The 115,091-nt window shown below is 38.2% G+C and overlaps 1 protein-coding gene across 10 annotated transcripts; it reads right to left on the bottom strand.

Annotated features, from left to right (window-relative positions):
* Positions 1-5,932: 5,932 nt before the first annotated feature.
* On the bottom strand, positions 5,933-114,503 carry MCF2 (MCF.2 cell line derived transforming sequence). 10 transcript variants are annotated; one of them, XM_087426655.1, is made up of 32 exons: positions 114,485-114,503; positions 113,714-113,804; positions 78,407-78,475; positions 74,045-74,159; positions 72,433-72,523; positions 58,771-58,890; positions 57,838-57,954; positions 56,244-56,393; positions 53,834-53,967; positions 53,394-53,508; positions 50,412-50,531; positions 47,738-47,929; positions 46,565-46,756; positions 45,203-45,374; positions 43,659-43,706; positions 40,716-40,753; positions 38,038-38,126; positions 36,790-36,856; positions 35,957-36,072; positions 35,776-35,845; positions 33,849-33,941; positions 31,166-31,258; positions 29,635-29,760; positions 28,742-28,963; positions 22,991-23,083; positions 21,810-21,888; positions 21,143-21,209; positions 19,257-19,366; positions 17,550-17,662; positions 14,109-14,221; positions 13,113-13,213; positions 5,933-6,783 (listed from the first exon to the last, which is right to left on the bottom strand). In XM_087426655.1, the coding sequence occupies exons 1-32, from the start codon at positions 114,485-114,487 to the stop codon at positions 6,716-6,718; spliced, it is 3,387 nt and encodes a 1,128-aa protein (XP_087282781.1). In that variant the 5' UTR covers positions 114,488-114,503; the 3' UTR covers positions 5,933-6,715. The 10 variants fall into 10 exon arrangements, with proteins under 10 accessions (XP_087282781.1, XP_087282782.1, XP_087282779.1 ...); XM_087426656.1 differs by lacking the exon at positions 114,485-114,503 and adding an exon at positions 114,210-114,302; XM_087426653.1 differs by lacking the exon at positions 114,485-114,503 and having other exon boundaries at positions 5,933-7,677; positions 113,714-114,037.
* Positions 114,504-115,091: the final 588 nt, after the last annotated feature.

Here is a 115,091-nt window from a genome sequence, read left to right as displayed (position 1 = left end):
GCTCATTCCAATGAGCCAACTAACTCCACCTTTTCTGCTTCCATGCTCACCAAGCAACTTTCGATTATAGTTAGGCCTTCTATACATATTGAATTTTCTAGAGGGTTGCTGACCAACCAACACATGTACTTCGATCTGTTAGAATATTTCCTTCTATGAATTAATAAACTGATGTTCTGGTTCAGACCTCGGCTTTTTGTGAATTTGGTTGATGTGAATCAGTTACCCTGTATTTGATTACATGCGCAACTAGTGACAAAATCACGTTTTGGACCACTCTGACCCACCACGCTGCTGCTATCCCTGCCCTCACCTCACCCCCAGCCAGGCCTCATTCTTGCTGATTTCTTTCGAGTTACTCTAGTTAATACATTTTTACTTTAGTCTTTCAAACATAAGTATCAATAAATGTATTTTTAAATTTCTCAAAAAGTGTTTCTTGTTGAATCATTCAAACACTACATTCAACAAAACAGTCAGAAGAATGGGTCCAAGTGCAATACAACACAGCAGAAATGTGGTGCTCTGCTATCACCTAGCTTTCATAGGAGGCAATGTGTGCTGGGTCCTGGAGGGGACAGTGGTCCAGATCCACCTGGGACAGAATTGAGTCTAAATAGCTGTGACTATGGCCTTGGATAAGTCATTCCACATTTTGGCTTTGATTTCTCCATTATTATAATAAGAGAGTTTAACAGGACGCTGACCTTGATACCCTGTGAGTTCATGTTCTTTCATTCCTTTATCCAATAAATATTCAAGGAATGATTATTGTATGCCAAACACCAATAGTCTTCATTAAATTGGAATCCACATTTATATATCTTACGAGTTAACTAAAATAATGTACGTAAATTGCCTTGTCAGTGCCTACTACATTACTGCACAATAGATGCTCAGTAAATTTAGCTGAATCTGAATCCATGTTTATTCCAGAGTAGGAATTAGTCTTGTATTGAGTATCATGAAAGGAGGCCATATTAAATAAAAATGATGAGTGGGATGGAGGTTTCCGCAACAAACAAAAGAAATCAGTTCTGTTGTTGTTGCCTAACGGAGGGAAAGAGAGAGGAGACACTGTAATCGTCCGCTGTAGGTTTAAGGAGGATACTAATTCATACATGGAAATATGTTACTTCAAATTTGAATGACTTAAGGTCTTTAGCCCCAACACTCCGCGATTGGTAAAAGGGAGCCACTCTGGCCTTGTTACCATGGAGACCAGCCCTTACAAAGGCAGCGATGGGGGAGTGGCCTTACACCTGCTATGATTGGTCTTTCCTGTGGTAGAGGGAGGAGCTCCTGGGCCCATAAATCTCTGAGCCACAGTTATCCTTTTGCCCATGAGCTCAAAAATGACTGAATTCATTAGGAGCCACCTGTGGCATGTTGCCACCGCTAAATGTGTGGGGCCTTTAAGCCCACCTAAGAGCCAGCAGCTTCAGAGCCAGGCTCTGGCTAGATTCTACCTAGGGCATTTGCAGTCGCCACATAAGAATCATTAGTGCTTTCAAAATCACTGTAGCTACTTAACCTAACTGGGCTGAAACATGCTGCTGCAATATTGGAAGTGATAGATTGAAACAGAACTCTTGCTGAGTGAAGAAAAGTGTGTTAATGTAGTGCAGCCATTTTAACTTGCTGTTTAAGTATGATTGTTTTGGGTTCTTTTGAATTTAGTTGCTTTATGGTGATGGGAACAAAATACTGTCCAATTTTCTCTGCCAAGGGAAAAAGAGAGGGTTTTCTCCCCTACTCTCCTAAACCATGACAGGCCAGTTCACAAAATTACTTAATTATAATTTCTAAACAACTTCTGAATGCTTACAGTCCAAACTAAGAATGTCAGAGCTGAAAACCATCCAAACCACTCTGCCCATTTAACAGATGAGGAAATTGAGGCCAAGACCAAAGTAACACAATGGTAGAGCCAAGACTAGAACTTAGGTCTCCCACTCCATACAATGAAAGTATAGTGCTTTCGACTGGAGCACTGTCTATATTTATAGGGCAGCTGGAGCATTCTGTATTGGTGGCAATCCTTTCAGCAAACTGGGACTGTAAACTGCCTGGAATTCTCACTTGTGATGCTCTAATTGAGTGAGGCTCAAGTGACCAAATCAAGAAGACGAACAGGTAGCCTGGGAGGCAGAGTGGCAGTCAACAAACTGGAGCTGCAGTCCCCGACTCATAGCAGGCACTCAGTAAATACATGTGGAATGAATCTGGGGGGCTGGTGTCTGGCTTTCAGCCCAACTGTGAGCGCTGGGCCTTGCAGATGTGACATTTGACATTTAGAGCAAGTTCGTCAGTGTCATCTGGCACACAGTAATTCCAGCAACATTTCAACTAGATTCGTTGCAGCTGTGCTGGGTAAGACATACACAGCACACCGAGACAGCAGGCTACTCTAGAAGCTGTTGTTTGAGGGTTGAAGGAAGGCTTCAAAGGCTCACTGAAGCTGGGATTGTAACAATGCAGTGCAGCCGTGGGTGACTGGGAAACAGACTTCAGCTGTTGACAGGCCTGTCTGAACAAAGCACTCAGCAATCAGGGCTCTTTTTGAATCTGAAGCTTACGTCATCTAGAAATCTCATGGTTAAAGCCACAAAAATCAACATGTTCTGCAAACTATGGAAGCTGCTGGAATCACAGCAGCCAAAAGACTGTGGGACTCTTGCCCTTTTCAACCAATCCAGATACACAGATCACTCTACTCATTTTCTCCAATAGTATTTTCAAGGCTGACATTTTTCACCCCGTCCTTGGGGTTATGTCTTGCCTTGAGAGTTCCAGAGTTAACCTCAATCTCTAGAATGGGTAAAGGTATCAGAAGAGAAGGACAGCAGGCAGACCCTTTCTTATATATATAAAGAGGCAACGGCTTCTGGAACAGGGCCAAGACATTCCCTCCACATCCTCACAGAATGACAGTAGTATCTCGAATTCCTGGCCAGATCATTTCACTCTGGTAGGAGAGTTACCTTCTTGGTTGAGAGAAGGATGGAAATAGGAACAGAGATAGTCCTGATTCTGAAGACTTCCTTTCAAAAGGTTGCTTCATTGCAATGTTAAATATAAGATCCTAATCTATAAAAATTTGCCAACACAGTAAATCTCCTGGATGCTGTCACTCAAACTTTTAGAAATGCTGTGGTATATAGCTTCTCCAGATCAATAGCTGTAAAGAGGCTTAAGCGCTGACTTCATAAAGATAAAGGGGTCCCATGATTTACACATGACGTGCTTTAGTGAAGATCTATATACAAAAATCTATTTTCCTCTTGGAATACATTACGAAAATAAGCATGCATTTTCATGACAAAACTCAGCTCTAAATGTAAGAGGCAAAATTAAGAATGCGACAAGTCTCTGAGAAGCTCAGCATATGCTTGTTAAATGAATGAACCAATGTATGAATGAAATAGAAGAGAAAAAGCTATTACTGACTACATCAGTGCAAAACTCACGGTCATTTAAGGTAGGAATGAGATATGTATCCTGAACACGAGGCAATATGCCATAGAAAGGAAGACAGGCAAATACAGAAAAACAGGCCTCCTACATTCATTTCCTTCCAAGGATATAGAGGAGTTACCACTAATTTCCAGGAAATGTGAAAAAAGATTAGCCTGGAAGACTATGGTTATAGCCCTGGCCTTTTCCTCTCCTGTTAACATTTATTGTTTTGTGTTTGTGTTCTCCAGAAGCTGTATTTACCTCTCTTGTCTGTGCTTTATATCTCATTTAGGTAGCTATTTTGTTGTTGTACATTGTTTTTACAGAGTCAGTTCTTGGCTTCCATAGTTTTATATCCGAATCAAACTGTTGTTCTTGGCCACAGGGATTTAATTTCTCCCAACACGCCTCCAACATTTTTCATTGTCCATACTCTTTTCCATAAGCTCTATTTCTAGTCCTAGATGATCACGCTTCAGATCAGAATCTCTGTTTCCTTAGTTTAGAAAATGTAAATTTGGGTAACAGATATGCTAAAAAGATGGCTACCCATTACCTAATGATGGGTTATAATTCAGAAATCTTAGAACACTCTAATAAGGAATTTTACTGGGCCTAGCACTGTATCTGTTTCATAAGACAAAATCAGCTGGAACTGGCTTATGCCAACTCACAAATGCCAATTTTGCACATCTCTTTCCAACTTCCAGTTCAGTGACTTCATGTCAGTAGCTTGAAATCCGCCATGGTAGGGATATTTACACCATGGATATCGACAAAAGCTACAAATAAGCTTTTGTTCTTTTTTTTAAAGAGACCCAGTTGTTTAACATTTACTAACATACACAATTACACATACATAATTACACACACACTAACATAATTACACAATGTAATTATCTGACTAAAAGTTCATCATTTTTGCAGTCTTGCTATTCGATTATTGCTATGAGTGAGCATGAAATACACTGTAAATTAAAATGTAAAAGTTGTTTAAGGAAGCAGAATGTTCATGAGCTAGAAATATTGAAAAATCAGACCTTTAATGTTGTTCTCAGATGGCAACAGGTAGTTATTTGACGTGCTAATTCATGCATGCGAAAAGGAGGTGATCAAGAAATATTAGGTAGGCCCTCACCAAGTGCAAGGAAAACTTAAGACCTGACTATGTCATGAGCTTTAATATAGAAATTACATTTCGAACTAAAAAGGAATTACTAAAAAAAAAAAAAAAAAAAGCCCATTGGCACTTCTATTAATTTCCTTTTGAACAATATAAAGAATTTAGGTTTTGTCTTGAACACTGGTTTGTTCCTAAGCATTTTGCTGCCCTTGGACAGGCACCATAAGACCAATTACAAACTGACCATTCCAAATCAATGCAGGGCAGTGTACTGAAATGTAACAAAATTATTTGTTTTGACAATTAATTGCTTGACACTTGATTCATTAAGCACTCTAGAGTCTACTGTCCCCATGGGAAGCAGGTTCCTATGTTCTAGTACTTACTAATAATAAGCATTTTTCTCCGAGAAAACCTGTTGAGCGAAACTGGATTGATTTCTGACTAAACCCAAAAAAAATCACTGACCTAATTTCTCTTCAAGTGGAACATTTCTTATACTCCCTTACACTTTCAAAAATGTACTCTGAAATTTTCTCTCTTCTTAACAGAATATTGTAGCCCAGATATCAGAGTGGCTTTTATAACAACTATATATTTTATACTGTAAGATTCATACATAATTTTGGAAATGTCAACAATAACATTTACTCCTCAGCCGATAGAAATAAAAACTTGAATACACATTTTAATTTTCAAGGAGTTCTTTGGAAAGGGATTAATTTATTGATGAACTAGTTCACTGATGGTGCTTCCTCAAAAGAATTCAAAATTAATTTAAAGACAAAAGAAATAGTTGATCCTGTGATGGGAATCTGAAACAATCTTAGTTTTTAAAAACTAAGATTCAATCAAACCAATTTGATGTTTTTGTCCCCGATTTATATTAAGGCACAAGTTCTAGATCCCTAATAGGCTGTGGAAGAGATCATTAAGTCTGGCAAACCCAACTAAGGGCCCTTTGCAAAAGCAAACAATGGTTCAGAAAACAGCAGGTATCTAGATGCTTTCCAGGTTTCCCTGGGCTCCATTATATGGAAGCAAATTTTTTCAGTGTGTGAAAATATCCACTCACAAACAGGGCTATCTCACCCCTGAAACCTCATTTATTGCTATCCTACAGGCTTGGGTGAAGAAACTTTTTGAGCAAAACATTTAACCCTAGTTCTGGTCAGATCTCTCAGTCTGTCTCTGTCTCTCTGTGTCTCTGTCTCTCTCAGAGAATCATGAAGCAAGGCTGAAAGTAAACTAACTCTAAATACTTATGGTGCCTTTAGGGTACCACTAATAAATGAGAGGAAAGGAGTTTTTCAATGTATAATTGATACTATACTAAATTGAAAAAATATATGAATGGATTTAAGGTTGGATATTTTTAATGTGGAATTAACGCAAGTACATTTACGTTGTAAGTACATTTACAATCTAATTAAATTTTGCAGACTTAAAGGGAAATTGCTGCTATGTTTTATAGTTACACACATTTATAGCCCAATAAAATTAATACAATGCAGTTACATATACAAATACATATACAAATATAGCATTCATTGTACAGTGATTAAAACATTAAAAGACTATAACTGTATGTTTGAATCTATAGAACTCAGTATTCTCTTAAATGATTAAAATCCCTAGTTTAACACCATGAAATTAACACGCTTTGTGCAGAGGGACATGATTATTCAAAAATTTTATCTCCTAATTCTGTCTTCTAACCACAGGATCAGCACACAAAATAAATGTATTTTAATTTTGTTTTATTGTTATGGTTATTGTTGCAGAAGCACTAATTAAGTATCAAATATATGGACATTTTCATGAGTGAATTATAAATCAACCAACATAAATTCCAGCAACCAGACATTAGAAGATTTATAATTGGCAGGTATCTTTGAATAAAATACAACTCATTTGTCATATAAATTGTTACATCAAATGATACCACTGGCATAAACTATAATCTTTATATGATACACAAACCTATTTAAAAGATAAAATATTTATGTATTAGTTATTGTGTTTACTGTTTATTGTAAAACAATTAATCAAAAAACATGCACCTAATATGCCAACTTGATAGTAAACCTCACAATCCGTGATTCAAAAGGCAGCAATTTCAAACCATTGTCTTCAGTGGTCCATAATATAAAATACTCCAAGCATAAATTCAACACAGCATGCAACAACTTGGCCCTGTGCTTTAAAACAAGTGATCACACTGTTTACATATTGAAAAAAAGACATCTATACATGTATTATCAAAGAAAAATCCTAGGAAGAAACACAATATAACTTAAGAAAACTTTTACTAGAATAGATTTTTCTAGAAAATTCAAAAGCAACTAAAGACACTGGAAAGTAGAGCTTTGTTACAGGAACACCTCTTGTGCAAATATGAACATTTAACTTAAAGCTGTGGCATGTGTATCTAAATTTCAATGCATAAAATGTAAACTTTAACACATCCTAACTATAGGATTTTTACCTTTGGATCTTTTTAGAACCATAAGACAACTCTGAAAACCCAAAATACCAGTCAAAGTGCAAAAGAGGTCCTTCAGAACATATCCCTTTGGTACATTATAGTCATAAAGATAGAATTAAATAATAAAATAAACCAGCAATTAACAAAGGGGTTTAAAATCTCTGATTATCTCTCCTCCCTGGATTTTTGTTTTGTTTTGTTACTGAAAAGTTACCAACAAAATTACAGGTAAAGCTTTTACCTGTAAATGTTCAAAATAATTGGTTTCTGGTTTTTAGATGGAATCTGAATGCATGCCATGAAAAACCTTAATTTGGAAACAAAATAACACTGCACTTTTCACCTGGGGGAAATGGAAGGTGTCAAGATGGCTTCTTGCAAGAATGAGACAAACTGTGAATGACGAAGTCCACCTCAGTCCTGAGGAAATTCTGTGAATGTCATGGGCAGCATAGGCTCATCCTGACTCTTGTGCTGTTTATCTGTAACACTTTTAAGAAATATAATCTAGTTCACACTTCCAAAGGAAATCTTATTTTTAAAAGTCTATTCATTCTCCTTTAATTCAAGGGGAACTTAGTTTCCTTGTATTTACTCAGGGCAGCATCTACAAAATAATGAAGAATGATGTTAATACTCAAGTGACTTTTAAGGCCAAAAATGCAGTCTGTGCTATGATTTCTAAAACTAAATGTGAGGATTCAAAAGGTCCATCATAAATTCAAAGGTGATGTCTTTTGGTTGTTTATTTTAATATGAAAGTTGTTATTCTGTTCCATAATTATTTATTAAAGGCATCTATTTTATGAACGGCATAACTTCACTGGAAGCAAAATAAAATACAGTCATGCATCGTTTAACGACAGGGATACGTTCTGAGAAATGCGTTGTTAGGGGATTTCGTCATTGTGCGAACATCATAGAGTGTACTTACACAAACCTAGATGGTATAGCCTACTACACACCTAGGCTATGTGGTACTAATCTTATGGGACCACTGTCGTATATGAGGTTCGTCGTTGACCAAAACGTCACTATGTGGCATATGACTGTAAACAGAATTCACATCTCTTGCAACCAGATTTCATAAATATTGTATGAATTATCCTGGGTGCATACAGATCATATGAAACATGTTAAGCACATAAGTATCAGAGAGACCTTTACATTCTATTTTCCAGATTTCAAATAAGATACTCTTAATATATATTTTTAAACCTTAATGCTATTGACAATTGCATATGTGGTCAATTGTAATTTCCTAATCCACTAACTGACACACATTACAATATATTTTTGTAGGCCACAATATACTATTTTGCTCTATGCAATGTAATATGCAGGTAGATCTCAATCAAGACCACTTGATATTATAGCATTCAACCAAAATCTACTGATAAGTACTAATTTGTCAATTCAACATGTCATAAATGCATGTTATTTGAAAGTAATGTATATTTTTAAAATATCTTAAGACAGAACTTTGTAGAGAATGGGACCAAAGGGACCTTGTCATCTTATCTAGTAGTATGCCACACTGAGAAGAGAGTAATAAATGCTTTAAATGCTGATGATATATCAATACATTACACTTCAACTCTCCCAATGGCACTGCAAAAAAGAAAAGGATATTGAAAAAGTATACTGATGGTAGAAAACAAAAATGACTAGAAAGGAATAATGTGATTTTTTTCCAAATAAAGTGTATGTATGTTAACAAATGTAAGCCCTTTACTGCCTGAAAAATAAGCAAAAGCCCAAAGTAGATTTAAGTTGTTTTGCCATGCACTTTTCTTTCTTTTTTTTTTTTTTTTGGTGAGGAAGATCAGCCCTGAGCTAACATCCATGCTAATCCTCCTCTTTTTTGCTGAGGAAGACCGGCTCTGAGCTAACATCTATTGCCAATCCTCCTTTCCCCCCACCCAAAGCCCCAGTTGATAGTTGTATGTCATAGTTGCACATCCTTCTAGTTGCTGTATGTGGGACGCGGCCTCAGCATGGCCGAAGAAGCAGTGTGTCGGTGCGCGCCCGGGATCCAAACCCGGGCCGCCAGTAGCGTAGCGCTCGCACTTAAGCGCTAAGCCATGGGGCTGGCCCGGCCATGCACTTTTCAAAGGGTGGTAATATGCCCTAAATCTACTGCAATTAGTTAATGGAATCACTTCAAATTAAAACTAATCAAATATGTAATTTTACATGCCCTGCATTAGAGTTAGCTAAAATTTAATCTAATTAACTTTGTCCCGAATTAAGTATGAGGACATCTGGCTCTACATTTAAAATGATGATGATAAAAGTTATGGAAAATCCTAGCTCTTCCTAACGTTGAATACAAGGGTCAATATTACACGGAAATTAGATGAACACACTTGATGTTTCTCCTTTTGAATCTTGGAGACCTGAGCACAAGAAAGGCCATTATTTTCTAGTATAAACGTTGCACTGTTATTTCATGGCTTTATTGAATTTTTTAATTTCTTCATTAAAAAAATGATTTATAAAGAATTATTTATGTGTTAATTTAAACAGCTCTTTGAAAACATATTTTAAGCGACTCGTGTTTCTTCTGTCCATTCGTCTGTCTCTCATTAACCATTTAAATAAGCATAAAGAAATTGGGAGGAAGTTAGCCATATTTATTTTCAAACTTAACTCTTCAATGTATAAGATGGAATCAGTTAATTTGGGGGAAAATGGGATTCATTACAACTAATTGGCTTTTTTTTTTAATTTTTTGTTTATTGCAGTAACATTGGTTTATAACATTGTAAAAATTTCAGGTGTACATCGCAGTGTTATTCACAATAGCCAAGACTTGGAAGCAACCTAAGTGCCCATCAAGGGACGAATGGATAAAGAAGATGTGGTATATATACACAATGGAATACTACTCAGCCATAAGAAACGATGAAATCCAGCCATTTGTGACAACATGGATGTACATTGAGGGTATAATGCAAAGTGAAATAAGTCAGAGGGAGAAGGTCAAATACCGTATGATTTCCTTCATTAAGTAATAGATAATAACAACAACTAATTGGCTTTTGAAAGTGTTTAAAACGTTTGTTGTTGTTAGTGCCATCAAGTCCATTCTGATGTTACTATCTTAGGTTTTATCTTACTCTAAAAGGCATAAAATTTTAAAGTTGTAAGGTACTCAATTCATCATGTTTCTTTGTATTTGTCTAATACTCTTCTATTGTTAGTGCTTTTTCAGCCCTGTATAAGAAATTGTCAACTACTCAAAGTCATGAAGACACTGTCCTGTGTTTGCTTTTAGAAGCTTTATGATTCTAGCTTTTATGTTTAGGTCTATGATCCAATTCAAATTAATTTTTGTGTATGGAGTGAGGTGTAGGGATGAAGGTTCATTCCTTTTTCCACATGGATACCCAGTTACTCCAGCACCATTTGTTAAAACAACTTTCCTTTCCCCATTCAGTTGACTTGGCACCTTGATTGAACACTAATCAATTATATATATGTGGATCTATTTCTGAAATCTCTATTTTTCTACACTTACACCAATACCACATTGTATTCATTACTGTAGCCTAACAGTAGGTCTTGAAGTCAGCTATGTAAGTCCTCCAAATTCTTGAGTCTTCTGTTCTAGATTCTTTGCCGTTCCATATACATTTTAGAATAAACTTGTCTTTATTTTTTTTCCAAAAGGGCCTGCTGAGATTTTGATTGCATTAACTCTATAGGTCAATTTGGGGACAACAGATTTCTTAACAATATTGAGATTTCCAATCCTTGAACATGGTATATCTCTCCCTTTATTAGGTCATCTTAAATATGTCTCAGAAATGATTTGTGGTCATCAGTATAGAAGCCTTAGACATCTGTTGTTAGATTTATTCCTATTTATTTTATATTACTAATGTAAATGGTGTTTTTTTTGAAATTACATTTTTTCAATTCTTTGTTGCTAGGATACAGAATTACAATTTAGTTTTGTATAATGACTTTGTATCAAATGGCCTTAAAAAATTCACTTATTACTTCTAGTAGGGTCTTTTTGTGTGTAGATTCCTAATAGTTTTGTTCATACACATGATCTGCTAAGAATGACAGTGTTGCCTCTTCTTTTCTAATCTTTTTATATCTCTTTATCTTGAGTTATGGCACTGGCTAGGACTTCCAGTATAATGTTGAATAGAAATGGTGACAGCGAATATACTTGGCTTGTTCCCAATCTTAGAGGAAAAGCTTCCAATTTCACCATAAAGTACGATGTTATCTATGGTTTTTCACGTGTATATTATTGGATTGAGGAAATCCCCTTTATTCCTAGTTTGATGAGGGTTTTTATCATGAATGAGTATGGAGTTTTGTCAATTGCTTTTCTGCATCTATTGAAATGACTACATAATTTTTCCCTTCATTATGTTAATATGGGTAATACGAGTATATAAAGCTATACATTTCCCTACATTTCTTCCCCTCTTTAGGTGCATTCACAAATTTTGATATGTTGCATTTTCATTTTCATCCAATTGGAAATAATTCTAGTTTCTCTTGTGCTTTCTTCTTTGTCCCAGGTGCTGTTTAGATGTGTGTCATTTAATACCCAAATATTGAGGGATTATTGATTTCTAATATAATACCTTTTGAGACTTTATATGATTCCATCTTCTGAAATTTATTGAGACTTGTTTTATGACCCACTATATGGTCTATTTTGGTGAATGTTCCACGTATACTTAAAAATAACAGTGTATTCTGCAGTTGTTGGTGTAGATTTTAAATGTCAATTAGTTCAGGTTCTTGGCATATCAGACTCTTCTGATTACTAATTATCTAAATAATTCAGTAATTATCTAAATAATTAGACAATTAGTACAGAAAACCTTTGAAAGGTGACCTAGGTTTGGAGTACCCAAATAAACAAACAAAAAGTGAGTCTATTTGTGGGGTTCCCATGTGATCCAATATTTATATTGAGCCTATCACCCTTAGATTTTGTTTCATGTTATAAATAAAATTTGGAACCAAATAAGTTATTCCTGGTCTATTAGATTCATTTAAACACAATGTACCATTACCTTGGAAATCAAATATAAGTCCAAAACTAGGAATTCAAAGGAAATATGTGCATATAATAATAATCTTGTTCACAAACAGGTCTGTTTTCTTTTTTTGTGCTGCCTTTTTATAGATAATTCAGTATCACTTTGGGGAAAAATCAAAAAGAATACTGGTGGGACGACCCCGTGGCTTAGCGGTTAAGTGCGCGCGCTCTGCTACTGGCGGCCCAGGTTCGGATCCCGGGTGCGCACTGACGCACTGCTTCTCTGGCCATGCTGAGGCCGCGTCCCACGTACAGCAACTAGAAGGCTATGCAACTATGACATACAACTATCTACTGGGGCTTCGGGGGGAAAAAAAAGGAGGATTGGCAATAGATGTTAGCTCAGAGCTGGTCTTCCTCAGCAAAAAGAGGAGGATTAGCATGGATGTTAGATCAGGGCTGATCTCCCTCAAAAAAAAAAAAAAGAATACTGGTTTGTATACAGAAATTTTATGTAATAGAAAGGAACATCAGGTTAGTTCTCCTTCCTTCATACTACCTTCACACATTAAGTCTTAGGCACAGACACAGGTTTTGTGTGTGTGTATGTACGCGTGTGTGTGGGCATGTGTATTTAGCAGAAACCTACCATAAGGAAATACACCGTACTCTTAGAACTGAGTAAAAACACACTGGTAAAGCATTCTTGGACAGTAAGGCTAGCACTTTAAAGCATATCATCAGTATTTAGTTCTGAAGGATCTCTTACAAGACACCACAATATCTGAAACTCTCTGTCAAACCTATCCACCTTATAGGGAAAAGTTGAACATGTTTAAAAAATCTTTCTTTGTTCATGAATTTAAAACTATTAGAGGAAAACATTAAATCCTTTCTAGCATAATATGCTTGCAGCTTTATTTCTAAGTGTAGAAAGGTTCTTACCCTATGCCAATTACGTATTTGGTGGAGCTTTAAAACTTTTAGTCTTTAAACAAATAGTATACATTCTGTTCATATTATACCTGTAACTTTGGCATTCCGAAACCTATAGTCACTGGTTAAAATCTGCAAACTGTTCCCTGGAATCAGACCTTCTTTTCTTCTGTTTAGATTTTTCACCAACCTAAATAATAAATGAATTAGTAGCCAACAATGGTAATATAAGATGATAAACAAATACATTACATTGCAGCTCAAATCTTCCCAAAGCTATTGCGTATATTCAAAGACCTTCATGACGCTGTGCTTGAGTCCTTTGAGTAACCTACAAAGGACTTAGGTTACTAGCAAAAATGGTTATTACTTTAATGATCTATCATTAATTTTCACCCTCGCATGTACACTTTTCCACCTTTAGGGTCAGCGTACACAATCAATGCAGCATTTCAGTTAAAGTTATTGACACAATGAAGATAGAATTATTTCACATAAAATTTCCAAAAGAATTATGGAAGCTTCATTCAGTCCTCTTCCAAACAATATTTCCTTATTGCTTTGGGTTCTCTATAATTAAATAGTATATTTGGCAGAACCATCTTTGCAATCAGTGCTATATGAAGTCAAATGCATAAGGATAGAACAATAAGGCTAAAATGTCAATATTTGAACTAATAAAGAGAAGTGTGGCTATGTTGTAAAGTAGCACAGCGTGGTCCCTGGCACATAGCAGGCATTCATTAAATATGTGATGAATTAATGAATGACTTAAATGACCAAACGTAATGCAATCTGTAGCCATTACAAAGCCACATGTGTCGGAGCGAAAGGTAAACCACAAAAGAGCATGCAAACCCATCGCATTTCATTCTTTCAAAGCATTTTTCACTCACCAAAGGTTAACATTCCTTTCAGTGAGCTATATAGACATGGCTGAAGCAATGAAAATGAAACACTGATAAGAAATGTGATATTTCTGCTTCTTGAGACTGTATAACAAAGATACAAGTAAAGCAGAACATTTGGTTAGATATCCATGTGCCCCAGGCAGAGGTCATCACAGGCATGGAGAGCGCACCTACCATTGACCCTCAGCATCCTCATGGAGAAGCTGAATGACATCTCCATTTCTAACCAGGAGGTCTTCTGAGCCTCTCTTCCTGCAATCTGCTAGGGCTTTATATCTGCCTGGAGACTGTAAGGTTGTTTTGAAAAATTACATTACAAACTTGACTGCAAAATCACTTGTATAACTGCATGCTCTGTGACATAAAGAATTCACTCTTTACTTCAATGGTAAATGCAGTGGCTGCAGCAGCTTTACAGGAACAAACATGAAACAGTTTGTAATGGGGAAAAAAAGGCAGAACATGTATTTATTTAACCTGAAGAATTCATTTTTAGCAGCAAAAAGAAAATTACAGCATGAACTACACAGAAAATAACAGAGCACAACTAATTTAAGTTACATGAATTATAAGCATAAATCCAGAAAAAAACATGGAAATAATTTTTAAATACTGTTATTTGTAAACTACTCTAATGAAAATTTTATCTTGGCACAGACAAAAGGCAAAGGCCCTGAACAAAGATTTAGTAATGCCCCCAGGAGGATTTCCGGGCTTTGTATCATTTTGCACAGGTAAAAATAATGGGCACAAAAGCTCTGGGTCCAATAAAAGCATGCTAAATCATAATGTTGTGCTTTACTTGGGCTTAACTGTTTTGCAGCTATAATTTCAACTTGACTCATTAATAAGCTAAATATAATCCAAGGCACACCGACTATATTGGGTTACAAAGTAGATAGAGAAGAAATAATAATTTGCAAGTCCAAAAGTATTCTGAAATGAGAATTTTTCCAGCACGACATCTTACACATTGAATACATGATTTTACGAAGTAAGAGTACCATAATTAAATTTTTTTTAATGAAAGAAAAGAAATAATTATGTGGTGTCAATTCCTTGCATGTTCACAAGAATTAACCTGAAAAACAATGTCCGCATCATTTGGGGTGAACGTCTTTTGAGCAGTACTTTTATCAAATGGGCGGAGCAGCAGGCAGGAAAGAGCTCCTTGCCATTGAACATAGGAGCTTCATCAAAATAGGAGAGCCATCGCCAACATGGGCCTCTACAAGGGAAGCAGCACCCATTATGTCTTACTTTTTGACTTGGTAACGTGAGACTAAAAGAGCAATTCATTCCAACTTTGTGCTCTTTGTTTTCTGGGCTGTCTTTTTTTCTTTTTTTTTTTTTTTTTGGTATGTGGAATGCATTGTATTGCTCTTTTGTATGTTTTCCTTAGTAGCACAACTCAGGGAATTATTGGGAAAAGAGAGGAGAACTAATAGGTTTTTCCATATTCCCATCCTCTATGATTAAAGCATTAATCAACTTTGCATATTTGCTTTCTTTTCTGACACTATAGCTGGAAAAATGCTTACTGAAGACTGTCAGTTCTTGACAATCTCTTCATAGAGCATCTACAACAAACGTTTAAACCTAAACTGGCTTCCCCTGACTTTTTGCTCACATCTGAACTACCCCTCTCATCCTCAGATAATATTAATTAAGGAAATGGAAGTTCTTTTTATTATTAGTCTAAACCAGTGGTTCCCAAAGTTTGGGAGGTTGACTGCTTGGGGTTCAAGGGTCTGCAAGGGTCAAACCTATATCAAGACATTATTTGCCTTTTTCACCCTCATCCTCATAAGTATACAGTGGAGTTTTCTAGAGGCTACTTGATGTGTGATAGCACAACAGATTGAATGCAAAAGCAGATATGAGAATCCAGCTGTCTTTTCTGAAGCCAGATGTTAAAGAGATCTGCAAAAATATTAAATTTGCCACTCTTCCCAGTAAATTTTTTGGTTTGAAAATGTACATTTTTAATAAAAATGTTATTCATATAAATGTATAATGGGTTTGTTAATATTTTAAAAAATGAATAAGTAATTTTATATTTCTCAGTTTTAATTTATAATATGGTAAACATCAATAAAGCTAGCCCTGGTCGTCTAGTGGCTAAGATTTAGCACTCTTACCACCACGGCCCAGGTTCATTTCCCCGTCAGGGAACCACACCACCATCTGTTGGTTGTCATCCTGGGGCGGCTGCGTGTTGCTGTGATGCTGAAAGCTCTGCCACCGGTGTTTCAAATACCAGGAGGGTCACCCATGGTGGGCAGGTGTCAGCAGAGCTTCCAGACTAGACAGACTAGGAATAAGAACCTGGCCACCCACTTCTGAAAAAACTGGCCATGAAAACCCTCTGAATAGCAACAGAGCATTGTCTGATATAGCACTGGAAGGTGAGAGGATGGCACCAAAAGACCAGGCAGGGTTCCCCTCTGCTGTACATAGAGTCACTAGAAGTCAGAATCGACTCGACGGCACTAACAACAAAAATATCAATAGATGTAACCTACAAAAAAGAGCTCTTTGGAGTTATCAATAATTTCTAAGAATGTAAAGGGTTCCTACATTAAAAATCTTGAGCACTTCTGGTCTAGACAATTAACTCTGGACAAATTTCTTACCAGCTCTGAGCCTCAGTTTCCTCCTTTGTCAATCAGAGATAATAAAGCCTGCCTTTTATCTCACTAACACTGTGAATATTAAATGTGAAATCATATTGTAAACTGTAAACTACCATACAAATATGTATTATGGCTATTATAGTATTAGTATAAAGAATATTCTGTTACTTTTTTAAAGGAAGAATTCCAGAGTCGATGCCATGCAGCTTTGTGATTATCTATGCCATTACTCCCTTACCCCAACATTAGAACTGCCAAATTGGAGTTTTCCTCTGAAGGGCACCAAGGAGAAGTCCACTACAAAGCATCATTCCCACCCTCCAAGCTGATGACTTCAGAAAATTGGAGCTTTACCCTAAACAGTCCTAACTCCCCTCTAATAATCCACTGGGATCCTAACAACATTGCAAACTACTTTTCTATAAAATACTTACTTTTCTCCTAAAGCAACCTCCTTTAGTTTTATGGGGTGCCCTCTTGCTCTAATATGCTGAGATTTAGTAAAATTAGCACAGTTTTTGACAGCCCACTAAAATATATTCCCCAGATGTTATCAGTTTTTAATGTGTAACATTTATTTCACATATTTTCCAATCTGGAATCTAAACTGATATTTAAAGTATACTTGGCCCTCCTTTGTCCTGTGAGTTTATCTCACATACCTAGATTGAAAACACAGTGGTGAAGTTCAATTAAAGATAAAACTGGTCAATGTATAGAAACTTGGAATGATTGGCTACTTATCTCATCAAATTCAGTAGGATCTCCACATATAGCTCAAACAAGTTCTACTTACAAAGAGAAGTACTTACTGAATGTTCATAATAAGACTTGTTTCAAATCGTTTGGCCATGGAATACACCTAATGATCTCAAGGTCATTATACTGACAGAAGACTACCCCTACGTGCCTCATCTATATCATCAGTAAAACCGCCTCAAGAGTTTTTATCTATTTCTTTTAATATGTCATTACTAACCATTAGGGGCCTTTGTTCTTCTTCATTATCATCATAAGAAGAGTAGAAATAATTGGTTGACCATTCCTCAGGTTCTTCAGAGATTTCTGCAGGTGATGACATCTCGGTCCAAACTATAACAAAAGCATGGAAGGTGGCAGTTAATGGTGCTGGTCTACCACAACGAGAGAAGTAAAGGGAACTGTAATAATCGAGACTGTAACTTTCAATGGTCCAAGAATAGCATCTTTCTATAATAAAACCTCCTATTAGATTGTACTATTTTAGAATTTCTGATATTTCAGAAAGGGCCTGGAATGTCATACACTTCTTTTACTTTTTAGTATGGTTTCAAGTTGGGGTTGGTGGGAGAGTTATTACAAATAATAATAAGTTAAATAACATTCCAGAGAACATTTACCCCTTCTTACAGAAAATCATCTCTTCCCCAAAGTTTTTCTATAGCATTTTTACTGGTCCCACTCGAATAGCACTTATAATATTCTACCTGGTAATATTATTATTTTTGACTTGTCTCATCTCTCTTATTAGCAGAGACCATGTGTTATACATTGTACGTCTCACAAGAGCCTTGCATGTAAGAGGCACTTAATTAATAAAATATACTGAAATGATATGGATTAAGCAATCTAATGTAGGCAGAGAATTAACAGAATCTCATCTTGGCCATACTATGCTATTAATGTAACCTTGAAAAAGTCACATCAATCTTCTCTGACTTGGTTTCCTCATCTGTCAAATGAAAGCACTGATACTAGGCTCTCTCCTGACTGCTCAGGAGGCCACGGCATGGATGACCTGAGGGAAGTGATCTTTAAATGGATAACTAAAATTTGAGCAAGGTTGTCAAACTTGTTTCTCCTCAACTAGTAGAGAACTCTTCCAGAATACGGACCATCATACTTAAGTATTGAGTATCAGGCACTCTGTTAGGCATTTCTCCTGGAAAGTCTACACTGTTGATTCCAGAGCTGCTTAGGTGACCCTGCCTGATGCTTCTACAGCACCTTGTACTTCCCTGTTACAACACTTATCACATTTAATTTTAATTGCTTGTTGAATTATCTTTCCACCCTCCTAGCTTTGTGGGGATGGCAGCTGAGTGTATCTTAATTAGACTGTGTACCCAGAGCTTTGCACAATTCCTGGCACACAGGCTGTGTTATACTTGTTGAATTAAACAAATTGTTTGAAATCTGTTTAAATGACACAATTTGCGAAAGAAAAAATAAATATTCCAGCTGTAAACAACTCTTCTCTATTTACTAAATCTGTGGTAAGTGAAGTGTGCATTCCTTGAAGCCAGCATATGTGTTTTATTCATCTCTGTATCCTGTGTAGCAGGAGTTCCCAAACTTGAGCATACATGGGAAAGAATCACATGGAGAACTTGTTAAATCACAGCTGACTGGGTCTCACTCCCTGAGTTTCTGATTCAGAAGGTCCAGGGTGGAGCTAAAGAATTTGCCTTCCTTAAAAGTTCCTAGGTGATGCTGATGCTACTGGTCCAGGGACTACTTTGACAACCACCGCTCTGCAGCGCCAACAGAGTGTGTTGTGTATGCAAGACATAAGAGCCTTATAAAAATGGGTTAACTTGGTTTTCTTTACACAAAGATAATAGACGGGTAGATTTTTCAAATTAACAATAGGATAAAAATAATTGCACAGCCATGAATCTTACCTTTGGATGACCATTACACATACCTGTATTTGCTTCTGCCTGAACTGACGCCATCGCCTCACTGACCTCCACCACACTGCTGGGGTGTTCTGACTCAGTTTCTTCAGTGTCTATAAAAGCTCTCTGTTGTCTTCTGAAATAGTACATATGTGTGAGCTTCATATAAGTGAGCTTTTGTACAGTCTAAGAGTAATAAGAAATTAAAAATGGTATTTCCTCCACTGATACCATGTGTTAAGAACATGCTCTGAGAATCCATTCAAAGAGAGCTGATTTCCCCCTTATTTAAGCCTATATGATAATAGTTCATAATATACAAAAGTTTAATTCCTAGGATCCAAGCCAGCAGGATCTCTCTTTAATATTCAAGGAAAAAACTACTCCTTTCTGGACCCAAGGCAGATATATGGTTGAAAATCCCTGTTGCATATTGTATAGCATACTTGAAATTTGCTAAGGGGTAGATCTTAAGTGTTCTCACCACACACACAAAAAAGGAAACTATGTGAGGTAATGGGTATGTTAATTAGCTTGATTGTGGTGAATATTTAACAATGTGTACGTATATCAAATCATCAAGTTGTACTTTTAAAAATATACATTTTAGGGGCGGCCCCATGGCTTAGCGGTTAAGTGCGCGCGCTCCGCTGCCGGCGGCCCGGGTTCGGATCCCGGGCGCGCACCGATGCACCGCTTCTCCGGCCATGCTGAGGCCGCGTCCCACATACAGCAACTAGAAGGATGTGCAGCTGTGACATACAACTATCTACTGGGGCTTTGGGGGAAAAATAAATAAATTTAAAAAAATTAAAAAATAAAAATATACAATTTTAATTGTCAACTATAACTCAAGAAGTCAGAAAAAACATAAACAAAAAATCTCTGTTGCTCTATGAACTTTTAAGCTTAATGAATTAGGTAAGGTTTATATAAATGATGATGAAACCTTAATCTGATTAATACTGTTGAGTTCTAGCAGCTACTATAAAGTCAATTACAACATGAAATCTAAAGACTTTACTTCCATAATATATGACAAAAGATTGAATATTGTGAATCCTGGAAGATAAAGACTTCCACTATGATTTTTAAATGGTTCTCCTAAAGCAACCAATACATTTTGCACCTGATTTTAGCTACCTCTGAAAGATGATGTATAACAAAGAGAAAATGGTATTTTTAATAAGTCATTCAATGATCACTACATCATGGAGATGCTGCCTGGTGAACTTCTGTGTCAAGGCTTTGATATCAGTGTGGGGATTCTTTCTGCATACATGCAACTGTTCTATGGAAACTCCACCTTTTAAGATTCCTAGAGGAAGAATACAAGGACCTCATCTCTAAACCAGCAGTGTTATCATTTAGGACCGCTATCTTCCTCCAAGACTTCATGGTTGTGTCAGGCACAGCTCCCTCCCAGGATCCATATCTCCTCTCTAACTATATAGAATGAGAGGCCAAGTCACCAGCAAGTGGTCTCCATCAAGCGACCACAAAGCTGTGGGCCAGTAGCGGCTGCCAGTCCTTCATCATTCTTACAACTCTCTGTCTTCAATCAGATCGAAGGTGACCAAAAATATTTTGAAGAGAAAGCCATGAATGCAGCCAGTTTTACTGTAAGCCTGCATGCAACTCCCTCCAGGATATACTGAGAACAAAGCATTTGTAATCGTGTTTAAAAATTAGCCCAAACTATCGTATTATTTTTAACATCAAGAACAATGAGATAACTATTAAGGACTATCAGGCTCCAAGTATGAGGATAGAAATGAGAAAATTATGTGTTCATGGAATTTGATGAGTTATGGCTAACAAGGTGGGTAGTTTTTATCTGAGGTACTTTAATTACACTGTTTCATGTTACATAGATTACAGGAGTGATATTTGTTAAAGAATAATCACTTACGCATCATTCTGCTGCAAAGAAAGCTGATCTCGTTCTGTTAACTGATTATGTTGCTCTTGTCTTTTAACTGTGAAATACAACAAAGTTTATATAAGCATCATTCAGAAGCCACATTTCTTACTTCCTTGAAGACCAATGACTTTCACATGCACACACACACAAACACACACATGCGCGCACACACACACAAACACACACATACCATTCCCATTAGAGTAAACCTTCACAGACTTGCAATAACCAGAGAGAAGTCCAGTATTAATTTGGAATATGGAAAAGAACTGAACCATGTAATATTTTATTTAAGAAATTCAAGTTTATAATAGAACTAGCCCCATGCCAACATTACCAAGCACTGATTACTCGAGGTCTTAAGCAGAGTTACCTCATGGGAAGGACTCAGAATTAACATAGTGAGTTTGCTATATTACTTCGCAACTGCTTCTCAAGCACTAAAGTTCATTTTCCAGTGTAAAGTTCATTCGCCAAAATAGTTTAAACAACCCCCCAGAATCTTGACCTCCTATTAAATTAGCTTAACAAATCCTTTCATTATAAATAGTATAGAGTAAATATCAGCCCCATTCCCTGTAAAAATTATCACAAAATCTGAGTCAATGAGCTGTTACTGTACTTCTTGTTCTGAAGAATGCATGCTTGAATTTACCTGTCATAAGTTCCTGTTGCTTCAACAAAATATTTCGTATTTCTTTTAACCATATCATCTTCACATCCACATTTGGAGCCTAAAGATTTTAAAAAGGGGGAAGGAGAGGACATGTTTCCTTTTAAAAAGGACACTTTATAATAAAACAAATATGATTAAGTATATCAAACATGGGCTACAACCTGAATCAACATATTCAAACTTTTGATACTTAAAACTTCTAAGAAGCAAATAATTAGCCGTCAGATTAGATAAAATAATAGTCAAAACCATTTTGAAATCACCCATAAGTAATAACGCTCAGAGAAAATGTGAAATATAATCTCACCTATTTTTTCTTTGTAGGAGGATTCTTCTAAAAATATAAATGTTTTTATATTTAATTTTGGTAAAATAAAACAAGTTCTACTGTTTCTGAAAAAATCTATTGCAGAATAATCTTGATAACCGATGACAGCATGAAAGTGTCCTTAAATATTCTCCCATTACTTACAAGGTAAGTTTGTTAAAAAATAGCAAGAAGTCATACATTTAAACCAAACCAAGAAAATGTTCTTTTATGAACTGTAATCACCTAATACAGAATTAAAACAAAGAAAAAACACTGAACCCTTTCAACAGATAACAGCACAGTCACCTGTCACAAATCGTGATACAAATACTTATTGAAATGACAACATCCTCTTGAAATGTTCTCATTCCTCTCCCCTTCCCTTAAACAGGATGGACATTATAGCACATCTGGCCAGGACTTTACCATATTCTTTAGAAACAACAATCAAATCTGAACTGTCACATGTGTCTCATGATCAGGTACTCTCTGAATGCCGAGCACAAGAGAACGCAGAACTGTTATAAATCTGTAACTTTAGAAACTTGATGGGGACAGAGAAGCACCTGCCATGTTCTTGGCTATCAGCCCTAGTTGATAAGTCTCCTGGTGTAGTTGGGACAACTTAAAGCCCTAGAAAGCACCACAGGCATATCTCAAGTTAAAAAAAACACGTGCTACTGAAAAATGTTTAACTACATCACAGAGAGTAATTCAATAATATTTAAGTGACCTACATGAAAGGAATGAGAACTTTTGTAATGTAACCAAAATTATTTTTGTTTGCAAATTCAAACTTTTGTGTCTTAATGCAGGTTGTAGTTTCTAGAATAATTTTTAAATGACCAACCTGGACAATATAAACTTCTTCCTTCCCAGCATACCAGATTTCAAACTTGCGGTTATCGCCTTTCACATATTCAGTGATTCCAACTTCATCCATCTACAATACATAGGTCAACATTTTCAGGAGCATTTTATTTGGAATGTGAAATTACATTAAACCTACCCCCATTATACTGTAAATGAAACAGAATTTCTCATTTGGATAAAATAAATATTTTATATTCAAAGAATATGAAATGATAAATACAATCATAGACCTGAGTAGTTAATTGTTTTCATTGAACTATGCACTTATAGTACAGATTACATGCTCCATGTCAGTGATTGAAACAAATGTTATAAATCTAAACATCCAAGCAGTCCATCTAAGATTGAATTGTTATATATTAACTGTACACTATTAAAAGAAATTATTGTCAAACACAGAAGTATTTAAACATCAGTGAAAAAGATCATCCAAAATTAATTTAAATGGTTATTTTTAATAATCATTTTCCAGATAAATTAATCTGACAAATTATTACTTATCTCTATAGAAGCCCTACAAGTTGTAAACATCCAGTTTATGGGGCGGGGGAGAACCAGCCAGAAACACAAGGATCCCCTCTATTTCCACTAACCTCTCAGTTTCTCTAGAAAACAAATGATCTGTCATAGGAGAGTGATGTCTTCTTGTAGCCAGTGAAATTTTACATGCAATCTCTCTTCCTTACCACAGTTTTTCTTCTCCTTCATATGATTGTCAAAGCACAAACTCTTCCATTTTCTTTCATCCTGTGCTGCTAATAGCCTGGTTAATTCCATTTTGAGCAATTTTCTCCCTTGTACACACATTCTCTTTTAGTCCCCTTCTGTCTTCTCTTTTCTTTCAATTCCTGCCTAATTACCTAGAGGAATATCTCACTCTCTGTTCCATTTACGAACCCCCCAAATGACCCTAATTACAGCTGATAAGCATTAAAAGTAGTGCTTCAGAGATCCCCATACCAAGGAAAAGAAAAGGGATTATGCTTAGAAATGAAATGTGACATTTAATGAAAGAGCCTGTGACATCCACCCTGAATGTAGTCAGAAGTCACTTTCAGATCTCCGAAAATATCTTTATATTCCTACTCAACCACTCTAACTAATCTAATTTTGCTCAAACATTGGGATTTAAGATAAATAATAATTGCATGTTCAGTCTCTATTTAAACTGATTTTGTTTCAATACATGGTTTTGTCTTAATAGCATGAAAACATTGAAAGCACATGAGCTTTGGAGTCCAAGAGGCCTGCGTTGGAATTCCATCTCTAGCACTCACTAGCTATGTGTCTTGGTGCAAGTTGCTTAACCTTTCTGAACTTTAGTTTCCTCACCTATAAAATGGGAAGAATATCTATTTCATAGAGTTGATATAGGATTAAATAGCATGCATTAAATGCTTACATCATATAATGAGCTTTTTTAAGTGTGAGTTTGCTTTCCAAACTTTCCCTTATTTGAATTGCAATAGTTTTGTTATTTTTCATTGCATAAACATAGAATATCATTATAGATTAAATGAGCCTTTTCAAGTTACCCTGGGAATCTAACCATTATGTCTATCATACAATACTGTTTTCAGTTCCAAACAACTCACTTACAAATGATCCACTGGAATACAATCCATTTGTAATTTGTGGATTGTATATATTTTCTCAAATAACAAAATATAAAGGTTTTATTGAAAGGTTTCTACTCTACTTATTAAATGTTCACTATATCATGAAAATTTACTCAGTTTTAGAATCTGGAGGCAGAGTTAAAGGTCTAACTATATGAGTATAATTATATAATATACTATATTATAATAATAATATACATATTAAATAGTGAGGCTGATTCTATAGTTTCACCCTGTGGTCTCTGCTGTATCCTTCATATTTTAATTGATGATTTCTTGTAGCTATAAACATATTTTCTTTATTATAAAGCATTTTAGCTGAAGACATCTTGCTGTGGTAAGTGTTCAGGGCCTCAACTTTTAACTTAATTTTCTATCTTCAGGGTAGTGTGAAGATGTCAACTACCTTGTTAAAAGTCATCCAGTGGGTCAAGAACTCTGGGATTATAACCAATAACTACCAATCTTAAGACTTTTATTTATGTCTTTAGGATAGAGTTTAATTACTTCTTGGGTCCGTATTATTAAAACATTGATCTTGAATCACATTAACAAAAAATGTAGCTAGGCTGAAGCGCTATGAAGCAGTTAGAAGGAAGATACTGGGTATAAAACAGTAACATGGCTGTATCTTGAAAACAGTTTCTGAGACCAAAACAAAAAGGAAAAGAATGAGAATTACAACAAAATACAATTTACATAAATTAAAACTAGATGTGCACAGAACATTAGTATATATTTAACAAGAACACACAAACTGAAGGATATACATCAAATAAATTAGAATGGTTGCTACAGGGGTAGAGAGGAGATTAAGTATGGAGAATGGGGATAAAAAGGAATGAATGAAAGAATGAATGAACAAGAACAAGGCCCTCCAGCATGGTGCAGTGATTGAGAGCATGGACTCTGGAGCCATCTGCCTGGGTTTGAATCTGCGCTATACCACTTACTAACTATGTGCTCTTGGACAAATTACTCATCTCTCTAGAACTTGGCTTTCCTATCTTCAAAATGGGAATCATGAGTTAATAATAGCCCCTACTTCATATAAAATTGCTACATGGATTAAATGAGTTAAAATTGATATACGTAAAATCTTAGGATAGTTCCTAGCACATAGTAAGCAGTATGCGCATGTTTGTTAAATTTAAAAAAATGATAATAATAAATGCATGAACTGAGGAATCTGAAGAACTCAAATCTCTCCATTTGACTAACTGAACTTAGGGCCTTTCCTTTGCATAGAAGTGGCGAACTTAAAATATAGCACACAATCGTTAGAAAGTGCATTGTCAAGCCATGGAATTCCAGCTTGATATGATGAAGTCAAGGTAACAGTCCATGGACAGTGAGGGAGAAGTTGCTCAGCAGTAGAGAGCGTCTGCATTGATCCTCTCTACCAAAGGGAAGACTTTGAAACCAGTAACCCAAATTCTTATGTAGCACACTGATTAGTAACGCTAGCAATTATTTAACTCTGGATTCTCATGATAGGTAAGTAAGAGGGAGTAAGCATAGTAAGGCTTAAGAAACAGCCTAACTTCCATCTGTCAGTGGTATCACCATCTTCCTAGTAATCCTGGTCTAAATCCTTGCAGGCATCACTGACCAATCTCTTGTTAAGGAAGCTAGGCATTACTGGCGAACCAAAGAAAAATCAGACTGCTTTTTTTCCTTCAAATGTCAGGTATTATTTATTTCCTGTATCTAGTAAGTCAACAAGCCTGTCTGCCTACCTTCCATTGAAATGTTTCTTGCATCTATCCCACCCTCTGTTTCCATGGTAACCATTGTAGTTTGAATGCTCACGACTTTGTTACCTGACACCAGTCCCTCCTTACTCGAACGTACTCTAGAAATATTCTGTTGGTGTGCCCATCATTGTGACAAATTAAAGGTAAAATGGAAAATCAATACAAACCAAAAATACATTAGGTATTAAGTAGGTCACCCCACAAATAAAAAGTGAACCAAATGGATTTGGGTCCAATATGCCTATGAAGGTAAAGTACCTCCCCACGGAATAGATATACAGACAGCAAGAGATCTGAACCCTGGCTGAGATCAGTCATAAATTCTTGGTTCTCAACCAATGTTTATTAGAGACATAAAAGACTCTTGGAGATTTTGAGGGCTTGGAGGTAGGTTGCTAATATCAAAGGAGCAACTAGGCATTTGTTATGAAAACAGCAAGAGTTTTAAAGAAGTTGTGATGCTGCTGCGGATTCAGAAGTGAATCAGGGAAAGTAGACAGTAGGAAGAAATCAGAGACCTGGCCCTGGGTAGGAACCTTGTTAGGAACAGCTTGAGGTTGCTGACCCTATGGGAAGAATCAAAAGCACGGCCTGCTTATCTGGTAGCCTCCTGACACAAACACCTCAGGCCTATCTCAGGACACACTGCCTGTCCTCTTTATTACTGCTGCTGAAAGTTTTATCAATTCTCAAATAGTGGTGTTGACAACTATGAAAGACCATGCTCATGAAAAATGACTACAACGATAGTGGTTGGGGAATCAAGGGTGATAATTTTCTCTATTTTCCAAATTTTCTATAACAAACGCTATATTGATTTTACAATTTAAAACTTGAAAGATAAAATTAATTATAAAATCAAATTCACCAATTACAGACTCATGTGAATTGGAAGTTCCTCTTGTCAAATGTCAAAACCAGTTGGGAGTATCATTGGATCGCCAGTGACTTCCTCAAACAATACTGCTCACATTTTAATACCAGACTAGTATTAGGACAGAATGGCAGTTTGGGTTACAGGAGAGAAGAATAATTTCAAAGGATAGGACAGGACAGATGCGGGCAGGATTCAGCTGTAGGTGCCTTTGGACATCCAGGAAGGGAGGAGGTGCTAGGGAATGGACGAGGGATACAAAAAGGACGGTGGGGATATGCTGAACAGAAAAGTTATCTTTTTTAAATTGCATTGAGAAAAAGGAAGAAACTCATTCCTCCTTGTTACCACGACCAAAACTCCACCCAACTAAAAACTAGACTATTGGTGGTGAGCACGATGCAATCTATATAGAAACTGATATATAATAATGTACACCTGAAATTACACAATGTTATAAACCAACGTGACCTCAATAAAACAATTTAAAAAATAACTCCCCCCAGTACCATTGGTGTGAGAGTGCTCATGGGGGAGCCTGGGTCACTTACTATAATTTCAAATTGTGTTCTGCAGGACACTAGGGAGCCCCCTTGGGGACTGCCTAGGACTGGAGCGAGAGAGGAAAGGATGGAGGCAAAGCTCTGCCCTCCCTCACTCTCATTTCAGGCAAAGAAGTTCTGCTTTACCTGAGTTCTATATAAGACTTCTACTTAAGATTTCAAGGGTGGGAGTAGGTGAATTGGATGAAGGGGGTCAAAGGGTACAAATTTTCAGTTATAAAATAAATTAGTCGTGGAGATGTAATGTATAGCATGTCAACTATAGTTAATAACACTGTGTTAAAGGGCTGGCCCGGTGGTGTAGTGGTTAAGTTTGCATGCTCCGCTTCGATGGCCCGGGGTTCGCCAGTTCAGATCCTGGGTGCGGACCTATCCACTGCTCATCAAGCCATGATGTGGCGGCATCCCACATACAAAATAGAGGAAGATTGGCATAGATGTTAGCTCAGGGACAATCTTCCTCAAGTAAAAAGAGGAAGATTGACAATAGATGTTAGCTCCGGGTCAACTTTCCTCACCAAAAAAAATAAAAATAAAAAATAATACTGTGTTGCATATTTGCAAGTTGCTAAGAGAGTAGATCTTAAAAGTTCTCGTCACAAGAAAAAAAATTTCATAACTGTGTAGTGATGAATGTTAAATAGACTTATTGTGGTGATCATTTCACAATATATACAAATATCAAATCATTATGTTGTACATCTGAAACTAATATAATGATGTATGTCAATTATACCTTAATTTAAAAAAAAGATTTCAGTGAGGCAGCTTAGCACATGGTTAAAAAAAAGATTTCATTTAAACAAAGGGATGCACAACTAAAGTATAAAACCCACTCATTTGAACTGAAAAAGTATACAAATCTGAATATGTATATATGAAAGACTATTACATTGACAATTCAAATTGTCTTACTTTCAAACAGTGCTTAAAACTGTATGACGGGTATCTATCAGAGCCTTCTCCGCTTTCAACACGCCTTTTACAAAAAACAATGGCTTTTTCATACAAGAAAAGGTGCCGCTGCATTGGTTTGAATCTAGCAAAATCCTTCATTTTTGTAGTGCCTTTCTTGTGTCCGATCCAAACACTGAATGCACCCTGAGTTATCATCTTGCCCAGCTCATTTAAGTTTCCCTAGAATGGAAAATCAAAACACATTAGTACAAGGCAGAGCTATGTTCAGATCTCTGACATCAACATTATAGTGTTTAGCTCTAGCTACTAAAACCCTAAAGCGTAATTTATACAGTTTTTAAAATTTTATTCATCATAACTTTTTACATTAAAACTTGCCAGGTGTCACATAGGTACCAAATTACTATGGGAGTGGGAGATATAAGAAACTGCCTTTTCCCTGGCTTCGTGTCTCCATGTAGAGGTATTTCAGCCAGGGTAACTCTCCCCATCTCTTCCTCAGTCCTGATTGGCGAACGACATCTACCAGTCCCAGTTTCCCCACTGGGTGGAGCTAACAGTAAACATTTGATCTTTTTCTTCCCTATCTATCCTAGGGTAGGGCAAGGAGCAATTCTGGGACAATAGAAGACCCAACATTCCTTCAAGCGGGATCTCCCAACGTCTAGACTCAGGGGTAGGCTGTTAGGGACATGGGGAATGTCGCAAATCCATTTGGCTGCGGATCTGAAGCCAATTCTCCACTTAGCATTATCAATAATAATGCCGACATTTGGATCTCCACTTGTCTGCCTCTTACTTCTTATTTCTCAATTGATTCCAGGAGAGGAAGAAAGGGATGTTAACACACTTACCCCCTAAAACTGCAACAATCATTAAAATCTACTTACAATATAGCCATTTATTGCAATCTGATGCATGGAGTCATTAACTGACTTCAGTAAATCCAGCACTGTGTCAAGTGCCTCCTTTAATTGTTCAGATCCTTCACAGTCCTTGCTATATTTTAACAGCTCCTGTAATTAGAAGTCAAGAATTAAACTTAATATTAGGCAGATATTAATAGCTGGAGAAAATGAATAAATTTTTGGCTAACATGCTTTCAAGGAGGAATCCAAAGATAACGCCAGTTTTTTGAGTAATTTCTTTCAAATGCTATTTTGTCACATTAATACCATATTTAATAGCAATGTCAAAATTGGGGAAGAAATGGAATATCGACTAAACAATATAAAGCAAAGGGCATTTAATGGTTTTGGAGCTGAAGAACAATAGCTATTAGGACACATCAGAGATTAGTTTTTATTTTATTTTTTATTTTTATTTTTTAGATTGCAACCTTTGAGCTTTGGGGCTTTTTGGGGGTGGGGGGGGATAGGAAGATTGGCCTTGTGCTAACATCTCTTGCCAATCTTCCTCTTTTTCTCTTCTTTCTCCCCAAAGCCCCAGTACATAGTTGTGTATCATAGTTGTAGAGTTGTAGCTCTTTTATATGGGAGGCTGCCTCAGCATGGCTTGATGAGTGGTGAGTAGGTCTGCGCCCAGGATCCAAACCGGCGAACCCCGGGCTGCTGAAGCAGAATGAGCGAACTTAATCACTACGCCACCAGGCTGGTACCCCCAGAGATTGGTTTTTAAAGCAATTACACATTTTGGGGGGCCTCTACATACAACAATTTGTTTTATTCATTATGCATATATACCATAGCACATTGTAAAAGTACATTGTAAGACAGGCTATGCTGCATTTATACTTAACAAAACGTTTTAGTAATCCTTTCACATTACATGAGGGGTGTGCTATCTTCATTTTTCACTGAGAAGACTCATATGAAATACAGTCTCAAAACTATACAAAATATTTGCTTAGTTCTTCTTAACAACAGTAAAAGTTCTGCAGTAAACTCTATACATACATCAATGTAACTGGTATGGATAACTAAATAGCTAAAAAGACTCCCAGTATTCTCAGCTTTACATCTATGCCTCCAGCCGATGGAGCACACTGCATTGATTCTACTGCTAAATCCAGCTTTCTCAGTCACGGAGCCTACCTATTGCTAGTGCTTCCTAGTCAGCTACTTTTTTTTTTTTTAATTTTTCCAGGAAACGTTTTTATTTTCTTTGTGAGGAAAATCAGCCCTGAACTAACATCTGTTGCCAGTCCTCCTCTTTTGCTGAGGAAGACTGGCCCTGGGCTAACGTCTGTGCCCATCTTCCTCTACTTTATATGGGACGCCACAAGCAGTGCGTCGGTGTGCGCCCAGGATCCGAACCTGCAAACCCTGGGCTGCAGAAGCGGAGAACTTGCACTTAACCGCAGCGCCACCGGGCGGCCCCCACTACTTCCTTTTTAATGGCTTTGCCACATCTGACCCAAAGCAGTAAGTAAAGAAAGAAACAAATGCTTCATGTAATTACCTTCAATAGTAACTGATATTTAGTGATTCGTTGCACTGGTTTGAGTAAATAGGAATCCAGGCCAAGTCTGTGTTTTAATTTTCTTTGACATTCCTGTCATTAAAATATAATTATCAATAAATTTAAATTAAGACATATACCTGTGAAAATGCCAAGTGTTCATTCATTAGACCCAATGCATTCAGGTTACTCACATCTCAAGAAAAATTTACCAGAAAAATAGCTGTTACATATGGTATAGAAATTATAAGAGGCAGTATATCTGTAAAACTATAGTAAACATTATTTCAAGAATTTGAGAGAGAGAAAATTCAAAAATTTCAAAGACTAAAAAGCTTTTACATATAAATTCACATTGATGCGGAATGCTTAAAAGGTGAGAAAGCAATGAATGACCACAGACGAACATGACTAAAAAGTTCTTCAATATATCCAAGAAAATTAACAAAAGGCTCAGTTCCACAGGCCAAGACCCAGAAAAGAAATAGATTGTAAAAAAAAAAAAAAAAAAAAGTTGTACTGAATATAAATCAGACTGAGTATGAGAAAAGTTTTTTTAATATCACAAGAAAAATACAGCCCTCATCAACTGGTGCTATATTTCACTTGATTATTGGCTCACTGCCACTATAAATTTAAGGGTTATGACTTTGGGTCCTGGGAACATTGTAGGGTCCATAATTAGGGCAAGATGGGGCCGATTAGGATGAAATGTACGTATAGGAAGTGCAGAACACAAGGGAGTAAGAGAGGATATACCCATGTAAGACCCAGGACCCTCCTCTGGATATGGATAAAATCCAATATATAATCCAATTCAAATAATTATCAACTTACAGTTAAAGATGGTGGACTGATACATGCATTTGGCTCTCCTCACTCATGAAAATCAACTAAAATGATGGAAAAGTTATTTTTACAAAGCAAAACCCAAAAGTACAAAGATGGGAGAGGAAAAAATATTGTCAAAATTTGGAAACTGGAAACCAAACGGACAAGTAGTAAATAACTGAGCACACTAGAGAAAAGTGAATCTCAAGTTGGCAGAGGGAAAAACCAAGGAACAACTCAACTTATGTTGTAGAACACACTTTCCCCCTCTCCACAGAGAATTGCAGACATCAAGTACCTCTGAAAGTGGGAGATGAAGGTGGGGTTTGAAAAAAGATGGCCGTTGAAAGTCTGAAAAAGTAATCAGATACTAACAAGTGTTGGTGAGGGTGTGGACCAATCAGTACCCTCACACACTGTTGGTAGGAATGTAAAATGGTGCAGCGACTTTGGAAAACAATCCAACAGTTCTTCGAAAAGTTAAACAGAATTACTATATTAACCAACAATTTCACGCCCAGGCCAAGAGAGATGAAAATATATGTCCACACAAAAACTTGTACTCAAGAAGTGGAAACAACCCAAATATCCATCAAATGATGAATGGATAAATAAAATGTGGAATATCCATATAATGGAATAATATTCGGCCATAAAATGGAAGGAAGTACTTGATACATGCTACAACATGGATGAACCTCGAAAACACTACCCTAAGTGAAATCAAGTGTTAGGGTAGAATAAAGACATTTGCAAACATGCAAGTTCTCAAAAATGTTTACCTACAATGTGCACTTTCTCAGTAAAACTACTGGAGGATGTGTTCTACCAAACAAGTGAGTAAATCCAGGAAGGGAAGGATACGGCACCTGGGAAACCATGAGAGCCTATGCAAGAGACAGGTGAACAGAATCTCAAAAATGACATTCACCAACATCCCAAGATGACAGCTGTGCAACAGCCTAGTGAGTCTAGATGAGCAGGTCAGAAGACTCCAGGAGAGATTTATTGAAGATAAAATTCAGAGGAAATATAATGTGTTTAAATGTACTGAGAAGAGATTTATGTAACTCTCACAACTGGGAGAGTTGGGGCTGGAATAAGGCTAAGTACCTAGAAAATTAAGTGAGGAAAAAAGATAATTGCAAGAGAAACAAAAGGGAAGGAAAAGCAACCATCTTATGCCACACGATTCATCTGAGCATAGAAATGATATGGTCTTAATGATTTAACACTGTATATCAATCCAACCAAAATTACAATATAACTATATTGGACCATTTGGAGGAAAAGAAGTATGTGTGTGTATGGGGGGGGAGGGGGGACAGGAGCAGTGAAGGAGAGGGATATTCTAATCTTCCATGGTGGGAAGGAGCAATATAAACATGATATTTGGAAACATGGAGGTAAACACCAAAAGAAGTAGTTAAAAGAGCTGAAAGTGGTCGCCTCTAGGGAGCAGCACAGTCATGTGCCACATAACAATGTTTCGGTCAATGACAGAGCGCATATTACGATGGTGGTCCCATAAGATTAGTACCATATAGCCCAGGTGTGTAGCAGGCTATACCATCTAGGTTGGTGTAAGTACACTCTATGATGTTCGCACGATGATGAAATCACCTAATGATGCATTTCTCAGAACATATCCCCGTCGTTAAGCAATGCATGACTGTATACATTCGTGTGCATTTTTATTTGTGTGCATGTGTGTGTGTTTTGGGGATGGTCAAATTGCTCTTTAATCTCTACATATATATAACTTACTTAAAGTAGAAAATGAATTTATAAATAAGAAATATCCCAATCTCTTCCAGAAAGAGTATATCCAATATCTGAATAATTACTATACCTGGAAAAAGGCACATTCCGAATACTTCTTCCAAATTGCCTCTGATCTGGGCTTATTCTGACAATATTTTGCATACATCTGAAAATCATCTTTCTGTGATAAAAAGCAAATTCAAACATATCAATTTGTGAACATGCACTTTTCCTATCAAGAAATGCTCAGCAAGAGTGAGTGTGGCCAAGCATCATGGGAAATGTGGCCTAAAGGGCCTGCCACACTGACAGCTGGTCAGGAGCCCTCTTTGTATTCCAAGAACAGCATGCCCATCAGACTGTGTAGAGGGACACATAATTATTCAAGTAATTTCATAACTTCTACTTACCAAGTTTGAGAGTTAGAGGAGAAAAGCCTTCTCTGAATGAAGTATAAAAACAGACTAACTTTTTCATAACTATGAGCTAATAGGGTACCAAGAAATAATCTCTTTCTATGCTATTAGTCTCTCAGTTCCCTAGTGAATGAACTGGTAAGCTAACTTCCAGCATCCTTGGTTGATCACAGAGACATCATCATTTTGCCATAACCCTGCTAGGCATCTGCCCATGCTATTCTCTCTCCCTGGAATCATCTTTATTTGACTCTCATCGAATGGGTTACCTCCTCCTCACTCTTTAACATTCATCTCATGAGTCATCTCTTCTATAAAGCCATCATTTCTATCATCAGCCGGTGCAACACACACCTCTTCCTGGCTCTTACAGGACCTTTTGTATACCTCTAATATAGCACAACTCACACTGTACATAATGGACTCCCTGTTTTTCTACGTGAATAGTCTTGGGTTTGGTATCCAGATTGCCTAGCACAGTGCCTGGCACATAGTAGGTGTTCAGGACACGGCTGTTGAATGAATGAACCTATCAATAGGCATTTATTAAACCACTACTGGTTGCCAAGAACTCTGCTAACCTTGTGAGAGGTACAAAGATATATACGATATGGACTCTGCCTCAAAGAGTTTTCCACCTAGTTGGAGAAAGAATTCATGAATATGCGTAAAGATGCATAGTAAATATAAAATCCCCAATGAGTAGCAGAGACATTAAGTACTAAAGAAGTCCACAGGAAAGAGAGACTGCTGTTGCTTAAAGAAGTTGGGGAAGAATTTGGCCATAGTTTAAACGTGTTTAAAGTTAGGATATATGGAGAAAGGTAATAACACATAGTTCTTTCTTAACTTTATTATCTTCTCACTCCATAAACACTTTCTGAGATAAGATATCTTTTTGGAAGCTTTCAATGATCACCTCTATTAAATTGACTCTCAAATCAAAGATCACAGAACTGATCTTACAGGAAGAGGAGGAACTAGATAAGCAAAGAACATTCTGAGAGAAAACTCTAATGGAGGAGAGTATGATTACAAAGCCTGGGAAGTCAATTGTACTAAGTACACTCTTGGGACACAGAGAAATGAGCCTCCCTGAATGATCTTGTAGAATAAAAAGAAGAGACGGCTCTCTGTTTTGCAAAGTTCCTGTAATAGATGCCTTGGTGCCTGAAAGCCAGGCTACGTTGGATTCTAAGACTTTACACGTATTCGAGGGGAAAACCAAGGCATCTTTTAGGCTAAAAATTAACCAAGTCAAGAATGCTTGTGCTAAGATGGTCCCAACTCTCACATCTTCATAGCCAGGATGGTCCTTGGACTCCTGGGATCACCCAGGGGTCAGTGGTCACAAGCTGAGCCATTGAAGCATTTGATACCACAGAATACAATGGTTGTTTACATGCTTTGCACACCCCATTGCATCAGTTTCTCTAACAAAGCTCAGTTTAGCATTAAATACTTGCTGGAGAGATGTGTCTCCTCCAAAAGCAGAAAAACAAAAAACAATATTTACTTGTCTCTAAATCTGTTCTTATAAAATGAGCTGCTATTTTGCTGGTCCATATTTATATATTTTTAAACAATAATTGAACTAACCCTTTCCAGGAAACAAGGTCCCACTCTTTCTGGAGCGTCAACGCAATTTTCCAGACTGCTCATGAAAATGCTGTGAAAATTTCAGAGAAAAACATGATATAATTTTATGTTAAATGTAATAAATTGGTCAATAACCCTTTAAATAATATGAAAAAGAAAATTCAATTCAGCAATTACATACTTGTTATGAAATTCATATATTTCTGCCATATTTCCAAAGAGAATATCCTTTTTATTTCTCAGGAGAGGTGGCATAAGATCAAACATCTCTGGATTATCCATCTCCGCTCTATAGCCCTACCCAAAATAAATAATTTATTCACTTAAAAAAGTATTCACATTAATATTTGATTGGGCCACCAAAGGTGGAGATACAGCAGAATGTATAGGGGACTATGGGTGAAGCTGTTTGTAATTTTAACATTCAAATCTTCTAGCTTCCAAAGTTATCCATTATTATTTTTTTTTTTTTTTAGAAAGCAGGACAGGGAAGTCAAGGTTTTCTACTCAATAGGTGGAATACAGTGACAGCTCTTTGGCCTTCTGAGTAGCTTGTAGTGTAGGAAACAAAATAGAAACCAAATATGAAAACTTATATTATAGGTCATTAATTTCTCCTTAAACTGGCAATAAGTGTTTAGATTTTTTCAGACCAAATTAATATTATGACATTTGTATCAAATGAAGATTTTTCTCCCATTTTTAGTTCTTTACATCACAATCTCTAAATAGCACCCTGGGAATAATTATAACAATCTGTTGTATCCCTAAGAGAACAGCTTATCTCTTCTGTAATAAATTCTGAATCCACAATTCTCACTACTGAGGGAGAACCTGAGTATGCACATTTAACAAACATGCAGCCTCAAACAATGAGAGAAATACCCACTGCTGCAAAATGACAATCAAGGAAGGAGACAGAAAGATAAGACTGCCCTAAACACTTCCTAACGAATGCAGCAGGGGAGCATTGTGCAGGGGTGAAGATGGGAAAATATAATTTGAGTCACTTACCAACAAAACAGTAAACAGCTCGCGAACATATACCCTCTCTGTCTGGATCAGCTCATTTAGGACATGGCTAAAATGAAAAGACCATATTTATCAGTTATTTTATTCCTTTAGAACTGTACTGCAACGTTTCAACTATTATCATTATAAATTGTCTAAGGTAAAAATTGTTAATGCATAGGAACTACCGGTAGTTTTGGTTTTATCATCAAAGTATAAAATTAATTCTATGGTTTCTAGAATAAGTACCACTCACAAGACTCTTTAAAATATATTTAAAAGAAAGGAGAGCGGGGCTCAGGAGTTATTTTTAAATGAAAGAAAAAATTAATTTCTAACTCACTAAGCTTAAGAGTCAATTTACTAAAAACTCACAAAAGCTATTCCTAAAAATCCGGGGAATATTTTTTTGGATAGCACAGTTTCTGAGCTCTTTCTCTTTCACTTTCTCTCAAAATAAAAAGATATGAGCATTTTAGGCATCATTTTTCCTTTTTCCCAGTAATGTTCTGAAATTTTCCAAGACACAAAGTGGATTTATTACACTGGTTTTCCCAAGTATAGATCATACTTAAGTTTCTATAGTAATTTTGTTTACTGTCTCTTTAAAATAAAATGTATTTTCCTTCTAGTATGATTTCCCATTGACATCATATTTAAAATTCATTTCCTCACTCCCCAAAATAAGTAACCCATTTAATTTAATTTCTACCTTTGGCATCTTTTTTTTATCTTTACATTTTTAAGCATTACTTGAATATATATATATATATATATATATATATATATATATACATAGTCATACAATTTGTTCCAAAATACTGGCTACTTTCTCACAACTCTGTGAAATAAAACTTAAAAGATGAATATTGTTGTGTCTGGAATATTAACATAATATTATAAAAGTGAAAAAAGCAATGATTATTGTTAACATCTAAAAAATAACATTGTATATCTACATAATCCTTTGTAGTTTTTGAAACACTGTCCCATTCACTCTCACCTCTTTTACAAAAGAGGAGATTCAGATTCTGAAAAGGTCTAGTTAATTTTCAAGTCACATAAACAGAGCATAGGTTAGCCATGCCTAAATCTAGAACTTCTGACAGCTCATCTAGTGCTGTTTATGTCACACCCAGTTGAACCCTATTCTGTGAACTCAAAATTCCAAGCACATTCGCCTTGAACGCTGAATCAGAGATTCCTACTGGTAGATGTGTATATGAGTGTATGGTAATAAATAAAAGATACTTCTGTAAAACATCCAAGCTATTGTCATTGTCCAAACTGGAGGATTGACCAGAACTTCTCTTCTCCCGACATTCATGCACCACTTCAATCTGAAATGATGAAAATAAAAGTTAAATTAGCATCTATGTAGGTATAGTTCTCCTTCAAGGAAATCTAGCTCAAATTAAGTTTTCTCTAGGTCTTAACTGTGAATAAACTGAAAAATAACACTATGATTATTATTTGTCCAGAAATAACTTTGACATGTACTAGTAAAAAAATGATTTGAGGGGCCGGCCCCATGGCGTAGTGGTTAAGTGCGTGAACTCCGCTGCTGGCGACCCGTGTTCAGATCCCAGGCACGCACCAATGCACCACTTGTCAGGCCATGCTGTGGCGGCGTCCCATATAAAGTGGAGGAAGATGGGCACAGATGTTAGCCTAGGGCCAGTCTTCCTCAGCAAAAAAAAGAGGACTGGCATGGATGTTAGCTCAGGGCTGATCTTCCTCACACACACACACACACACAAATGATTTGAGTTGCCTAAGAGGACAGATTTAAGAAATTTATTTTATATATTAAGTAACATTTTATTTATTTGGCACTTTGGAAAAATGAGTTTAATTCATAAAAAGTTGATTGTCCAGATAACTAAAGATGGAAAACTTTCTAGGAAATATTACATGAATTCTTGAATTCTTGAACCAAAGATACACAACATCATTGACTGACCCTTTTCCTAATGACTCAGTGGCATCCTCATGAACATGAACTATATGATAAAATCTAATGATACACTCCAGGGCTAATAAGATGTGCAGAACTTTCTGTTGTTTCTTGAAATGGCTGTAACCTATTTAGCTCTCTCTGCTCTCTGCCACATATCAGTTGTTGCTACAAGTGACCTCTCTGATCATAAACTGCTGCCTTATTTTGCAGACTCCACGGGACTTGGACTGCCCTACTGAGTCAACTGCATGAGATCTGTGATGGTTATGTGCTCTTCAGAAGCATGTGAAGTACATTCCAGGGATCCTGGCTATATTGGACAGCTGAGCTTGCAAAAGGCCTAACCTCCAAGTAAATGTAGCATTACTTCGTAACAACTAGAAGCCAAAATGAAGTACGGGATCTATTTCATAAAAGCATTTTCACAAAATATGACCTACTCATTACAAATACACGTGGAAAAGAACAAACATTTATTGACTACTTTCTATACATTGTGCCAGCACAGTCCTAGGTACTTACCACACATCATTATATCTAATCCCCACAGCAATTCAGCAAACTATGGCATATTTATCCCCATTTTACAGATGGGAAAACTGAGGCTCAGAGAGGTTTAGCAACCGGGCCAAGGTTGCATACTTAATAAGTGAAACAGAGTCAAGCCACCATTATCATGCTCCCTCATTAAGTGTGTGCTTTGATTTACATCTTCTCAATGTACCAACTGTTATCATCTTTTTAATACTATAATAAGACTGAAAATACTGCATACTCCACTTATCAGAGAGGTATGCACCATTTATTCCTAACAGGTTTCTGAAATACAAGTTTGGAAAGTTCTGAAACATAAATTTATACTTTTAAATTCCTAAAGATTGTTCAAATTGACTTGAATTGGAAGAACATGTGCACTTTGCAACTGGGTTAACCAGCTACAAATCTCTCCAAGAAAATGTACAGAGCCACAGCTTTCTGTTTTTTCCTGGTGATATGCAAATGAATAAATACACATAGTGGAATGTTAAGGTAGTCATGAGTTGAAACTCAAAAGACATGTAAGACTATGGAATTCAGCATTGAGCCTGTTTCCTTCTTGAAACCAGAAGTTAAGGCTGTACAATATGATAACCAGGCAGAGTATATCAGTATAGGCCATCCACTAGCCTGCTAATAACTGCATAAAACACTTAGAACACTACCATATGCCACACATTATTCAAAGTACTTCACAAACATTAGATTATGTTATCTTTACACTAACTCCATGATGAGGGTGTTCTACTATTATCCCCATTTCATAAAGAAACTGAGTTCCAGAGAACTTACCCAAGGTTATACAGCCAGTAAGTGATGGAGCTGGGATTAAAAGCCAGGCAGTGTACTCTACAGTCTGTATCACTATGCCACACTGCCTCTGGGAGATATGTTCTTGTCCTTACTTACCATCAAGAACACATAAAGAAATGTAGAGTGCTGCAGTTATGATGAGGCTACTCTCTGCAGACACCAGAATATCATGGATAACTGAGATGGAATCTTCTATCTATCAAGAAACGAACAGATGTCTTTTGTGAACCTAGAGTATGGTTCATTAGAACCTGTCCTCTGTTCATGCTTCCTACTTACAGGACTGGAATAACTTATGAAAGAAATCTCCTTTGTAGAAAGGTGCAATGTTTATTTAGATTTACCAAGGTGGGGATGGGGGAAAGAGAAGCTAGAACTCATGAGATGTTCTACAGAAATTATTCTGAACTTGAGCCAAGACTTGAGAAACTGCTCATACACCTGGGGACATGCCAGTACTGCAATTAGACACAATGCAGCAGCAGCGTTTTCTTTTAGATTAAATAGGCTTTCAAATGCACAATATCGGTTTAGTGAATTAAAAATATGGTTTAAGCCCCCATACCGATTCTGCAACTATAGCAATAAAGGCAATTTTTAATTAACTAATGATATTTACTTTTAAGTTGCTCTGATTTTGTCTCCAACTCTTCTTCCCTGGTAGAGAAATAGTAAAGAAGAATTTCAAACCAGAATTAAAATCAACACTTTTAATAAAAAATCCATGCACGTTTATTAAATAAAGAGATAATATTCCAACGTATTTGGAATATTATTATTTTTAAATCAGACTATACGAAACAGTTGATTGATTAGACTTATCTATATGATTTCAACTTCTTATTGAGCATGATTTTGCTATGTATTCACCCATTCTCTCACTCATCAAACATTCACTTGATCGCCAAGCGAGCATGAAGCAAGGTGTTCATACTCATAATTATTTGCAGATTTAGTGTTCATTCTGACACATAAGCATTTAATCAGATTTTAGCTCACTGATTAACTGGATCAAAAAGAGTTTTGAAAAAATCTAAATTTGACTAATAATTATAGCATCTAAAAGTTATTTGGCACTTAGTACATGCTAGGTACTGTTCTAAGCCCCACTCATGCATTTTCTTTTTTAATCCTCAAACCAACCCCAAGATATAGGTGCTACTTCTATCCCCATTTCATAGATAAGTAACTAAAGTTAGTATCTTGTCCAAGAAGCAGAGGTGATATTCAAATCCATATAGTCTACTGTCAGAAGACATGTTTCTAACCACTATATAAAACATTTCCGAAGCAAATTAAAATGCTAAAACAAAACAAAAAACAACTTCATCAAAATTGCAAGCTTTAATCTTTCTGTCCTTCCTGTTTAAGCTTTCTTTTTCTTTCTGGTTAATCTTTCTGTTCTGTTTACAAAGAGTGAGCCCCTATATTATTAAGCAAGGAGTCCAGATGTTCCTACAAAGCCCAGGGCATGGTCCAGTCAAAGACTAGGTCAAGTTCCTAATTCTCAGGGCTGCTGAAAAGGCTGCCACCCACACAGGCTGCATGGATCTCTTCTCTCCATGGAAGGAACATACTTTTTTTCCTTTCCTCCTGGGCAGGAGCCACCGCAAGGCACACTCAGGGAAAGTCTACACTATTATGTTCTCTAAATTTTATACTTCACTTTCATTTATTTAAAAATATATTTTACATACAAATTTATGTTTATATAATCATATATGTAAATATATAAATATCAATTAGACTTAGTGGCAATTACTATATAAAATCAATTTCTTAATAAATACTGATGTCCGCCACTTAAAGACACCTGATATACAGAGATCCAAACTTATTCATAAAGGTAATTTAGGGAGCTTCACTAATTAGGTTTACAAATTAATTCTTTGCAAATACATTAAGAGATGAAAAAGGAATATATACATAACTTACGAGGAATACATTTTTTTCTGAAAAGCAAGGTAGATGTATTCATTCTTTTAACAATGTAAATATATACAAAACTATTGAGTTCCTATTCTATATGCTAAGTCTTGTGTTTGGTGCTGGGGATACAAACACGAATTGTACACAGTCTCTGCCCTTACAGAGCTTACGGTCTAGCAAGAGAGACAGAAAACAGGCAATTACACTAAATCTGAGAACAAATGAAGGGAGGGGCTTGTTATCACATAGCGTGAACACCTAATGGAACTGGGGTGCACAGGAGGAGCAAAGGCAGGAAGGAAAAGCTTACCTGAAGGAAGTGGCCTAGAGACAGGGAATCTGATGGAGGGGTAGGAGCCAGCAAAGGGAAAAGGGAAAGAGAAGGGAATAACGTTCCAGAGAGAGAACAGTATAGTAAAGTCCAAAAGGCAAGACGATTATAGGCATTTGAGAAGGGAAAGTGGGGAGACAGGGAGACTGTTGCAGTGGTCAAGGCAATAGATGCTGTTAGCTTGGAATAGGGACAGCAGCAGTGAGGGATAACAGTGGGGATGGAAAGAAGTGGATTTTTTGACTGATTAGAGGTGAGGTATGAGTGAGAAAGGGGAGCCAAGGTCCCAGGTTTGGGCCAATGGGGGACTCACAGTGCTAGCCACTGAGATGAGGAACACGGGAAGAGGAGAAGGTTCACAGGAGAACTGCGATCAGTTTGGAGTATGCTGAGTCTGAGTTGCCTACAGGAAATTCAAGGAGGCAAACTGTAAACACAGGTCTAAAGCTTAGGAGAAAGATCTAGACAGGATCTACAGTTTTGGAGCTCTAACTACATTTTAGCCCTAACAGACAATGTTCTTCCATAACTTCCCTCTGTATTAAATGTTAATTCAACAAATATTTTTTACATCCTGCTAGGTGCCAGGCACTGCGGTAGGTACAGGATTCTATTAGATGCAAATTAATAAACAAACAAAAACAAAGGAAAAAAAAACAGTCTGACTTATTTTATGAAAAAGTAACACTTATGTTTGGATTTGACCAAATCTTATATATTTGGCTTAGCAATTAAAAGTCTTGAAGAATTATTTGGAACTGATTGTTATAATCCCCATTACTCACAGAGCAATCAGGTAAAATGAACAAAGTTTGTAGCATAAATAATGCTTTAATTTAATTTATAAGCCATAACACATAATGGATAAAATCATTTATCCATCCACGTCATTTATTCAGTAAGCTGCCTTCTTCCTTATAAATACACTAGGCAGTCTTAAATTGAAGCAAACCCAAGCTACTCCCAACAAATAGTTCTACTGTGGATGACACATGAGTCTCTAAAATGAAAAAAAGCTGGATTCATTTTAAGATTGCCAATTGTTTTTCTTGTTTTCTTTTTATGAATGGTCATTCAATGAAAGAGATCGAGTTTAGAAGTATAGTCTACTTTTTATATAGTCATTTTCCAAGGTAAGTTTAATACTGAGAGAATAAGGGATGGTTATTATGAAAAAAGGGAGAAAGTTAATTGTAGGCAGAATGCAAGAATGAATTGTTGCTGGTTTTAGATGCCAAACTGGTTTTTCACAAGTACACAAACTCAGAAAATGTACTGACGAAAAGTAATAAAGATGGGTACCTTTTGAAAAAAGTTTACATGCTTGAAAGAAAGAGTATCCAACTCCCACTGCAGAAAGAAAGTGTAACGCCATTAAATAAGAATATCAGAAAGAAAAAAATGAAACAACACAAAACAAAATGTACTTTCAGTGACTAAGGCCTTGAGGGGCTCTTGGACAGTCTCTTCAAGAACCCTGTCCCTCAACCCAAGGTGTGCCACTTCCGAAACCCCTTTAGAAGAGTTGAGCTTTTAGAGGACTATAAAGCAAGAAGCCTTAGTCAGAGGGAAGGGATGTTCTAGTTTATTGAGTACTTCTTATATTCTATAATTTTTTTTAACTTTGTCTTCACAACAACCCTTTGAAGTCATTAGGTATTATTATTGCTATTCTACAGACAAGGACACTGAGGCTAAAAGAGGTTAAGTGAACTGCCCAAGGTCACAAAGCCAGTAAATGGAGCCAGAAATCTAAGCGAGGTCTGTCTTCTGCTTAGGAATATCAACCTATTCTATTTTAATTCTCATAGCTGTTGGTTTTTAATCCCATATTGGTTTTTTGTTCTCTTTACGTGTTTTTCCCAGTATCTTCCTAATCAATATTATTCATTATGGCATTGTTTATAGTTTTATCTGTGAGTATATTTTTATATTTAATAACTATTAACTACATAACTTTTATCATCTTAGCCTAGTTACCTGCTTTCATCACCTCTTTTTAATCTGAGCCATGCTGGGGCTGAACTGGAGTTTTATACTCATTATGCTTGGTTCAAGCTTTCTCTGAATTTCAAAGCAGTTCCCATACATTAATGAAGTCTGATTCTCTCAGATGAGAGAGACTGAATTTAGTCCCATGTTCACTCATTCAACTAACTTAAGGCCTCAGAGGCCAAATGACTCTCCCAGAGGAGGCCCCAGAGGCAGCTCAAGGGAAACCCTGGGGCAAATGGAGTCATCTTATTTCCAGAGTAGTTCAACACCACAGTGAAGACAATTATTTTATCCCATAGAAACAAGAAAGGAAATGGATATTACATGGTTAAAACTAGTCTACAAAGATTAAAACGAGAAAATGGACTCCGTAACAGTTAATTATTAGCAAAATTATTCTATTTACCTGCACCTATTTGGAAAAGGCAATCCATTCTATTATCTAAGCCATTCACTAGAAGCTAATAAGAACCAGGTAGTAGTTTATCCAGATAAGTAGCAAACGTGTGTGTGCACACAACAATGCATGTGTATACCAATTCCTCTACCTGCTGAAGAAAAGGGTGAGTTTGATGCTGGTAAAATGTTCATACTCATTGCAAGGCAGGACAATCAGTCCAGATTTTCATCATCCTGTACTATACTACATTACTACTATGTTTTACTATTGTATGATAATCTCAACCATGACTCCTGCCTTGTGCAATATAATTTAAACATGACCAAAGATGTTTAAATAAAATTTCAATTTATCAGGATTGAAGAACGAATTTAGTATTTACAACAAGAATAACAAAGTAAACAACAGCAGGAAAAGAAGAGATAGAAAAGGTGAATGTAAGATACTTTACCATGTTTAGGTGAAAAAAATGATGCTCTAGATCTTATCAAATTGTCGGAAGCAGGTACCACAAATCGGACTGGCCTCACATGTTTATCTGTCAGGTTCCTAAAACCAGCTTGTTGGTTCTCAAATATACTTCGAATGTTTTCAAGCTTGAGTTGTACAGTCTGCATTTGAACCTGTAAGTTGCACAAGAATTCTACAAAATAGTTTCTGAAATGACATCATTACAAATCTTATTACATCTCTCAGACTCAGACAGTCAAAAAATTAATTTAGAGTTTAAAATATAACTAGAAAAAATTTAGGAAAGTAACGGAAAACAGATTAATGTATCATCTTCACATGGTTATAAAACCAGAAGATCTCAACCAAAACAACTTGAAGAAGAAATTTATCAATCATTCATGAAATAGGTCACTGCATAAAGTGATTTACCCCTTCATTGGCTGGAAGGGATAATGGCTGGAAAAGAAGGCATGTTTTGCATGAGAAAGCCACCAAGTTAAGCACTGTCATAGTAGTTTTATCTTTTAGCCCTCAGGACATTCTCTAGTTCTCCATGTTGTAAAAGGCTCCTCAGAGCCACTGATGGATAATATACTCTGCTGCCCCTTCTAGATGATTTGAGGCAGTTAAGAGTTAAGCTTCATTGCTTCCAGAGAATCCCTTGGTTATGGCCATGGCCACATTTCTGATTTTCTGGGGCATCCCCTAAGATCTTCAGCTAAGCATGGATTTAGATACTGCTCCAAACTTAGAGTCAACTACACATTTTAGCAGCAAATAGCATCACAAATGCTCTTATCTACAATGTGGACAGAGTGCTTCATGACATCTCCAACTGAGTGGTACTGAACTAACCCATAGCTCTCCACCCTGCTAACACCAACTTCTGCCTGATCCTCTTCCCCAAGAAGCCCCAGATCCTTTCTTTATCCCTTCATCCTCAAACTGAGTAGGAAAGCCAGATCTGGGTTCACAGAGCATCTGTTGGTGGTCACAGCAGCACAAAGGAAAGATGTTTAGAGTAGAGTGCTCTTGACATGGGCCCATATTCTCCTAGGACAGCTTTAGGCCTTTCTCCAAGGATGCACAAGAAAATGTATGTGAGAGCTCCCAGTATGTGAAAAGAGTTTAAAAATAATGGAGTCAGAGCTCAAAAGGGGAATTACTCTATTATGCAGCAAGCATAAGCCTTTGGATTCTTTGATGCTTAACAGTGGCACTAATATCACCCCTAATCCTTAAGAGAACTGGGTAATTGCAATCTGACATAGAGTTAGCAGGGAAGTAGTAAAACTCTTAGCAACACTACTGCAATTATGTTTTTTTAAAATTTGTGAATTTGAAAAAAACAGCCTCTTACCTTGAGTTCAGGAGATAAAATTACATCAAATTCATACTGTAGGGTTTCAGGGTCATAATTTATAAAGGGCAGAGCCATTTCAAGAAAATTTTCGATGTCTTGGAGGGCTTTCTGAGCATCTTCTTTAGACTGAAACTTATCTACTTCCTGATTAGCTAGAAGACATTCTCCCTCATCACAGCACTGACGAGCCTGGTGAGCAAATCACACACATACACACACAAAACAAACCATGAATGAAGAAAGAAGAAATATGTTAGTCCCTTAAGAGAGTGTTTACCAGCCCTGGCTTCTGTGAATCAGAGTTGCTTTCAGAGCTGTTAAAAAATAAAGATATCTGGGTTCTGCCCCCAGAAATTATGATTCAGTAGCTCTGGGCCATAAGCCAGGCATTTAGATTTTTAGAGAGCTCCACAGGTATTTCTGATGCACAGCCAAGGTTGGGAAGCGCTGTACTTATTTCATAACAAGGAATTCATTCTGCAGCAGGAGTCTGGCCATTCTCTCAACACTAACATTTCAGCTGTATGCTATTTTCTCAAAATCGATAACTGAAATACGAATCTCCTAGCAAAATATAAAGTGTAATATAAATGCATAATGATTGCTGAGGACAAGGATAAAAGTTTTCTTGCCAGAGAAGGAGATGTACAGATTAAAATGTTCATGTTCAGATACAATACCTATAAGTGATACTCCTATTTTCCATTCCACTGCCAAGACCAGATCTTCTCTTCACTGCCTAATCAAGCAAGGGGTCAGACCCACAAGCCATGGAGGAATATTTTCCAGTCACTGTTTAATTTTTTTATTGCTGTAACTAGGAAATGTGGAATGAGTTTCAGGCTCTAGCAAAATGCCCCCAGGGCTTTTAAAAGTGTCCTGAGTGCACACTATCACCAGAGTGGAGGCTTCAGAGATGTATCCAAAATAGAAAGGAAGCCATCACAGCCATGATTTCAATATAACAGAGGCCAAAATTCTTACAATAATAGCCCTGCTATGATACTGCAGAAGTAGATGGATTAAATAAGCATAACCAAACTCAGTCCTCCAGACTTCTTACAAATTTAATTCCAAAGCTCTACTGGACCCAACCCTATAACCGCTGAGAAGGACCCAGGAAAAAAATGATCTTCTTTTTCAAAAATGCATCATGTTCCATGACACTACCTGTTGCAGGAGTTTATGCATTTTGAAGATCCTGCTCAGCTGTATCCGCTTGGCTTTGATCTCATCAACCAAAATATCAGATAGGTAACGGAGCTCGTTGCACCTCTGGCAGATCAAATCAAGCGCATAATGGTGACTTGTTGCAAGTCTGTGTCCGTGTAATATCACAAACCGAGCCTTTGCTAACAGATCCTGATTTTGAGAAAGAAGTAAAACAATAACTGCATGATCGCTGTTCAAATAGAGGGGAAAAAAAGAAAGTAACTAAGAAGCAAATCGGTTGAGCAAGGGAGATATATCGCCAAAAATATGATTTGACGTCATACTTCTGCAGGCTACAAAAAGGCTTCGTTACAGTAATTAGCTACAGCAGTGATGTCATCAGAAGCTCACGCGTTTCTGGTAACAACAGCAGAAAATTAACCAGCCCGCCTAGAATGTGGATGAGATTTGCTTCTCCTGGTATGTACAGATTTAGAACAGAACCGCTTCTATTAAATGAGGTACCATCAGGGCCGGCCCCGTGGCTTAGCGGTTAAGCGCACGCGCTCTGCTGCTGGCGGCCTGGGGTTCGGATCCCGGGCGCGCACTGACGCAACGCTTCTCCGGCCATGCTGAGGCTGCGTCCCACATACAGCAACTAGAAGGATGTGCAGCTATGACATACAACTATGTACTGGGGCTTTGGGGGGAAATAAAATAAATAATTAAAATCTTAAAAAAAAAATGAGGTACCATCAGCCAAATGAAAGCGAATGGATTTCATATCATCTCAGCCTTGGAAATCTTATTAGAGTTGTCATCTACCTGACTACTTTACATATCTGAAGTGAATGTCACACAGGTTCCATGTAAAAGGGATCTTAGCAGCCTTGTCTCCAATCTGTCACATACTGACTCTCGCAGTACAGTGACTGAAATGTAGCAGGAACACAGGAAATGTCTGTCGAGGTAAAATAAAGAAAACTGAAGCCCAGAATGAAGAAGTGACTAGCCTACCTAGCTAGTGGGAAAACCAAGTTAAAATAGGGAGTTGTTGTTTAATAGATATAGAGTTTCAGTTTTGCAAGATGAAAAAGTTCTGGAGATCTGTTGCACAACAATGTGAATATACTTAGCACTACTGAACAGTGCACTTAAAAATGGTGCAAGATGGGGTCGGCCCGGTGGCGCAAGCGGTTAAGTGCGCGCGCTCCGCTGCGGCGGCCCGGGGTTCGCTGGTTCGGATCCCGGGCGCGCACCGACGCACTGCTTGGCAAGCCATGCTGTGGCGGCGTCCCATATAAAGTGGAGGAAGATGGGCACAGATGTTAGCCCAGGGCCGTCTTCCTCCGCAAAAAAAGAGGAGGATTGGCGGATGTTAGCACAGGGCTTATCTCCTCACAAAAAAAAAAAAAAATGGTGCAAGATGGTAAATTTTGTTATGTGTCTGTTACCACAATTAAAACTAAAAATTATTAAAAACAAAACAAAATGAAAACAAACAAAACAAAAACAAACAAACAAAAAAGTCAAAGACCCATAGTTTCCAAGCCAGTTTGCCTTCTCTTTCTTGTGTACCATAGAGAGTTGTAAATGGTCCCACAATCACAAAGATCTACAAGCGTAATTCCAGAACTGGTCACCATACCTGCTGCCTCTCAATTTTTGTTTTTAGATTCTTGTGGTTCACCCATAGATCTGTTTGCTGAGAATGCACTTAAAAACCATGGCCTTGCTGTCACATACAAGACAGAAGAGCAAAGCTAAGTATTTGCTCTTCATTTGCTAAGTATTAAAGTTATGAATCCAAGCTTTTTTTTTTTTTTTTGAGGAAGACTGGCCCTGCACTAACATCTGTTGCCAATCTTCCTCTTTTTTCTTTTCTTCTCCCAAAGCCCCAGTACATAGTTGTGTATCGTACTTGTAGAGTGGTAGCTCTTCTATGTGGGACGCCGCCTCCGCATGGCTTGATGAGCGGTGAGTAGGTCCGCGCCCAGGATCTGAACCAGCGAACCCCCGGCTGCGGACCACCGAAGCGGAATGCATGAACTTAACTGCTACTCCACCGGCCGGCCCCAGTCCAAGCTTTAAGAACAGTAGAATAATGACAGCTGGCTCTTTTGAGAACTTACTGCATATCCATATATCCCAGATACTGTGCTAAATGTTTTATCTACAACATCTTAATGAATCCTCATGATCACTCTGCAAAGTAAGTTATTTCATCCCCAATTAATAGATGAGGACATTGAGGCTGAGGAAATTGAATCAATTTACCCAAGATCACACAGCTAGTAAGACTAAGTAGATCTATCTGTATGAATCTATGTTTGGTTCAACTGCATATATCTCATGATGGATATTTAAGGAATTATGTTCTTGTATGTTTCAATCATTTTCAAGTACCAAGTAGCATTTTTGATAGACATTTTTCTAGCTTATTCCCATTGGTGGGTCTGAAACAGTTCACATCATTGTCTCAGAGACCTCCTATTACAACTACATGACCTATCTGCAGTGTCACCTCAGGCTCACATTGAACAGAACAGAATCCAGACAAATATTATTAAACCAATTATACATATTGCTGCTATGAGAGATTAATCAGAATAAGGGTTTATACCACTAAAAACCATCAAAATGTAACTATTATACTCCATTAATATAGAGAACATCTGAAATGTAATCTTACCTGAGAATTCTCATCTAAGTTTTCCAACTTTTTTATTTTCTGTTTCACTTGAGCGATATTCCCTGTTACATCTGCCAACTCTGCTTGTTGGTTTAACAGAAGTTCAACGTCACTCACAAGCTAAAAATAGGAAAAAATAAATCTTAAAAGCACACAAATCATTAAGCATTTTCCCTTAATAATTAAATTTTGTAGGAAATGCTATCAAATAAGAACATCAATATGGAAAAATTGCACATATGGAAAATATTTTCAGTTATTTTATTCACAGAAATTGATATAATCTGTTAAAATTTAACCTCCTAGACATCAGTGTGTTCTGATGATTCATATATCACTATCAACATGTGAGGGCACGTATATGTGGAAGTGTATGGAAGTATGTATATGTGTATATACATGCATATATATTCCCTATCTCTATGGTGAATGGTTCTAGAAACAAAGACCCTTCAGTAGCAATGAGTACACCTAGCACCCAGATCTTGGTCTTTAATATAATTTCCCAGAAAAAAACAGAGCTTCTCAGGAAAATTGCTGGTCCCAGGGCTCAGGCAGAGTAGGAATAAGATGAGCTTGGAACATCTCTTTGTGCCAGAAAGTAATGAAGTCATAAAAATAATGTTTGGACATGTCACAGGGACACAGTAGCCAGTTTGAAACAACAAAATAGTAATGATTAGGGGCCGGCCACATGGCTTAGTGGTTAAGTGCGTGCGCTCTGCTACTGGTGGCTCGGGTTTGGATCCCGGGTGCATACTGACGCACTGCTTGTCAGGCCATGCTGAGGTGGCGTCCCACATACAGCAACTAGCAGGATGTGCAACTATGACATACAACTATCTACTGGGGCTTTGGGGAGAAAAAAGGGGAAAAAAAGGAGGAAGATTGGCAATAGATGTTAGCTCAGGGCCGGTCTTCCTCAGCAAAAAGGAGGATTGGCATGGATGTTAGCTCAGGGCTGATCTTCCTCACAAAAAAATAAAAAATAGTAATGATTATAAACCGTTGAAAAACTAGAAAGCCATGAACCCAATAAATAGATAAATAAATAAATGGGGAGAAGGGAAGGCCCTTGCTTACAGTGGCATGACTACGTGGACTGGTGAATGTGGATGGGACACCAGAGTTGGAAAATCAGCATTTCACAACCACCATAGTAAAGATTGGTTGAAGCAAGAATCATCAATTGATGCTAAATCTATGTGGATCAATTGATGAGGAACAAGATATTTGTATGGCCTTAAATTTTCTCCCCACATATTTCCTACTAGTTACAAGGGGAAAAAAGTAACTATACAGTGGAGAAATTCAACAGCACCCTGACTGGGTGATCCAAATCCACATCAACAATGAGGGGCTGGTGGACTTCATTTATCTCCATATGTGATACTCTCAGAAGGACACATCACTTACGTAGTATTCTTGTTGGTCATATACAGATTAATCTAATCGTGAGAAAATGTCAGACAAACTCAAAATGAAGAACATTTTATTTTAAAAAGGACTGTATTCTTGAAAAATATCAGCGTCATAAAAGACAAAGCAAGGCTATGGAAATGTTCTAGATTAAAGGAAGCTAAAGAGACATGACAATTTAATGCAATAACTAACCATCTAGACTGGATCCCGTACTGGAGGGAGGAAAATGATATAAAGGACATTAGTGAGTCAATTGACAAAATTGGAATACTGATGGTAGATCGGCAAAAGTATTGCATGATTGTTAAATGTACTGAATTTGATAACTGTACTGTGATTATGCAAGAGAATATTCCTATTTTCTCTATATATTCAAGAATATCTCAAGTTTGAGAATATTCAGACTTTTCTGTAAGTCTGAATTTCCAAATAAGTTTGTTTTTAAGCTAAACTCCTAAATATATAGAACCTATCTGCATGTCACTATGAGATACACATCGTGTTAGTGAGATTACAATCTAAGACAAATGACAACAATACTGATTAGAGGCAACAATGACTTGAAGAAACAGAATATAACCACAGGACAAGAATTCAGTAGGGATGCAAATCAACATATAAATAGAGACATAATGGGTATGTTCAGGAAAAGTGCTATCTTTGCATGCATTCGACTGGGGAGGAGGGAGAGACACAAATATCTGGAAGGACCAAGAGCAATTCGACCTTTTCTTACTTTAAGGAAGGCTTCATTAAGAACATGGCATTTCAAAATCTATTTAAATCACAGGAGGGAAAGGGCTGGGAGTAACTGAGCCCTGTGTCCAGAATGCAGTGCCCCTCCCAAACCTAATTCTGCTGGAACAAATGAAATACCAAGCAAGTAAGCCACTCATGGGTAGAAAACAAACTGGCCACAGGCAAGAGAGAAAAGAAGTGATTTTTCCTTGGATCCTCCAGTAAAGTACTATGAAAGTCTGAGGAGCCTGGGCATGACTGCAAAGAAAAGAAGAAACCAAACCTATGTCTCTTGACCATATACGATAGATTTTCCAAAAGGATCTAACTAGAATATACTTTAAATAAAGTATAACAAAACATGATTTAATTTTATCCATCAGGCTTTTCACAGAAATAAATTGCTGGATCAAAAAAATGTTTTTAGACCATACGAAATATGGTTGGCATAGGTCTATGGTATTTTAAACAATCAAGAAGGAAGCTGGTATTATTTCTTTGGAAAGCTATCCCAGAGTCTGAAAGCATTTTATATCCAAATAAATTTGAATAACAAACATCAAGGTAGATAGCAACTTTGTCCCCATCACATATGTGAGCACTAAAGTGCTTTTTTGTAGGAAATGAGTAAGCCAAAGAAGTAGAAGTCTTGGCTTTTTAGTAATTGTTTTCGTCATTCAAGGTCAAGTTGCACTCACAGTTGCCTCCTTTTCATCTCTCTGGGTATAAATGGGCATCTTCTGTGACTGTATTTCTGATGATCAAGGAATAAGAACCTCTGACAGAATGAAAAGAAATGTATAAAGGAATGTTTTAACTGACCTCTTGAAAATCCTGCTCAAACTTCCATAGCTGTAGATACTGCTCCATTTTTAGTTGGTGTTTTTCCCAAAATCCATCAAAAGCTGTTTCCATATCATGTACTTGAGTCAGCAATCTTAACAAAGAAAAGTCATAGAATTCCTTAAAAATAACGATTTGTTCTGTAGGTATGTAGATAAATCTTGTCTGGACATTAAGAATTATAGGCAAAGTCATAGCCCATGACACTTGGCCAGGTAGAGACCATCAATGTCCACAATGACGCCCACAATGTCCTCTTCTACAAGCAAACTAAACTCTGTGAGACGAGTCAGGAAGGAGTTCTCAGATTTCCAGGGGTCCAGGAAAACTTTCACACTTAACAGATTGCAGCGAAAAATGTATAATTCCCTTTCAAAAGTATAAAATAAGTAACTCTAAACCAAAAAGAGAATACTCACTTATTAATAGTTTGCCAGTCACCACTTATTTGCTCATGATGGTCAAGTCTTGAACTAATAGCTTTTTCAGTGTGAGGCACTTCCAGATTTGTTAGCAGAATTTTTCCTTCTTTGGTTACAGCTGTAATATCATTCTGTACAAAGGCACAATAGGATCTATCAGCGTGCTAGTAAGCTAATCCGAATGACCTGAAGAGAAGGAAGCATACACCTATAGCATGCAGAACAGAAATGGCAGTTCTGGAATGGCCTTTGATTTCACAACTGAAAAATCAAGGAATACTTCAGTACCACAGAATCCAAAAGCTGCAAGGATCTCCAAGGAGCCTCTGCGTATTAAATGGATGTTGCAATCAGTATTTTTTGTGTGTGTGTGAGGAAGATCAGCCCTGAGCTAACATCTGCCAATCCTCCTCTTTTTGCTGAGGAAGACTGGCCCTGAGCTAACATCCGTGCCCATCTTTCTCCACTTTATATGGGATGCCGCCACAGCATGGCCTGACAAGCGGTGTGTCAGTGCGCGCCTGCGATCCGAACCGGGCCGCCAGCAGCGGAGCACGCGCACTTAACCGCTACACCACAGGGCCGGCCCCAACAATCACTATTTTTATAAGATCTTTCCAGGCAGAAGTACCCCATGCTCCGTTTGTAGCCTCCTTCTCTTACTGATAGAAAGTTCTAATTTATTCTATTCTATTCTGCTAATATGTTTAATGTGCTCCAATAAAGTAGTAGTAGCATAATAAAGTTACAAATAATATTTAATGCATGTTCAGATAGAGTTAGATGCCTTTCCTACTAATCCTTAATTGTTACCAATCACTACCTGCCATAAGTATTATGTTACTTCACATTTGGATTAATTAATTCCTCATAAAGCATACGCTTCTATTTAGAAGGTCTTAACCTTGGAGGGTGGATTCTTCAGGCATCTAAGAGTGATCTATAACTTCCTTCAGGAGATCCAAGGGCCTTCTGAAATTTTAAGCAAAAATCTGGGTGTACATGTATTTTTCTAGTAACAGGTTCCATGACACCACCACTAATATGAATAAGAAGATAAACATTAAGAGCTAATACTTTTGAAGTGCCAACTAGTGTCAAACACTGTTGTACATACATCACATACTTTACTTCATTTCATCCTCACAACCACCCTATAAGGTATGGAAGTGTCATCACCATCACCACCATCATCATCATCACCCTCATGGTACATATAAGGAAACTAAAACTCAGAGAAGGTAAGCAAATGACCCAATCACACAGCTTGTGAGGGACAGAACTTTCTTTCCTTGAACAGAGTTTTGCTTTTAGATTATGATTCAAAATTTCAGCATCTTTCCTCTTCTGAATTTAAAAATGTCACCTCTCCTGAAAGCTTGTATCTGTCAGTGCCCCCAGCATGCCTATTATCACATGAAGGACATGAGTCATACAGGGATGCTTGGTGCTTGTTCAGATCATTCTTAAACTTTTTGAGGAAAGTGAATCTAAAAATACTCAGTAATTGTCTGAATTGTGACTCAGAATCCTTCACAACACAACACTCCAGACAATTGGTTAGGAAAGCAAAATCCACATGCCATCTGTGGTCTACTGTAGAAAACATCAAGAACTAGTATTCTGTGGAAAAGAAAGCTTGTAATCAATTTACCGATGTTTGCCTTGGTCACAATGCTAGTATATGGCAGAGTTGGGACAAGAAATCAAACCTGCTAACTTCCATCAAGCTCTCTTCCATTTCACATTGTACCTGTGGCAGACCTTAAAATAAAACACCTGTCTTCCTCTTGATTCTCACTCTAGCTTTCCAAATGAGAGGGCCTTTCCATAAGATAAAGAATACCTGACACGGGCCGGCCCCATGGCGTAGCGGTTAAGTGCGCGTGCTCCGCTGCTGGCAGCCCGGGTTCAGATCCCAGGCTCAGATCCCAGGCGCGCACCGATGCACCACTTGTCAGGCCATGCTGTGGCAGCATCCCATATAAAGAAGAGGAAGATGGGCACGGATGTTAGCTCAGGGCCGGTCTTCCTCAGCAAAAAGAGGAGGATTGGCATGGATGTTAGCTCAGGGCTGATCTTCCTCACAAAAAAAAAAAAAAAAAAGAATACCTGATAACAGAAATGACTGTGGATTTCTTATTCTGGAGCATTTATAAACTATTCTATTTACAAATAAACAACTTATCAAGAGAATGCAGCATTTACAATGGGGACACAGATTCAACATATCCAAGACATTCTCCTCTTGTAAAGTATTCTTACTTTTTAATAGTGTGCTTTATAACATATACATATATCTTTTGTCTCTCTACTCACCAATTAGTGTGAAATGGACACAGTGAACACCTCTCTAGAAAAAGAAAGACCATGGAAAACTTTTGTTTGGTCACTCTATCGGACATACCTTTAACAAGTGATACCTTTCAGCACGAATTGCAAGAATTTCTTCTATGGAAGGAATATCATCTGGTAGTTCTGTCTCAGCCAGTTCAGTTCCAAAGGACTGTAACATCTGAGCCATTTCTTTCACTGTGAGGGCAAAATTTTCTATAGCCTGCAAAGAGCCAGTGATTCTTTTAACTCTATGGAAACTCTGCCAGTGTATCAAAACTTGGATCAGTAATTGTATTTAATTTTCTTTAGGTATGGCAGCAAACACATACACTATGAACTCTCTTTTCCTAAGGAAAGCTGGCATTGCCCTTGGCAATCAACTCTAACTTTGCATCTAAGCCTCTAAGAAACTAAAGTGAGGTGAAGAGTCTTCTTGAATGTCTTTTATCTAAATTTCTGTACTTATTTCTTGGATACAAATGAAAACCATTTCTTAAAGGTGCCATGTACTGAGTAATTTGTTTTATGCCCTTGAAAAACACAGTGTTTTCCTTATTCTAGTAAACTCTGCAACTATAAAATTGCTTCGTAATAACTTTACTTCTGAAGAGAGATGAGAACACCAAAGCCACTTCATATTTGTTTATTATCATTTATGAACAGCCATTAGCATTCCAAGCAAGGTGACAGACTAAAGTGAAGAGGGGACATCTAGTCACAACAATGCATTTCAGGTTCTGTTGCCCTAAAATGTCAAGTAAGGTTTTGTTGTTTCTTTTGTTTCCAAAATCAATTATTCAGAGAAAGAAGGGCAACATATAGAGACCATATAAACCCTCTGTTTACCACGCAGCTCAAGGTATCTGTTCTTTTTTTAATAGCTTTTTAGGTTATTTAAGGCTAGACACTGCTAATTTTGACACTACACCTTCATGTGAGTGAATAGGACTGCTGAATGAAGAATAACAGTGAGTAAAATAGAATCCTTATTTAATCAAACATCATTACTTCCTTCAGAAGAGTTCCCACATCACTGGGATTTGGAGTAGAGATTCTCATACCACAGACTCACACTTGCGAGGCACAGGGCCCTCGCCTGTTTGTAAATTTCTAGAACAGAAAAAATCTTTGCTACAAATCTAATTGCTTCAGGAGCATCACTAGGATGAGATTAATAATATTACTTGCATTTTGTGAGGGCTTGTCATATGCCAGGCACTGTGCCAAACATTTCACATTTGTTATCTCATTTAATCTTCCCAATATCCCTGAGATAAAGTATTATTGTTCCCATTTTATAATTGGGAAAACTGAGACTGAGAAAGGTTCTACAACTTGTCCAAGGTCATATAGCTAAAAGTCAGTAGTGCCAGGATTTGAACGTAAACCCTCTGTCTTTTCAAGTTACTACATGGCCACAGGAGGGGGTGGGTGGAGTATGACCTCCTTATTCCCTAAGCCTCGCCTTCAGTTGCCATCCTCAGGGACTCTTCATCATTTCTAGATATTTCCTATGGAAGAAAATCAAGATGTTGAATTATATATGTATTTGAAAAGTAGGAGCCCCAGAAAAGCTGTTTTTCCCAAAGAGGAAAAAATTCTAGAACTAGATTTAAAGGCTAACATGAACTATAGGCTCTACAGTAAGGGCAAAAGAAACATACATTTCTGAAGATGATCCATTCACTGTGGCAGTACTGCAAGGTGCCGCCTAACTCAGGGGTTAACTGCTTGTCATCAATGTATGTCAGCAAATCACTAACTGAGCTCAGCATAACAACCTATATAAATAAGCAAGAAAGATACTGTTAACTGCCCTCTGTGGCATCCCTCCATTCAACTGTACAATGAACTTTAGCATTCAGATAGCAGAAAGTTATCTTTTATAAATGGTTCTGGCAATTCTCTCCTGTACAATCTCCCCCCATATGTATGCACTACCCTCTTCATGTAATAACAGTCTTCATTTACAAAACATTTCTCTGTAAAGCAAAATTAACCTCCTTAGAAACCAAAACACCTAATTCTCCTTGATCTAAAATTTTGCACTGTTAATGGTCAACCTTCTGAAAGAATGTTATGCCTACACCAAAATAAAAGGGCTTTATGTAGTAAGTTATAAGTTATCAGCAGGGACTGATCTTTGCAAAAGCATTTTGCAAAATTTATGAGCACTCTGTTCCTAACCCTAATGTATAAAAATATCTTTAAAAAAAAGAACATAGTACTCTGAACGAGCTCAGGATGTAAGTTCAAGGGAGTTCAAATACATAAAACACACACTCATTTTTACTAAAAATAAAATGTCCTGATTTTTAAACACACCCACACATACATATATATACACATAAATATAACATATTTGACATCTGTCTTTTTCAAAAGGAATTGCTTTGTTACGAATTTATTAATCTATTCCTTTATTTTAACAGTAGAAGCAGAAGATGTCTAGGCACTTCAAATTCACATTTTTGGAAGACAGATTCTATTTTTTTCTTTTAAATGTTTTGTGAGCACGTGTAAAACATAAACAACATGGTACAAAGTCTTCTTCTTGAGAATTAAAGGGACAAAACATTTAAATAATATACTCTTACCGGTAATTTGAGCATGAAATCTTCCTGACTAAATCGAAATCCAATGTCCGTGAAAGTTCGTTGAAGAAAACTGGTAGGACGTAGAACCAAAACCAAGTGCAAGTTCCCAGGGAAGGAAGCCTGTAGAAAAAAAGAAAACAGGAAAGAAAGAAAAAAATTGTCCAAACATGCACTCAACTGAGCATATATCAGAAAATATGTAACTAAAGGAAGCAAATTTTAAAGTCATAAAAGCCACTAAAAGGACAAAACTTTAAAAATGGATATTGATAAAATCTAAAAACATGGAAATAGAAATAAAACTAATGTAAGGTCATCAGGTCAGATCTTTGCAATGCTCATGTGATGGAATTTTCTCACACTAAAGTAAACCCCAACTTACAAAGAAGTATACTCTTAAGCTTCACTGTAAAACAGAATTAGAAGGCAGCTCCCCAGGATTGCCCTAAAAGCCAAAAGGAGTTGAAATACTGTGTATTTGCACTAAACAATGGAATAAAATTATATTATGGAATCCTATTTTTATTTTCATCCAGTGAATATCTTCTATGTGTCCACTCCATGTATTTAAGTGAAGGATTATCCGGCACTGTTGGCATTCAGTGTACACACATTAATCTAATATAGTCCCTACCCAGCTTGTAAGAAAGTGACGGTCTAATAGTGGAGTCCATCAGTAATCACTAACTCTATAGCACAAGCTGATAAGTGAAATGAAGGAATTAGAATAACATACAACAGGAAGTTGTAGCACAGAGTATGTTGGACCTAAGAAAGTCAAAAAAGTCTCAAAGCATAAAGAGGAATTAATTAGATCAGCACGTCATTCTGGTGCACCTAAGTTTCCCCAGCTTCGAGAATACTGGCACATAGTAGGTGGTCAAGAAATAATTGCTAAACGAAAGAGTGCAAAAGACAAGGGCACTATGAAAAATTATGAGGGATGGAACAGTATGGCCCAATATTAATAATAAACCACCACATAAATGCTTACTCTATGCCAAGTATTTTGCCAACATTATCGTAGTTCCTCTTTACAATAATCCTGTGAAGTGGTTAGGCTATCCTCTTTTACAACTATAGAAAGTGAGGCTCAGAGAGTTTAAGTATAACTTGCCCCAGCTGGTGAAGCCTTAATTTGCACCTGAGTCTGTGCTTTTAATCACTATACTACCCCACCTCTTCAAGAGGTTCCAGTCTGGAAAACTAGAGGAAAATGATGCTGGGGGGCGTGGCAATGGGAGACGGTGCTAGAAAGAAGGGCAGGAGTCAGATCAGGAAAGACTGGGGTTTTTTCTGAAGGCCAGGGGAGAATCTAACAGGTTTTAAGCAGCAGAATGGATTTGCATTTTAGAAGGATCAGCTTGGCTTTGGGAAAGGAGTGGATTTGGACAAGAGTGGAAGCAGACAGATGAGCTAGGAGGCTGGTACAGTAATCCAAGCCAGGGATGATGAGTTTCAGAACTGGAGCAACAAAGCAGGGATGAGGATAGAATTTAGGAGGTACAATCTGCATGACACGATGATTGAATGTGTCTGGTGAGAAAGGAGAGACTAGGACCACCAGTCTCCAGATTTCTGGCTTGAGTAACTGGGTGGGAGGTTCAACCCTCACTGACATGGGGAACACAAGAGAAGCAGGTTTTAGGGAGGGGATAAGATACTGACTCCCATTCTTGGACATGTTGGGTTGGAAGGGTCAGCAGGACATCCAGATGATGTCCATCAGACAAATGTATGCACAAGGAGTGAGGGAAAGAAGTCTAGACTGGGCATGTAGAGTTGGGAGTCATCAGCCTCAAAACAACAGATTAAAGCATAATAAAGCAAAACGTCAAAAATGTTTAAAATACATTTTAATGTTTAAAAAACAATAAAATAAATATTTCAGGCATGTTGAAATAGTAGTAACTGAACAAAAGTATAAAACAAAAATTCATAAGATATTATGGGGGCAAGGTCTATGGGAACTCCATACTTCCTGCTCAATTTGCTGTGAACCTAAATCTGCTCTAACAAATGAAGTCTATTCTTTAAAAAGGGTAACTTTCACTGAGGTATAAGACCTGGACTCTAAGGGAAATGACATTTAAAACTGGGGATTTTTAGGGCCGGCCCCATGGCTTAGCGGTTAAGTGCACGTGCTCCGCTACTGGTGGCCCGGGTTCGGATCCCAGGTACACACCGACGCACCGCTTCTCCGGCCATGCTGAGGCCGCATCCCACATACAGCAACTAGAAGGATGTGCAGCTATGACATACAACTATCTACTGGGGCTGTGGGAACAAAAAGGTGGAGGATTGGCAATAGATGTTAGCTCAGAGCCGATCTTCCTCAGCAAAAAGAGGAGGATTGGCATGGATGTTAGCTCAGGGCTGATCTTGCTCACAAAAAAAAAAAAAACTGGGGATTTTTAAAATTCAATTTGAGATGGTGATAAAACATAAACAATTAAGTGACAATGAGAACTAGAGTGAGGGAAACAAAACTGAGTGTGATACTCACAAATAGATAAAACAAAAGAGCACAAAATTAAATCAGTAAATTAAACAATGATTATAAATAAAACACAAATTGGGATGGCTGTCCAACTCACAACTCCCCCAGATGGCCATGTCTGTGCTGTCCTCTCCTTTCATGAGAAACTACTTTCTCTCTGCTATACACTGACTGTTTATGTCCCCCCAAATTCTTATGTTGAAATCTAATTCCCAATGTGATGGAATTAAGAGGTGAGGCCTTTGGGAGGTGATTAGGTAATGAGGGCGGAGCCCTACTGAATGGGATTAGTGCCCTTATAAAAGAGACCCCAGAGGGCTGGCCCTGTGGCTTAGCAGTTAAGTGCGCACACTCTGCTGCTGGTGGCTCGGGTTCGGATCCCGGGCGCGCACCGATGCAGCGCTTCTCCAGCCATGCTGAGGCCGAGCCCCACATACAGCAACTAGAAGGATGTGCAACTATGACATACAATTATCTACTGGGGCTTTAGGGGGGGGAAATAAATAAATAAAGTTTAAAAAAAAAAAAGAGAGACCCCAGAGAGCTCCCTCACCCCTTCTGCCACGTGAGAACCCAGAGAAAAGACAGCTGTATATGAACCAGGAAGCAGGCTCTCACCAGACACCGAATTTGCCTGCACTTTGATCTTGTACTTCCAGCCCCCAGAACTGTGAGAAATAAATTTCTGTTGTTTATAAGCCACCCAGCCTATGGTATTCTGTTATAGCCCCCTGAACTAAGACAGCCTCTTATTATTCTTAATATTGATTCTCAAGGAGAACTGTTATCTTTCTGCACGACCTTGCCCTCCCAACACACAATGATTAGCAGTGGGATGACAATTTGATGTAAGCAGAAGCAAAGTCCTGCTCTAGGACTTTTCAAACCAGTGCTGACGGAAGGACACTTTGAGGATGCAGTTTCAGAGCTACTGGAAGCCGTGATCCCTGCTGCTGGAGAAGGTTATTTCAAAGAACAAAGCCATCATGTAGAGTAACCAGAAGTAGAGACAGAGAGTCCCAATGATAATGTATATCCTACTCTCTATTATGTACATAATGTATATTTTATTTTATGCTAAGCATGGCGCATACTTCCCACAGTTACTGTAAGAATTAAAAGAAATAATAGATATAAGGGCATTTTTGTAAACTCTAAAAAAAAAATTACTAAGATAGTTTTTTAAATTTTCCTTGGATTCTTGGCCCTAAGGACAAGCAGGTTTAGGTAGAAAACTTTTGGGATATGCATAAGGGCTTGCTTAAGGGGAGACTCTGACAGGGACTTGTGAGAACTCTGGACCTGTTTTTAGATTGAGAGCACTGATTCTATTTCTACCCCATTCACATCAGGAGTTAAGCCTTTCCTTCTTGTTCACCTGGGTAAATTACCAGTATAATTATTATTATACTTACCTGCCTTGACCCAGCTTATTTTTTCACTTTTAAATGAAATTGAAAGCACCCGACTTTTGCCAACACTTAAAGCAAAATTACTTTTATTCTTTCATGGATTCTACGCTAATCTGGTCTCATCACCTTTGTCTCTCTGACTTTCCTTAATATTATATTCTCTGGTATTGCGTGGGAAATCTCTAGATGCAAGACCCTAGGGTTGACTAATGTAAAGCCTGGAATACTCACCCACCTCCAAAACTGTGGGGGTGTTGTCGGGGAGAAGAGGGAAGATACTATGGGAACAGAGAGAGGGCCATGTGGCAACTCTCTGCCTGAGGTAAGGCCATGGTCTCTACCCTAGGAGAGCAAAGTTGTCCCAGCAGCCAGGTCCAGGGACAGCTGATCACACAGCAGGGCACAAAATAGAAAGGAGAGAGAAGCAGAATCACTGTCCACAGAATCCGTTGGGAAGCCAGTTCAGGCAGGGTTGGGGGTATTCAGCCACTCATAAGTCAGGGATTTTCTGTTGGTTGTTTATTAAATCAGTTATTGCCTCCATTTGATAAAGTGGTTTATCCCAAACATTGACAGCCGTATAAAATGCTTCTAAAGATAATTCTACATTCTAATCAGATCATTCTTAAGTAAAACTTGGTGATTATTTTATCATACGTTCTTCTCAATTCCTTCAAAATGTTTAGTCATTCACTTGTCACAAAAAGTTCACAAAAACTTGCATTTTTAAAGAAAATGCACTATCAAGGATGAAAACTTCATTTATTATCTGCATAATTACATTTACAATGTTTTTCATTATAGGATAATTTTAGGATCTTTATTGAGCTACCATGCAAATCTTCTAGAACACATGGATTCTGTTAACCCAATAGCTAGTCTCAAATTGAATAGCCATTTGGAGGAATAAATAACTTGTAGGCAATAGCCACACAACTACTAAACAACTGAGTGGCACTCAAACAATTCATTTGGTTTGTTGGAGTAATTTTTTTAGAAGATGAAATCATACAGTTCACATCATGTACATTGTTTCTATCCTTCACGCCCATTAAATCCCATGTATGACTCAGATACACTGGATTTTTCAATCCCGGTCCCATTTACTTATGTCAAACCTAAAAAGGCACTTGCCATACTGTCTAACTATAGCGAATCCACAACCTCACGTAAATGACCACTTTTCATAGCTTCTCTCTAGCAAAAAAAATATGTACATACATACATTTATAAATATTCAAGACCTCTTGAAGCCCTAAGGTAGGGAAAAGAGATTGGCTAGCTGGCCATGGGTGGGAGTGTTGCTTTTTATTGAACGACTACTACAAGAATTATACCCGTCATAAGCATTATTATGACATTGTGCTAAGTACTTTACATGCAGTAAGTTCTCTTTTAATCCTCATTTCACAACTGGAGAAAGTGAGTGTGGCAGGCAGAATAATGATTCCCCAAAGACATCCACTTCCTAATCCCTGAAACCCATAAATAGGTTACCTTACGAGGCAAAAGGGACCTTGTAAATATGATTAAGTTAAGGATCTTGAGATGGGGAGATGATCCTGGATTATCAGAATGGGAGCAATGAAATTACAAGGATCCTTATTAGACAAAGAGGGAGGCAGGAGAGTCAGAGAAGGAGATGTGATGACAGAGGTGGAGGTCGGAGTGAAGTGCGACCATGGGCCAAGGAATGCAGGCAGCCTCTAGAAGCTGGAAAAGTCAAGGAGACGGATTCTCCTCTAGAGCCTCCAGAAGAACACAGCCCTGCTGACACCTTTCTTTAAGCCTAGTGAGACTAATTTTGGACTTCTGACCTCCAGAACTTTAACAGAATACAGTTGTGTTTTTTTAAGCTACTAAGTTTGTGATAATTTGTTACGGCAGCAACAGGGAACTAATACACTGAGGTTTCGTGAGGTTAAGTAATTTTTCAAGAACTTCTAGCTTGTAAGTGGCAGAATTAAAACCCACATTCACCTGACTGCAGAGCCAGACTCTTAAGCAAGATATAACTGAAAAATAAAAGGAATATATATTTTTCCATTTCAGCTTTCCTTCCTCTGGAGAAACTACTAATGGATAGAAAAAGGATCAACAGGAGGAATTTGGAGAAGCATAGCAAAGATGATACAAGGATCAGGTTCAAGGTTAAGTGTCTAAACAAGAAACCTAAAGCAAAGTGGACAAACTTGAATGCCCACCGTGCATGGGGGGATAATGTAAATGAGTGAAGTAGGCAGGGTTTAATTAAAACACAGCCTGAATGAGGTGGAAAATGGCAACTCACACTGTTCCTAGATGATGCAGAGTAACAAGAAACAGTGCGGATTGTGGCGAACTGGAAAGCATGGGGGAGGGGCGCTTAACCCATCAGTTCCAGCTAAATGTTGTCATGTGAGAAGGTGGGCCCAGCTTTGCCAGATCTTTGAGTTCTCAAAAGAAGCCAGAAATCCAGATTTCTGTGTGAAACTTCAAGATTTTTAAAGATGGGAAACAAAGTGAAAGTTTGTTAAAGCACTGTATGGTCTAAACAAAACACATCTATGGACTACCAGCTTGCAACCTCTGAACTAAAGCTTCAATATACCTGAACATGGACCAATATCAATAATATGTACACTTCTCTCTCTGTGATCGCTGGCTGTGGGAATCTGGATGGGACAGAACGCTCTTGAGAAATTTTAACCTGAAAGGCCATATGGATTTAAGATCGGTTCGCGTGTGTTTGCCTGTGACTATACATACAGTTATAGAGAGAGTGCTTTTTCTCTATATACAGATATTTGTATAACTAAAAGTTTCGAGATAATCTATTTCAAAGCTAGTACTTAAATGAACAATTAAACAGCATATCATATATCATAAACAGTATCAGATGCACATATCTTACAGCAAATATAGCTCAAGACTATTGAACTTCTCCATTTCGGTTTGGGAATACTACATTTCTAAATTCTTGTGTATGTTGCTTTAAGGATATCTAATCTGTATGGTTATATAAACATGAAAAAGCACAATTTCTATTTTCTCCAAAATCAAACCCTAGATTAAAACTATAAATCGTTTTTGAGAACTTGGCAAAAAAGCAAAGGGATGGGGGCAAGGGTCAGCCTTGTTTTATTTTGTGGGTTTTTTTCTTTACAAAAAAACATAAAGACAGCACAAGAGAGGAAACAGCATTGGTTTTAGGTTCTTGCAGCCATTTTTTTGGAGTTCCGACATGTGACTGCTTAAAGGCACCTCAGTAAAAATGAATATGTTGCCCACCTTCATAGAGCTCAGAGCCATCTCTCCAATCTGTGCACAGCCGCACCCCAGCCCTCGGCAGCAGCTCTCACTGGCTCTTCAAGTCAATGGGCCCAGAATTAGCTTTCTCTCACCCTTCCCACCTAGAGAAGAGACTTACTCCCTTCTCCTCACGCCTACCCTCAGATCACCCAGTTCTATGGCCTTCCAGCAGTTAAGGGCAGCAATAACAACAAAAGGCATAAACTTGATACATCATTTCACTACTAAAGTCTGGAAATTACCCTGTTTAATGTTCTTTTGTATGGTATCTAAGAGAGGCAATCCATACACCCTATGCACACTTTCCAGTTATTCTAGTTATTTCTTTAAAAATGGTTAAAGGGACTTATACAATATAAGTTTGGTTACTATAAAAACAATTTTTATTCCTATAGCTTTTCTTTTTTTAATCTTTAGGGCAAAGAAATGCAGTAATAATAAGAGGGAGCCCTTGACTGAAAGCCTATTACATATGTGCCAGGCTTGTTACATATATTATCCTATTTAGCCTTTGTAACATCACAGTGAAGTAGGCATTATGGCCTTTATACAGATGAGAAAACTGAAGCAGAGAGTGGTACAGAAACTTGCCCAAGGTTATAGCTAGTGAGCAGTGGCACCCACGCCTATCTGAATCCTAAAGGCAAGCTCTTTCCAGGACACTTAACACTTTTCAGGACGCGTACTTGACGACGCATAGACTGAATGCACACTCAGACTTGCTGCCTAGCATTTAGGAATGAGTTGACCTTGACATTTACAAACTGGGACAAATATTAACAGTCGAAACAAATTGTTGGAAGCAATTTAGCATCATGGAGCCCACTGAATAGAAACAATTATAATCTAATATCATAACAGAATATAATGTTGAGTTGTTGGCATGTGATTAACTTTGATTAGGTCCGAACTCTTTCTTTAGCATATGCTGCGGAAAATCTCATGACCTTAAGCTATAGAGAAGAGTTTCCAACGCCATGAGCTACTTTCTCACTCTTCCGCCACACCCTACCCTTAGAGAGTACAGAAAGTATGAGTTACTCCACAGATCACCAAACAACTTGCCAAGTGACCTCAGAGGCGAGACAGTCCTGAGCAATACTCCTTCCTTGTGGTTTGCCCTTCTTGTCACATATCTAGTCTCATCTCCTCCCTCTCACTCAGCCACAGTCATTGCAATTTCCACCAAATAATCAGTTTAATTCTCTCTTTGGACTTTAAATCCATTGTGCCATCCTTTCAGGTGCTACCGATCATAGCCTCCAGAATCAGCTCAACTCCAGATATCCTTCAAGACCAAGCAATTGTGTCACCAGCTGAGTTTCCAATTTTTCACTCTGGTCAAGCCCTATCCATGTAAGCAGAACAAATTTGTCTTCTACTATAGTTCTGGGCTTCGGACTTAATTCAGTCAATTTCATTTCAAGATATCTGTTCCTAGGGGGCCACTTAAAGTAATTAATTTAAGAGAAAAATGGAGGAAAGAAACAAAGAAAGGTAACAGAAACAGATGCTCTTGCTTAAGGTCCAAACAAAACAAATGTCATCTCCTTTATGAGGCCTTCCCCCCCCAGCAAGAAGTTCTTTCACAATAGTTATTTATGAACATGTCCTACCTTCTCTACAGATTGAGAGCCCCTCCAGCTCAGAAGCCAGTCCATTACCTCTGTAACCTGTACTGTGTGTAGTACAGTACTAGATATGTCTATTCAATGAGTATTTGTGTGCTGTATTTATTTGTGTGTATATTAATGTATGTGTATATACACTAAGTTTGGCACTGAGAAAACATGTATGTATATAAAGGAATTAGGAACTTTCTGAAAGCTTAAGTCAGTTACTTTTGATAACAACAGTACTAATGTCAGTTGCACCCAATACTGCAAAGCACATACACGGGCATTTCTTGTGCACCATAAATTGTTAAAAAGTCTGAAGCTATTATTCCTAAAATACAAAATCACGTGTAGAGCTGAAGACACAATATTATCAAAATAAAAAGATTCATATCCCAAACTGTAATCTTTAAAATATGATTGTGTGCTAAGAGATTTATTAGAAAATAAATCATTTACTCACCCATTGATGTTCACTGTCATTCAACAATAAAATTCTTAACTGGTTTCTTTCCCTTATCTTACTTTTGATTCCAATGTCATTTTTTTCTATGTACGATTTTTAGTTTCTTACTTTTTTGTGTGTTCATTCAATTTTTATAATGAGCAAGTATTATATTATAAATCATAACATCAATAACATTATCTTAGGTTTTGAAAGAAAAAGAGTGGTATTTAAAACCTTGTTGATGACCAGTTAGTTATCAAATTAGCTACTGGTATTTCACATTTCTCCAAAATACATCTAAATACCACTTTAGAAATTTGCTGGGAATTTAGTATACAAGTGAACCAATGAAGGGAAAATTTTAGCTAGAAAAGTGTTTGAAAAGTATCTGAAAGGAGAGATTTCTAAATTCTAATATATAATGAGAAATGAGTCACTTTTTTTCCTTAAAAAAAACAGGTTGTCAACAGGCTAGAATTCTACATCTTTAAAGTTTGAATTTGGAGAAGAATTGAAATCACAAAGATTTCAAATCATTAGACATTTAAAATTTTTCACTTGTACAGTAACACCCAGGAAGCTGCCTTTTTAAATGCTGATGAAGTCATCTCTAGACCTGTCCATATCATACTCTACTTGACCATGGTGAAAGACAGGATGAATCCTTCTGTTATGTATTATTTTAACTAATGATTTAAAACTACTCTGCCAAATGATTCAAAATTGTGCATAGAGTCTCAAACAAATAACATGACTAATGACACTTCCTCATAAACTTGATCACATTTAGATTCTGAAATTACATTCTACCTTGTCGACTTCTTTACGTTTCCCTATGTCAATATCACAGTAATCACATCAATGCAATCCATGCAAATACAAGTCTCCATTCTCTCCATCTCCCCAAAAGCCTCATTCAGCAGTTTGTGCTATAGCACCATGCTGCAGCATCCCTGCACTTGAACTTGGGAATAGGCTTTACAGGACTGCAGGCAGAGCCCTTACCGCATTCCTTCTGAACCTCATCTTGCCTCTCGGGGGATTCGCTTCTGCCATCTCGCCTATACACAATAACACTCTTCTTTTCCAATTGTCAATGCAACATTGATGAAATATGAGCTACTTCTTGGGTAGTATTTAAAAGCGGCAGCCAAAAATCTCTATCAAACAAAGCTATCGTAGCTGCTTCCATTACCACCGTGGCAGCACTGCAGAAAACCCACTAGCCCTGAGTAATCAGCTGACAGAGCCTCCCCTGCTGCTCATTGTAATTCAGAGTTGACACATTCCTCCAATTACTTAGCCTGATTGAACCTCATGGATTTGCTTGTGCTGGACTGCTCAAGAAGATCAGGCATGTCCTAAGAGTGGAGGAAGGGAAAAAAAATAGCGACTCTCCTCCTAGGGGCTTGATGGGACTGGCTTTCTCCTCTGCGCAGTTTGATTTTTAAGGTGGAATGCTAAGAATCTTTGTGAAGGTAGTATTAACTGATACCTCTATTCTTGCCCTACCCTGGTCTGTAACTTAAAATTCGAAATTGTTTTTTAACTAAATTCTAGTCTGGGTTTAAGCCTTGTGAAAGTTAAACAGTTTGTGAAATTTTGTCCTGATGAAAATTCTAACGATATAGAAAGAACATAGCATGCAAACTTTCTAAGATGGGTAAGACTCTCTCCCAAATTAACATTTCCCCAAAATGTGTAACTGAAAAAGAAAATCTGTGTCCCCTCTCATTAATTATGAAGTATAACCCAACCGCATAGTTTATTTTGGAATCTACAAATTAAGGTCTTCAAATTGAATTGTATACTTATTTCATAGGCACTCATTTAAAATAATATACCAAAGATAGTTACACCTATCTATACAACAGCAATTTGCATCAGAAATCCTTCCTGAATGCCAACTTTTACTCTTGAAGTTAGCTTGTATTCAATATTTAACTTTATTGCAAACTGTGACCCAATGGCTATTAATGGTTGAGATATAACTAATGCGCTCTTAAAGCGTGGGTATAGAAACTATTCCACAAGCAGAAACATTTAAAATGTTAAAAAAAATCAACACAATCTATGGCCAGTTACATGTATCATCACCTGTACCCCCACTCCTGCCCAGCACCACCAATTCGGCAGTTATGAGAATGAAGGGACCCTGACTGCTGAGCTCTTTGCTGAGCATGGTTCATACTTCCCCACTGAGAGAGCATCCCTAGGAAAACAGAAGAGTGTCGCCTCCCAAAAAACAAGTCATTATGCCTCTGTTGACCCCAAATCAATAGGATCAGGACCGAATCTTATATTTCTCTTTTAGGAAAAATAGACCTCTGTTCCAAACAATCCATTTGATTAATAAAAATAAAACTTTACCAAAATGATGCCATGTGCCAAACAGTCACTCAATGAAAATGAATTTAATCAAGCAGGTAGTATTGGCCAAAAGAAAAAAGCTGGGCTGCGTGATAAAAAAATGTTTTATTGTAAGAAGTGTTAAATTTAGTTTAAAATAATTGATTACTGTCAGAAACTGGAGTCTGCTCAACAAGCCCAAGGACTGACCCTAAAAGACTGGAGCAAGGTAAATAGCTTTCACTTCATGTAGCCCCACTGATAGGGCTCAATAGTATATGGAGGGCAGATTTACCTTCTCCAAAGGAATTTTACCTTTTTCTAAAAAACATTAAATTTATTTGTCTATCCACAAGTCATTTGGAAAATGAAAGAAAGCTGCAGATGGAAAGGGCACCAACTGGAATTCATGAAAATTCAATTCTTCCTCTGACTTTTTTTGTTACTTAGCTATTTGACCTTAGAGTTATCAAATAATCTTCCCAAAGGGCATGTATCAATGTAATTCCCTCATCTATAAGACAATTATAATGACACCTGCCTGCAGTACTTAATCAAGGAATAAAGGGAATCAATATTACTTACTAAATATGAACGCTTTTGAAAAAGCAAAAATATATTATATGAAGTCAAAGTTTTACTATTTTATCTTAGTCGTGTGAATCTGGTATTAATTCTTCTCTCCATTGCTTAAGATTAAACACCTCTGTTATAAGAAGTAAACAGAAAACCACTTGCTGACTCACCCAAGATGAAGAATAATTCACACTGGGTATGAAAAGAATAATGATCTCATTTATTTTATTTTATTTTATTTATTTTTTTTTTGCTGAGGAAGATTCACCCTGAGCTAACATCCATTGGCAATCTTCCTCTTTTTTCTGCTTGAGGAATATTTGCCCTGAGCTAACGTCTGTGCCAATCTTCCTCCATTTTGCATGTGGCTCACCACCACAGCATGGCTGACAAGTGGTGTAGGTCTGCACCTGGGATCCGAACCCGCAAACCCAGGCCGCCGAAGCAGAGCATGTGGAACTCAACCACTATGCCAAGGAGCCGGCCCCATGATCTCATTTATTTTACCACGTGAGTGCCAGAATATTTTTCACACTCATTAGTAAGTTGGTATAGTAAAAAGAACACTGGCTCAGAAATCCAACAACCTAGAATTTTGTCTTGCCTTCACAATTAAATCAACTTCCTCTGGTAGAAGTGGCCTCCTGTGTCAATCAGGAGATAAAGTAAGAATTTCAGATAGTTGGTGATGTTGGATACTCAAAGAAAAAAAAATATATTGACTCCCAGCTACTCTGGTCTGATAGAGGAAGTTGGCCACATGGTGCTTCTACAGACAGCCCCAATCTTGCCAGCTCAGTGGTTTATGGGTTCCTCATCTCCTTCCTCTTCTATGAAAGAGAAGTGGCAGACAATGAGGCTATATCCAGGTGAGCCTAACTAATAATGTAAAAGGTCATCTTGGTTGTGGGCAGGATTGCATCTCTCATATTGTTTCCTTTAGGGAAACTGTTTTCTCTATCTGGATCTTGGAAAGCTGGAGACTAGATTCTAATAGGGAAGGTGACTCACTATCCCAGGGGAAAAAAAGTCTAGAAAGATACACACCCAAATGTTAAAAAATATTTATTTCTGGATGGTTGGATTATTGACTATTGTTTTAAACTTTCTTCTTTATACTTTATATGAATATAAAAAATAGCTATTTTCATTAAAAAAAAAAAGTACCTATAAAAACTTACCTTGCTCTGAAAGGCATAGGGAACCGTGAGTCTCTTCTCATTCATAATGTGAACCATTGACTACTCATTCTTTCCCATTATGTTTGATTTTGGGTGGAGTTGTTTAGCTCAATATCCTGTACCAAATCTTCTTCAAGCTACTTTCTCACCTCACCATCCCATCTATCTTTATTTTCTCCATCAGTATTTTTATTGCCTCCATCAGTATCAAAATAATCTGTACTCCCAATATGGAAAGTATAATGTAAAATAAAAATAAGAAGCTACTGTAAAATGCATTGGTACTTACTGAGATTTTTTGGAGAGAGATTTTGAGAGAAGACCAAGTATCCAATCTTCGATCAACAATAATGGTAAATCGGGAGTCAGATCCATTTTGCCTGTAAGATAAGGAAAAATAATATGTTTTTCTTATTAATAACCCAAATTTGCTAGATATGTCCTTACTTCTGATTATTTCATTTACATTTGATGTCTTGACTGAGGACAAATTTGGATTTGGAAAGCTATCACAAAGTGCTACATTGGAAAACCAATTTGACTTCATGCCCCATTACTCACTACTCAAAATTTCTTTTTTGGCACTAATGTCAATCTTTTAAATAAGGCAAGTGATTAACCAGACTTACTGTGATCAATTTACAACATATACAAATATTGATTCATTACGTTATACACCTGAAACTGATATTATGTTATATGATAAATATACCTGAATAAAAAAATAGGCAAGTGATAGCGTAATGCAGATAGGTCACTAAAACGGATTTCGAACACTGTGATCTTGGGTATGGGAAAACCTTATAGAAAGCTGGCCTTCGTGAAATCAGATTTAACTTTTCATGGCAGTCCATCACGAGCCAATGATCCATTTATTCATTCAGAAAAACACTTCTTTCTTTCTTTCTTTCATTTAAATATATGTTTCTATCTCTTGTCTGCTCCTTGAGAGAAGGCAATTTAATGGATAATAGAACTTTTATTTACCATAAAAAGACCACTTTCCAGCTTTAAGGGATGCACTGTGAATTTAGTTTTCTGGGATTTGATTTTTGTTCATAAGACTCTTCACAATTTTAGCGTCCTGGATTTGTGCCCTCTTAGTCTTCAGAGTTAGTAACTGGAAAATGTTTCCTTTAAAAAATTTGTCTTCAACCTAAACAAAATCTTTAAGGAAGCTTTTGAAACTTTCTCTTTTAAAGAATTCTATTCTCAAATGATTTCTAATATCAAGAAGTTCCTCCAAATATACTACAATATCATTTTTGTGTCTATTTAACATTCAGTCTTCTTTTTTTTTTGCTGAGGAAGATTTGCCCTGAGCTAACATCTGTTGCCAATCTTCCTCTTTTTGCTTGAGGAAGATTTGCCCTGAGCTAACGTCTGTGCCAATCTTCCTCTATTTTGTATGTGGGTCACTGCCACAGCATGATTGCTGACGAGTGGTACAGGTCCACACCCGGGAACCAAACCCAGGCTGCAGAAGCGAAACACGCCAAACTTAACCACTAGGCCACAGGGCTGGCCCCCTCACTCTTCTTATTTTATTCTTGGAAGAAATGAAGAACAGCCTCCTCACTCTTAGCTAGTAAGATTTCCTTTTAGACAAATGAAAGTCTTTATGCATGATCATCATTCTCAACCTATGTTCTTCTTCATGGGGACAAATACTTCTAGACCCTCAATTTTCTTTTCACATATCCTCAGTATAATTTTTATAGCAATTTAGGTAGCTGTCAGCTTCCCCTTCTAAATTATATTTCTTATCTACTCTGAAGGTGAGTCTTATGATAATTTACAATAATAATAATAGCCACACTAAAAAGCCAATTGCCCATTATTATATTCAAATGGGTATCTGATATAAAACAAATTGGAAAAAATGTAATAAAATGCTATACCTCGCAATAGATGTCAAGTAAGTCAGCACTTTTGCTATCACTTCTTCTGGTATACATCTGAAATTACAGTTTTCTGGAAACGTAATGATCCAAGCATTGTCCTTTCCCCGGCCACCTAAAATAGTATTTAAATATCAACTGAATTAAGATTTTATGTGACAACAATGCAAGAAAAGGAATTTTAGATTTGAGAAGGGCACTTAGAAGACAGTTTTGTGCAACTGTAACTTTTATAAGGATGATGATCTCCACATTAACCAAAATAGCACCATGCTCCTGACAAAGTTTAAAAAGTGGCAGAATGAGAAAGAAAGAAAGAAAGCAGGCAAAATGGGTGAATATACTCAGAAGAAAAATTGATGAAATGTGTATAATAAATGTAGTTGAAAACATAGCTGACCCCTCAAATTGGACCACCAAGGGTATTGGGAAGTAACTGTTGCTATACCAATGCTATGAGCCTAAATTCAAAATGGGTAATTAATGGCTTGACAGCAAGGGAAAATCTTGATATAACTGACCACTTAGAGTCATGGTGAGCATGAAAGAATACAGGATACAAACTGTAGGAAATAAGTAATGTTCTAATGGATTTGTAGAAGAAACAACGTAAGCCGTAATAGCAATAATGGTATAGGAATCTTACTAATGCCAAGAAAGAAAGACCACAATTTCTCTGTAGAATTCAGAGAAAAATTCAGTGTGCATTCCACTCCATAGTCCTCTATGCAGCCTGGAGGATGAGGAACACTGAGGATGAACACCACCTAAGTGCAGGGATGAGCCTTACACATGTTTAAGGCTTCACTCTACAGTCAGCCTAACACCTGGGCACAGAGTAGGTGCTCAGCAAGTATTTAGTGCTAAATGGAAGTTGAAGGATCATTTTAGGAAGAAAGGTGAAAGATAGCCTTTGAATTTAGCTTGCTAATAGAAATATTTCTAGAGGTTTAGTTGTAATTCTTATTTGGCTGAATTTAAGTGACTAAATTTAAGATATAAAGACAAAAGAATTCATTGTGCAATAAAAATATGACAGTGGCAAAGGAGTTAAAATGGAATGATAAAAATACTCAATCCGAAAGAAAGTAGAGGGCCAGCCCCGTGGCTTAGTGGGTTCGGATCCCAGGCGCGCACCGACACACCGCTTCTCCGACCATGCTGAGGCCATGTCCCACAAACAGCAACTAGAAGGATGTGCAGCTATGACATACAACTATCTACTGGGGCTTTGGGGGAAAAAATAAATAAAAAATAAAAAATAAAAAAAGAAAGCAGAAATGGAGGGAAAAAAACAAACAACTAATGAAACAAACAAAAAACAAATAGTAAGATGATAGAGTTAAACTCAGTCATGTGAATAGTCACATTAAATGTAAATGATCTTGACATCCCGATTAAAAGTCAGAGATTATCAAACTGGATAAAATAGAAATCAAGACCCAACTATAGACTGCCTACAAGAAACACACTTTAAATATAAAGGCACAAATGCATTAAAAGCAAAAAGATGGAAAAAGATAAACCATGCTAATATTAGTCAAAAGGAAGCTGTCTAATTTTAGACAAAGTCAATTTCAGAGTCAAGAATATTACTAGATATTAAGATAATCATTTGATAATGAAACAGCAGTAAATTCATCAAAAGGACATAATCTTAAATTCTTATGCACCTAATAACAGACTTTCAAAATACATGAAACAAAAACTGATAAAGCTGCAAGGAGAAATAGACAAATCCACAATTCTAGTTAGAAATTTCACCACCCTTCTCTCAATAATTGATAGAACAAGTAGACAGGAAATTTGCAAGGATACAGTACACCTGAACAACAACCTTAACCAACATGACCTAATTGATGTTTATAGAACACTCTACCCAACAAAAGCAGAATACACATTCTTCTCTAGCACACTTGGAAAAAGATCAAATTCATTCCTTGCCTTAATCTTTATCAAGGGAAACTTGAGGGAAAGTCCAAAGTCCCCATTCCCAAATTATCTTGATTCAAACTAGTTCCAAGTATTAAATCAAATGATAGTAAATCTTCACTTTGTAATATTCTATACTTAAAGAGCAGGATGAAGATATTCATGGAGAATGATGGCATCCACCCAAGAGCTTTAAAGGAACTCAAAAGTTTCAAGCTGTACAACTCTGAACCAAGAGATTTAGCGAATCATTAAACAAAGGGCCTCTATCAATAGGGTATAGTGTAGAAGCAGCAAAATATAAATAATATATAATACAACACATATATTATATATGTTATAACTTAGTCTTGCCAAGCAAGCTGGTAAGCACTCTAGTTAAGGACAGAACAACTTAGCACTTAGGCAAATGATACCTATCAAAGGAAAGAATACAAAGTTCTTATAAGGGTAAATTATCATCAACTAATCTATAAACTGTTATTACCACTAAGCACCTACAAGTGTTACACTAGGTAGTAAATCTATGAGTAAAGAATAAAAGAAATATTTATATTCTAAAGTGAGTGGTTTTAATTATTTTTCCCTGGGAATCCTTTTTTCAAAAGAAACCATATGCAGAAGCATTCTGAAAACAACTACAAAAAGCAGATAAGGAAGGAAATTGTGGAGAGGGGTCTTGGGGGAATAAGCCCTGAGGGTGATTCTATTCAGAACATAGTTTGAAAAACACTGATTAGCTTCAGTAAAATCCCTGAATCTCAAGAGTGACAGTATGTCACACATTTATACAACTTATAAGATAAAACATAAAACCACATTAATTAAGTCACCACTAATTCATAATTACTGCTAATTATAATCATTAAAGCAGAGGCCAGATTTAAGTGTCCAATTAGGATCATCTATAAAGTAAATGCTTGTTTAGTAAACTGAGCATGTAAGTAACATTTTAATAAATTAAACTACTTAGAAGGAGTAAGATCATTTCTTGTACTCTCAATACCTAAGAAGCATTCATTTTCATGCAGACAATGCATATACTCATAAATTTTTCTTATCTGTTTAATATAATAAATATAATGTTTAATGGTATAGTTCAAATTACTCTAATACCTGAAAGTAATTTGCTTGTCTTTATGCAAAACTTTGCCTAGATATCTGATCAAGTCAAAAAGAGAGGGGTGGTTTACCATAGTTACATCTCTAAAAATATGTAATGCTATTGGGCAGCATTACTCACAATAGCCAAAGGTGGAAGCAACCCAAGTATCCATCAATGCATGAATGGACGAACAAAATATGGTATATACATACAATGGAATATTATTCAGCCTTAAAAAGGAAGGAAATTCTGACTCATGCAACATGGATAGACCTTGAGGACATTATGCTAAGTAAATAAGCCAGTCACAAAAAGACAAATACTGAATGATTCCACTTATGTGAGGGACCTAGAATAGTCAAATACCTAAAGACAGAAAGTAGAATGCTGACTGCTAGGGACTAGGAGCAGAGAGAATGGGGAGTTATTTTTTAATGGGTACAGAGTTTCAGTTTTGCAAGATCAAAAGAGTTCTGAAGATGGATGGTGGTGATGGTTACACAGCAATGTGAATATATTATTTAATGCCACTGAAGTGCACACTTAAAAATGGTTAAGATGGTAAATTTTATGTTATGTGCATCTTATCACAATTTTTTAAAATTACAGTCATGCGTCGCTTAACAACAGGGATACCTTCTGAGAAATGCGTTGTTAGGCGATTTTGTCATTGTGTGAACATCATAGAGTGTACTTACACAAACCCAGATGGTATAGCCTACTACACACCTGGGCTATATGGTACTAATCTTATGGGACCACCACCATATATGTGGTTCATCGTTGACGGAAACGTCGTTATGCGGCACATGACGCATTACAAATGCCTATGCAAATACATACACATATTTTAGAAAAGTAAACTTTATCATGTGTAGACAAAATCCTAAAAAAAAAGACTTAGTACGTGCTGCTTAATTAGCGTGACTTGACAGCATTTGTAATAAACACTTAAGTAATCAGAGCTATGGTGGAGGAGAAAATCTCAAAGAAGCCACCTCAGTTGCCACCTTCTCACTTGGCCTGCACCCACCCAAGAGATGTCTTCTACTTTTGCCTATCACGGATTTCTAAAGACTTGCCTGAAAGTCAAATGTACAAGGGTGGTAAGATTGGTTTTAATCACATAACTAAACATATTTAAAATCTCTAATTATTCTCAAAATGTCCATTTGTTTAGCAACTACACGCACAACGCATAAATGTTTATTAAAATAATGCTTCTCAAACTATATATTTAACTACTTACATAGTAAAGACCAAGCTAACCTTGCTAATTGATTCACACATTTATCTGGTCTAAATACATGAAAAAGTCTGCTTACCAGACAAGAAGGCGATGTCTTGCATTAAGAAATGACTGATGTCCTTTACACGGAGGAGCACCTCAGTTTCTATGACAAATGAGAAAGGGAGAGAAAGGACATACATGTTAGAGTACAGCTAGAAACATACACATGATTTCTCATTGTGCTAAAAAGGACTCTGGGGGTCCCACAGATCTGTGTCAACAGACACGCTGCTGATCTTCTCCTCTTTACTCCTCTCAGCTACATGGCAAGGAAATCACACTCTTGAAAAAAATCACTGGGTAAGTAGGACAAGTGTCCTAGTTCTCAGAATCTATGTCCAGGACAAAAACTACTCTCACTCATCAGAAAGCCTGGGGCAAAGGTCCAAACTCCAGGACATTCAGATTTATTTAAAGGGTAGATTCTCATGTAGAGACACTGTAGCAGCTTGTCTTCTAGTTCTGATAATGCCTTTCATTCTGCAAAGCTCTACTAGCGATTACAAAGCACTTTCAGATCTTTTATTTTATTGAATCCTTAAAATAACACAGGGGAAGGTATTATTATCCCATTTTAAATCAGGAAAAGAGTTGGAAAGAGAGTACAGTGTAGTGGTCAAGCATGTGTGGTTTTTGAGTCAGATAGATCTGGATTCAAATCCCAGCTTGTTGCATTTTCTGGGTGTGCAAACACGTGCAAGTTACTTAGCCTCTCTGAGCCTCAAGTTTTCTTACCTGTAAACTGAGTATAATAATATCTACCTCACAGAGTGTTGTGCCAACTAAATGCAAAATAATTGGCATAATACTTGGTGTTCAATAACTGGTAGCCTATTAACTTATCTTTGATGGTTATAGGTGGAACAACATCCATGCATTGTTCAATATGTTTCAGTTGTCCCAGATCTTAAGTGCTAATTTGTAATGTTCAATTCTAGTGAACTCTACAGGGGCCAAAAATCAAAGACCACAATCTGTCTCTGGTCCATGAGCAAGGATAACTTTTTAAAAGAAAACGGGTCATCAGACTAAGCTATTTTGGATTGTTAGTTTTAATGCCTGTGGTTCCACATCTCTTATAGAAGCCATATTTTCCACTTGCTCTCTTATACAAAGGGCCTTCAAAGACCTAGTCTCTGGTGGTGTCAGGCTGATGACACATTACCCTTCTTAGTGATCCTCAAATCATACCATATGGATGTGGTTTAACAGGGCCAATCCTGATCAAGGGCATTACAAAAACAAGTTCTCAATAGGTCCACACTAGACAGTGGAATCTGTTACTGAATGACACACCCCTCACACACACACACCCAATTTAAAACAAAAGGAAACTAATTGACAAATTTATTTTCATAAGACACGTGCCATTAAGAATCTGCCATTCATCAGGATTTAAAAATCAATTCCTAAAAATGTCTTGTAATTAAAAAAAATTAGGCTCCTGGTATGTCCCTGACCAAGGCACATGCGTTTAAATTTTTGTGTTTTCACTTCCAGATGCCGAATGTGGTTGTTTTTTTCAATGCTACGTGTTTCCTCAAATAAAAAAAAAATGTGTTTATGACAGCCACAGACATGTGTCACACATTGACATTTTTAGGCATGGAGACATGGAGGAAGGGTGACAAGGGGGATAACGCAAAGAGGACTAGAGCTCTCTCTGCCTACAAAAGTGGCAATGCCCCAAATACGTTCTACCGTTTAAATGAGAGAGCATTAGACATTAAAATATTCCTACATAATAAGACCCAAATTTCTCCCCTGCTTTGATCAGTAGGAATATCTATCAAGATAAATTGATGAATTTTATGGCAGATGGCAGATCTAGAAGTGCTAATATCTGCAACTTGATTCCTCCCATACCATTCAGGCTCTTGAATAGTTACAGCAACTATGTCCACTTACTCTACAAATTTTTAATCCTTCCGTGTAACACAAGAGGCACCAGGACATAAAATAAAAGGCCAAGGGCTAGGAATAGGAGGACCTGGGCCTAGTGCTGGCTCGGCCACTGAGCAGCTCTGTGATCTTGAGCAAGTCACTCCCCACCCCTCACCTCACTACCCCAATTTTAGAAGTGAGCGCAAACAACAAATGCTTTCGAAGACCCCTTACATGCTACGAGATTCAACAACAGGTAAAATCCATAGATATAAGAAAAACATACCAATGTTTCCATTGTAAAATATCTCCCACAATTGTGCCAACAAATTAACATTCCCATACTAAAGAAAAAGGATGAAATAATAGGTAAAAGAGAAGATGTTACTACTTTAAGAAATGATCAAGTTCTGGGCTGGAAACTGAAGGGAGAGGAGATAACACAGGAAAGGAAACAGAAGACCACACGGGGTTATCATTGAGCAGCCACAAAAGACAAGGTGAGACTGTTGCTGAGAACAAAGAGATAGAGAGAGTACTGACTTTGGAGAAAGCTGACACTGAGTTACACCCAACTTTGTATCTGACTCTCCTGAATTTCCACACAAATCTCCTCTTGAAATATAAAAGTGATTTTTATCACTTTTTTAATCATAAATGTGATTTATAATGTTCCTCTTGCTGACTCTTTAAACTCTTTCACTCCAGAGCATGAGAAATGAAAAGCCTGGATCACCAAAGCTGGATCAAGTCCACATTACAGCATGTTCCTTGTTGACCAGATCCACATTTGATAGGAGGCTTGTCAAGCTGTCCCATGTAGAAAGCTCAGTTACTCACAATGAAAGGCATACATTCTCCTTACCTCGGACTAGTTGCTAAACCCAAAAAGGGCTGGTTGGGAAGCCAAAAAAAGGGCACTAACTCAATAGGTAATCTGACAAATCCTTAAAAACACCCTGATGGAGCAGCTCTTCATTTAAGAACCCTGCTTAAGAACCCTGTGCTTGTACAATCAAACACAATCAGGCACAAACTGAAAACCAAAGGCAAGAAAAGTGCTTGCCAATTCATTCATTCCATATGTTTGCTTAGGAAGCAAAAGAGACAAGCTTTTTACTGCCTTGACTATACATTGCAAACTCATCACTAATATTTCTTTTATAATATAAAAGGTAGTTGTGCAAATCAGGATACAAGCTCAGAATTAAAATACGAAGAATTTTTAAAGTCCTAAAAGGTGTGGAAATAAATAATATATTTAGGATGGTCCACAGAGGAGGAAGGTACACCCATTCAATTAGTTGATCCATTTTGATTATGTCACGTGCAGAGATGGAGAACATTTGTCACCTTGATACAGGATGCCCTTTATAGTTTTTAAAGACTTATTTTGCATTCATTCACTTTTTTAAACAAAGACTCATTGAGCACCTACTATGTGCCAGATACTGTTCTAAATTGTGGATAGATGTTCTGGGTAAAAGTAAAGGTTCCCAATTAAATAAATTTGTGAAATATTGGGAGATAAGCATACTGCAACATTCCCCAGCAAATACACATACACACGTTGCAAGTGCTTGAGTATGGGCTATGTATGCAGTCTTTCCCAAACCTATATGATCAGGTACTCCTTTGGTTGGTTGGGTGAGTGGTTTTTCCCATCAGAGAAAGGGAGAGAAGACAAACAGAAAGCCACAGAGAGAGCTATACAGACTCCATGTGAAAAAGCACTTTGTTCTAAAAGTCAGAACCATCTGTAGATGAAATGACTGCCGTGGTAGGTAGAGCAGCCCTTCCCTATCACAAATAGCATTAGAACAAAGGCCAAGCAGCTCTGTGGCAAGGAGGCTAGAGAGGGCAATTGAGCATGTAGTTGGGTTGGAATAAATGATCTTTCATGTCCTACATCTCCAAGAGGCTCTGCCTCCATGATTTGAGTATGCATTACCATTCCAAGGAATTTAAATTCTACTGAGTTTATTAACTCCTTATAGACAAAATGATAGTTTAGAAAGTTAAGTAAATTGGTATCTACAAGAATTCTCATTTAAAGAAAGCAGTTTTACTCCAGATTTTGGTGTATAACAGCAATAATTCCAACCCTTGAGCTTTATTTCACAGTGGCACTCTCTCGTGTACATTTATCCCTTCTCTGGGGTTTCTGTTCATACACAATAGAAGAATACGAGTTCTGAACCATGCTGCACACACGTGCCATTTTGTCCAAGCACTACAGAGCCATGGCAAATAAACCATTTAAAAGAGCAAATACCTCTATTCTCATGTTTTCCTAAAAATAAAAAGGCAAAAATGGAGCACAAATTAAAATAGAAAGGAAAATAAAGGAAATGTAAACCAGAAAGATACAGTCTTTTCCATGGCAATGAACCCACTGCCACTGCCAATATGAAAACAGAGGGGAAAAGTGTAGTAAATGATTAACAATAGGTATCATTTGCCAAGCACCGCGTATTTGCCAAGCACTGCATAAAGTACTTCGTATGCATTTTCTCTGTCTTAACAACGATCCCCCAAGGTGGACATTAAAACTCTCATCTTACAGATGAGAAAACAGGCTCAGAGAGGCTGCCATTCATGCACTTACTTATTCAAGAAATTTATATTGAACAATCGCCAGGCACCAGGCACTGTTCAGACCCAAGGCAGAATCTAGTAAAGGATTTACGTGTCATCTATTTGGTTCCCTAACCTTCAGACAGGCAATCTAAAATCTGCACACAGAAGAATACACTCAATTAGCTCTAATGCAAATTACTAACTAGATATGGCTCCATAACCTCCCATTTTCTTCCAGGAAGAGTTTTGTCCCAAATCACATCAAGAATGTTTATAAACAATTTTTTGCAAGAAACTCCATTACTTTTACAGCCTGAAATTCTTAACAATGGTGTTTACTTTTAGCAATCATTTCTTTGAAAGGTCGCTATTGCTGATGTGCAGGACTCAGATAAAATTTGGTTTTGTTTTGAGACCTAAATCCCATTGTGAGGCAGATGGGACTCTATGAGTGTAATTTTCCCCTTTCAATATGAACATCAGATACACTATACCATCTGTAAACAGTAATGTCTTAGCATATGCAACAAATTGAAGTGCTGTCTTGACAAGTGTTATGCTTTAAAAGGTGGAACAAATAAAAGGGTAGTTTTGAAATCATTACAAAATGAATTCCCATTAGACTACAGTAGCACAAAACTATGCAGTACTTTGTTCTACAGTAAAGGTACAGTATGAAACACTCGCATAATTCTGTACTAACAAAAGAAAACCAAAATTCTTGTCAAATCTTTCTTCTGCTAACAACCTACTGTAGCCTCCTTCCAACCCACTGTAATTCAATTCACCAAACATCTACTGGGTTTCTTTTTTTTTTTTTTTAATTCTTATTTATTTTTCCCCCAAAGCCCTAGTAGATAGTTGCATGTCATAGCTGCACATCCTTCCAGCCGCTGTATGTGGGACGCGGCCTCAGCATGGCCGGAGAAGCAGTGCATCGGTGTGTGCCCGGGATCCGAACCCGGGCCGCCAGCAGTGGAGTGCGCGCACCCAACCTCTAAGCCACGGGGCCGGCCCTCTACTGGGTTTCTGTTTGTTCCTCTCTGCTAAGTGCTGTGGCCCATTCAAATATAAACAGAGTTTCTCACCTTAAAAAGCTCAAAAATCAACAGAAGACATGACATACAAACAACTGGCCATAATAGATAGTACAGTATGTGCTATAATAGAAATACACAATATAGGGTATAGGGATGGGAGAGATTATTACATTTAAATTGAGACAGTGAGAAAAAGAAGGTTTCATAGACAATGTGACATCTGAGCTGGGCCTCAAAAATTGATTAGGATCCAAATACATGGACAGGGGAATAGAGAAGGAGATTCCAGGTGAAAGAAACAAGGCATCAACGCAGGAGTAGGTGAAGGAACCAGGAACAGTATATGGTCTGAAGTGGTTTGAGTTTAGAGGATGGGACAGTCTAGCTAAAGCTAGAAAGCAAGACTAGAAGCAAAAAATGGAGAACTTTGCATGCCTCCAGAGGAGGAGAGCAGGCTTCTGGAATGCTTCTGATCCAAGATCCCTGACTTAGCACAAAGGTATTTTCCAAGCAGGCATCTCCTGCAACACAATGGCAAGGATGTAGAAACTGGTGGACTCTACAATAGATAAGCTACCAACTTTTAGTATAATCTCAGGCAATTCACTGAAGGTTCCCTATGACTGGAGGTTGTTTATAAGCACCTATACAACAAAATGTGTGGCAAGGAAATGAAAACAGAAAGTCCCTCTTTCATGTGTTATAAACTCCAAATAAAACTGGGCTTGAGTACTATTCGAAGACTCCTACTTTTTTTCAAATTACATTTCTGAAATCTGGAAGTATCTTAGATTCACCATCACATTTGATTCAGTTTTTCATTTTTCCATCCAACACTCTATATTAAGTACCTTAGAACAAATCAATTACAATCATATAAAGGAAAAATATGATATTAAAAAAATAAGTCCCCAATCTCTTTGTAGTTGACATATACATATATATATACACACATACGTATATATATGTATATGTACATATACATATATATGTCATCAGATTTCATAACTCTCATTTGAGATGTCATACAGTACAAGATAATGTAGCATGAAAAAAGCAGGATACAAAACTGTCTATTCAGTATGATATCAACCATATAACGTATCTATTTAACCAAAAAAAAAAAAACTGTAAGAAATATACTTCAGGGCCGGCCCCATGGCTTAGTGGTTAAGTGTGCGCACTCCGCTGCCGGCGGCCCGGGGTTCGGATCCCGGGTGCGCACCGATGCACCGCTCCTCTGGCCACGCTGAGGCCGCGTCCCACATACAGCAACTAGAAGGATGTGCAGCTATGACAGACAACTATCTACTGGGGCTTTGGGGGAAAAATAAATAAATAAAATCTTTAAAAAAAAAAAAAGAAATATACTTCAATATTAATAGTGTTTTTCCTCTGGGCCATAAAATTCATTTTTTGGTATATTTTCCATGGTTTTTTTTGCAATTATCATGTTCACTTTTTTTAAGATTGCTTTTTTTAGAGCAGTTTTAGGTTTACAGCAAAACTGAGGGGAAGGTACAGAGATTTCCCATATACACTTTGCCCTTACATATGCATAGACTTTCCCATTGTCAACATCTCCCACCAGAGTGCTACATGTTACAACTGATAAACTTACATTGACACATCATTTACCACCCAAAGTCCATAGTTTACATTAGGGTTCACTCTTGGAGTTGTACATCCTATGGGTTTGGACAAATGCATAATGACACGTATCCACCATTATAATATCATACAGAATAGCTTCACTGCCCTAAAAATCCTCTATGTTCCGTCTATTCATCACTCCTCCACACAACCCCTGGCAACCACCAATCTTTTTACTGTCTCCATAGTTTTGCCTTTCCAAGAACGTCATATAGTTGGAATCACACAGTATCTATAGTCTTTTCAGATTGGCTTCTTTCAGTTAGTCATATGCATTTAAGGCGCCTCCATGTCTTTTCATGGCTTGATAGCTCATTTCTTTTTAGTGCTGAATAATATTCCATTATCTAGATGTACCATAGTTTATTTATCCATTCTTTCTTTCTTTTTTGATAAGTTGTTTTCATTTTTGTTTAATGCAAAATGTTTTTTTAATTTCTCTTAAGATTTCTTCTTTGACCCATGTGTTATTTAGAAGTATGTTGTTTAATCTCCATGTATTTTGGGATTTTCCAGTTATCTTTTTATTATTAATTCCTAATTTAATTCCACTGTGGTCTGAGAGCAGACATTCCATGATTTCTGTTCCTTTAAATTTGCTAAGGTGGAAGATGGCGGCGTAGGCAGACTCTGAACTCACCTCCTCCCGTGGACACAGCCAATTTACAACTACTCGTGGAAAAATTACCCCTGAGACAGAACTGAAAACTGGATGAGAGGAACTCCTGCAACAACGGACAATCCTAACTGGGGTAGAAGAGGCAGAGACTCCCTTCCGGAGAGGAAAAACGCCGCCTTCACAAGCCGCCAGCGTCACGGCCGCCGGGAGCAGCTCACAGGTACGCAGCCTCCCTGGAGGCGCGGGGTCCTGAGCCGGGAGCGCCCCCGCTGTGGGCATTTTGTGGACCCAGCACAATCGACACCAGTGGCATAATATCTGACCTTGCCTGCTACTAAAGCATTGGGTAGCACCCCCAGAAAACCCGGTTCACAAAGAAACTAAAACTGGCTCTTAAAGGGCCCGCGCACAAACTCACCCGTTCCAGAAAGCATCCTAAAATCACCAGAAAGAAAGGTGCACAGTGCTTCGGTGACAAGAGACTCACCTAATAGGCCCTGAGTGCATCTCGGTGAGGGGTGAGACCTCTCCAGGGACTGGGACATTGGCGGCGGCCATTGTTGTGGCCTGGTGTGGGCATGCTGACACAGACGCCATTGGAGTTCTCCCTGAGGCCTGCTAGCCCAGGGTCAGCTCCACCTGCTAGAGCACCGATTTAATCCAGCTCAGCCAGGGCAGGCAGCCCACCCTAGAGACTGGCCCCACCCAACAACAAGCCCTCAGGCAACGTGTGGGCCTGCATAGATTGGTGACTGGATTCTCTGCAGCCTGGCAACTGAGCTGACTTGAGCAGGGCAGGGTGTGCACAAGGAGTGGGTGGAGAGTGTGGGGTGGTGGCGGAGTGTGTGGGGCTCCCGCCGTGGAGAGACTGGGTCTGCTTGGGGAGGTTGGGGCGCTCACACGGGGCAGGACTGTGTTGACTGTGTGTGTGGACCTGTGGGCAACAGGGCTTGTCAGCTGCAGAAGACTTGTGCTTCTCAAAGACCCACACAGGGGGTTTGCCCCACCTTCCAAAGCCTGAAACAATTGGGTGCTCCTGTGCCTGAGGCCAGCCCCACACAGCTGCAATCCTCAGAGAGCTGACAAGAGACCTAATAGGCTAGAGGTTTACAGCAATTCTAAGGCCCTGAGCCTAACAACCTGCCACACTGGGGGCCTACTCACTTAAAAGAAATACTGCAACACAAATGTGGTATTAGAACTTACAGCCAACTGTGCTGGGGCTCCCCACAGCTGATAAAGAGACTGAAGGGCCCACAACAACTACAAGCAGCTGAGCATTACAACAGCTGGCCAGGAGCATAACTCAGCCTCCCTGGGCGCCTATAGGGAGAGTTAACAGGCCACAATAGAAGGACACACGTAGCCCACATAGGGGCCACCCCTGGAACATTGAGAACTGAGGGAAGCACACTGGAAGCCTCCTAAGGCATCACTTACATAAGGTCACCTATCCAAGAGCAGGAGACGTATCTGACCTACCTAATACGTAGACACAAGCACAGGGAAAGAGGCAAAATGAGGAGGCAAAAGAATACATTCCAAGTAAGGGAACAGGACAAAACCCCAGAAAAGGAACTAAGTGAAACAGAAATGAGCAACCTACCCGACAGAGAGTTCAAACTAAGAGTGTTAATGATGCTCACTGATCTGGGGAGAAGAATGGATGAACTCAGTGAGAATGTCAACAAAGAAATGGAAGATATAAAAAAGAACCAATCAGAAATGAAGAATACAATACTGGAAATGAAAAATTCATTAGAGGGACTCAAAAGCAGAGTAGAGGATACAGAAGAACGGATCTGTGAGCTGGAAGAAAGACTAGAAGAAATTACCCAAGCTGAACAGGTAAAAGAGAAAAGAATTAAAAAGAGTGAGGACAGTCTAAGGGACCTCTGGGACAACATCAAGCGCACTAACATCTGTGGTACAGGTGTCCCGGAAAGAGAAGAGCGAGACAAGGGGGCAGAGAATCTATTTCAAGAAATAATAGATGAAAACTTCCCTAACCTAAGGAAGGAAACAGACATCCAGGTACAGGAGGCACAGAGAGCCCCAAACAAGATAAACCCAAAGAGGCCCACACCAAGACACATCATAATCAAAATGTCCAGAATTAAAGATAAAGAGAGAATCCTAAAAGCCGCAAGAGAATGTCAAGTTACATACAAAGGAAACCCCATAAGGCTATCAGCTGACTTCTCAGCAGAAACCTTACAGGCTAGAAGAGAATGGCACGATATATTTAAAGTGCTAAAAGGAAAAAACTTACAGCCAAGAATACTCTACCCAGCAAGGTTATCGTTCAAAATGGAAGGAGAGATCAAAATTTTCCCAGATAAGCAAAAATTAAAGGAGTTTGTCACCAAGAAACCAGTGTTACAAGAAATGTTAAAGGGACTGATTTAAGGGGAAAAGAGAAGACCACAAATAGGAAAAATTATCTATTTCCACGATTAGAACGTAATGGACACAAATGCACAAAAAAGAGGTTAGATATGATATCAAAAACATAAAAGGAGGGAGGAGGGTAGTTAAAGAGTACAGGTTTCAGACAGAGGTCAAACTAAAGTGACCATCAATTCTGTATAGAAGAAGAAAGGAACAGAGAAGTACTACTAAAACACTGAGAAAAAAAAAAAAGTTAAAAAATGGCAGTAAGTACATACTTATCAATAGCTACTTTAAACGTCAGTGGACTAAATGCTCCAATTAAAAGGCATAGGGTGGCTGACTGGATAAATAAACAAGACCCATATATATGCTGCATACAAAAGACACACTTCAGACCTAAAAACACTCACAAACTGAAAGTGAAGGGATGGAAAAAGATACTCCACGCAAATGGCAATGAAAAGAAAGCTGGGGTAGCAGTACTCATATCAGACAAAATAGACTTTAAAACAAAAACTGTAAAAAGAGACAAAGAAGGGCATTACATAATGATCAAGGGAACAATCCAACAAGACGATATAACACTTGTAAATATCTACGCACCCAATGTAGGTGCACCTAAATATATAAAGCAATTATTAACAGACATAAAAACAGAAATAGACAGTAACACAATAATAGTAGGGGACTTTAACACTCCACTTACACCAACGGATAGATCATCCAAACAGATCAATAAGGAAACATTGGCCTTAAACGACACACTAGAACAGATGGACCTAGTAGATATATACAGAGCATTCCATCCAAAAACCGAAGAATACACGTTCTTTTCAAATGCACATGGAACATTCTCCAGGATTGATCACATATTAGGCCACAAAACAAGTCTCCATAAATTTAAGAAGATTGAAATAATACCAAGCATCTTTTCTGACCACAACGGTATGAAACTAGAAATCAACTATAGGAAGAAAATCAGAAAAGCCACAAATACATGGAGATTAAACAAAATGCTACTGAACAACGACTGGGTTAATGAAGAAATCAAAGAAGAAATCAAAAATACCTGGAGACAAATGAAAATGAAAATACGACATGCCAGAATTTATGGGATACAGCAAAAGCGGTTCTAAGAGGGAAGTTTATAGCGATACAGGCCTATCTCAACAAACAAGAAAAATCTCAAATAAACAATCTAACAATGCACCTAAAGGAACTGGAAAAAGAAGAACAAACAAAGCACAAAATCAGTAGAAGAAGGGAAAAAATAAAAATCAGAGCAGAAATAAATGAAACAGACACCAAAAAAATAGAAAAAATTAATAAAACCAAGAGCTGGTTCTTTGAAAAGATCAACAAAATAGACAAACCTTTAGCTAGACTCACCAAGAACAAAAGAGAGAAGGCACAAATAAGTAAAATCAGAAATGAAAGAGGAGAGGTTACAACAGACACCTCAGAAATACAAAAGATTATAAGAGAATACTATGAAAAACTATATGCCAACCGATTCGACAATCTGGAAGAAATGGATAAATTCTTAGAATCATACAACCTTCCAAAACTGGATCAAGAAGAAGTAGAGAATTTGAATAGACCAATCACCAGTAAGGAGATCGAAACAGTAATCAAAAACCTCCCCAAAAATAAAAGTCCAGGACCAGACGGCTTCCCTGGTGAATTCTACCAAACATTCAAAGAAGACTTAATACCTATCCTTCTCAAACTCTTCCAAAAATTGAGGAGGGGGAAGCTCCTAACTCATTCTACGAAGCTGACATTACCCTGACACCAAAACCAGACAAGGACAACACAAAAACAGAAAATTACACGCCAATATCACTGATGAACATCGATGCGAAAATCCTCAACAAAATACTAGCAAATCGCATACAACAATATGTTAAAAAGATTATACACCATGATCAAGTGGGATTTATTCCAGGTATGCAGGGATGGTTTAACATTCGCAAATCAATCAACGTAATACACCACATTAATAAAATGAAGAACAAAAATCACATGATCATCTCAATAGATGCAGAGAAAGCATTTGACAAGATCCAGCATCCATTTATGATAAAAACTCTGAATAAAATGGGTGTAGAAGGAAAGTACCTCAACATAATAAAGACCATATATGAGAAACCCACAGCTAATATCATCCTCAATGGTGAAAAACTGAAAGCTATCCCTCTAAGAACAGGAACCAGACAAGGATGCCCACTGTCACCACTCCTATTTAACATAGTATTGGAAGTCCTAGCCAGAGCAATCAGGCAAGAGAAAGAAATAAAAGGGATCCAAATTGGAAAGGAAGAAGTGAAACTGTCACTATTTGCAGATGACATGATTTTATATATAGAAAACCCTAAAGAATCTACCAGAAAACTTTTAGAAGTAATAAACGAATATGGTAAAGTTGCAGGATACAAAATCAACATACAAAAATCAGTTGCGTTTCTGTACACTAACAACGAAGTAGCAGAAAGAGAAATTAAGAATACCATCCCATTTACAATTGCAACAAAAAGAATAAAATACCTAGGAATAAACTTAACCAAAGAGGTGAAAGAGCTGTACACCGAAAACTATAAAACATTTCTGAAAGAAATTGAAGAAGACACAAAGAAATGGAAAGATATTCCGTGCTCTTGGATTGGAAGAATTAACATAGTTAAGATGTCCATACTTCCTAAAGCCATCTATAGATTCAATGCAATCCCTATCAAAGTTCCACCAACATTTTTCACAGAAATTTGTTAAGGTGGTCCATCTTGATGAACGTTCCATGTGAGCCTGAGAACAAATGCTTTTTATTATATATTTATTTATATTTATTGAGATATAATTCATATACCAAAAACTCATCCTTTTAGTGTGTACAATTCAATAGATTCTAGTATATTCAAAAGGTTGTACAACTACCACCACTATCTAATTCCAGAACATTTTTATCACTTCAAAAAGAAATCCTGTAGCATTAGAAGTCGGTACAGAAAAAGAGTTAACATAGCAGTTCTAGATTGCTTATCCTTAGAAAGGCCTGGTTGCAAAGTCAGCCCTTGGCTGACACCTGGGAACTTGGACTCAGGAGGTAAATAATGTGGATTATGCTAAGCATCTGCTTTCTTTCTGGGAGCATGGAAATTTTGGTACCTGCTAGGGATAGGGTGCCTATGTGACTACCCACCAATATAAATCCTGCACTCAGCCTCTAAAGAGAGTCCCTAGTAGGCAACATTTTCCATGTGTCAGAACTTGTTGCTAGGGGAATTAAGAACGTTCTTTGTGACTCCACTGGGAGAGAAGCCTTGTGCCTGGTTTTCTCCAGACTTCATTTCATGTGCCTTTTCTCTTTGCTGATTTTGCTTTGTATCTGTATGTTGCAATAAATACTAACTACGAGTGTGACTATACGTTGAGTCCTGTGAGTCCACCTAGTAAGTCATGAAACCTGGGGTGGTCTTGTGGATCCCCAACACACAGCCACTTCCCCAAAGGAAGAAATAAAACTATCTCTATTTGCAATGACATGATCTTGTACATAGAAAATACTAAGGAATTCACACACAGAGACACACACATACACTAAAACCTGTTAGTACTAATAAACAAGTTCAGCAAGGGTGTAGTATATTAGATCAATATACAAAAATCAATGTATTTCTATTGTGCAAAGTATAAGTGTAAAACTTATACTCTGAAAACTACAAAACACTACTGAAAGAAATTAAAGATCATCTAAATAAATGGAAAGCCATCCCACATGCATGGACAGGAAGACTTAATATTATGGTGGCAATACTCCCCTAATTGATACTTACCTAATTGACAGATTCAAAGCGACCCCTATCAAAATCCTAGCTGGCTTTTTTTTTTTTTTTTTTGCAGAAATTGACAAGTTGATTCTACACTTCATATGGAAATGCATGGGAGGCAGACTAACCAAAACAATCTTGAGAAAAATAATAAAGTTGGAGGACTCACACTTCCCGATTTCAAAACTTACTACACAAAGCTACAATAAACAAGACAGTGTGTTACTGGCATAACGATAGACATAAAAATCAATGGAATAGAATTGCAAGTCCAAAAATTATCCATATATCTAGAGTTGATTGATTTTTGACAAAGACAAGACAATTCAATGAAGAAAGAATAGTCTTTTCAACAGATGGTGATGGAACAACAGGACGTCTACATTCAGAAGAATGAAGTTGTACCCCTACCTTACACCATATACAAAAATTAACTCAAAATGGATCAAACATTGAAATATAAGAGCTAAAACAATAAAATTCTTAAAATAAAATACAGGCATAAATCTTCGTGACCTTGCATTAAGCAAAGCCTTCACATACATTAAATCAAAAGCACAAGCAACAAAAGAAAAAATAGATAAATTTGACTGTGTCAAACTTTAAACTTTTGTGCTTCCAAAGGCACTAACAAGAAAGTGAAAAGACAATCCACAGAAAGGAAGGATATACTTGCAAATCATTTATCTGTTAAGGACTATATATCTAGAATACATAAAGAACACTTACTAGTCAATAATAAAAAGGCAAATAACACAACAAAAATGGGTAAAGGATTTGAATAGACACATCTCCAAAGAAGATATAAAAATTGCCAATAAGCACATGTAAAGATGCTCAACATCATTTAGTCATTATGGAAATGCATATCAAGACCATAATGAGATACCACTTCACACTCAGGGGGATGCCTATAATCAAAAAGATGGACAATAACAAGTGTCAACAAGTATGTGGGCAAATTTGAACCCTCATACACTGTTCATGGGAATGTAAAATGGTTCAGCTCCTGTGAAAAATAGTTGTGCAATTCCTCAAAAAGTTAAATGGAGAGTTACCATATGACCCAGCAATTCTACTTCTAGGTAGCTACCCAAAAGAAATGAAAACATAACATCGACACAAAAACATGTACAGGAATGTTTATAGCATTATTCATAATACCCAAAAGGTGGAAACAACGTAAATGTCCATCAACTGAAGAATGGATAAACAAAATGTGGTATGTCCATACTGTGGAATATTATTTGGCATAAAAAGTAATGAAGGACTGATACATGCTACAACATGGATGGATCTTGAAAATATTTTGCTAAGTGAAAGAAGCCACAAATTATATGACTCCACTTATATGAAATATCCAGAACAGGCATATAGAGAGAAACAGAAAGTAGATTAATGGTTGCTTATGGCTAGGAGAATGGGGGAATCGGGGGATGATAGCTGAAGGGTACAGGGCTTCTTTTAGGAATGATGAAATGTCCTACAACTGATTGCAGTGATGGTTACACAACTTTGTGAATGTGCTAAAAACATCAAATTTTACATTTTAAATGGGTAAATTGTATTGTATGTGAATTATATCTCAATAAGGCTGTTACAAAAAAAAACCAAGGAAAGAATTGGTGTTTGTAACAAAAAGTTCGTTTGAGCAAAGGATGCACTTTTTCCACTTCTCCTTCCAAAGGAATTTAATCATGAAAAACAAATAGAAGTGGGCTCAACTTTTGGAAATGTATGTTAAGGAAAAAAAGATGAAGGTTGTGCATAAAGATAAACCATGATGACACCACAGAACCGACAAGTTAACACAGTGGTTATATTGGAGTGTTAAATCTTGAGTGATGTATACCTGCAAAATTCTGATGTTTTCACACAAATAAGTATTTCTTATAGAGGTAACATAGCATAGTACTTTTGAGCACGTGCTCCAGAGACAGATTGCCTGGATTCCCATTCCAGCTCTACCACTTGACAAGCTGCTTAAACTCTGTGTCCCAGTTTCCTTTACTGGTAAAACGAGGGAAATGATAGTACCTATTTCACAGGGTTATTGTAATGAGCAAAGTTGTTAACACACACAAAGACTTGGAACAGTGCCTAGTATATGGTAAGTGGTCAATAAGTGTTGGCCATTGTTATAGAATAAAGAAAAAATAACATTATAATTTAAAACATTTAGTGTACAAGTGAACATTCAGGCGGTGACAGATGACGACTGGGTTAGCATTATGCTTCTGCAAAGATTTTAATTCTCACCTTCCCCAAACAGCCACACTGCTTCAGGGCCAGAAGACCACTCTCATCTTTCAGTTCATCTGCAAATAGGGGACTAGGTCATGGTTCCTTATCCATATCTCAGGTCTTGTATACAAGGTAAACTCTTAGATGATACCATGTGTGAATATAAAAATTGAACTTTCAAGTTTGAAAGACATGGAGGAGCTTCCCCTATTGGTCACATGAGGACTAAATTTCCTGAAAAACCTTCCTGTTACAAAACACAGGAAGGACAAGGAAATCCTCAGAAGCCTAAACCATTACTAGGCCAATTCCCAGGTGACTTAGAACTTGATTTTAATGGTCATGCATTGGTGAAGATTCAGAGCCTACAGCATTGGCAATCAGATCTGAGAAAATATAGGAGAATATCTGTATAACCAGCGGGTAGGATAGAATTTTTTAAATAGGATACAAGAAGCACAAGGCACAAAGGAAAAGATTGACAATTTAGACTACATTAAATTTAAACTTTTTTCGTCAAAAAACATCATAAAGAAAATGATGAGACGAGCCACAAATTGGGTGCAGATATTTGCAACACATATAAGTCACAAATAAATAGTATCAAGGATATATAAAAGATCGTAAGTCAATTAATAAAAAGACAAACCACCTGACAGAAAAGTGGAAAAAACTAACACAAACAGGCATTTCACAGAGGAGGAAATAGGAATAACCAATAAACATCTGAAAAGATCCTCAACTGCATTTGTAATGCGCAATTGCAAATTTCAAGGCCAGTAAGATAACCTTTTATACCCATCACTTGAGCAACAATTCAAAACATCAACATTAGCAAGCACCTATATGCGCAACAACATAATCAGTATAGATACGTTTTTGGGTTTGGCCTTGGCTCTTACCATAGATTTCTTTTTTTCATGAAGCATCCATTTTGAAAGACCACTTTAAAAATTGTTTTAGTGATAACTGAAAGATAATATATCAGGTAGAGTTTTACCCTGATAGAGCTGAAGGGTAAACACAGTGACTTGACACAGTCTAAAATGGAAAACAATCAGTTAGATGTGGCAAAAAAGATCAAACGAACTCGGAGGTTGCACTAAAGACATGTATAATAGCAAATCAAACATTCCGAAGTGTTGCCTGAGTACCTACTGTGCATTCAACGTGGTTTTACCACTCGTTTACAACAACACATAATAATAAGTAAGTTCCAATTCGAGGAAGAATTTCCACAGATCTAGCTGTCCTCAGATCCTCAACCCTTTAGTTGTGCTTTGAAGGAAGGAACGGTGCGATGATTTTACCCACATAGCAGGAAGTGGAATTCTAGGGGAAGACAGGAAATGGAAGGGAGGAATGAGAGGATGGAAGGAAAGAATAAGAATACAAAACGGGGCTGGCCTGGTGGCGCAAGCGGTTAAGTGAGTGTGCTCCGCTGCGGCGGCCCAGGGTTCAGCGGTTCGGATCCTGGGGGCGCACCAATGCACCGCTTGGCAAGCCGTGCTGTGGCGGCATCCCATATAAAGTGGAGGAAGATGGGCACAGATGTTAGCCCAGGGCCAGTCTTCCTCAGCAAAAAAAGAAGAGGATTGGCAGATGTTAGCTCTGGGCCGATCTTCCTCACACACGAATACAAAAAAGGAATCCACATTTCAACACAACTTGAAGTGTCTTTTTCATTCATCTATCAGCCATTCTAATCATCCATGTATTTCTTCTTTCAAGAAACCATTGGTAGACTTCCATCTTATGCCAGGCCCTGTGCAGTGCTGGGGACACAGAAACCAGTTAAAACACTGGCCGGGATCTCATGGGGCTCTTCATGTAGGAGCAGGAGGCAGTTACAGCCCAGAGTGCTAAGTGTTACAGTAGTGTAGAGCCCAGGATGCCGTGAACACATAGAGAAAGGACATCTAGCACCAAACTGATAAAATAGATGATGCCTAAAAAATAGGGGGAAAAAACAGTTTTATGGCCTAATCTATGCTGAATACCACCTGGGACTCGCTTTCAGCATATGACTTTCAGAGCATCGCTCAATGTTATACTAAGTTCGATGGACTCTGATCTGCTTCCAAGGAGCGAGGGCCCTTATCTTTTCATGGATCAGACATATTTGCGTGTGCTGCAAATGAAGGGGAACTATGCATTTCTATAACTTTTGCAACCAATGTTTATGTGTTTACGTGCATGCATATAGTGCATAAATATGGAAATATTAAATATGGTAATTAAGATGGGTGGTTTTGTTCTATGAAGCTGATATTACCCTGATAGCAAAACCAGACAAGGACAACACAAAAAAAGAAAATTACAGGCCAATATCACTGATGACCATCGATGCAAAAATACTCAACAAAATACTAGCAAATCGCATACAACAATATGTTAAAAAGATTATACACCATGATCAAGTAGGATTTATTCCAGGGATGCAGGGATGGTTTAACATTCGCAAATCAATCAACGTAATACACCACATTAATAAAATGAAGAATAAAAATCACATGATCATCTCAATTGATGCAGAGAAAGCATTTCACAAGACACAGCATCCATTTATGATAAAAACTCTGAATAAAATGGGTATAGAAGGAAAGTATCTCAACATAATAAAGACCATATATGAGAAACCCACAGCTAATATCATCCTCAATGGTGAAAAACTGAAAGCTATCCCTCTAAGAACAGGAACCAGACAAGGATGCCCACTGTCACCACTCCTATTTAACATAGTACTGGAAGTCCTAGCCAGAGCAATCAGGCAAGAGAAAGAAATAAAAGGGATCCAAATTGGAAAGGAAGAAGTGAAACTGTCACTATTTGCAGATGACATGATTTTATATATAGAAAACCCTAAAGAATCTACCAGAAAACTTTTAGAAGTAATAAACGAATATGGTAAAGTTGCAGGATACAAAATCAACATACAAAAATCAGTTGCGTTTCTGTACACTAACAACAAAGTAGCAGAAAGAGAAATTAAGAATACCATCCCATTTACAATTGCAACAAAAAGAATAAAATACCTAGGAATAAACTTAACCAAAGAGGTGAAAGATCTGTACACCGAAAACTATAAAACATTTCTGAAAGAAATTGAAGAAGACACAAAGAAATGGAAAGATATTCCATGCTCTTGGATTGGAAGAATTAACATAGTTAAGATGTCCATACTTCCTAAAGCCATCTATAGATTCAGTGCAATCCCTAGCAAAGTTCCAACAACATTTTTCACAGAAATAGAACAAAGAATCCTAAAATTTATATGGAACAACAAAAGACCCCGAATAGCTAAAGGAATCCTGAGAAAAAAGAACAAAGCTGGAGGTATCACTCTCCCTGATTTCAAAATATACTACAAAGCTATAGTAACCAAAACAGCATGGTACTGGCACAAAAACAGACACACAGATCAATGGAATAGAATCGAAAGCCCAGAAATAAACCCACACATCTATGGACAGCTAATCTTTGACAAAGGAGCCAAGAACATACAATGGGGAAAAGAAAGTCTCTTCAACAAATGGTGTTGGGAAAACTGGATAGCCATATGCAGAAAAATGAAAGTAGACCCTTACCTTACACCATGCACAAAAATTAACTCCAAATGGATTAAAGACTTGAATGTAAGACCTGAAACAATGAAACTTCTAGAAGAAAACATAGGCAGTACGCTCTTCGACATCGGTCTTAGCTACATCTTTTCAAACACCACATCTGACCGGGGAAGAGAAACAATAGAAAAAATAAACAAATGGGACTACATCAAACTAAAAAGCTTCTGCACAGCAAAGGAAACCATCAACAAAACGAAAAGACAACCTAACAATTGGGAGAAGGTATTTGCAAACCATATTTCTGATAAGGGCTTAATCTCCAAAATATATAAAGAACTCATGCATCTCAACAACAAAAAAACTACCAACCCAATTAAAAATGGGCAAAAGACCTGAACAGACATTTCTCCAAAGAAGATATACAGATGGCCAACAGACACATGAAAAGATGTTCAAAATCACTATCTATCAGGGAAATGCAAATCAAAACTACAATGAGATATCACCTCACGCCCGTCAGAATGGCTATAATTAACAAGACCGGAAACAACATGTGTTGGAGAGGATGTGGAGAGAAGGGAACTCTCATACACTGCTGGTGGGAGTGCAAACTGGTGCAGCCACTATGGAAAACAGTATGGAGATTCCTCAAAAAATCAAGCATAGAACTACCATATGATCCAGCTATTCCACTGTTGGGTATTTATCCAAAAAACTTGAAAACACCAATTTGTAAAGGTACATGCACCCCTGTGTTCATTGCAGCGTTATTCACAATAGCCAAGACTTGGAAGCAACCTAAGTGCCCATCAAGGGACGAATGGATAAAGAAGCTGTGGTATATATACACAATGGAATACTACTCAACCATAAGAAACGATGAAATCCAGCCATTTGTGACAACAGGGATGGACATTGAGGGTATAATGCAAAGTCAAATAAGTCAGAGGGAGAAGGTCAAATACCGTATGATTTCCTTCATTAAGTAGTAGATAATAACAACAATAAACAAACACATAGGGACAGAGATTGGATTGGTGGTTACCAGAGGGGAACGGGGGAGGGAGGAGGGTGAAGGGATAATTCGGTACATGTGTGTGGTGATGGGTTGTAATTAGTATTTGGGTGGTGAACATGATGTAATCTATGCAGAAATAGAAGTACAATGATGTACACCTGAAATTTTTACAATGTCATAAACCAATGTTACTGCAATAAACAAAAAATTTAAAAAAAAATAAAATAAAATGGGTGGTTTTGAAAGTTTACTCTTCTATCTTTAAAAATCACTTGTAGGGCCGGCCCCGTGGCTTAGCGGTTAAGTGCGCGCGCTCCACTACCGGCGGCCGGGGTTCGGATCCTGGGCGCGCACCGACGCACCGCTTCTCCGGCCATGCTGAGGCCGCGTCCCACATACGGCAACTATAAGGTTGCGCAGCTATGACATACAACTATCTACTGGGGCTTTGGGGGGGGAATAAATAAATAAAATTATTAAAAAAATAAAAATAAAAATAAAAAATAAAAATCACTTGTAAAGTCAATATGCAACATGAAGAAGCTCACACTGAAAGGAAAAGGTAAAAACTACAAAATGGAGCTTTTTCTTTTTTTTCACCAGTGCTAAAGCTCTTCTGTGACTTGATTATGTGTCTTTTAAAATTTACAATCCATAAAAATTGACAAAATCGTTGCTAAATGCAGAACTATGGTAAAAAGACTTTTAAAACTGTATCAGCATCATCTTGAAAACTATACATTACCTGTTGTGAAAATAAATGTCTTTGAGAATTAGCTTCCTTGGGTACTTCTGAAAGCACAGTTAAAAACTCTTTATCACACAATTTTGAATGTTCCAGATTATTCCTTAACAGTAGAAATTTGGGAAAAAGGCATGTAAACCAAAGGGGCATCACTTTATTCATCCAAATCATCCTCATCCAGTACCCAAAGTGCAAATGAGCAGGCACATGTTTGAACATGAGCTTACAGACAAAATGATAGTCCCCAATCAGCAGAGCCACAGCCATCACTAGATAATTCTAAACATATTAGCTTGGCAATAGGTAAATATTAGCATTTAGCCTCTTTTTTCTTTTCTTTTTTTTTTCTGAGGAAGATTCGCCCTGAGCTAACATCTGTTGCCAATCTTTCTCTATTTTGTATGTGGGCCACCACCACAGCATGGCCACCGATGAGTGGCGTAGGTCTGGGTCGAACTTAACCACTAGGCCACCAGGGCTGGCCCGAACGTTAGCCTCTTTTTAATTTTTATTATAATATCTGGGCTTTCAAGAGCAGCTATTTAAAGCATAAGCTATAAAAGTATACAAGATGACCCACTAACGTCACAACTCATAACATCCACGTAGACATATGACTAAATGCCAGATCTCCTATTCCGTGGCTATTCATCTCTTCTTGGGTTCAGAAAATCTAATTTTGAAATACACAGCATCTGCAACAGTAAATACGATTAAAATAACTTACTTTAGCTTATAAGGCATGCAGAAGAACACACGACATCTGTTAATGGTCCTTGGAATGTGTTAACTAAGGAGGCAAAACTGACCCTCCTTTGTAAACTGACAAGTGCGAAATAGCAAATAAAAACAGGGCTGCTGCTTTTGCTCTTTGATTAATAACATGATCCGGCTTGCAATTGCAAACTCAAAGATGTCCCTCAAATACACATATTACTTTTAAGTATCATCAAAGAGTCCAAGAATACCTAATCACAGCATTTCAGTTTAAATAGAGGAAATATATTTAAAATAACTCCCTACGGTTTTTCTTGTCATCAGACTGTATATTGAACAGCTAACGCTTCAACTTAACTGACAGTGGCACAAGAGTGCACATGAAGGCTTGATGAACAGAGAGCCTACAGTATCCCTGAATGTGAGGAACACTCCTGGATGACAGCAGAAGCTGATGCTGACCCAGCCAAAGTATATATGAAAGGGCAGCTCAACCACTACCAGACCCTCTGGCCACAAAGTTATTCAAAATTAATACTCCTGTAGCATCTACAGCTTTCTATTTTGCCTAGAAGCTTTACAAACAGAGTCATTAGCAACTCATTAAAAATGAAGTCAGTATATAGTTGCATGTAATATATATGAAATATGTATATAATACATACACATACACATATAAAGTATATATGTAACTTGATTTTAAAACTTGATTTCCAGTGAAGAGAATGTTGTTTTTATGGAACTGTTTGGGGGGAGGGGTGGGAAGTGATAACTAGATTTTTTAAAGTTCAAACTTCAACCTCTTATACTTGAGTAAGAGATCATTTGAATATCAATAAATTAAAGTAATAATGGTGACACTAAAATTATATTTTAAAGTCTTTGGCTCTTTTCATCCATAAATATATTTCAGACATTGACCCATTTCTTAAATAATGTATATATTAGAATCTCATTGTAATATTAACTAATTTCCTGAGTATCTGGACGTGGTCTCAATATGAAATGGTCCAGTCTCTATCAAGGAAATACGAAAGGAAAGATTAAATAAAATTTTATCTACTTATTCAGATATAAGCAGTGTGAACGACTGGAAAGAATGCATCATTCTCAAATACACCAGCTCTTCCATGGGTTTATTTAAACTATAAGCCCACTAAGACAAAACTGGGCAAATGTTTTCTTTGTGCTGAAAAAATGCAGTAGCCTCTTTGTGAGGAAAATTTTTAAATAACATAGCTAAATGATTTTCTATTGTATATTTTATGTTTCCTGTACTCTTCTGTGTCTCAAAAATTTCATAATGAAGACATTTTTAAATAAACACATTCTAATGCAAGCCATACATCAACACATGGGGTATGATCCCAGTTTGGTAAAATACCTAGATGTACGTGGATTCTTTATTGTCATTCTCACCAGTTAAAAATAAGCTCCCCGAAGGCAGGGATTTTGATCTCTTTTGTTCACTGAAATATCTCAACAGTGTCTAGCACATAGGAGGGGATCAATAAACGTTTGTTGAATTGAATTGATACATCTATATCCAGAGAAAAGTTCCTATGGCCACAAACCGAACTGTAAGCAGTGTTTTCCTCCAGAGAGTAGGACTGGGCTAGGCAGAGGGGTTACCTTTACGTATTGGTTTACGCACACGTGTATTGTTTAGATGGTTTACAAAGATCATACATAAATAATTTAATTTAAAAATATAAGAAAATGGGAAAATAAAAAATACTTCCTAACCAAAAGCAAACACACACACACACACAGAAAAAAGTACCTAAGGCACTAGGCAAGCAGGATATAAATAAAGAAGAAGAGAAACCAAGAAGAAAGGGATGAAAAAGAGAGGGCCAAAACGTACATGACAGAAATGAGGTGCAGCAGGCGGGAAGTGACAGGCTGAAGACCTCCACCCAAGAGCTTGGTGTCCCAGGCTACTGGGCCGCCCTGTGTCTCTTGTAGGTGTTTAATCAAAAGCATGGCTATGGAAAACTTTTCCTTTCTCTCCCCTTCAGATTAAAAACCACCCAATGGAGACAGCAAGTTTTCCCTGTATAGCAGCAGGAGCTGCCACTGTCATGGGAACCTGCCTAACTATGATGGCCTAGTGAACTCATTACTCAGAAACTCAATACATGCAGGTAAATCTTGAGAGAGACTGAATCATTCCATAAAGAGAACTACGTATGTGGTGATTGACTGTTGTAAAAATATGGATAAGTAAATGTTTTTTTTTTCCTGCTGAAAGCATCAGCAAATCCACAGCAGAGCTGGCCTAAGCTTATCTGTGTAGCCACTGTAATCTATTTTCCTAAAAGACATCTCCTGCCACAGGGAGGTGGATTACACACTTGATTGACAAATGGTCTTGTCCAGCCTGGAAAGGTCTTGGCAGATTCCTGGTCAATGTGGCATCAAAACACGTGCTTCTCATTTGCCCTGTGTTATCCCGCCTAGTCCCACAGAGACTTGCATACCAACTGCTGAATCACAAACACCAAGGCAACTGAGTTAGTGATTACATTTTGTTGTTGTTTTTGTCTTCATTTGTGCTTTTGTTTTTCCCTGGGAGAAACTATTGTGGATGTTAACTTTTTTGCCTTTTAAGCTTTTAGCAGGGTCTCTAGAATAATTCTCATGATAGAAATGAATTAATATATTGTAATCCTTCTAAACTCATAAAAAACTACAGATGAATAACCTATTCAATATGAGCATTGATGGGCCAGAATGCATTCTAGTAAATAATTCCCAAAAACCTAAATGTGAATACCTCATATTTGGGGAAACCTCAATTTGTACAACTATAAAAATGAAGTTCAAACATTCCCTAAACTGATCTACAGATTCAATTTAATCCTTAACAAAATCCCAGCTAGTTTTTTATGCAGAAAATGACAAGTTAATCCTAAAATTAATATGGAAATGCAAGGGTCTCAGAATAGCCAAAACAATCTTGGAAAAGAAGAACAAAATTGGAAAATTCATACTTCCTCATTTCAAAATTTAGTACAAAGCTACAGTAATCAAGATAGTGTGATACAGGTATGATGAGAGACTTATAGATAGATCAGTGGAATGGAATTGAGAGTCCAGAAATACACCCTTACATCTGTGGTCAATTGATTTTAAACCAGGATGCCAAGACACTTCAGTGGGCAAAGGATATTCTTGTCAACAATTGGTGCTAGGAACACTTACATATTTGCACATGCAAAAGAATGAAGTTAGACCCCTAACTCACAACATACACAAAAATCAACTCAAAATGAATCAAAGACCTAAATGTAAGAGCTAAATCTATAAAACTCAGATGTAAACAGGTGTAATTCTTTGTGACCTTGGATTAGGCAATCTTTTCTTATATATAACACTAAAAGCATAGGAGATAGAAAAAAACAGGCCAACAAGATGAAAAGATGCTCAAGATCACTAATCATCAGGGAAATGTAAATGAAAACCACAATGAGATATCACCACACATCTGTCAGAATGGCTATTATCAAAAAGACAATAAATAACAAGAGTTGTCAAGGATGTGGAGAAGAGGGAACCCTTGTGCACTGTTGGTGGGAATGTAAATTGTTGCAGCCACTATGGAAAACAGTATCGAGGTTCCTCAAAAAATAAAAACTATCATATGATCCAACAATTCTACTTCTGGGTATTATCTGAAGAAAATGAAAACACTAACTTGAAAAGATATATGCACACTCCAATGCAGCATTATTTACAATAGCCAAGATATGGAAACAACCTAGATGTCCATCGATGGATGAATGGATAAAGAAGCTATGATATATATATATATATATATATATCACATATATATCACATGTATATATATATATACACACAATGGAATACTATTCAGCCATAGAAAAGAAAGAAGTCTTGTCATTTGCAACAACATGGATGGACCTTGAGGGAATTATGCTACGTGAAATAAGTTAGACAGAGAAAGACAAATATCATATGATCTCACTTATATGTGGAATCTAAAAAAGCTCAAAGAACAGACTGGTGGTTTCCTGGGGGGGGGGGGGGGGTCAGGAGGGAGAAACTTCCAATTATAAAATAAGTCATGGGATGTAAGGTACAGCATGGTGACTACAGTTAATAATACTGCATTGCATATTTGAAACTTGCTGAGAGTAAATCTTAAAATTTCTCTTCGCAAGGAAAAAAATGTTGTAACTATGTATGGTGACAGATGTTAACTAGATTTATTGTGGTGATTATTTTGCAATATATATACAAATATCAAATCATTATGTTGTACATCTGAAAATACTATGTTACATGTCAAATTATACCTCAATAAAAACAGAATTGAAAACAGAGACCAAAAAAAAAGAGAAAAAAATAGGTAAATTTGACCTCAAAGTTAAAAACATTTGTGCTTCGAATGAAACCATTAAAAAAATTAAAAGACAACCCGCAGATTGGGAGAAAATATTTGCAAATCAAATATCTGATAAGGATCTTGAATCCACACTATATCATGTACTCTTACAACTAAACAGTAAAAAGAAGAATAGCTCGATTTAAAGACGGGCAAAGAATCTGCATAGACATTTCTCCAAAGAAGACATACAAATGGCCAATAAGCACATGAAAAGGTGCTCAACACCACTAGTCATTCGGGAAACCGCAAATCAAAACCACAATGAGGAACCACTTCACACCCACTAGGATGGCTGGAATCAAAAAAACAGAGATTTACAAGTCCTGGGAAGGATGTGGAGAAACTGGAACCCTCATACAATGATGGTGGGAATGTAAAATGGTACAGCTGCTTTGGAAAATAGTCTGGGAGTTCCTCAAAAGCTTATGACCTAACAATTCCACTCCTAGATATATACTCAAAAGAAATGAAAACATATGTCCACACAAAAACTTGCGTAAGAATTCTCATAGCAACATTATTCATAAAAACCAAAAGGCAGAAACAACTCAAATGTCCATCAACTGAAGAATGGATAATTAAAATGTCGTATGTATCTATACAATGCAGTAATATTCAGCCATATAAAAGAATGCAGTACTGATACCTGCTACAATATGGATGAACTTGAAAAACATTATGCCAATTGAAAGAAGCCAGTCACAACAGATCACATGTTATATGAATCTATTTATCTGAAAAGTCCAGAATAGGCACATCTATAGAGATAGAAAGTATATTATTACCTGCCAGGGGCTGGTGGGAAGGGCTGGTTGGGAGGAAATGGGGAGTGACAGCTAGTAGGAACGGGGGGTTCTTTTGGGGGTGATGGGAATGTTCTAAACTTGTGGTAATGATTGCACAACTCTGTGATGATATTAAAAACCATTGAAATGTACACTTTAAATGGGTTAATTGTATAGTATGTGAATTATATCTCAACAAAGCTGTTTAACAAATGTTGGAGAGGATGTGGAGAAAAGGGAACCCTCATATACTGCTGGTGGGAATGCAAACTGGTGCAGCCACTATGGAAAACAGTATGGCGATTTCTCAAAAAGTTAAAAATAGAAATACCATAGGACCCAGCTATCCCACTACCGGGTATGTGTCCAAAGAACTTGAAATCGACAATTCAAAGAGACTTATGCACCCTTATGTTCATTGCAGCATTATTCACAACAGCCAAGATGTGGAAGCAACCCAAGTGCCCATCAACTGATGAATGGATAAAGAAGATGTGGTATATATATACATACAATGGAATAGTACTCAGCCATAAAGAGACAAAATCGTCCCATTTGCAACAACATGGATGGACCTTGAGGGTATGATGTTAAGCGAAATAAGCCTGAGAGAGAAAGACAAACACCTCATGATTTCTCTCATATATGGAAGATAAACAAACACATGGATAAAGAGAACAGATTAATGGCTACCAGAGAGGAAGGGGTTGGGGGGTGGGTGAAAGGGGTAAAGGGGCACATATATATGGTGACGGATAAAAATTAGACTACTGGTGGTGAGCACGATGCAGTCTATACAGAAACTGATAAATAAGAACGTACACCTGAAATTTCACAATGTTATAGACCATTATGACCTCAATAAAATAACTGAAAAATAAATAAATAAAGCTGTTTAAAAAAACTAGAATGGGATCCTGTTTCTCCCATTTGCCCTCTTGTTAACAAAACTCTTTTCTGCTCCTCCTTGCTAGGAATGGCTCTCCTTTCCTTTTCAGGTTAATGCAAAAAATTATCTGAAAACAGAGCAGACAAATCCCCATAAAGTTGCTGGCTTATAATTTTCCAGAGACAGGATACATATCTGTAAATTATAATTTCGGCTCAAAAGTCTGCTTTCCCAGCATCTGCAGGGTTAACAGCCAACTTAAATTCTTCATGGCAGAAGTGACAATATCATTAATAAATATTTAAAAGAAAGTCAGAGAGAAGATCATCTACCTTTTAAGAGTAAATTTCATTATATTAAAATGTCACTATATTTACTAACTCAATTATTTCATAAGCCTCAAGCTTTATTGTGAGTGTAAAATGGTCCTTCTTTCCAGTTTTCTATTAGCCTTTGGTTTTTCCATTAAAATATGATTTTTTTTAAGAAAAATATACCATGTGTTGAAAATGATACGAGGTAACTGAATAAAGGGCTTCTCAATTGGAAAGCAATAGTGGCTGCTTACAATTCCTACTGAGGAAAGAATAAGATGGAAAGGGATCATCTGCAGCATGATTTTAAACTATAAATGACTAACCTACAGGTTTCTTGTATCCATAAAGATGGATCAGTTACCACAGTTGTAGTTTCTCTCTTTGGAGAGTTTCAAACATAGACCTCTTCTTCACCCCCGGGCAGAGATTACCTTGGTTCCAAACTGTGAGCAAAGAACATGAGTCAAAGTGACCGGTGAGCAAATCTGACAGCATAAACATTTGAACAACAAACCAGAGAAATGATGTGTCTTTTTGAGCATTGCTTCGCTTCTATTTGGTGCTTTCCTTCCTCCCCAAATAAGCGTTGCTTTGGGGAAGAGCCATAGGTCATCGACAAGTCTTCGCTGGTGGCACACCAACATGTGTCTCTTCTGGCTGATCTCTATCTATACTCTCTCATCCAGGCTTTACATACCACCTATAAGGCCGATGACTCCCAAATTTATATCCGCAGCCGAGATCCCTTCCTTGAACACCATATTCCTATATCCAGTTGCCTACTTGACATCTCCACATGGATATCTAATAGGCACCTCAAAGTTAACAGGTCCCAGGGCCAGCACGATGGCACAGTGGTTAAGCTTGCACACTCCTCTTTGGCAGCCCAGGGCTTTGCAGGTTCAGATACGGGGCGCAGACCTATGTACCCCTTACCAAGCCATGCTGTGGCAGGCGTCCCACATATAAAGTAGAGGAAGCTTGGCATGGATGTTAGCCCAGGGCCAATCTTCCTTAGCAAAAAGAGGATTGGCAACAGATGTTAGCTCATGGCTAATCTTCCCCAGCAAAAAAAAAAAAAAAAAAAAAGTTAAGTCCCAAACTGAACTTTTTTTTTTTTTTTTATAATTTTATTTATTTATTTTTTCCCCCAAAGCCCCGGTAGATAGTTGTATGTCATAGCTGCACGTCCTTCTAGTTGCTGTATGTGGGACACGGCCTCAGCATGGCCGGAGAAGCTGTGCGTCGGTGCGCGCCTGGGATCCGAACCTGGGCCGCCAGCAGCGGAGCACGCGCACCTAACCGCTAAGCCACGGGGCCGGCCCCCAAACTGAACTTCTGATCCTCATGATTTCCCCCACAAGCCTGTTCCTCCTGCAGGCATCTCCATCTCCACTGATAATTCCTGCCATCCACTTGCACAGGCCAAAATTCTTAAGAGTCATCCCTGACTCTTCTCTTTCTCTCATACCCCATATACAAACCATTAGCAAATCCTTTTGGGTCTACCTTCAAAATTCATCCAGAATCTGACCACTGCTCACCACCTCCATTATTACCTCTCCGGTTCAAGCCACGATCATCAATCCTAATAGCATTCTAATTGGTCTCCCTGCTTCTACCTCTGTCCTACCTGTAGCCTATTCTCCAAATAGCATCCAGAGGGATGCTGCTAAAACATAAGATGCTGTTAAAAAGTAAGTCCCTCCTTTGCTCAAAACCTTCTGCTAGCTCCTCATCTGACTCAGGGTAAAAGTTAAAGTCTTTACCAAGCTCTATATGATCCAGACCCGTTACCTCTCTGGTTTCGTCACACACACACCATACACACAAATACGAATGCAGACACAAAGCTTCAGCCACACTGGTCCCCTTCCTGTCCCTTGAACTTGTCAGTACTCTCTCATCTTAGGGCCTTTACATCGACTGTCCCCTCTGCCTGGAATACTCTCCCTCTGATACCCCTGATGATTTCCTCACCTCCTTTAGGTCTTTGCTCAATGTCACCTTCCTAGCGCTGAAAGTAACAAGAAGTCAGTCAGATCCTGACATTTGTCATACATATACAATGAAGGGAGGGCTTGGGTGAAAAATAAATGGGAGGAAGTGCTATGACACTGGCCTCTTGCCAGGAGCTAACTGCCTCCAGGACAAGACCTTGGCAGCAATAGAAAGGGAAACCCACTTTGTCAGCGCTCAGATGGGAGGCATCTCCCCTTATGGGTTGACCTCTGCATCTGCCCTTGGGCAGGTGAGGTGCAGGTTTTTTACTGAGCCTTCAGAGGTTGCTTGCTTGAGAAGATACTGTACAGGGACATTTACTTCCAATACTTGGGAGCACCTTCTAAGACTGAAGTCCCTCCTAGTGCCAAGCACTTACAAGCATGCCCAAGAAATGCAACGAATAAAACGTGTCTTGATTTTCTGATAGATTTTGAACACACTTACTTGTTTGTTTGTTTTACAAGAAAGTAAAATATTACAAGTTCACATATTGTAATACCTCCATTTACAAGAGAACACAGGTTTTACTGATGAGTTATTTAACAGCATCAACCCTCCAGAACACAACTAAGAACTAGAAAAAAAAGGGAAAAAAAGCTTTTATGCCATCAGAATAGACATCACCGAGTCCATGTACTAAAGTTCACCTACATTATTAGAATTAGACTCCCCAGAGCCCTACTCATAGTCTATTTACTCATAGTTTACAGACAATTCTGACAAGTTTGGTTATCTCGTTTCCTAGCTGACAACAACACATCAGAAAGAGCAATGGAGGAGAGGACACTTCGAGGACTAGGCAGTAAGTGCTTGTTGGTAGAAACAGTTAAAATAACAGCAGCAAGAGATGACAGCTAACAGAGAGGGGATCCATGGAAAGATTAGAAAAACAGGCATTACAAATTAAGAGGCAGAACAATCTGTGCCCAATTTCACGTAGGGACAAACAGCCCTCCACAGTCAGGAGCCCTTGAGGCAACACTATATACAGCACATTAAAATAACTAATGCTATTATAAGGATAATCTTGAGCCATCAAGAAAGGATGCAATTTCTTACAATTATTTCCAGGTTCAGAAATCAGGAAAGTAAATAATCTTTTTGAAAAGCTTTCCATCCAAAATGGTTAGAGATTTGGAGGGGGGAAATCAAGCACTAAAAGTGCTGAACCTCAGTTACCCAGAAAAATCAGTTACGTGGAACAACTTGGAGTACGGTGTTGCCCGGTAAATGACCCATCATCATTGGAACACATGTTTATACCAGACTGCAATGTACACTGAGTAACTAACTTTGTTTGTGATTTACACATCTTCTTGAGCTAAACTCTGACAAAATAAAATTTGCAGTAAACAGGCTTTCACAACTACTTGTTTGAGTTATCTGAGGTTACCTTAGATCAGTGTAGTTTGCATTCTTTTGTCCTGCAAGGAATGCAAAACATTTCTTTCTTTTTTCCTTCTTTTTTTCCCCATCATCAGGTACGGAAAGTGTGAAGGGAGAAAAATAACCTTTATTTACGGGCAAGTTCAGAAGATAATTTTATAATAAATGTGGCTAATTACATGTTAGACGGGCAAGTTCAGAAGATAATTTTATAATAAATGTGGCTAATTACATGTTAGACTTTCTGAGTTATCAAGATAACCCATATAAGTAGATGTAATGAAATAACTTCAGTGCTAAGAGTTGTTTAATGGACATCACAGATGAGAGTAAGAAATAAGATTTGCTTCTTCCCAGCTCCAGGCCTACTGGTCAACTCTCCCGGACTGTTCCACAGAAACCACATACCCAAAATTGAACCCCAAATTTGCTCTTCCTCTGCGTGGGGAGAGATGTCATTAACACATCTCTCCCCACCCAGTCACACTTACTAGAAACCTGGAATTAACCTAGTCTCCTTCCCTGTCGCTCAAACCTCACAACTAGTCACCAAGTCAAATCAATTCTACCCTCTCAGTTCTTCTCTCCGTTCCCCGAACTGACTCAATCCGTACCTTCATCCACTCTTGCCCAGCTTTCTACAACTGCTTTCTAACTGGCCGCCCACTTCCAGTCTTCTTCCTCTCTGCTGCATACTCCACACACTGTCTCCCCCACTCAACCGCCAGAGTAACATCTGTAAAATCAAGAAGTCCCACCATGCACGGCCTCTGTGGACCACTGTGCACATTGTGCGCTGTACAACCCTGGCAGGGGCATCATTCGCGGAACCATCTGTGTGAATGGAGCCCCTCAGCGTTTTGTAGGGCACAACCTATACGACCATATGCAGCAGCCTTGGTCCATCCCCCTACTTACAACACTCCAATGGCTCCCCATTGCCCTACAAATAAAGTAAAGCCCTTTAATATGCCTCACAAGGCTCTGCCTGATCCAGCCCCTGCCTACTTCTCCAAATTTATCTCTCTCCTGTACTTTCCACACTTTACACTCCAATCATTTTACAAAAACCAACAATTCCTCAAACCTACTATGCTGTCCCCTTTCTGCTTGTTTTTGCACATCTTACTTCCTTTGCCTAGAAATACCCGTCTCCCTACCTATCCCTATCACACTTCATCCCCATCCCCAGTCCACCTGGAAATTTGTAGGCATCCCTGAAGAGTCACTTCACGCATCACCCTCTCCCTGCAGTCTTCCCTAAGTAGAGTCAATCATTCCCTCTGTGGTGCATCACAGCAGATCCTGCACGAGCATGTGTATTAGCTTCTCACACTGTAGCATGTTCCTGGTAGTGAGCAGGCTATAAATGGTCATTACTAAAATGGTCTTCCAGAAAGTTGTGTACCACAATGAAAGGCTTTGTAAACAAATGTTTTAAATATATGAATATTTGTAAAATATATGAAATCCTTTTCACACGTAAAATTAACATACTACAGTGTGTGTTCTAACAGCATAGGTACAGACCACTTCCAGGACACTCTGGCGGTCCATAGGAAGGTAGACGTTACTGATGAAAATGCCGAAAGGCAGAAAAGTACTGCAAAGCCCGTGGAAAACACAGCACAGCAACCGGTGTCATTTAGGTACTGTGGTGCGTCATAATGCCGAGGCGACTCGGGCCTGACAGCATGTGGTAGCCTTCAAAGGTACAGAAAGATGAAACATCACACGACTATAGAAATCAGAGAAATCACCGGCTGTAGAAATGTCGACATATTTCACAGCATAGCTAACTTAATTTTTGTGCTAAAGCATCCATTTCTCCTATGGAGATTTTTTAAACTCTCCGGAAGATGCAGGGGGTAAATGAGCACAAGACACCAAGTATTTTCCACTTGCCACTGAGCTGTACAGGTTTCGAGGAGATTCTTTTGTAGCGTCCAAAAACCATTTCAATCACTGAAGACCTGAAGGAGTTGGTGCTCCATCACCACACTGCCCTTAATGATTTATTACATTCGGAAAATACTGACCACCTCAAAAACAAAGCAGGCAAGACCAACGAGCTCTACGTGATGAAAATACACGGACGGCAGCCTTGACTTACTCACTCTGATCTAACTAAAGGGGTTTGCATGGCCTCCTTCCGATTTGTGGATAGCCCTGAATGAGGGGTATTTGGAACGTGTGTTGTGGCTACCTGATTTGCGGAAAAGTGTCACCAAGTCTACTTTTTGGATGCCAAATTCCCATTACAAGGCTTAACACCTGCTAAACCAAAACTACAATGGGAGCCGAGGAACACATGTCCATCAATCGCAGTGCCTGTCTGAACAGTCCTGGCTGAACTTAAGGTCCCGGGGTTGCACTCTGTTCTCAGGGTTGCTCCTGCACCCCAGTCTGCACAGTCCCCCAGGAACCTATCTCCTCGCAGCCCCAGAGCCTGCTGCACCTTTCCAGCTGTACCAACCCCAAAGCTTGGCATCTCCGGCTGGGTAAACGTGTGTGCATCATGGCCGGCAAGTGACCAAGCCCATGTTACACCACTCACACTCCTTACCCAAACCGCGGCAGAAGTAAAGGTTTTGAGAGTTTGTTGGCTTTGTTTGTTTGTTTGTCCCGTCAGTCAAACAAAAACTTCAGCTTTGTAGTGAGGACTCCAGGAGGCTGGAAGCTTGTGGACCAAGCTGGAAAGATGCACTCGTCTGGCGGCGGCACTGTTTCTCCACAAGTCCTCCTGCAACTGCGGTGCCGCCGGCCTCAGAATCCGAGCGCCTTGTGGTACTTGGTTTCCCCCACACGTGTTATTCTAAAGCCCCCTCGTTTTTCCAGCTCAGGGAATATTACAAGGGAAGGCTGTACCCTCGGGGAGGCTGGCTTCTGGTCTGCGGGATGCGGAGTTGGAAGAAATCGTCTATCCCCACCTCTCCGATGACACAGAGAAGCGGGTGAGGAGTGGATCGGGGACCTGAACCACCAACGGTGGAGACATCCTCACACGGCCTCCCGGACTTTCTCACGGTCCGCCTGCCGCGTCCGAACGGAGCCGAGGGGCGCACGCCTGCAGCGCGGCAGCCGCCCAGAGGAACAACGGCCCGGAGCGCCACTGCAGTGTGGAAGGGGGCGCGTGTGCGGGGTGTGAGGGAGGACAAAGTGTGCCCGCCGGCCCGGGCGGCCGGGGAGGGAGCGGGTGAGAGGAGAGAGCGAACCAGGCGGGAGCCGGAGGCCGCCGGGCGGCGTGCGCGAGGGACCTTACCTGCGACGAAGACCGCTTGCAGGAGGCAGAGGTAGCTCTTGCCGTACTTCTCGGAAATCCTCACGCGCTGCAGGGCCATGGCCATGTCCACCTGCAGAGGGATAGCATGGGCGATCGGCACGAACGAGCAGCCGTCCCGGTCCTGGGGCAGGCCCGGGGTTCTGCCGCACAGCACGGGGGTCTGCGGCACCGCGGCCTGGGGCACGTGCCGGGCCGCCAGCGTGGGCGAGCCCAGGTGGGGCCGGGAGGCTGCCGCCGCCATCCTCACGCGCGAGCCGGGGCTGGGACCACCACCCTGGCCGGCCGCCGCCGGACTCCGCCCCGCGCCCGCCCCTACGCGTCCAGGCACCGCCGGAGGGGTGCTGCCGCCGGCCCCGCTCGGCCCAGCCGCGCCGCCGCCCCGGCCGTCCCGCCCGCCCGCCCGCCCGAGCCCGCTGCGGGGAACGGGGGCGGCGGGGGCCAGAGAGCGCGGCGCGCCCGGAGCCCGGGAACTTGCTCGGAGTTTGGGGCTCCGGTGGACTGCTTCTGGCCACAGCCGCCGCGAGGACAACTCCTCCAGGGTGCGCACACACGCCCCCGCTTAGCTTCCTGGAGGATGGGAGGAGGCGGGGGATGTGGAGGAGGGACTCAAGTAGCCCAAAGGGAGAACCCCTGCAGGGACGCCCATTGTCAGGAGAGGGAAGGCCGGGCTAGGCGAGCACACGTGGTGGGAGGAGACGGCCCGGCCTCGCACTCCCATGGCAACTCTTGCAAGTCTTGGCGGTTCCTTACCATCCCGGACCGCAATGGCCAAGGCAAAGATTCGCCGCGCGGGGGAGTTGCTCAGTGGGGGCACATGCAGGTGGCCCTGCCGGGACTGCTGTCCTTGCCGGCGCCAAGAGGAGACTAGCCCTGGAGAGGCTGAAAGGGTCTGTGCTGAAGCCACAATATGCCCTCCCCACCCCCAACCCAAGCACACATGCACACACACACACACACACACACACACACACACACGCACACACACACACACACACTTTCTCTCTCCCTCTCTGCTCTCTGTCTCCCTCCCTCTCTCTCTCTCTGCTCTCTGTCTCCCTCCCTCTCTCTCTCTCCCTCACTCCCTCCCCCCTCTCTCTCTCCCTCTCCGATCTCTCCCTCTCCAATCTCTTGCGGATGCTAAGCCCCCTGCCCTCCAGATCTCTGATTCTCAAACGCTGGGGTCCTAGGAAGCAGCCTGTATAGACACCTGGGCTGCCATCCCTCTGGGGCTTGGGAAACTCGACACATCTTAGAGAAGGCACAAGAATATAGAGGGCGCAGGAAAACAGAAAGGCAAGAGGAGGCGACCCTTTAAAGACGCCAAGTGGGAAAGGAAAGGGGCTGGAGCTCTTTTCCC

Source organism: Ceratotherium simum, chromosome X, assembly GCF_057802395.1.
Source record: "Ceratotherium simum simum isolate JZ-2026a chromosome X, ASM5780239v1, whole genome shotgun sequence".
Classification (NCBI taxonomy): domain Eukaryota; kingdom Metazoa; phylum Chordata; class Mammalia; order Perissodactyla; family Rhinocerotidae; genus Ceratotherium; species Ceratotherium simum.
Note: the sequence above shows the minus strand (reverse complement) of the source record. Positions and strands in the feature narration are given on the sequence as shown.

Bases quoted from the DNA above. Each gene is read 5' to 3' on its own strand.
- MCF2 (XM_087426652.1), bottom strand. From the start codon at position 113,975: ATGGCGGCGGCAGCCTCCCGGCCCCACCTGGGCTCGCCCACGCTGGCG. The intron at 78,476-113,713 runs GTAAGGTCCCTC...CATTTGTCATAG, and splicing joins GCAAGCGGTCTTCGTCGCAG to AAACTGAGGTGCTCCTCCGT. The intron at 57,955-58,770 runs GTAAGAGTATAT...TTATTTATATAG, and splicing joins ATTTCATGCTCAAATTACCG to GTTGTTATGCTGAGCTCAGT.